This window comes from Choloepus didactylus, chromosome 7 (genome assembly GCF_015220235.1).
Source record: "Choloepus didactylus isolate mChoDid1 chromosome 7, mChoDid1.pri, whole genome shotgun sequence".
Taxonomy (NCBI): domain Eukaryota; kingdom Metazoa; phylum Chordata; class Mammalia; order Pilosa; family Megalonychidae; genus Choloepus; species Choloepus didactylus.
In genome coordinates this window covers 147078994-147223172 of record NC_051313.1, presented here as the reverse complement: position 1 = coordinate 147223172, position 144179 = coordinate 147078994, and the positions used below count along the sequence as shown (strand labels likewise).

The 144179-nt window shown below is 41.4% G+C and overlaps 1 protein-coding gene across 2 annotated transcripts; it reads left to right on the top strand.

Annotated features, from left to right (window-relative positions):
• The first annotated feature begins 29436 nt into the window (after nt 1–29436).
• On the top strand, nt 29437–109958 carry LY86 (lymphocyte antigen 86). 2 transcript variants are annotated; one of them, XR_005217973.1, is made up of 6 exons: nt 29437–29610; nt 76105–76191; nt 77386–77514; nt 87397–87530; nt 105525–105577; nt 109512–109597. XR_005217973.1 is itself a non-coding variant. In XM_037843819.1 (5 exons), the coding sequence occupies exons 1-5, from the start codon at nt 29490–29492 to the stop codon at nt 109593–109595; spliced, it is 474 nt and encodes a 157-aa protein (XP_037699747.1). In that variant the 5' UTR covers nt 29453–29489; the 3' UTR covers nt 109596–109958. The 2 variants fall into 2 exon arrangements, 1 of the variants encoding a protein (XP_037699747.1); XM_037843819.1 differs by lacking the exon at nt 87397–87530 and having other exon boundaries at nt 29453–29610; nt 109512–109958.
• The last annotated feature ends 34221 nt before the right edge of the window (nt 109959–144179 follow it).

The window sequence follows — 144179 nt, the reverse complement described above, 5'->3', positions numbered from 1 at the left end:
CAAATACCTTTGTATATATGTAGAAGTGGGATTGCTGTGTCATGTGATAATTCTATATTCAACTTGCTGAGGAATCACCAAACTCTTTTACATGGCAGTAGCACCATTTTACATTTCCACCAATAATGTAGGAGGTATCCTATTTCTCCACATTGTCACCAAAAATTATTTTCCATTTTTAAAATAATAGCCTTTCTAGTGGGTGTGGAGTGGTATCTCATTGTGTTTTTTAAGCAGTTTTATTGAGATATATTCACATACCATACAATCCATACAAAGCGTGCAATCAGTGGCTCTTGGTATAATCATAGAGTTGTGCATCCATCACCAGAATCAATTTTAGAACATATTCATTCCTCCAAAAAGAAAAACCCCATACCCCTCAGCAGTTACCTCTCAGTCCCTCTATCCTTCCTAAGCCCTATATAACCAGTAGTCTAATTTGGATTCTTGGAAGCTTGTGCCTGGCTTCCTCCTGACTTCAACATATGTGCCTTTCCCTTTGCTGATTTTGATTTGTATCCTTTGGCCAATAAATCACAACCATGATTATGATTATATATGGTGAGACCTGTGGGTTTTCCTAGTGAATCACTGAACTTGGGGTTAGTCTTGGGAACTCTAGACATGCCCAGTGAAATCTAGAGATCTCTTGTTCAGGAGATTTAAAATTACAAATTCATTTTTTTTTAGTGGTCATAGCACTATCCATATTATCTATTTTATCTTGGTTGAGTTTTGGCACCTTGTGGTTTCAAGAAAATGGTCCATTTCTTCCAAGTTTTCAAATTTGTGGACAAAAGTTGTTTATAGTTATTAATATCTTTTCAATGACTATTGCATTCCTGATATTGAAGATTTGTGTCTGCTTTTTTATATTTCTTAGTCTTGCTAGAGATCTGTCAATTTTATTGATTTTTTTTTCAAAGACCCAGCTTTCTATTTCATAGAGTTTAGTTTTCCCATTTTCAATTTGTTTTCTGCTCTTCAGTGTTTCCTTACTTATGCTTGCTTTGGGTTTATTTTGCTCTTTTTTTCCTAGTTTCTTAAAGTAGGAACCTAGATTAGATTATTGATTTGAGACCTTTCCTCATTTCTAATGTAAGTATTTAGTACTATAATTTCCCTCTTAGCACTGGTTTATCTGTATCTCATATATTTTTATATCTTAGATTTTTGTTTTCTATTCAGTTCTGTTTTTTTATTTTAATTTCCTTTCATACATCCTTTGTCCTATGGATTATCTAAATGTGTGTCAATTGGTCATATGTTTAGAGATTTTCCTATTGTCTTTCTGTTGTTGGTTTCTAGATTGATTGCATTTCTTGTCTGATGCCATTATGTTACTAAAGTTTGTTTTATGGCCCAGGATATGGCCTATATTGGTGAATATTTTAAGAGAGTTTGAAAAAATTGTATATTCTGCTGTTTTGAGTGTTCTGTTACATCACTTAGATCCTATTGGTTGACTGTATTTTTCAGATGTTTTGGTCTAGCAGTTCTAGCAATTGCTGAGAAAGGGATGTTGAAGTCTCCAAAAATAATGATCAATTGGTCTATTTCTCCTTTCAGCTCTATCAGTTCTGATTCATGTATTTTGAGGCACTGTTGTTTTGTGCATACCTATTTAGTACCATTATGTCTTCCTGGTGGTTTGATCATGTTATCATTATGTAATGTCCCTTATTTTCTCTAGCAATTTTCTTTTCTCTGAATTTTCTTTGTTTCTTTGTTCAGATATTAATGTAGTCACTCCTAATTTTTAACTAATGTTTGCATTATATATGTTTTCCATCCTTTTACTTTCAACCTATCTATGTTGTTGAATTTGAGGTAAGTTTCTTATAACATAGCATTGGATTGATAGGTCATTTTTTGGTTGTTGATGCTATTGTTTAAATCTACTCTGCTACCTCTGTCTTTTGATTGGTGTGTTTAGACTTTTTACCTTTAAGTATTTATTTACCTTTAAGTAATTAAGTACCTTTAATTATTGATATGATACTGCTTATGGGTGACGTTTCTTTATTTTATGTTTTCTCTGCCTTCTTGTGAGTTACTTGGACATTTTATAGGATTCTATTTTGACTTACTTATAGTGTTTTTGAGTGTATCTTTTGGTATAGTTTTCATAATGGTTGCTCTGGATATTACAGCATACCTATGTGACTTTAAAAAGTCTACCACATCAACATTCTATCTCTTTGAGTGAAGTTGGAAGCCTTCATTTAAATCTTCCATTTAGGTCTCTACACCTTCCTCATTTAAAAATATCATTGTTCTGAGTATCAGATAATTTTATTTTTGCTTCAATTACAAAATATTTTATAAGCCTCATGAGGAAAAGAATAGTCTACCATGCACTCATATTTCTACTCTTTCCATTGTTCTTTCTTCTTGATAATTCACAACTCTTATTTTTATCATTTTCTTTATGCTTGAGGAACTTTTTTAACCAATCTTTAAGGGTGGGACCAATAGTGAAAAATTCAGTTAGGTTTTCTTTGTCTCAGAAAGTCTTTATTTCATCTTCATTCTTGAAAGAAAATTTTACCAGATGGAGAATTTATGATTAGCAGTTCTTTTCATTCAGCACTTGAAAAAACATTGTGCCACTTCCTTCTGGCCTTTATGGCTTCTGAAGAGATATCCACTGGCATTCAAATCAGTGTTCCACTATAGATAATATGTTCTTTGTCTGTCTGCTCACAAGATATTTTCTTTGACTTCAGTTTTCAAAACTATCATCATGATATATACGTCTTGGCTTTTATGTTTTGGTTGTTGTTGTTGTTTATCCTGCTTGTGATTTTCTGTGCTTCTGGAATCTGTTAGTTTAAGTCTTTCACCAAATTTGAGATGTTTTTAACCATTATTTCTTCAAATCCTCTTCCAGTCTCCCTCTTTCTGCTCTCCTTCTCAGACTCTGATGATACAAATGTTGAATCTTCTTATTGTCCTACAGGTCTCTGGGGCTCTTTTCATTTTTTTTCCCCAGTGTCTTTGTCTGTCTGTTGTTCAGATGGGTGAATTCTGTCATTCTTCCCTTCAGTTCACTGATTTTGTCCTCTGTTGGAGAAGAGAGCTTATCTTGGCTGCTCATTGGTGGTGGAGATCCTAACTGATCTCCTTTAAAGGTGGTGCCTGGCCCATCTGATGTTTTCAGAGAGACTCCCATTTTATATGAAGGAGCAATGAGCCTACCTGGGCTGCCTACAGTTGTTAGACTAGGGGTTGAGAAACACCAGGTCTGAGTGTTTCTTTTGAGTAGGGGGACATAGAACACCCTGACACTGTGCTGTTCCTCTAGTCTTGGGATCCCAAACAGTTTGCCTTCTTACCGCCTTTCATGGTCATCCTTTGGGGATGAACCCAAGGATGGGTTTCCTGAGATGGCTATGTCACCTTGTCTGGATCAGAAGGGCCCAAGGTTTCCCTTCAGTAATTTGATGGAGGCTTGGGATATCTCATAAGGGGGAATCAACTAGTCCTTGACATACGCCTTGCAAGCTTACAGAGGTTTCTGCAAGGAAGCAAGGGCTCTACAGGGAAGCCTACAGAGGGCTCTGCAAAGAGGCTTGGCGTCTGAACAGTCACTTTACTTTCACTTTTGTAAGGGGTTATGTTTGCACTCAGAGGAAATCTGATTAGGTAGAAAGAACAATTAGAAGTGGCCCAATGGCCAAACAACATAGCATGACCTATGGGCTACTGGGATGAATTTCTAGCCTATGAGAACACTGGGGAAACTTGACGTGAATGGGGTAGAGGGGCATCACATTTATATACTATGAACTTAAATAACTATTGATATACTACAACATATTTTACAAATAGGGAAACTGAGGCTCGGAGAGGTCAGTTGCAATCTCTAAGAAGCAGAGATGGGCTTTGAAGCCAGGTCTTTCTGTCCTTAGAACACAGACTGCTTCCGTTGCACCACCCCATCTCCCTTAAATGAGATGCCTATGAAGGATTCCTGTCTTTGAGGTCAGGAAGGCTCACTCCCCAGAAACAGAGCTAACTAAACATTGGCTCTCACTTTCAGGATCCTCCCCTTTGTTCAGACATGGGCAACAGTGAAGGTTCAGTGTTGACCAGGAGACTCCAAGCATGAACCAATCCTCAACTTTCTTTAAAAGAATTGGGGTAAGGCAACCTACCTGTGCAATGTTGGCCAGGATGCTGCGGAAGTCACAGACACACACTAAGTGACCAGCTCTCAGCCCTCACCTTCCCCTCTCCACACCCCTCCTTTTCTTCTGTTGTGCAAAAATGTTTCAGACTGCTTCCATTCCACAACCAGGGAACGATGTTAAGTCCAATGAAAAGTCTCAACCAGACCTTAAACCTGGAAATCAGGAACAAGCAGTCCCAGATGCTAATTCTCAGTGGTAGGGACTCTCCCCCTAAGGTGGACAAAAACCACACTCAAACAGTGTAGATTTGTCTCTCTTCTCTGGTGCCACCCTGAGAGATCATCCATGATGGGACTTCTTCCCCTGCTTTTTTGGACTCTTTGTGCTGTGTAAGTAACAAACAGGCTATTTGCTCTTCTGGACTCTATGCTATGCAAGTAATAAAGAGGTCATTTGCTGAACGTCTCTGCGTGTCCATCATTGTAGCTTCTCACTCTGCATGGGGGTCCCTCCTCTCGCCCTGTCCTTTCCATCCACACCCCTGGAATGACATACTCTGCCCAGCCTGTGCATGACATGGTATTCTCCCCAATTTTCCCCAGACAGACTTCCCTGCCCTTAGTTAGGATTCCCTAACCTTTTGGGCAAGCAAATACAGGTAAGTAATGTGGTTGAAATTGGAAGAAAGGTGGATAGGGTGGGAGATGAACAAATGGCTAGGTCTGTGTAAATACAGCCTGGTGAGGAGGAAGGATGAACCTGCTACTAATGTGATCATTTATTTTGTTACTTATAGTTAAACGCCAAAAATGGTTGGGATGCATTGAGACAAATTGTTCTCCATTCTCATCTCCAGTAAGCCAAAACTGAGACAGTTATTAGAACTGAATTTAAAACGTTTAAAAATCTCTTTCATCCTAGAGGGAAAGAAATTGTGTGTAGCTGGTGCACTCAGAAATAATGACTGTAATTAACATGCAAAAATTCTGTGATAAATGAAATGTAATAGGCTGCAGATATGGCTTGCCCTCAGCTCTGTAGCTCTGGCTCCAGAACAAAGACTACAGTTTGAGAGGTGATGATACAGCATAAAACCTTAGGGCCACAGGTGGATGGTGCACCTCTTTCAAGTTCCTCTATTACATCTTTACCTGCAATGCCCTTTGGATGTCAGCTTCTGGGGGAAATTTTAGCTTTTAAAAATCAGCTCTCTCAAGTTTGGCTATAAATCTCTCATGGAAATTAAAGATGAAAAATACATTTCTTTTTCACTGGTCTCATTTTTTTCATAAATGCCTTAGGACTCACAGCTCAATCAATGCTTCCAATCTCCTGAAAATTAAATTATCTTCCTTCTGTGCATGAGATAAAAATGATTTAAGTTGGTGGAATAATTTGGCTCTTATCTTAGTTATTGACTGGATGGTGTCATCATTAGTGTTTTTACCCTCCTGTGTTTTTTATTTCAAGGATAACCCAGAGTTGCTGCAAAAAGATTTTTTTCTCTAAACAGTATGTTCCAAAGTAGTGATACTCAGTAAATAGAGTGTGCCCCAATTTATACTGTGGAGGAAAGTATAAATTTGAAGCCAAAGATTTTCATCAAATGAAAGTGGGTTTACTCTCCTCCAAATCACAACATCAACAATAAATTTAGAGCATTCTTACATAAGACAAGATAAACCTATAAATTGGAATTACAGAAGAAACATAGAAAAAGTTATCCATCCTTTGATATGATGGTTTGTCTTGGTATATTTTATTTATTTGTTTATTCTACAAACATTTATTTACACTCATTATGTACTAGAATCAAATCTAGGCTTTATGGATGTAAAGATGAATAATATGGAGGCCTGGAAGTCCTAAAATTTATAAATGGAAAGGTACACATGCAAATAAATAATGATGATACAGTGTGATAAATGCTACAGCTGAGATATGTAACTGAGTCCTAAGTGGGAAGGGGAGATGGGGGGATGTGAGAGAAGCTGGATGACATATATACTAAAGCAGCACTGTCCAATAAAAGTTTCTGAGCTGATGGAAATGTTGACTATCCGTGGTATCCAAAATGATAGTCACTACCTGCAAGTGGCAAATGAGCAGTTAAACATTTGTTTTCAATTTTAATTAATTTTAATTTTAATATCTGTGTGTGGCTAGTGGCTACCATATTGGATAGCACAATTCCAAAGCAATGGTTATTAAACTTTTAGCATGCATCAGAACCATCTAAAGACCTTCTAAGTTCTGAATCAGTAAGTTTGGCTTGGGTCCCAACAATTGGCATATCTTACATGCTCCCAGGTAACTGTTACTGCTGGTGCACAGATCTCACTTTGGGAAGTCCTGTTCTAAAAAACTCAGGTTCTTAGTGTTCGTTATAGGGATAATCTTTGGCACAGGTGAATGCAATTACTATGTAGCAAATGAAGTTCCAGGACCCTCACTGCCACAAGCCCCTTCCAAGGACTGGGAGAAGCCCCAGCAATGTATTCACATGGTCATGGGATTTGTAAAATTTGCAAAATCCTTGATTGGTTAAGGCCACTGTCTTCCATGCTGACGGATTCTCCATCACACCGCCCCACCGCCCTCCCCTCCCCCCACCCCCCATCGGGTTGTGTGGAGTCTGAGGGCATTTTGAGGATTGTGCTAAGCAGAACTTGAACTGAACACATGTAGTAGATTGAATCATCTCTCCCATAACGACACGTTCATGTCCTAACCTGCAGTCCTGGAGCTGCAAATGAGATCTCCAAAGATCCTGTTAAGACGGGGCCAAATTGAAACCAGGTAGGCCTTAATCCAATAGGACTAGAGTCCTTAAAATAAAGGACATTTGGACACGGAAGTAGAAGCCAGAGGAGGAGCTAAAGGAGGCAGTTCACCTTAGGATGGAGGCAGAGAGCAAACCACCACCGGAACGCTACAGACTTTGGAGAACGCACAGCCCTGCTGACAATCTCAATGCTGAACTTCTAGCTTTTAAAACTGTGAGGTGACAAATTCCTGTTGTTTAAGCCAACTATTAGTCCATGGGGTTTGTTAGAGCAGCCCTGACAAATGAAGACAGCATACATTCACTTGGCATGTATGTACTTGCATGGTTACCAGTCACTTCCATCTATACTTCCATGTATACAGTTGTTCTTGCTTAGGAATTTCTTCCCAGAATGCTCCTGCCACCCACTCTGCTGACTCACCAGCACTGACTAGAAGGTTCTTGTCCAGAAGTCATTACCTTATTCTGCATAGCACTGTCAAAAGAAAATATCTTTAGACAAGATATTTATGGGAGTTTATTTGCACAGTTGGGCTGCATCCAAACCACGCATGGAAAGGAGCTCCACCAAGGGAATGGAAAGGGGAGGCTTAATAGGGCAAATGTAGAAGCAAATGAGGAAATGTTCTGATCGCTGATGCTAAGTTCCGTTTTACATACGGGGGTAGGTCTTGCAAAGTGGAGTGCAGATATACATTGATTAGTATGGTAGCCTTGTCCATTCCTGTAAGTTCTCTCTATGAGGCTGAAACTGGTTTATCACTAGGTGTTGCTTATCTACAGCTCTGTAGGATGCATTCCATTGTTCCATTTTATCAGGAAGCCCCTGCAGGTCACTTGTTTTTTGTCTTCTGGAACATACTTTCTTAGAAAGGGATCCTTCCCAGCCGTGCCTCATGCGGGTGGCTGTTTTATTTTACTTTAGTTCCAACCTCTGAAGTTTGTAAGTAGTGGAGGAGAAACAAGTATGAAACAGAGTCTGTGAGAAATGTTTCCAATCATCAGACATTTAAAATTGTAAAGTGGGGTTTCAGTTTCTACAGGCAGCAAGTCAAAATGGACATTCTCTCCTATAGAAATACATTTGATGATGCATCTAATACAATTATAAACAAACCCTACTTTTTTTTCTTTTTGTAAAGGGAAGGGAATTTTCAATAAAGGTTGAAGACATTGTTTTACCTGCAATTTGGAAAGATGTTTTGGAATATATGGATAGAACAAGTGAAAAATTAAAGTGTCCCAATTTGGATATACAAAAAGGATATCTGTTTTGGTTATCATGAAATTTAGAAGAAAATCCAGCTACAAATTAATGGAATATAAAAGAGCCATCAAGATAAGCAATGCAATCAATAGGAATCATTCTAAGCCTAAGCAATATTCTAAATAGGAAAAAAATTTTAGACGAAACCAAAAGCAGTAATTTATTGAGGAAGAAATACATTTTGAATAGAAGTAAAGAATAAGAAAATCAAAGAAAATTTGATTTTCCAGTTAATGAAGAAGAGTGAGTCTTACAAGCACAATAGGAAAATATTTCATTCAGAATGATTTAGTGCAAACCACTGATATCGGCAAGGATAACGTAAAACTCATAAGAGGCCACTCAGAACCTTGATGACAAAGTAGTTTACGAGTGTTTCCAAATCAAAGGTAATGTTTTTTAAGATTAATTACTATAAAAAGGAATTGAAAAAGCCTAAAATGTTACAGTTCTTGTATGAAACAAACTTGATATTTCTCACAAATTTGGCAATAACTCTAAAAATTTTCCAATAACAAATTGTGAAATCAAACATATTTTCCCTAAACTATCAATAATAAAACAATGTCAATCAACAGTTGCTAGAGGAAAGACTGGGTTATCTTTTGTGCCCTTATAAGAAAATTTTTCAAAATCATCACCTGAAAAGAGGATCAAAAAATGTGAAGCCAAAAAATCTAGGAGGAATAAATATTTTAGAGGAGGATCAGACTGTTAATTAGAAGGTTGCTATTTTTATGAATTTTGTGATATTTGTTGTATTTGCCAGCATTTTAAATATAATAAGTTATTAGTATTTGTTTATTCATTTTAAATAAATATTCATTTTAATTTAATTTTTTGTATTTGCAATTTTGTGTTATTTTTTTTTCAAGATGGCCCCATAAATTATAAAAGCTTTAGGTGCCACAAAACCTGGAGACTATCCAAGTCATTATGAATTGAATCGAAATAAAGCTTCTGTAAGCAAAGTGAAGTCAGGGAATGTTTTTTTCACTATTGAATTGCCAATGCCCAGCACATAGTAGGTGCTTAATAAAAAAAAAAAACTTGTTAAAAAATAAATGAACAGTGGTGAGATAGACAAGCACGAGGAAGGTGCCATGGGGTGGATCAGAGGGGAACTTCTTTGACTCATTTTCTCTGTATTAGCCCAGATTTATCGGTCCTGTGAAGAGCACTGTGACTGATTCTGAAGGTCTAAAGTTGTGCATAAAAATCCTCCAGGGAACTCTAAATCTAGATGAGGGGACAGTACCAACATAAAACAGACCACAACCTTCAATAAGTGCCAAACCAAAGGAACGGTAAGGCAAGTGAGATGGAGGCCAGAGGAGAGAGAGAGCTCAGGGCTGGCAAAGTTGGAAACAGCCTCATGGAAGAGATAGCTCTGAAGGTAGGTCAAGAGGAAAAGAAAGGAAGCAGAGACTTTAAAGGAGTGGCATGGACAAAGGGGTAGAGGGGAAACCCATGCGGTCTGCTTCAGGTAGGAAAATCCTCAGAGGAAAGGTTAGAGCTGTTTTTGGCAAATCATCCATGGAAGCCAAGAATACCAGGCCAAGGCATTTGGCTGCCATGCTAAAGGTAAGCAAGAGTGATGCAAAGAGTCCTGTGCATGGGAAGACCTGTGTCAGGTGGAATTACCAATATCTCGTCACCACGGCATGGAGGAGGGCTTGGAAAGAAAGACTGGAGGCAGGGAGGCCAGGCTGAAGTCCCTTTCCACCTTCCAGGCATGATCTAATAAAGGCCAAGGCAGAGGAGGGGCAGTGAGAACAGCAGAGAGGGATGGAGCTGGGAAACAGTGAAAAGAGGACTGGTTTGTTCTTGTAACATTTATTGAATGACTAGTATATTTAGCAGATGCTTTTAAATGGGCTACTTCATTTAATCCTCACACAACCCTGGGGAAATAGAGATTGTCTTAGTTTGGCAGGCTGCTATGAAAAAATATCACACAATGGGTTGGCTTAACAGGCATTTATTGACTCACAGTTTGGGAGACTAGAAGTTCAAAATCATGATGTTGGCAAGGCCATGCTTTCTCTCCATAGTCTGTAGAGTCCTTGGGGCTCCTTGGCTTGCATCTCTGCCTCCTGTCACTAGCGAAACTCTTCCAGTTTCACTAATGTCTGGTTTCTGTCTCCTCTGGCTGCATCCAAATTTCCCCTCTTAATAAGGCATCCAGTCTTATGGATTAAGGCCCAATCCCATTCAGTTTGGCCATACCCAAATAGGATTTTAGAAGATCCTATTTACAAATGAGTCTACACCTCATTGATAATACATCTTCAAAGGGCCCTGTTGACAAATGGGTTCAAACCTGCAGGAATGAAGAGTAAGATTAAGAACATGCCTTTTTGTTGGGATACATGATTCAATCTACCACAGATATCATCCTTGTGACACATGCAAGGAAACTGAGGCTCAGGGAAGTTAAGATGCTCCCCTCCAACCATTCATGATTCAAGCTGCAGTGTTCCATGACATATTCTTTTAGGGCTTGTGTTCTTCCAAACAGCACACTGAGCATATGAGGAAAGGGAGAAGTGAAAGTTGAGAACAGCTTCTAAGTTTGCAGCATGAAATACGGAGGTTGAGTAGAAACAAAGAAGTCTGTCGCAGAGCTGGTTAGGAGAAAGAAGACGAATGGACTGTTTTAAAGAAAATCTTTTGGAGCAAATTATTTCTAACTGAACAGCTGGAGTATAGCTTCTTTCTCCTTGTTCTCCCAGCTGACAAGTATTTTGAGCCCTGAGACTTTTGAGAGAATCGCTCCCCAGCTGTCCCTGACATTTTGAAATCTGTTCCCTGTTTGAATCAAGTGGAGTCTTCAGCCTTGAAAGTGAAGGCTATTGCACAAAGGTTGTAGAAAGCAGTTTATTTCAGCTTTATCTCCTGGTACAACTGACCTTCTCAACAAAAATGTGCAACACAAATGGTCTTCCCGTCTCCAGTAAAAGCAAGTCTGAGACAGAATTTAGACTTAGCAAAAGTTTCACAGCCTCATATCTGAATTCTCAGAAAGGGTTTTGCTCTGCCTATTTCCCCAAAAGACTAAGCCATGACCACAACTGAGGTTAAACTAATAAAATATAAGTACTTCCTCCAGGTATGTGTCCTTCATTTTCTCCAACAGTCTGAAACACCATTCTTGTAGGAAATTCAAGCATCAGCATCTATCTGGTCAGTAAATATGCACTTCTTTTCAATAAAGGAGGAAATATTTATGCATGTCTACAATTCACATTTTAATAAAAACCTGTTAATTCACTTAAATATTTCCTAACATGTCAACTTCATCATCTTGTATTAACCTATAAAGACAGCTGAAAAATTTAAAATCTTAATGTGTCTTCTTACTTTGGAAAGTGTGAAAATAGAAGAAAAAAATTATGATGAAGCTGGCTTTGAAGTACCCACATTCTTAAAAGTTTGAGGAAATTAAATTTAAAATGAAAGTAATAATTTCTACTCGCACCAACTAGTTGAACACAATTTTTTAAATTTCTTAGGATATAAGGTTACTATACAAAAGCAAGTTGCTTTCCTATATACCATCAATGAAAAGTTGCAATTTGAAATTAAAAATGCAATACCTTTTACATTAACACCAAAAATAATTGAAATTATGTGGTATAAACTTAGCAAAATATATACAGGATTTATGAGGAAAACTACAAACTCTGATGAAGTAATCAAAGAAAATCTAAATAAATTGAGTGATATTCGGTGTTCATGGATAGGAAGACACAGTATTAAGGTGTCAATTCTCCCCAACTTGATCTATAGACTCCATTCAATCCCAACCAAAATCCCAGCAAGTTATTTTGCGGATATCAACAAACTGATTCTAAAATTTATATGGAAAGGCAAAAAAACAGAATAGCCAACATCATACTGAATAAGAAAGAAGTTGGAACACTGATAATACCTGACTTTAAGACTTACTGTAAAGTGACTGTAATCAAGACAACATAATATTGGTAAAAAAATAGGCAAACTGATCAATGGAACAGAACAGAGAGCCCAGAAGTAAATTCACACAAACACAGTCAACAGATCTTTGTCAAAAGGATAAAAAAAAAAAAAAAAAAAATCAATGGTGGAAGGATAGTCACATATTTGATAAAGGACTTGTATCCAAAATATTCAAAGAACTCTTAAAATTCAACAATGAGAAAACAAATGACCCAATTTATAAAATGGGCAAAAGATGTGGACACCATATCAAAGAAGACATAGCGATGGCAAATAAGCATCTGATTGTTGAAGCATCCTTCAAAGATGAAGATGAAGTAAAGACATATTCAAAAAAACAAAAGCTTGAAATGTTGAAAAGAAATTTAGTGAGAAATAATAATAGATGGAAACTAGGATCCTCATGAAAGGGTGAAGAGCACTGGAAATGTTAATTTCATTGATTAGGGTTCTGTGCCAGTTTGGATGTATTATGTCCTCCAAAACACCATGTTCTTTAACGCAATCTTGTGGGGGCAAACATATTAGTGTTGATTAGGTTGGAATCTTTGGATTAGGTTGTTTCCATGAAGATGTGACCCACCCAACTGTGGGTAATACCTTTGATTAGATTATTTCCATGGAGATGTGGCCCCACCCATTCAGCATGGGTCTTCATTAGTTTACTGGAGCCTATAAGAGCTCAGACAGAAGGAGCTCAGTGCTGCAGCTTAGAGAGACATTTTGGAGACAGCTGTTGAAAGCAGACTTTTGCTGATGCTTTGGAGATCTAGCCCAGAGTTTGCCCTGAGAAGCTGATGCAGAGACATTTTGGAGAAAGCCATTTTGAAAAGCAACCTGGGAGCAAGCAGACGCCAGCCCCAGGCCTTCTGAGCTAGCAGAGGTTTTCCGGATGCCAACGGTCTTTCTCCAGTGAAGGTATACTCATGTTTATGCCTTGGTTTGGACACTTTTATGGCCTTTGGACTATAACTTTGTAACCAAATAAACCCCCTTTATAAAAGCCAGTCCATTTCTGGTATTTTGCATAACAGCAGCATTAGCAAACTGGAACAGGTATAATATGGTACAAGAAAGGTAAGCAAGAAGTCTGGGGGGTAATACAAATGATGTGTTTCAGCCATGAGCTCACCAGTAACAAACTCTGTGAATGTGAACAAGAAATCACATCATCCTTATTCTCCATGTATTCCTTTATCACAGCTCTTGTTCATCTGTTCATTCATTCAAGCTAAACAGCAGTGTTGTAGTTAAGAAAATGACCTTGGACATGGGCCCCAGATTTGAGTCTTGATGCTAACATTATGTGACTTTGGACAAATTATTAATTCCTCCGAACCTTATTTTCCTCATCTGAGTAATGGGTATTATAATGATACCTACCTCAAATCCATGTAAAACACAGTGACTAACATCCAGGAATCCCTTAAAAGAAGTTATCATTATCATCATCATCATTTTTATTATTCAGTCAACTAACTCTAAGGACCATGAACTATGAGCCAGACACCAGTCAAGGTGGTGAGGATTCAAGGGTGAGTGACACGGGTCTTTTTCTCAACAGAGAAGACAAACACGTAAAATGGGAATGACGATAGCTGACTGCCTATTTTAAAGAGCTATCACAAGGTTTCAGTAAGAGAGTGTAGAGAAGCAGTCAGGGAAAAATATAAATGTTGCTATCTAAATGTTCATATTATTATGTGTAATCTTTTTTTCTTTGGCAGAACACAGCAACCAAGCAACTTGAAAAAATCATGAATATATTTTTAATCCAGTCGTTCTCTCCAAAAACTACATTTTATTCTACCACTGAGTGGGAATTATTCCCATTTAACTTAAAAGAGCAGTTTTCTGCTTGTTCACCAAGAAGCTCAAATGATCTGAATCTTAGTACTGTTAGGAACTAGTATTTTATTGATATTTTTCTTTACTAGCATCCTTGTTCATCAGTATTGTGCTCATTCACATATATGAGCCAGCTGCTAATTTAGAGAGTGAGAGAAATGGGTGTTACCAGGTTTTTAATGCCAAATACATACCAAGCTCTTTCCATGTATCATCAGTTTCATTTTGATTTCAAAACTGAAACATTGGTTTAATAAGCTTCATTGTTCAGATGAGAGAGTCTGGTCAGGGGTGGAGCTAGAATGTAACCTCTGGCCTGGCTGACTCCACCTACCTCATGCAATCTTTTCTTTAGAGGAAGGTTCTTTTCTGGCAGGTGCTTGGGAGAGAGCAATTGCTGAGCAATAATATTTCCCATTTGCATTGGTCACACATCTTCCATCGCTCTTACCAAAACATTCAGGGCCTCCCTAAGGAGACCAAATACTCTAAGGGGAAGTTGCAACAGCAACTACATTCCGGAATTGTGTGTTCATTGTCAAAAGTGGCAGAGGGAGCAAGGAACCTCAAGTACTCTCCTTTCCCACGGGACCTTTATCTTCATCATCTACAAATATAGATAAACCCCATGAGCAAATACAATATGTCATGTCAAGAATCAATTTTATTTTTATTTTTATTCATATATTATAAGCACTGCATTATCCATATCACCCTCAGAATAAACTTATATCTCAAACAAATCTCATAGCAGGATTTTCTTTACCTGTCCCCAGGGCAAAACAAAGGTTTCCCAAGGTGTGCCAACTTGCATGTATGATGTCCCCCAAAATGCCATGTTCTTTGATGCAGTCTTATGGGGGCAGATGAGTTAGTGTTGATTAGGTTGGATCCTTTGATTGAGTATTTCCATGGAGATGTGACACAATCAACTGTGAGTGAGAGCTTTGATTGGATAATTTCCATGGAGGTGTTACCCCACCCATTCAGGGTGGGTCTTAATTGAATCACTGGAGTCCTATAAAAGTGTTCACAGACAGAAGGAGGTGCTGCAGCCAAGAGAGACACTTTAGAGAATGCACAGGAGCTGAGAGAGGAGCTGGAACACAACCTGGGATCAGCAGACGCCAGCCACGTGCCTTCCCAGTTAACAGAGATTTTCTGGATGCCACTGGCCTTCCTTCAGTGAAGGTACACTTGTGTTGATGTCTTCATTTGGACATTTTATGGCCTTAAGACTGTAACTCTGTAACCAAATAAACCTCTTTTATAAAAGCCAATCCATTTCTGGTGTTTTGTCAAACGACAGCATTAGCAAACCGGAACACAAGGATAAAAAGCACTGGGTGAAATGGAGGTAATAATAAATGTTTGTGGAGTCAAATTTCCATGAAAGTCTAATTTCAAGAGTCTCTTACAATTCATTTCCTTTTTTCACATTTGATGACATAGTGGTAAAATAGGCAAAGCCAGGCACAGGCATTTACAAAGGAAGGAATACAAATGATCAGCAATGATGATGTGAAAAAACATTCAACCTCATTAGTGATGAAATACAAATAAGTGCGAGGAGGAACTAAAGTCTATTAAATTGACAAAAATATTTTTAAATGATAAAGCCTAGCTGCTGATGGAACTATTAAATTGCTCAGTGTTTCTGGGAAACAATTTGGTGGCAGGCATCAACAGCCTTAAAAATCTGGTCCTTCTTTTCACCGAGATTTTCAGTTTTAGGAATTTGCCCTGAGGAAAGAAGCATGGTTGCACACAAAGATAAAACAATAAGGAAATTCGCTGTAGCATTATCTCCTATGATTTTGCTATGAACAACAATCTCCAAGGTATAAACTCATTATAAATCATGGTCCATGATTTTTTTTCTCTTTAAATTATTTTATTCAAGGAGGTGGGGAGACAGATGGCGATGGGGACTGAACTAAGCACTGAGTCACCGAACCTCCCAGCTTAGCAACCCTCCTCCATCAGGACAGGGCACGACTTCTGCTGGAAACGCAGACAGGACCCCGAGGTTCTGAATACAACAGTCAATAAAAGTCATGTTGTGAAAGAATTCTAACTGGCCAATGGAGTGTATGATCCTCTCTCTCTCTCTCTCTCTCAATCTCTGTGTGTGTATGTGTGTGTGTACACCATTTCAACATACATGTATACTTCACAAAACGTTAACAGTGATTATCTCTGGGCATCGAGATTATGGTGGTTATTTTTCTGTCTCTTTGGCTTCCCTGCCTCACCTCCCCTCAGAGAGGCATTGGCCTCTGTATCTCCTTCAATTAGAATGTATTACTTAAAGAATGAGAGGCCAAAAGGGAGAGAGAGAAGAAACTGAGATGTTCTTCTGGAAGGGGGTCATCTGTACAGGTAGAACTGCTTGCCTAGCTTATGATGTCCCACTAAATCCAGAAGTCAAGTTGCAGAGGCTGAAAAGAAGAGCCTCCTGGCCATACCCATTCTCTGTATCTCATCCATTCACTCTAAAATGTTTAATGAGCACCTATTACGTGTCTATTATGCATATTAGGCATACAGTAGTGGGGAGTGGGAGAAAAAGAAAGAGGGAGGGAGGGATGAAGAAGAAAAGAGGAGGGAAGGAATAGGGAGAAAGGAGTAGAAGGGAGGGAGGGAGGGATAGAGACGGAGGGAGGAAGAAAGGAAAGAAAGAAGGAAAGAGAAAGGGAGGAGGAAGGAGGGAAGGAAAAGGGAGGGAGGGAAGGAAGAGGGAGGGAAGGAAGAGGAGGGAGGGAGGGAAAGAAGGACAGGAGAGAGGGAGAGAGGGAGGGATGGAGGGAGGAAGGAATAGGGAGAAAGGGAAGGGAGGGAGATAGGGAGGAGGGAAGGAGAAAAGGTTCCCTGGTGTAGTATGAGGGAGACAGACCTTAACTGAATGATCGACTCTGAGGAGGCCATGGAGCTACAGGAGTTGTCCCAGGCTTGGCAAAGCAGCTTTCTGGAGAAAGTCGTCATTGAGCTGAGCTCTGAAGGAAGCAGCCTGGGGACAATGCTGAAGGGCTTGGGCCGGAGTGTCCCTTGAGAGATTTACACTTCACAGGGATAGCTCTGAGTGTGAGCTGGAGCCTGGGTTTGGGAGGGGGTGGCCTTTGAGGGTCCCTGTCTAGGATGATGGCAGTAGGATGAACACACATGGATGGAATGAAGATATCCTCGCTCAATAAGGTGGAAAGCACTTTGTGACGGACAGAACATTTTTACGTGACCTCATCTTCAACTCCCTAATGAGGCGTCTCCAATCTTGCAGTTCAAAAGCTGGAACAAAGGAGACAAGATCAGCTTCTTCAGCAAGAAGTAACAACTCAGGGCCATGGGCTTTTTAACACAACTGAATTCCAGGTGAGCAGAGTCCAAGACCAAGAAAGACATCGTTTTTGCCAGAAAAGTTCGTGCTTTATTCATCAATAACCTTACAATTGAAACTTCCAGCTTCAAAGGAAAAGCAGAGTTCAATTCTGCGTATTAAGAGGCTTGCTGTGACATCTTCTGACCCTTTGCTTCAGTTGTGTGCAGCGGAGGCAGGAAAAAAGGGTGCTGTTCATTAGACAACTTCAGGGCTCATCTGACCAGCCTCCCTCCACCACAACTGCTCTCTTCTGAACTTGCAAGGCCCTGTTATCGATTGTCGTTTCAATTTCAAATGAGAAGATAGTTCTGTCCCACAGAGGTCCACCTGTTTAGTGACTCTGGGGTCTAGAGCTTGGCTGTGGCTGAAAAACTGAGTTTGCAAACTAGATTACTGAGACGCTCCGGAGTGTGACACTCTGCTGTTGCCCACCAAGACACCCAAGGGTGCCTCCTGGTATCTGGTTTCCTCTAAAAATAAAAATGTTCATAAAATGCTACCATTTATTGGGGATTATTGCTCTTTTTATGGATAAGGAAACTTACATTCAGAGAGGTTGCGTGTTTGCCAATATCACATAGGAGAGGCAAGATTTTAAGCCAGGCCTATCCAAATGCAAAGTCCATTCCCTTGGCTTTCCTGCAATTTGCCCTCCATTGTTGCAATTCTTCTCTGACAGTGAGTCTGCTCTTGGAAGCTTCTGAGGCCAAGTCCCATTTGCAATAGGGGATGGTCCAAACACAGCCTGATGCCTGTCCCTGTAACCCACACATGAGCCCTGGGCTTGGGATGGGCCATGTTATCCTGGTATCTAGGATGGAAGTGAGAAGACTCTCTTCTCAGGAATGCCTTGTGGTAAAGCACATCCTCTAGAAGACAGTGGTCTCCCGGCACATTCCTTCCCTTTTGTCCTAGGCATGTGCAAACATTCACTGGAAATAGACTTATTATGGTAGCTGGAAGCTGCTATGTACCCCAGGAAAGGCCATGTTCTTTGAATCCATTCCTGTGGGTGCATACCTATTGTAGGTGGGACCTTTTGATTAGGTTGTTTCAATTGAGATGTGACCCAACTCATTCAAGGTGAATCTTAATCCCCTTACTGGAGTCCTTTATAAGAAGACAAAGGACACACAGAAAAAGCCCAGAGAGCTCAGAGAAGCCCCCAGAAAAGCTGAGACACAAGGACACACTCACAGAAGCTGAGAGAGCAAGTCAGTGAGGCCAGAAGCTGGAAACAGCAGACACTGGCCATGTGCCTTCCCATGTGACAGAGGTGTCCCAGATGCCAGCAGCCTGTCTTCAGAGACGGTATCATTCTGTTGATGCCTTAATTTGAGCATTTTCACAGCCTTAGAACTGTAAATTTGTAAGCTAATAATCCCATTTGTAAAAAACCAACACATTTCTGATATATTGCATTCTGGCAGCTTTAGCAAACTGAAACACTGACTAAAGTATGCCCATTTTATGGCACCTGGCTTGCCCCCACTGTTATGTCTTTTCTTGGCATTCTTCCTCTACAATACAAGCACAAGGCATGCGTAGATCTTTTCTCTATGCTGGCCGGTGGATCAAGACTCCGTGGCTATGGGAGTTGTCAACCCATTGTCAATAAAACCTTCTGGAGATGTTATGTTTACTTATGGTGTGGCCAATTGAATCAGACTAGGCTTTAAACCAGATTACTGCAGAGCTTTATAAGCAGAATGCAATTCAGACAGAGAGAGAGAAAGCAAAGGGGAGGAGCCAAAAGCTGGAAGTGAACGGAACCTGGGAGAGAAAGGAGAGGATGTAGCCACATGCATTGCCATGTGACAGAAAAGCCAAGGATCACTGGCAGCCAGCTCCAGGACACCACAGTCTTGGGGGAGAAAGCATCACCTTGATGACACCTCAGTTTAGGACTTCTCCTAGCCTCAAAATCATGAGCCAGTAAATTCCCATTATTTAAGCCAACCCATTTTGTGATATTTGTAATCGCAGCCAGGAAACCAAGAGAGACACCTGCTAGTGAAGCTGACCTTGCTCTGTTTTTTCTCTGTGTGAGTAAACGTTGCTCCATCCAGAGCCTGTGTGAGCTGTGATTCTGTTGGTGACCCTGACACCCGTACTGGAGTGGGCTTACATCACTTTGGTGTCTCCTCTCACCAACAGTTTGGCACAGCAACAGGGTGTCACATTATCAGTTTCCTAGTGGGGATTATTTGCTTTGATGTCACTAGAGGGGATGATAAGCAAGCCTAGAAGCACAGTTGTCAAGAGGCTCCTATCAGCATCGCAAGAGTCAAAAGCTTAAGTTCTAGAGTCGGTCTAGCTTTCAACTTGATACTACCACGTGTGTAATCTTTAACAAATTACTAACTGGCCTCAGTTTCCTCATCTGAAGAGTAAGTATCATCATAGAACAGGCACAGAATCCCTTATCTGAAATCCTTGACTACAGATGTGCTGGAGAATTCAGAATTTCTTGATTTTAAAAAAGTAATAGAGTTTATATTTCATAATACCCCCAGTGAGGTTTTGTGCAGCACCCATTACCCATTAGTCAATTGCATTAATATTTCTGCATTGAAGCAATTAATATTCACCTAGGTGGACTAAATTAAGGCTATAAGTAGTCTCCTTAGTTTAGATCAGGTTTTTCTACCAAACAAGTTACAAAAACCAGAATCTTTCCTTTTTCAAAGCTTTAGGGATTTCAGAGTTCCATACGGGGGATTATGAATCAGTGCCAAAAAATGAGAATTAAATGAGTGAATGCATAGCGTCTGGCACGTAATAGGGACTCAGTACATTTTGGCTATTCTTATTTATTCCATAAGAGAAAGGAAAACAATCTACCTCAAAGATAATTATTTCTGTGCCAAAATTACTGCTGGGTGAATTTGCTATGTTGGATACTAGAAAGCTCTCCATCATAACTCTTCAGAAGAATTCTGGGTAGATCCAGGAGACACTGCCTATGGAGAGAAGCCAAGAAAGTCACTAGGGACCTGATCTAAAGAATGGGTATGTTATTTTATTCCAACTCCCACATGCCAGTCTAGCAAAATGTACTTTCAAATAATTTGCCCTACATGTGACAAGTACAAATCTCATAATGACTAGCTGGAGGTTTGGGAACCAACTTGATATGGGGAGGCATTTTGAAGCCTGAACCCAGGGTTCAAGATATAACATCAAATAAGAATCACCTCTGCATAGCCTGTAAATTAACTCCCTCCACTGTTTACCACACTTCTGGTTTCTTCCCTAATATTTTTCCTTTGGCTTATTAAAGTCCCTGCAATCTGATCAGGATGAAATTGTGAAAGCAATCTCAATTTGAGAAGGCAAGTTATTTAAAGGTTGCTAATTTTTCCCATGTTGCAGGAAATTTTTATACAGTGTACTTGCCCTCTCCAAATCCCAGAGCAATTTCTTCTACCTTCATCAGATACTGCAATTTGTTGCCCTTTTCATCATTGGGAAATTGATCAGAATGATCTATAGAGCCCACCCTGACCCAGCGTATGTGGTCCTCAAACAAGCAAAAATTATTTCTGTTTGTGGTTTATCATAGAAGTTATGGATCTATTTAGATACCAAGTAATTTGCATATTGTGTCTCCAGAATAAATAAACATTGGTAATGATAATAAATGGGATGATGAGGATAACAGATAGGTCTGCTGCAGTTTGTCAATTGAAGCAATTATTTGAAAGTCCTGATGAGCTTACCAGGCTGGAGCAAATTTTTTAAAAAAAGAAAGAAAAAGGAAAACACTTAGTGTCTTTACCCAAGAGTCAGCTGAAAATATTTCAGAAAGTCCAGTCCAATTTTGTAATGGAAATCCAAGCAATTATTCATAAGGAAAGTCTTTTTTCTTTTATTAAACAATTATAGTCAACAGAATTCTCTCTCTCCTCCAATGAGAAAGTAAGCTTTATGAGAGTAAGACTTTGTTTTTGTATATTCCCAGGGCTTAGAACTGTTTCCAGCAAGTTGGAGGTACTTAATAAATATTTGTTGAAAAAATGAATGGATAAATCTGAAGCAAGTAGACAAATTAGATGATTTTTTTCCCATTTCCAGCAAAAACTGCAGGAAGCTGATTTCTATACTTTTCTTTTAAATAGCATGCACATAATCTATGATTTCAAGAACCCAAAGGGTTTTATGAACATCTCATACTTTCCTTGGGGTGAGTTTTTCAGAAGCCTGGGAGATTGTGAGAAAGACTCTCCTACAAAGCTCAGGAGGCTGGCTGGCACCAGCTCTACAAGATATCCTGGTAGCCCACACAACAGCAGGTACGAGAAAGGTCAAAGAGTAAAACCTCAACAATCAGCCAGGGGAGGTCAAATGGTGTTACACGGGAAGTAGCATGGCTTCCGGACTTCTACACAATAGGGGAGCTATTTCCAGGTGGCACCCCATCTGGAAGACAAAAGCAAGAGGAGATAAAAGCTGTCTCTTTCCGCTGTGGTGTGGCAGAAACACAGACACAAGTGGCAGTGTTTTGCTCACTATAATAAATGACTGAAGGACATTAGAGGAATGCAGCCACAGTTGAATACAAATAATGATAAAGACACATATATCATCAGTGTTCAGTGTTAAAGAATAGCACAGGTGTAACTGTGGGGCTATTTGCCGTCTGCTGGCAGGTGAAATGTGGATAAAATGGCTCCAACCCCCTTCCATGCCCTTGGGTAGTGTAGAGTCTGCCCCAAGATTGAACTTCACTCTTGCCCCTGTTGCATGACATGGCACATGTCCAGTCAATATATGCTCATGTACACACACACACAGTGTGCACACATGTTAACACCAAGCATTCCTGGCTGCATAAGTCTCTACTGAATGTCTGTGGATCACAGGATAGTCAGGGATGCCCCATTGCATGAAGCACAGCAAACATTCAGAATCTGTTCCTAAAGGACATGTCCCCCACTTCAGATAGGCTGCTTCATTCCTCCTTCTACCAGCTCTCTCTCTCTGTCCTTCTTTCTCTCCACACCTTTCTCTTCTCTTGCTCTCACTCTCTGGAGGAAAGCCTGGTTCTTATTACCCCCAGGAGCAGCTTAACCCTTCCTTGAGTTCTTAAGCTTAACCTTTCACCTTGAATTTCTAAGTTCTCTTCTTAAACAAAGGTGTTTTCTTTTCTTTCTTTTTTTTTTTTTTTTTTTTACTTTTTATTTTGAAATAAATTCAAACTTTCAGGACAGTTGCAAAAATAATACAAACCCCACACACAGAACTCCAGCATACCCCAACCCTCCTCCACCGATACCCCTATCTACCAACTTTAATATTTTGTCACTTTACCATTTCTTTCTTTCCCTCCCTCCCTGTCTATCATCCATCATCTATTGCTCTGTCTTCTGAACATATGAGAGCAAGCTGCACACATCCTTGAACAAATAATATAATTCACATATACATTTCCTATGAACAAGAGTATTCATTTATGTATTCACATTTAGTGTAGTTAAGAAGTTCAAGAAATTTAACATTGATATAAAGCTTACATTCTATATTTCATTTTTTTCTTGTGTCCCAATTGTGTCCTTTTGAGCCTTTTCTCCTCTATTCTTAGATCTCATCCCGGATCCTCTATGGCATTTAATTGTCCTTATCTATTTAGACTGTTTTTTCAGTTGTGGAAACATATATACAGCATGAATCTTCCCATTCCAATCCCTCCCAAGCATTTCATTTAGTGGAATTAATTACATTCACAATGTTAAAATGCCATCACCTTCCCACCATCCATTACTAGAAATTTCTCTTCATCCCAAACAGAAACCCTACACTCATTTCTTAACTCCCCATTGCCCCTTCCCCCACTTCTCATAACCCATACTCTACTTTTCATCTCTATGGTCGTATTCTCTGATACTTTCTTTGTGTTTACCATGGGGCTTAAATTTAATATCTTAAGTCTATAACAATCTTGTTTTCTTTGATACCAACTTAACTTCAATAGGACACATAAACTATGTTCCTATACTCCTCCATTTCCCCACTTCTGTAGTTCTTGTCAAAAATTACATATTTTACATTGAGTCCAAAACCACTGATGTATCTTTACACTTTATGTATTTTAGATCCTGTAGGAAGTAAATAGTGGAGTTACAAATCAAAAATACAGTAGTATTGGTATTTATATTTACCATGTGATCTTTACTGGAAATCTTTATTTCTTCATGTGGTTTCAGTCAATTGTTTAGTGTCCCTTCCTTTCAGCCTGCACAATTTCCTTTAGCATTTCTTATAGGACTGATCTACTGGTGTTGAAGTCCCTCAGCTTTTGATTATCCGGGAATGTTTTCATCTCCCCCTCATTTTTAACCTCCAGGTGTTTGTAAATTTTCTAAGTCTCTGATGGTTATTGACTTCTAATTGTATTCCATTTTGGTCAGAGAATGTGGTTTGAATAATTTCAATTATTTTAATTTATTGAGGCTTGTTTTATGTTCCAGCATATGGTCAATTCTGGAGAGAGTTCTGGAGCACTAGAGAAGAATGTGTATCCTGGTGATTTGGGATGTAATGTTCTATATATGTCTGTTAAATTAAATTCATTTATCAGATTGTTTAGGTTTTCAATTTCCTTATTGGTCTTCTGTCTGGCTGATCTATCTATAGGAGAGAGTGATGTGTTGAAGTCTCTTTTTGTGGAAACATCCATCGCTTCCTTTAGTTTTGCCAGTGTTTCTCTCATGTATTTTGTGGCACCATGATTGGGTGCATAAACTTTTATGATTGTTGTTTCTTCTTGTTGAATTGCCCCTTTTATTAGTATTTAGTGGCCTTATTTGTCTCTCATAACATTCTTGCATGTAAAGTCTATTTTATCTGAGATTAATATTGCTACTCCTGCTTTCTTTTGGCTGTATATTGCATGAAATATTTTTACTATCCTTCCACTTTCAATTTCTTTGTGTCCCCGTGTCTATGGGTCTCTTGCATGCAACATATTGATGGTTCATATTTTTTGATCCATTCTGCCCATCTATATCTTTTAATTGGGGAGTTTAATCCATTTACATTCAACGTTATTACTGTGAAAGCATTTCTTGAATCAGCCATCCTATCCTTTGGTTTATGTTTGTCAAATATATTTTTTCTTTCTCTCTCTTATTGTCCTTTAATGAACCAATATTGAATCTTTTTAATACTGAGCCTTTCTCCATCTCTCTCTCTCCTTTCTTTGTTTCTCTGTTGGTAGGGCTCCCTATAGTATCTGAAGTAGGGCAGGTCTTTTATTACCAAAATGTCCAAGCATTTGTTTGTTTGTGAAAAATTTAAGCTCTCCCTCAAATTTGAAGGAGAGCTTTGCTGGATAAAGTATTCTTGGTTGGAAATTTTTCTCTCTCAGAATTTTAAATATGTCATGCCACTGCCTTCTCGCCTCCATGGTGGCTGCTGAGTAGTCACTACTTGGTCTTCTGTTGTTTCCTTTGTATGTGGTGAATTGCTTTTCTCTTGCTGCAGTCCTAACTTGCTCCTTCTCTTCAGTATTTGAGAGTCTGATCAGAATATGTCTTGGAGTGGGTTTATTTGGATTTACTCTATTTGGAGTTCACTGAAAATTTATGCTTTGTGTATTTATATTGTGTAGAAAGTTGGGGAAGTTTTCCCCAACAATTTCTTTGAATACTCTTTCTAGACCTTTACCCTTCTCTTCTCTTTCTGAGACACCAATGAGTCTAATATTTGGACATTTTATTTTATCTATCATATCCCTGAGGTCCGTTTTTTTTTTTTTTTTATTTTTTTTCCCCATTCTTTCTTTTGTTCTTTCATTTTCCATTCTGTGGTCCTCAAGGTCACTGATTCATTGTTCAGCTTCCTCTACTCTTGTATTATGAGTATCCAGACTCTTTTTAATTTGGTCAACAGTGTCTTTTATTTCCATAAGGTCATCTTTTTTAATTTACTCTTGCAATTTCTTCTGTTTTCTCTTCTAGGGTCTTCTTCATGTCCTTTACATCCTGTGCATGCTCTTCTTCATGTCCTTTATATCCTGTGCCATGCTCTCATTGTTTGTCTTTAGTTCTTTGATTAATTGCTCCAAGTACTGTGTCCCCTCTGATCTTTTGATTTGGGTGTTTGGGTTTGGGTTTTCCATATCATCTGGTTTTTTCATATGCTTTAAAATTTTCTGTTGTTTTTGGCCTTTTGGCATTTGCTTTACTTGATAGGGTTCTTTTAGGATATGTAGGAATATTCAAAGATGAATCTCTAATTTGTCAGATCTACAGCTTGGTGGCATACAGTTTCTCTAACTAACCAGCAGATGGCATCTGTGAGTCACCTATTCCCCTCAAGTCAGTTCTCTCCAACTTTGTCTTTGTGGTGTGTGGGGGTCTGATTCTTGAGGGGTCCAATTGGTGGACCAAGTTTACATGTGCAGTTGGTGCTCTCCGCCCTGAATGTGGGGCGTGTGTCTGAGCAGTTAGGGAGGGAGGGTAGCTTTAATAATCAAACCTCCCAGGTGTTCCTGGAGATTTAAGGCTGTTGCAAGAGTCTAAACCTTCATTTCAGTCTTGCCACAGATTGTCTCTGATGCTGACCCACAAGTTCTTAGTATTGGCCTATGGTTGCTGGTATTTCCAAGTGGGTCCCTCTTCCCAGCCATGCCCTTCTAGGGCCTCTGCTGAGGGAAGGTTGTGTTACATCACAAGTGGGCACCGTCCCTTAAGGGAAGTTCTGGGCTGCCGGGCCATGTAGGTGCATTCCCAGCCTGCTGTAAGAATGGCTGAATGGGGTGAGTTAATTTCCCCCTTTTCACACAGCTCTGCCTTCCCGGCTCTGGGACAATTAGCTGTGGGTGCACGAAAGGCTATTTGTCCATGCCCAATATTGTGGCGTGTGCACGTGTTGCTGGAAACTCTTCCTGTCACACCGGGTTTTTTGGCATAGCTCTGGGCTGTGGTGCCTGCGCCGGGCAGGAGCATTCCCATCCCACCAGGAAGATGGCTACAAGGGGTGTGGTTATTTTCCTCTTTTGGCTCACCTCTGCCTTCCTCGCGCCGAGACAGTTAGCAGTGGGTGCATGAAAGGCTAGCTTCCATGCCAGATACTGAGGTGTTCACACAGCCCATTCCTGCCACGCTTCGCTGCTGTATCTGCAGCTGCTTTTGGGTTTTTTAAAAAAGAATGCCAACCCATGGTTTCTCCACACCTCAGCATGGCTGCTGGATTTTCAGCAGGCTCACTCACTCGTTTCAGAATGCAGACTCACGGTTTCACCAAGTGCACAGTCCCTGTGGATTCAGCAGACCTCGTCCAGCTGGTGCATCACTGGAACTGGTGTTCTGGGTCACTTTCTGGCTTTTATCTAGTATATTCATGGAGGTGTTTTTTGCCCTGTCTCTCCTAGCTGCTATCTTAGTTTCCTCCAAAGGTGTTTTCTTTTAGTAACTGTTTCAGTGGCAGGCATACGGACAATAAAATGTTTTCCCTGCAAGAAAAGGAAGGCAATATTCCAAAGCAAACTTCTGTGATAATACCAGAGTAACACATAAAGGAAGAAAATTGTTAATAATAATAATAATAATAGAGATAACTGGACCAGATCAGAACAGCACAGCATCCTCAGTCACGTTGCAAAGACCATCAGGACTAGAAATAAATATCAGAGCCTTATGCTGCATTGCTTACCATTTACATGTATATAAAATAATTTAAATAACTAGATCATAAACTTGTTCTAATTTTATTCTATAGTAAGGGAACAGGACATTCTTAAAGAATGCTTTTGTTGTTTCCATGCTTTCGTTGTCTTCTAGTTAAAGAGCTCCTTAAGACATCCTTATGCATTGATTTCTGAACTAGGTGAGCCGTAACTAATGATCTCAGCCAAATCCTGGTATTCAGTAGGAAGAACATGTGAGCAGAACTCCTTAGAGAAAGTAACTTACACCTTTTACCTACATGGGTGTGCTATGTGTTCTAAAAGGTGTTGTTGTCTGTCATATAGCAAAATAGTATTTTTTTTTTTAAATAAGAGCAATTGAAAAAAAAAAAAAATACACTCTGCAACAGACCAAATACTATAACCTAGAGCAGAGGTTCTCAAAGTGTGGTCCCCAGACAAGGCATTAGCATCACTATGAAGCCTGTTAGAAATGCAAATTCTCAGGCTCCATCCCAGACCTTCTGTATCAGAACTCGGGATGGGGTCAGCATTTGGCACCTTATTAAACCCCAGTACCCACCCACCCCCAGGGAAGCTACTATGTCTTCACATCTCAGAACCATACTCCAACCACTACCCAGAGTTTCTCAGGGGCCCATAGTGAATGTTTCCAAAACCCAAGGCAATCTCAGCCTCAGGATTGTTTTCATCCCCCAGATCCTCTGAGTCCCAAAACTCGGTGGCCCTCTCCTCCCATACCGTGACCTGCGTGCTGGCAGCTACTTGCAGCTCTGCTGGGATGTCAGCTCCTGCACTGCATTGCTGGGTCTTCCCACGGGTCATAGTGGGCTCTGCACAGGTGGAAGGACTTAGCTCCATTGCTCTCCTGCACTCCCAGATTCAGAGCTCTCTCAACAAGTCCTAGAGCACTCAATGTCCCCAAGGAAAGTCTCTGTGTTCCACTCCTGAACCCAACAGTGGTTAACAGCATTTCCGCCACGGCCCTCAGCTCCAGCCATAAGCTCTGGCTCTAACGCCTGAAATTTTGTTCACAGCAGGGCTGCTCTCCTGCTCCCAGAGACCAGTGGGGTTACTGTGTCTCCCCTCAGATCAACTCCCCCACCTCGCCTTTGGAGCTCGGCTTTTGCCAGTGGTTCTCATACTTTGCAGACTCACCTGCAGGGCTGGTTAAAGCCCAGAAGGCTGGGGTTCCCTCCCGCAGAGTTTCTGATTTAGTGGGTCTGGAAACCCGCCTAAGAATTTGCCTTCCTAAGCTCAGACCCTGCTGAGGCTGCAAGGCTGGGGCCCACACTTTGAGAACTGCTGTTGAAAGCCAACATTACTGAACTTATTTGCAGATGGGGATCTAAAAAAATCAGGTCAGCCCTGGTGACCTTCCTGTCCCTACCCCAGATGGCTACTCCCCTGATCTCTGGATGGGAAAGAAATCCAAATTATCCATCAAACAATTCAATGTATTTGTGTGTCTTCACTGGTAATTAAATTCCACCTATTGCAAAAACAAGTTTTGAAGGGACTTTAATTCTAATTTAGGCATTGGAGGGAATAGTCACCTTCCTGGTATGCTCAGAGAAGTGCTTCTACCCTGGGGGAGCTGTGTTCTCTGTTGCTCCTAAATTCCACTGGCCTTCGCCCTGACTCCGTGAAGTTGGGGGGAGGGTGGGGCCAGGAATCAGGATTGGGAAACCCTGCTGTCCCTGTCATAAAGCAGGACCATGGAGCCACACCGAGAAGTAGGCCAGCATCCGGCCTTAGAAAGAAAGCCCAAAGTGACATTAATAATTCCACCAATGACCAAAATAATTAAACGGCCAGTCTTAAAGGGACACCTCCCCTCCTGCCCTTTGCAGCCCCTTCCAACCTCATCCAAAACAAGCTCTGTCCTCACAGCTGGACAATCTGCCATGGACACCCTAACTCAGAGTGGAGCTGGAGCCAGAGGAGAGGAAAATGACAATGGGGCTAAAACCAATCCCAGATCCAAAATATCATTATGCAGGGGGATCAAAAACCTTTCAGGAGGTTACAAAGATGCAGGTGGATGGGAAGTGCCCGCCAGCTAGGGTTTACTCTCTGAGTTTTCTGCTCCACCTGGGAGGAGGGGAGGGAGGGGTGCACAAAGGAGGGATGTTTGGGGGGCCGAGGCATAAGGTCATGCCTCCCTGCTGGCCTTCTGGCTGTAAAAGCAGAGAATCAGAAACCAATCTACCCCAGGCCCCAGAGGGGCCCCACCTGCAGATTCAAGCTCTAAAGCCCCTCTTGGAACAGTATTCAAATGCCAGGGCTAACTGCTTTTTGCTTCTCACAGTGGTTCCCAGGAGCATCAAATCTGAGAAGTGAAACTGAGCCCGTCACCTCTGCAGAGCAAGGAGGGGAAGAAAAAAACCCTTTTCCTGGGCCTGCCCTCCTTGGTCAGCCCCACACTGCCCTGCGCCATGAAGGGCTTCGCGGCCGCCTGGCTGGCCTGGGCCCTGCTCTCGCCCTGCGGCGGCACGGCCTGGCCCACGCACACAGCCTGCAGGGAAGGGGGCTTGGAGGTGCTCTACCAGAGCTGCGGTAAGTGCTCTAAAATGTCCATGAGGGATTCTGGGGAATTAAGGCCCACAGAGGTGGGGTGCTAAAGCATTCAGCTGGGGTGGGGGAAGGGGAGAGGCATGAGACAGCCTGACAAGTTCTCCAACCACAGCAGGGGCCCTTGGGAGCCCCTGGGAGAAAAGGGGTGGGAGTGGGAGAGACCCTGAAGTGACAGGCAGAGAGAACAAGAAAAAAAAATCAAGAGTCTAAACGCAGCAATTCACTAATACCACAGACCCCAAAAAGGAATAAAATGACCAGTGAGCCTCCCCGAAGCCTTGAAACCTCACCAGGTCAAAATAAGGAAATGATGACTCCAAAGGGCTGAAAAATTTAAAATAATAATAATAATAATACCTGAGCTACTTTCCCAGTTTATTTCATTTGCAAGTTGAGTGACAAGATTGCTTATGGCCAAAGAGAAGATGCTTGCCCCTTCTAAGATACCTCTAAATCTTTAATTGTAGCAGTCACGTTCATTGAATCAGCATCAATTGGCTCACAAACATGCATTGTGCAGTCATCCGTCCCAGTGCTAGAGAGAACAAAAATGAATGTGTTGTGGTTGTTACCCCAATGGGGCAAAATGACATGTCCACAAAAGAATCGCAGCCCAGGAACTACAATGCAGTTAACTGCTGCAGTTATGTCTTGGCCAACACTTGGGCAAGGCTGAGAGGGGAGAAACTTACCAGGCCTCAAGGATCATATTCTGAATGAAGTTTAGAGGGTCTGGCTGGTGAAAAGGTGTGAACCTGTGAAACCTGACACTTTAGAGGTCAACAGGACTGAAGGGGTGGAAAGGGTGCAGGGCCATTTAAGCTCCCAGGTTGGCCCCGCCATCAGCTGGGGAGCTAGGGAGATGGGCCACTTGAACAGATCCCCACAGCTGCCATTGAAGGGTCACCTCGGACAGGTCCAGACGGTCAGTATGGCCTGCAGGGCCATCCATCTGTCTGGTTTCCTTAACTTCTTTAAAAGAAAGCAGCACTGAAGCTCACAATAAGCAAGGAAATAAATAAACACAAACAAATGGCTGGTTGTTAGGGGTGCTAGTCTCACCCTCTCGCTCTTCCCCAGGAGGGGGATGAGAACCGGGGGCCCCTGACATCCCATTCATTTTAGGCACGTGATGAGAAACAAGACTTAGGATGAATGAACTGGTCGGGATTTGTTTCTCCAATTCATCCTCACGGGAAAGGTTGCCCAGCTGGTCTGTCTCCCAGACTCCCCAGCCTGCAGCCAAGTGGGGTTGTGGGATTGGAGACAAACAGAATATACCCCCCTCACCCATGCAGCATAAGGGAACCCGGGGGACACAGCTCCCACCACTGGTGGGCACTGGGAGGTTCAGACAATTAAACCACAGGGTAAATGCTTTGTCTGAAGGGCCGAATGGAGGCAAGTGTAATTAATGTCTGAGCAGGAGAGAGGGAGTTTGGGGGTGATGGTCTAAATCTATTGGGGAAGGCACCATCAAGCTCATCTTCAGGTTGAAGGATGACAAAAGTAGGAATTGCAGCCTCTCATATTTACGGAGGGTTTGTTTGTGCCTTATATGACATCTCCTCCTTTTACAGACTGTGTAAGTGAGGTTTAGAGACCATCGGTCACTTTTTCAAGGTCACAGAGCTAATAATGGCAGAAATACATCTCCAGTGGCTCCAAGAAGGTGCTGAATATTATTCGTGGAATTAAAATGAACTGAGGCTAGGCCGATCTGACTCCAGAGCCCATGCTTTCCATCTCCCTGCTCTCCAGAGTTCTGGCCACAGGCAAGGGAGATGAGGGGAGGCAGTGTGGCAAATCTAGGGACAGCTGGGAATGTGGGGGGCAGGGTGCAATGTAATGGGAGGTGGTAGCAGAGCTGAAGCAGGAGCGTGGCAAGGCCCAGGACACCAGAAGGGATTGGGCTGCATCCTTTGGCAATGACAAGAATGAATTTTGGAACGATCCCTCAGATAGTGAACAGAAGCTTTGATATTGGATTGGAAGCAGTTTGGGATTGGAGGCAGGATCTGTAGCCAGAAAGAGCCGGAATCCAGGACAGAAAGGATGAGACCCTAAGTTAGCATCTTTCCAACAGCCTTAACATCAGTGGGAGTCTTTGGGGTCAGCAGAAAGGACACCAGTGTCCCGAGGGCTTCTCCAGGGATAGGCCTGACCCATCTCTTTAGAACTGCTGAGGTATTGGGGGCTGAGAAGCCACAGACCCCTCCCCAGGCTGAGATGGTCCCCCTTTTGCTGCCAGATCTACAGGGAGGCAACCCACAAAGGCCTTCACTCTGATAATAAAGTGCCAAGGTGCACACTGTGATATTTTGCCCAGTCCAGGTGCTTGGACATCTGTAATGCCCAAATCAGGGGCTGCTAGAATCCCACCATGCACTTTGATGTGTGAGGACTCTCTGGCAATAGATGGGTCCATTGTTTTCTGGGTTTAGTGCCTGGTTTTTCTCTCCTCTTTTGGTTGTGAGATTTTGGTGTTGGGGGGTGTGAATTTATTTCCTAGGGCTACTGTAACAAATTACCACAAACTAGATGGTTCAAACAATTGGGATTTATTCTCTCATGGTTCTGGAGGCTAGAAATCAAAAACAAGGTGTCAGAGGACCACGGACCCCCCAAAGCCTCCAGGGGAGGGTCCCTCCTGGTCTCTTCCAGCTTCTGGCAGCCTCAGGTGGCCCTAGGTTTGGGCCAGCACCACCCCAACCTCTACCACCATCTTTACATGGCCTGGCCATCTTCTCTCTGTGTGTCTCCATCTTCACATGGCATTCTCCTCTCTGTGTCCATGTGTCTGTCTCTGCATCCAAATTCCCCTCTTCTTATCAGGACACCAGTCGTATTGATCCAATATGACCTCATCTTAACTAATTTCATCTGTAAAGACCTTATTTCCAAGTAAGGTCATATTCTGAGGATTCGGTGGGCATGAATTTTATGGGGATACTATTCAACCATTCCAGGGGGAGATCTTAGGCTAAAAACTGTTCTGAATAATCCAAAACTCCATAGGAGAAAGAAAGAAACTGATAAGCAGTTACTGGGCTCTGAATACTGACCAGGAAGTGGGCAATGTTTTCTGAAAAAACCAGAAGCCCTGCTGTACCCAACAGTCACTGCTGCTGTAAGAAAGAGAGCAATATTTCCTAAAGCAAAAGGGGGGGACTGTGCTGGTTTGGAGCTGTTATGTACCCCAGAAAAGACCATGTTCTTTTAATGCATTCTTGTGGGTGCAGACCTGTTGTGGGTGGGGCCTTTTGATTACATTGCTTCATTTGAGATGTGAGCCACCCAATTCAAGGTGGGTCTTAATCCTTTACTGGAGTCTTTTATGCGAGGATAAAAGGCAGAGACATTTGGAGAGAGTTTAGAGAGAGAAACACCCTGGAGATGCTAAGAGAGAACCAGCAGAGCCTCAGAGAGAAAGCCACTGAAATCAGAAGCTGAAAGCAACAAAACTCAGGAGTAAAGGACCAGCAGGTGCCAGTCATGTGGCTTATTATCTGACAGAGAAACCCGGAATGCCAGCAGCCTTTCTTCAGAGAAGGTATCCTCTCGTTGATGCCTTAATTTGGACATTTTCATGGCCTTAGAATTGTAACCTATAACTTAATAAATCCTCACTGTTAAAAGCCAACCCATTTCTGGTAGCTTTAGCAAACTGAAACAGGGACAAAGCTGTCCCTTATTAAATCACAGAGCAATTTCTAGGGCTGGAAAATCCAAGGAACTCCACCCCATGATGCACCAAATGTCCACCTATGTATTTATTTTTATGCTGCCTCTCTGACATGAAGCTATGAGGTAGTTTACCAAAATACATATGATAGAAGATGGAATGAGTAGTGGGAGAAGCAGGGGTAGGGAAATAAGAGAAGGGGAATAACAAAGCCAGGAGAGGTCAGGGCACAGAAATGAATACTAAAAATGAGGTAGCATGAGGGATAAGAGCAGCTGAGAGTTGGAGAAAGCAAACCTCATTCAAACCCTCATGCAACACTTTCTAGGCTTTGTGTCCTTGTCTGTAAGTAGGCATTAGTTTCCTGTTGTTGCTACAACAAATTACCACAAGTTTGGTGGCTTAAAACAGCACACACTTATTCTCTCACAGTTCTGGAGGTCAAGAGTCTGAAATCGGTTTTCTGGGTCAAAATGGTAGCAGGGCCGTGTTCCCTCCAGAGGCTTCTTGTCTTTTCCAGATTCTAGAGTTGCACTTCTTGGCTACTGGCCCTTCCTCTATCTTCAAAGCAAGCCACATAGTATCTTGTTTCAGTTATCCCACTGCCTTTTTCTTCTGTGTCAAATTTCCCCTGCCTTCTTCTTATAAGGAATTGTGATGACCGCTAATGCTCACCAAATCCTCCAGGATAATCTCTCTATCCCAAGATTCTCAATTTAATCACATCTGCAAATTCGCTTTTGCCATATAAGGTAACTGTATTAGTCAGGGTTCTCCAAAGAAACAGCACCGACAGGATATATATAGGCATATGTAAATACTAAGAGATTTATTATAGGAATTGGCTATGTGACTGCAGGCATTGGCAAGTCTGAATTCTGTAGAATAGGCTGCAAGCTGGAAACTCAATGAAGGTGACAGTGAATTCCCCAGAAGAAGCTGGCTGTCTGGAGCAAAGATAGAAATTCTTCCTTCTGACTGCTGAAATCATCAGTTCGCCCTTTAAGGCCTTCGACTGATTAGAGGAGGAGATTCCTCTCATTGCTGAAGGCAGTCTCCTTTGTTGATTGTAGATGCAATCAACCATAGATTCAATCTACTGGCTAATGATTTAGATCCAGCTACAAAATACTTTCACAGTAACAATCAAGCCAGTGCTTGCTTGACCAACAACCAGACCCCATAACCCAGCCAGGTTGACATATGAAATTGATCACCACAGTAACATTCTTAGCTTCTGGGGATTAGGACACAGATGTCTTTGGATGCTTTATTTTTCGCCTTTCACAGCGGGCTGCAGGATAGTAATTTGACCTACCTCACAGGGTTGTGTGAGAAATAAGTGAAAGGACTGCATGAAAAGTACTTGCCACATGCTTAGTGCTCAATAAATCTTTGTCACTGATGATTTTGTGAGGTATTTTACAGTTGCTATGAGCTTCCTTGAGGCCAAACTCAAACAAGAAATGCCATGGTTTGTTAAATAAAACCACACCAGTTTTTAAGGAGATACATGGCTTTTCCTGATACATGGAGGAGCTATGAAAGGAATTTCTCCCATATCCTGATGGCAAGAGTAAATGTCGTCTTTGACAGCATGTCTATAGCATAAGCTACAGTGACTCGCACCTGCAGCTTCTCACATGCCTCTCGGGGTGGGTAGAGGACTCATCACCAAAATGCACCTCAGGATCAATTCTGCAAAGAACAACAAGAGAATTGTCTAGAATGCAGCACTGGCAGGTCTGGCTTAAGCAGGGGAAAGTTAGATGTTTATTGGAATGGTCAGGCTCATGTCCTTCAGGCAATCCTCGATAAGTATTATTATTGTTGTTGTTGTCATTGTTGTTATAGGGTGTTTAATAAGGGTTAGAGAGCAGAGATCCAGGTCGTATTTTCTGACAAGGGCCTTGCATAGAGACCTCAGTGGCTGTCACTTAAGGGCCGATCCACAGGTTGTGACATCAACCTCCGCATTTTAATCCATGAAATTCCTATCATGCACCTGCTCTCCTCTCCCATGACAAGGAGAAGGCAATGGGCCTTCTCCACATCTGTCCAAATAGGCTTCATGAGTTGCTGAAATTGGCTGTAGGGCAGACTCTTTGACCTCCTAAAGTTCCTTAATTACAAAGTCTAAATCAGGTCAAGTGCACCCGAATAATCCATCAAGGCACTCAAACCAGGACAATTAATCAGCCTTTTAAGAATGCAAAACAATGCCAGCAACAATTCTGCCAATATAGAGGCTACGCTGCAAATGGCCTAGCCGCTGAACAAGTCATGTTGATAAAATGCTCATAGAAAAAAACTTTTAAAGTTGCCCTGGAACAAAAGGAGGGGAAAATCTACTTTCCTCGGAACCTAATACTTCTGTAGTTAATGGAACACAAAACAAATACCAAAAAAAAAAAAAAGTAAGAAAGAAACTCACAGGCCACACAGTCATTTAGCAATACTTTCAAATAGTGCACCCAGAAAGCACTTTCTCTCTCAGTTTCTTTTCCCAGACTAACAGGCTTTAAATACCATACAATTTAAAGAAAAGCAGACAAATAGAGAGATGAAGATGCAATTCCAGAGGGATAACCTTGGGCATACAGAATTAAACAGCTGCCTTGAGCAGGGTGGGAATATTTTGCTCAAACCCAAAGACAGGAAATTGATTTTTTTTTTTTTTTTTTTAAATACTAGATGTCAACACTGAGATGTAGATTTTAAAATGGGAAGTGAGAGTGGGTGGGTGCTGGGGGGAAGCCAACCATGTAGGTAGTTCCATGCTACCAAGCCCCTGGGGTGGCTCCCAGTTTCCATTTGGTTGTTACCAGTTTCCAGCCAAACATCCCAGGTGATGTGAATTCCCTCTGAAGCACTTTTTAAACCAGATACTAAGCAACTTAGTAAATAGGGACCTACAGAGGGAAAAGACCGAAGAGTCAGTGGTTCTAAAAAGGCTTCTCCTGTGCAAGAAAGAAATATTTTCTCAAAGCTGTTCGCTTCTCATTCCACCTTCAGGCAAAATGGAACCGGCAACTTGGTTCCTATTTGGGAAGAGAATCTTTGGAGAGGTAGAGATGGGCGCGACTGTCTCTAACTCGGCAGCTATTTTCGTTTACTACAGGCATAAACAAACACGTTCCCAGAGCAGCTCATCAGAGTAAACCATACGTGGCCATGGCTTCAGCCTCAAAGCCTGCAAGCAGGGAGTGGGGGAACTAAAACAGTTTTTTTCTCCAGAGTCCAAGGAAAGCGAAAGTGGAAGAGCCCAGACCCGCTCCAGCTTGGCAACAGGAGCACGTGGCAAAGCCCGCAGGCACAGTTTCCCCGGTGGGGAGGAACATACGGCTGGCAGAGCCCTCCTCAGTGGTGGAAAGAGCAGTCAGAAGGCACGGAAGCAGGGGCAGCGCGGATAACGCATACAGGATCCCCTACTCGGAAACCCAGACAATGGGAGGGGATTTTAATTGAAAGAAAGGGTTACCCTTCCAGGGACTGTGTCCCATGTAACTTGGCATCTGTTCCTTTTCTGGGGTGCCTTGGAAGCTAGGATCCAGGCTCCTGATCTGGTAGCTTTGTTCTGCGCTTTGGAAGAAGTATCTTGGGTCTACAGGGGAGCGAGTATTTGAGCATCTGCCTGGAGGAGGCTACTGGGTAGTTCATGTCCAGTAGGCAGTGTGTTAAGTGAGTGTTTGCCAGCCTTCTTGTGTGGGATAGAAGATGGCATCACTGTTTGTTCCTTCTTGAAATTCTGAGCCACTTCCACTTCTAGTGTCACTTTGCCTTCAGAACAGAAGTGAATGGTAACCAACCCGATGGCTGGAAGGAATCCCCAGCCCAGAAATCCCAGTTCGCCCTGCCAAGCACAATTTATAGTCTAAGATGCACACAGGCTGAATGCTCAGCCAAGGTGCCGTCAATGGGCTCCTTATTTGAAGTCTGACATCCCACCTCCTGGCCAGATGGAAACTGCTGCCTGCACCAGTGAGAAATTCAGAAAAGACTTATCAGGTTTCCCTTTGTTTGTAAACCATCAGAACCCTTTCCCATGGCTAGGGTCTTCTGTATTCAAAAGACTTCTTACACTGTATTAAAAAAAATATTCCTTTAAATAATTAAACTCTATTTGCACAACTATTGTATCAAAATTTGTAAATTTAACAAGTCAAGTTTTTGGTAAACCTGCAAACATTTAATCTAATACAGCAGATTTTCTTAAATGCTTTAAGATATTTAAAAGCAGGCAAAACACACAAATCATCACAATGATTATTACACTTTTTCTTAAACTGGTTCCAAAATTTGATACCACGGGATTAAATTTATTTTGTTATTGTCTTTGTGCTAATATTCATGCACCTTCTTGTGGCTATACTAATACTTGTTTCAATATTTTCCTAGGTTTACAGTGTCATTCAGACCAAAGATAGACAGTTATCTCAGATGAAACAGGGATGCAGGTTTTGAATAAGCAGCTGATTGATTCTGGGCTTGGTGGCCAGTCAACAGGTTGAGCAACATTTACCTAAACTTTACCTGTTACATCCTGAGTTCCTTCTAAGCCCCTTCCTTTCACAAATTTCCTTGTAGCCTGGTGCTTTTTCCCATGTAGTGAGCTCTTCAAGTTTCACTTGGTCATTGTCTATAACTCATTGTCCCACCATTATTGCATATTGACTTGGACTGAAAGTATTGCTGGAAACTTGTGCCTACATTGATAATATTAAGGGTCATTTAGCAGTTTCATCTCCCAGGAGATGATGGATTTTGTCTGCACAGTTAAGGCTCATCTTTACAACACTTAGCAAATTCATCATCTTAGAATATAACATTGAACCAGCTTTCTTTTCTACTTGTATAATCTCTGTGCTTGCTGGTGTTGGTTCAACTAGCACCTGGCTTTCTACCTGGTTGTTATGTAGGACCACTTAAGCTGATCAGTATTTCTGTTCTATTTTTTCTAGAGCTATCTGGTTTATTCACATCCCCTTTGTACTTACTCCTGCCTATTTACAGAGATAGAGAAAAACGACATAGCTTTCTCTGGTCAGTCCATATGGATGAAAACACTCTGAATCTCTAAATAACTAAGAATGAAGCTTAGTACTCCTCTAGTGCTTGGGACGTGACCCAATTTCCTTCCTGTCTTTGTTAAACCTGCATCACCCAGACATGCCTGCTCAAGTAATTCTTAAAATCAGAATCATGAGATGGGTGATGAGAAAGCTCTGCTAATGGATGATCCTGAAGGTACTACAACATTGTGAATATGATTAATCCCACTGAATGGAATGCTTGGGAGTAGTTGAGATGGGAAACTTTGGGTGATATATATGTTTCCACAACTTAAAGAAAATGGAAGAAAGAGCAAACAACTAAAGAGACAATGACAATTAAATGCAATATGTGATCCTGGATGGGACCTAATAATGGCAAAGATGTGCAAAAAAAAAGAGTGGTATATAACCTGTAAGCTGTATATAAATGTTAAGTTTCTTGAACTTGATAACTACACTTTAGATAGTTACGTAAGTGAATATCCTTGTTCTCAGGAAATGTACATGACAGTAACAGTGTTTAAGGAGCATGATGTATACAACCTACTCTCAAATATTCAGAAGATAGATAGATAGATAGATATGGATAGATGATAAAGAGATTGGTAGAGGATACAGCAAATGTGAAATGTGGCTGAATGTTCAAGTTGGTGGATCTGGATATCTGAAGGCGGGGTGAGGTGTGCGGTGCTCTCTCCAAGGATTTGGTATTACTTTTGCAACTATCCTGTGAGTTTGAAACTATTTAAAAATAAAAGTTAAAAAAAAATCAAAGAAACATGAGAGATGAGGTCTTCAAGAGCTCAAAGCAGCAAGCAAAGCCCAGTCTTTCTTCTATTCCCAGCATCTGCCTGGGAGTAGGGAAACCTCCAGCAGCTCACTGTCCTTCCACCCTAACCCTCTCAGTCAGATGCATGTAACAAGCCACCCTAGGAATGGATTTCCGGCTGTTGACAATTTCCTGCCAGTGTAGCCTTGGAGGACTTTGTCTTTCCAATTGTGGCTCCCAAAGGCTGTCTGTGTGCACCACAAACAAGGAGAGGGAAGGAATCAGCAGGGAGCCAAGAGCCACGGCAGCTCTTGGGTGTCACCTTTGTGCTTTACTGTGAAGCCAAGTGATAAGCTCAGCATCTCTGCCATCTGCCTTAAGGTTGCTTAGGAAGCACTTGGTCCCCAAAATTGTGTTAATTGGCTGTTAATTGGCCCTGAAAAGAGCTAGATGGGCTGGGGCTTTCACACAGCTCCCTTTTTCTCCTTACGGCTGTGCTCGCAGGCACTTGGGGACTGCACTCTGCCAGTCTCTTCCCACTGCTCAAAAGGGTAGACAGAGTGTCTTTTATAGAATTAGGAAGTGGGCAGGTCAAACAGAAAGTTGGGGTACAGAAGAGGAAACTTTGAGCCAGAGAGGCAACATGTCCTAACCATGGTCCCAGAGCTAGCCTGTGGCAAAGCTGGATGCAACCTGCCCAAGCAAGCTCTGCTTCCTCTCTCAGCATAAAAACCATGCTATGACCTCATCCAATTTCAGGTCAAAGATAGCACATAAACCAAGACCAGACCCTCTCTTTCATGCCCACATCCCCATAAGGTAACAAAATCCCCTTCCTGGGCAGCCCTTGTCTGTAAGGCAATTTGCCCACATCCCTTCTTGCCAAGCCTCTGTAAAGCAAGAGCTGCTGTGTATGCAAAAGATCTGAGGGATCTCACTTCTACTATTGAAAGGATCAACGGTTCCATAAATTTACTATCATTACAGATTTTACATAGAAATGGCAGTTTCACAGAACTGTGAAAGTAAGAGCTGGTTTAGAGAAAGAGCTGCCTTCTGTGATATGAGCCTCATCAAGGACCCTAACAGTATTTAGTAAACAAATAACCATAAAAAACCTGATTTCAAAGCCTTCTCTCTTTATAAAGAGGGGAAATATGACTGGGGACTTGGCCTTAAAGCTGACAACTTATACAGAACAGAGGAGTGATGCTAACAGAGCAGCAGTTTGCTTCTGGTCTCTCCCCATACTTGGAAAAACTTGATAAATACAACCTACCTCAGTGGTCAGGGAAATGCCAAAATCCCTTCACTGTCCTCTGCCAGGGTCATCTGCCTTGTATCTGGATCATGAGATGGAGGATATCCAAAAGGGAAGTACTAGGAACCTCAATACATCACAGACTTTAAATTCTAGCCTGACCTCAGTCGAGCTGTTTGGAATCAAGGTAGAGTGGAGAACAAGCAGGAAGCTCATTTTTTCAAGGGTGAACAATGACTTTTCCACCTCACACTTAGTTTTGTCAAAATCAAAGAGCAATTTGTGTGTGGTGAGCATGTGTATTTCCAAAAATGCCTGAAAAGAAAATTGCCAGTGGCTTGAATCAGTGGTTGAACCGAAAGCACAGGCTTGCTAACTAGTACCACGTTTCCTAATAAAAATGTGTCTGAGGTTTTAGAATCAATCAACCAAATCATGGAGCAGGAGGCCCCTTATGCAAACACTGCCTGAGCTCCAGGATCTCATCGGAGCTGCCTTCCTTGGGGAAGGGGGACCTTCAAAATTCAGGGAAGCAGGGAGAGAACAAGCAAGACAGTGAAGGTCACAGCTACCTTCCTGCAAAACCACAGTCATCACCCTAAATTTCACCCATTCTAGAAGATGGAGGAGGGGGAGTCTGAAACTCAAATGTCCTATGGAAGAAGCAAATGGTGATTGAAGGGGGTTAGTTGTAACTTACAATAGAAAGTGGTAGGAACTGTGGCACTTGCCTCATCTCAAAAGAGAAACTACTCTTCAGTTCCATTGATTGCCACATGGGATTGCAAGACCTGTGATGCCTAATTTTCTAATGTGTCACAAGAAACTAGAGTTCCTACCCTATTGGTACAGTCTCGGAATTTATAAATATGACTAGTCTAAGTGTTTTTTTATTGAGATTGTTCACTAACCATGCAATTATCCAAAGATCCAAAAGTGCACAATCAATTGCCCATGGTACCATCATACAGCTGTGCATCCACCACCACAATTAAGTTTTTTTTTCAATTTTTAGAACATTTTCATTACTCCAGAAAAGAAAATAAAGACAAAAAAGGGAAACTCAAATCTTCCCATACTTCTAACCACTCCCCCTCCATTATTGATTCATAGTTTTGGTATAGTACATTTGTTACTGTTGATGACAGAATGTTAAAATACTACTAACTGTAGTATGTAGTTTGCAAAATAGGTATATATTTTTTTCCTATATGCCCCTCTATTATTAACTTCTAGTTATAGTGTCATACATTTGTTCTAGTTCATGAGAGAGATTTCCAATATTTTACAGTTAATCACAGACATTGTCCACCACAAGATTCACTGTCTTATTCATTCCCATCTTTTAACCTCCAACTTTCCTTCTGGTGACATACATGACTCTGAGTTTTACCCTTTCCATGACCTTCACACACCTTTCAGCACTGTTAGTTATTCTCACAACGTGCTACCATAACCTCTGTCCATTTCCAAATGTTTAAGTTCACCCTAGTTGAACATTCTGCTCATAAGAAACAACCGCTCCCCATTCTTTAGCCTCATTCTGTACCCTGGTAACTTACATTTCATGTCTGTGAGCTTACATATTATAATTAGTTCTTATCAGAGAGACCCTGCAATATTTGTCCTTATGTGTCTGTCTTATTTCACTCAATATACTGCCCTCAAGATTTCTTTATCAACCCAATTTTTTAAAACCAGTTTTGTTCACACACCATACATTCTGTGCTAAGTAAACAATCATTGGTTCCCTGTATAGTCATGTATTTATGAATTCAGCACTATTGCCACTATCTGTATAAGGACATCTCCATTTCTTCCACAAAGAGGGAGGAAGAATCAAAGAAGGTAAAGGGAAAAGGAAAAAGAAAAAAGAAAGAGACAGAAAGAAAAAAAAAACGTGACAGCTAGAAAGCAACAAAAGGAAAGGTGGCATTAAATTAAAGTAGAATAAAGAGTCAGACAACATCACCAATGCCAGGAATCCCATACCCTTCCCCTATGCCCCCCCCATATGCATTTAGCTTTTGTATATGCCTTTGTTATATTAAAGGAAGTGTAATACAATGTTTCTGTTAATTATAGTCCCCAGTTTGCATTGATTGTATTTTCCCCCAATCCTACCCTATTTTTAATACCTTGCAATGTTGACATTCATTTGTTCTGCCTCATGTAAAAACATATTTGTACCTTTTATTACAATCGTTGATCACCCTAGGTTTCACTGAGTTATAAAGTTCCAGTCTTTATCTTCCTCTTTCTTTCTGGTGTCTCACATGGTCCTAACCTTCTTCTTTCAACCATACTCACAGTCATCTTTGTTCAGTGTACTTGCATTGTTGTGCTACTATCTTCTAAAATTGTTTTCCAAACCTCTCATTCCTGTCTTTTCCTTTCTGTCTGTAATACTCCCTTTAGTGTTTCCTGCAGAGCAGGTATCTTATGCACAAATTCTGTCACTGTCTGTTTGTCAGAGAATATTTTAAGCTTTCCCTCATATTTTAAGGATGGTTTTGCTGAATATAGGATTTTTGGTTGGTGATTTTTCTCTTTCAGTATCTTAAATATATCACATCACTTCCTTCTTGCCTCCATGATTTCTGTTGAGAAATCCGCACATGGTCTTATCAAGCTTCCTTTGTATGTGATGGATCTCTTTTCTCTTGCTGCTTTCAGGATTCTCTCTTTATCTTTGATGTTTGATAATCTGATTATTAAGTGTCTTGGCATAGGCCTATTCAGATCTATTCTGTTTGGGGTATGCTGCACTTCTTGGATCTGTAATTTTATGTCTTTCATAAGAGATGGGAAATTTTCATTGATTATTTCCTCTGTTATTTCTTCTGCCCCTTTTCCCTTCTCTTCTCCTTCTGGAACACCAATGACACATATTTCCTGCATTTCATTTTGTCCTTAAGTCCCCGGAGATGTTGTGCATATTTTTCCATTCTTTTCTCTATCTGTTCTTTTTTGAGTAGGCTTTCAGTTGCCTTGTTCTCCAGTGCCTGAGTGTTTTCTTCTGCCTCTTGCAATATGCTGTTGTATGTCTTCATTGTTTCCTTCATCTCGTATGTTGTGCCTTTGATTTCCATAGATTCAGACAGTTGTTTTTTCAAACTTTCTATTTCTACCTTATGTATGCCCAGTGTTTTCATTATACACTTCATCTCTTTTGCCATATCTTCCCTAAACTTTTTGAATTGATTTTGTATTAGTTGCTTCAATTCCTGTATCTCAGTTAAAGTGTAAGTTTGTTCCTTTGACTGTGCCATAACTTCATTTTTCTTAGTGTAGGTTGTAGTTTTCTGTTGTCTAGGCATCTGGTTTCCTTGGTTACCCCAATCAGGTTCTAGAACAGAATGGGCTCAGGTCTTAGAAGAAGGCAGTGGTATCATGTCTCCCTGAAGGTGGGTCTTAGAGGATTGGTACACCCTCTGAGGCCTCAAGTCACTGTGCTTTTCCACCCAGCAGGTGCACCTGTCAGCCTATAGCTCCAGACTGGTGTAAGGAAGTTTGGCCTGTGGCTGTTTTCCCCCCAGGCTCTGGGGTCCAGTTCTGAATGGAAAGTGGGTAGTAGAGCTGCACCCCACCTCTTTCCTTTTAAGGAAGATACCCCCCCTCAGGGAGAGGTCATTAGCATTTGAATAGACTCTCTGCCTGTGCTATCTCCACTCTTGTCTGGGTCAAAGCGCTGGGAACTGCAAATGGCTGAGGCTTTCTCCACTGAGCTGAAAAAGGGATGAAAAGTCCCCTTCAGTGCCAGTCCATGGCCACCCTCCGGCTCTCCAAGATCACTGATCACCAAAAGCCTCTGTCTGCTTGTTGGGTATTCATAGCTTGTATTGAGCAGTCCACGCTTGTTAATTAAAATCCCAGTTGGAGCTCAGCTGAGCTATATTCACTTGCTGGGAGAGTGCTGCTCTATAGCACCATGAAGCTTTGCAGGTCAGGCTGTTGGGGGAGGGGTCTCCCGGCTTGGATCCACAGTTTTTACTTACAGATTTTATGCTGCGATCTCATGCATTCCTCCCAGTTCAGGTTAGTGTATGATGAGTGGACAGTCACATTTATCCCCCCTGCAGTTATTCCAGATTATTTACTTGTTGTTCCTGGTTGTTCATTAGTTGTTCCAGGGGGACAAACTAGCTTCCACTCCTCTCTATGCTGCCATCTTCTTCTGTCTCCCCTTAAGTGTGTTTTCAAAACAATGTTCAGGCCAACAAAATGCATCTGAAAGCTAGAAGCAACCCAGGGGCTGAGAGTGAAGAAGTGAGACAGGGAAGAAAATGAAGCCAATGCAGGTGTCTTAGTTTGCCATGCTGCTGTGGCTGGAAGGCTTGTTTCCTCCCCAGATAGGTAGGCTTCTAGCTAGCCAGCAAACTTTGGGTCCCTTGGCTTTCTCATCATATGTCCATGTCCTCCCCTTTCTCATCTGGCTTCTCACTGACTTCCTGCTTCTCCCTGTGGCCTTCTTTTTATCAGGTCTCCAGTAATCTGAATTAAGACCCAACCTGTTCTGTCCCGGCCCGTGGGACGATCAACGGAGGCTCCAAGTCCTGTGAGGGAGGAATGGTATGGGACAAGAGACACGAGGAATGACAGCAAGACAAAGATTCTGATCAAGCTACAAATCTTTATTGAGGAGGCAGAGCATATATACTCTAGGAGAGAGGGGGGAGTGGCTAGCAAGGGCGGGTGGCGGTCTAGGATTGGTGGCTGCTGTTGCTAGGGCGGATGGCAGATGTAAGGCTAGCATAGGATTGGTGGCTACTGTTGCTGGGGTGGATGGCAGATTATAAGGCTAGCACTTTCGGCGCGAATCTTTGGCACGAACTACTTCCGTAAAGAAGGCTGAGGGCAACTTAAGCTGTTGTTGCATCAGCCCTAGCGGCCATGTTGCATATTTCCGGCATCGCTGAGGGTGGATTTTATACATGCTACCTTAATCGTCCCCAACATCTCCTCCCTTTGTTTTTCAAAAGGATGGAGGAAGAATGCTGATCAAGCATTCTTTTGGCATTAACCTGCTGGGGGAAATAGAGGCCTCATTCCCCAAGTTGTTTGTGGCTCTGTGTTTCTGGGGAGGGGAGTTTTTGCAGAGCGAACCCCTATGCAAATGAGGCATATTTCTCAAGGAGCTCGAAAATGGCCTCTAATTATTCTGGCCCTCCTTTGCAGTGCTTTGCCTCGCACCCAGTGGTACCAATCATAGCATACGCTAGAAGCATATTTTCAAGTTATATGCTGCTCCCGTAGGAGGGGGTTTCTTACCCGTAAGGGTGGGTAGCAGGCAGCTGATCTGGATCCAGACCCTGGTCAGCGAGGTGAAGCCGGTGATAATGCACTTGAATAGGCTTGCTTAGGGCAGAATCAATTTGGTCCTTAACTAGCTGTATTATTCTTTTTATGGCCCAAGGTGCAAAGGATATTATAAGGAGTATGGTTACTAAGGGGCCTAGTATACAGAGGAGGTAAGGGAGGATTCCATTGAGTCCCCAGGAGATACCTCCTTGGGTTTCTCGCTCACGTTTGCGGTTTTCAATTCCTTCCCTAAGTTTGGTCATAGAATCCTTAACTATGCCAGAATGGTCAGCGTAAAAGCAACATTCTTCGCCCAGTGCAGCACAAAGCCCTCCTTGCTTAAGGAAAAGCAGCTCTAAGCCTCTCCTGTTTTGGAGAACAACCTCCGATAGAGACGTAAGGGATTTTTCAAGATGGGTAATGGAGGTTTCAATGCGGGCTAAATCTTCGTCTATAGCAGCTCTTAGGTGGGAGAAGCCTTGGTTTTGGAGAACGACAGAGGCGATTCCGGTGCCTAGGCCAGTAATACCTAAAAGAGAAGCAATGGTAACAGCTGTAACAAGTTCTCTTTTCTTTCTCAGCGTGGCTGGAGACTGCGCGACCAAGTGGTGATAAAGGTCTTCCTCTGTATGGAAGAGGACATGGGGTAACACAGCCACTAAGAGGCACATTTCCCCTGTTTCAGTTAGGGCTTTTGCTGATACGCAAGGAGTAAGCCCCGTGGAAGAGCACAGCCATTTTGCCCCTGTTGGGGGGATATAGAATTTACCAGGCGATGGAGAGGACGACTGTGCACAGACTGTTTTTAAGGAGGCAGAAATGTTACCAATACAATGCCCAGAGTAAAGAACGGATTGCATAGTGAGACCGATTTTTCTTGCATTCCACGGGCATTGGGAAGGATTGTCCTCATTAGAAGTGTTAAATGTGACATTAAGAGCTATAGCATAATAATAAGGGGGCTTGGCAGAGAAACACAGCCAACAACTACGAGTAAAATTAGGCTGGGAGGAGTTTAGAGAGAGAAAGGTGGCTTGAAGCATTGGCCAAAGTGAGCTATCAAACGATATGGAAGAGCTGGAGGACGACAATATTGAGATGTTAGTAGAAGGAGAAGTAGTGGAATGAATTTTGGAAAGATTTTTGCTTGGCGTGCTCAGGATAGGAGGGGTAGCTGGAGGCGCGAGCACTCTATTTGGTCCAATGGCAGAAGGTTTTTGCGGTACTGCTTCCTTCTGTATTCGAATAAGAGTTCCTGGGTCGAAACCGTCTTTATAAATTCTGAAGCCCCATGTGCGACCGAGTAGCCAAGAGGGATCATTAGGAAGCTGTACGGTGAGATTTAGGCCTGTACAGTTCCATCTATCGTAATATTCGTAACGGGAGTGATCACAGGGTTTGCAGCCAAAAGGGGTCCATCTTAAAGTTAAGTAACGATCAGTGGCAGAAGGTTTCCAAGAAGTGGCTAATGTTTCACACCCCCAATATGCACAGTAGTATTCGTTGGGGTAATTGCAGTACGATTTCCCGGGGTTTGAGGACGGGCACATGTAATATTGGGCTTGATTACGATCTAGAGGTACTCCTGCTCCGCCTCCCCTTCTCGAACCGGCAGAGCCGCCTGTGGGGGTGTCGGAGGGGAGGAATAAGTCAGTGGCGTTGACGACAAAAGAGGGTCATCCCGCAGTGACTTGGGTTTGTATAATTGTGGAATCTTCCCATTGTGCCAAGGTCCATTTCCAAGGCTGATGGGGGTTGGAATTGCCGAAGGTGGCACGCACACTTTGCAGGAGAAAATATAAGGTGACAACTTTAAACAGCAGTAGGCTTAACAAAGCCATACTAATAGAGGCTATTAGTTCTTTCTGTTAAGGGAGGCAAGCTAACAAAGTGATACACCCTACGACGCACAAATATGCTATAGCAAGCAGGATTCTTTCTAATGGGTTCCAATCTTTTGGGGCTACGGTTGCTAATCCGGCTGCAAACAGCAAAGCCAGAAGACCAATTAGTAAAAGCCAATAGTAATTCAAGTGGTAATTCATGTGATTAGTGATGGAATAAACCTGTAAGCAGGACTTCTTTCCACTTCCGGTTGTGTGCGGGCTGGTTGTCTCCGGTTGGGTTATAGCAGGAATTATTGATGCGCTGGAAGAGAAAAGAAAGATATTTTTCTCAGGGAGAGGCTTCTACCCTGGAAAGGTTATTATTAAGAGGAGGGGAAGGAAGTGTCTCAGGGGTTTGTTTCAGCAATGAAGAATTAATATGTTTTATTAGCCGTTCTGGAAGCCAGCGAGGACCTTCACTCTTTTGATCGTATATGCAAGCAGAGCCTCGTCCCCAAATAATCACGGGGTCAGGCCCATTCCATTCTGACGTTAAGGGGTCACGCCACATAACAGTGGCTTGTTGCATCTGTGTTTTGGGATGCCAATGTCTGTCAGCTGCAGATTGTCCTTCATCATCCAGAGTTAGGAAGTTAAGAACAAAAAGAACATGATGCAAAAGGTCTCGGGGTCGTTGTTTTGTGAGATTGAGAGTGCTTTCGGCTAGGCGGCACAGGGCATTTTTTAAGGTGCGATGTGCTCGTTCTACTATTCCTTGCCCCTGGGGGTTATATGGTATTCCCGTAGTATGCTTAATTTGTAATTGTTGACAGAAGGTTTGAAAGTTTTTTCCAGTATAACCAGGTCCATTGTCTGTTTTAATGATTTTAGGTTGGCCTAAAATAGCGAAGCAATGTAGTAAATGAGAGATAACATGCTTCGAAGCTTCTCCTGTTTGCAAACTAGCTTGAATAAATCCACTATATGTGTCAATGCAAACATGAATATATTTAAGTTGCCCAAAACCGGCAAAATGGGTGACGTCCATTTGCCAGATTTCATTTGGGATGAGTCCTTTTGGATTGACTCCCAAATGAGGGACTGGCAGTTGGGTTACACAGTTTTTGCAGGCTTTAACAATTTCCCTTGCTTGTTCCCTTGTAATATTGAATTTTAGGCGGAGGGTGTTTGCATTTAAGTGGTGTTGAGCATGGGCTTGGGAAGCTAAGGTTAGAGAATTAGAAAGATTGGGACATATTAATTGGGTGGCAGCATCTGCCATTGCGTTGCCTTCCGTTAGAGGGCCTGGCAGGTTTTGGTGGGCACGGAGGTGTCCTATAAAAAAGGGATGCTGTCGTTTGAGAATTAATTTTTGTAACTTTGAGAATAAGGGGACTGCATTGGTGGATGGTTTGATAAATGGAGTTGTTTCTAATAGCGGTACAGACTGAGCTATGTATGTGCTATCAGTGTATAAATTAAAAGGTTGATCTTGGAGATGGGAAAAGACCTGCAGGACTGCATAGAGCTCGAAGAGTTGAGCGGAGGTATAGGGAGAGTGCATGGAAAATGCTTGGCCTTGGATGACATATGCTGCGGTCCCATTTGCCAAACCGTCAGTAAAGACTAAAACAGCAGGGTTTATTGGTTTTGTTTTAGTAACTTTTGGGAAGGTGAATTGATGGATTTTAGCTAATTGGATTAATGGATCGCTGGGGTAATGGTTATTAATATCACCCAGAAACGAAGAGCATGCGATAGCCCATTCGTCGTCGGTTTGGAAAAGCCAATGAATTTGATCTTGGGTGTACGGGACGATAAGGGAATCAGGGTCTTTTCCAAACAGCTGGCGACTAGTTTGTCAGCCTTTAGTTATGAGGGCAGCTATAAGAGAAATATACGGTGAGAGCACCTTTGTTGGAGTAGCGGGGAGGTGAACCCAGAGCAATGGGTGGCCTCGCCCGTTTGGTGATTTTAAATTGGATTGCCAGAATACACCTGTAGGTGTGTGGGTTGTGGCAAGAACTATAAAGACTAAAGGCTGGCAGTAGTTTATTTGATAGCAAGTTTGATTTTGGATAGCCTGATTTATGATGGTAAGCGCCCACTTTGCTTCTGGAGTTAGATTTCTGGGAGAGGAAGGGTTTGCGTCTCCTTTTAAGATATTATTGAGTGGCAAAAGAGCTTCAGTGGGTAGTTTTAGGTAGGGGCGAAGCCATTGAATGTCTCCTGAAGGTTTTTGGAAGTCATTTAGTGTTAGTAGATGGGAGATTCGCAGTTGAATGAGGGGTGTTAAAACTTGCTGGTGCCAAAGTTCGAATCCTAGATAGGAAAAGGGGTCTGAAGTTTGTATTTTATTAGGGGCTATTTGAAGACCTTTTGCTGTTAGATGTTTAAGAAGGTTCTGAAAACAAGAATGCAGTTTAGATATGTCCTGGCCTGCTAATAGAATATCATCCATGTAATGGAGAATGTAGATTTGTGGCCATAGTTGTCTGACAGGGTTAACGGCGTCAGCAACAAATTTTTGACATAAAGTTGGACTGTTAGCCATGCCTTGTGGTAAAACTTTCCATTGAAATCGAGGCATAGGGCCTTGAAAATTAATTTGAGGAACACTAAAGGCAAAATATTGTCTATCTTCCGGGTGAAGGGGTATGGAGAAAAAACAATCTTTTAAATCTATAACTATTTTGTGAAAATTAATAGGGATAGCAACCGGCGAAGGGAGGCCAGGTTGCAGTGCTCCCATAGGTACCATAGCTTTGTTTACGGCTCGCAAATCTTGCAACAGTCTTCATTTGCCTGATTTCTTTTTTATGACAAAAATAGGAGTGTTCCAAGGGGACTGAGTAGGTTCAATATGTCCGGCATTAAGTTGTTCCTGTACTAACTTTATAGCCGCTAGGGTCTTTTCTTGAGTTAGAGGCCATTGATCAACCCACACTGGTTCCGTAGATTTCCAGGAAATTTTTTCAGCATGGGGTACAGGGATGTCAATGGCCATGAGGGTAAATTTTGGGAGAACCCAAGTCCTGTTCTAGCTGTATTAGGTGTTTCAGAGACGGGCAGTTTTATCCCTTGATTAGTTTTGCCCAGGCCTTTGCCAGGGAGAAAATTCATTTTAAGCATTTGAGCAGTGACTGTATCACTAGGGCTGCACATAAAAACTTTCATTTGATTTAATATATCTCTACCCCAGAGATTAACAGGGAGATGGGGGATAACATATGGTATAACTGTACCAGTGTTTCCTTCCTCATCCTCCCATTTAAGGGTTTGTGAACTCTGTAGAGGATTTGTGGCTTCGCCTATTCCTTGTAAGTGGGTGGCAGCGGCCATAAGAGGCCAGGATTTAGGCCAGTGATTTGAAGATATAATTGTGGCGTCAGCCCCTGTGTCTAAAATTCCTTCAAATGGTTTACCATTTAATTTTAATCGTAAGATGGGCCGATTATGGGATATTGGCTGTGCCCAAAAAATATCGGAGGATCCAAGGCCCTCTGTAGGGCGCTGGAGTTTTTTGAAGTTTGAGTTGATATGCTGAATGGGGAGTATTATGAGTTGTGCTATTCGAGTGCCAGGAGGAATAGAGATAATATTGTTTGAGGTAGCTGCGATTATTTGTATTTCACCTCTAAAGTCATTATCTAGCACACCTGGGGTGATTTGAACTCCACGCAGGGTGACACTAGCTCTTCCTAGAATGAGACCAAAAGTATTAGGGGGTAAAGGTCCATAGACTCCTGTTGGTATGAGGAGAGGACTGTTTTCTGGGGTTAATATTGATTCGGAGGCGGTACAGAGGTCCATTCCTGCACTTCCTGATGTTGCTCTCCATAAGTCTGAGATACAGCAGCGTGGTTTATGATTGGGAGCGCGGGTACTGCGACTGGGGATGGCTGAACAAACCGTATTGCCCCTGGGTTCGTTCTGGTTGGGGCCTGGGGCCGGCCCCATTGGAAGTTTCCCTGAGGCCTAGGCTTAACGGGTTGGCCGTTTATGTCTGCCCGAGAATGGCATTCAGACACCCAGTGAAACCCTCTTTTACAGTGGGGACAAATAGAGGGCGGCAATAGGGGTTTGTTAATAGTGGGTAAGGGGGAATTAGTCCGTGGCACGGGGCAATTTTTTGAGAAATGACCAGGTTGCTTACAGTTATAGCATGTTGGAGACTTTGCTTGTGCCGTAAAATCTTTATGCTGCGCTGCAAAATTTTGAAGGGCAGCACCAATGGCTATTCCAAGAGTTTGAGTGGGCCCAATGCCAGAACAGAGCTTTATGTAATTATTAAGGTTGGTATTACGAAAGGGGCGGATTGCTGCTTGGCAGGCAGCGTTAGCATTTTCATAGGCCAGGTGTTTAATGAAATCACTTTCGTTTTCGCTGGCCCCAAATAAGCGCCCAGCCATGTTTTGCAGGCGGCTAAGGAAATCAGTATATGGTTCATCAGGTCCCTGTCTTAATTTAGCGAGAGAGGCAGTGGCGGCACCCTTTTGCGGAAGTTTTCTCCATGCTCTAAGCGCAGCCGTTTGTATTTGTGCTAGGAGACCTGGGGGGAATTGAGCCTGCTTATCATTTTGATGGTAGAGACTTTGACCTAAAAATTTGTTTAATGTCCAGGTTTTAGAGGTGGTCTTGCGGGCATTACGGGTGGCATATTTTTTACAATGCTCTTCATAATCGGATTTCCATAACAGGAAACCGCCGCCAGACACGGCAGCTCTGGCTAGCTGGAACCAATCGTTAGGAATAAGTTCCTTTTCACTGAGGCTTTCCAGTAGGGCGAGCGTGAAGGGGGCGGTCGCGCCATAGTCATTTACTGCCTTTTTAAATTTTTCTAGATATTTTAGACTGAGTTTTTTATATTTAACTGTTGAGGTAGTACTAGCTTCTTCCTGCTCTCCTTCGCTAGAGTTGGAGGAATCTGATTTATTATTCTCTTCGCTTTCGCTACTAGAATCGCCATTTTTGGAGCCGGTGACGCCATTTTTGGAGCCGGCGGCGCCATTTTGAGAATCTTGGGTCTGACTACGCGTAACCAGAAAAGCATAGGCACGGCTAGTGCAATGGAGGCGCGATGAGCGGGCATTTTCTGGAAGCACAAGGGCTGCAATGCTTTGAGTTGCCGACCGGAGGTCGGCGAGCAAATTGGCGGCTCGCTCCCGCTCCTGTTTAAAAGTTTCTCTAAAATTATCGGCGTGTAGCCGGAGATTTTCTGTGGCTTCTTCTAAAGCGCGAAAGTGAGATAAGGGAGTGACTGGATAAAAATGAGAATATGGTTTGGGAAAATCGGGTGCGTAAGGGGGTGGCCGAAACGGAGGAAGGGAGTTATTTTCTAAAGAGGGAGAAATTTTTAGCCTCTGGTTCGATTTCGTGCTGATCGGACGATACACTGGCTTGACTGGTTGGGGTATTTGGCCTATCCCTGTTAGAATTTTCGTTTAAGGGACATTCAGGCATGTTAATAATTACTGAGCTGCATGCTGAAGCGGAGCGAGAGTGCTCTCTCAAAGCTTCCCCTCCTAATTTACAGAGGTTTTGAACGTCTGGAGCTGAGGAATGGACTTTTAGAATTTCATTAATTAGGTTCCAATAAGAAAAGGCAGTAACCGGGACCTTTTCAGGACCGAAGGTTCAGAAGTAATCTTTTAAACAATCTCCGACTCTTAGCCAGCATTGGTGGTCTATAGTACCTTCTTGAGGGAACCAAGGGCAGGTTTTTAACAGAAAATTAAAAAAGCGCGTGAGATCTTTTTTCTTTACTCGTGTTCCTCGTGCCTTAAGTGATTGCTTAACTTGACTAACATATAATTCGTGTTGGGAAATTCCTTGTCCCATGATGAGGGTGGGGGCTTACCTTTTGTTGCTTTCTTTTCTTCTTCTTCTTTCCTTTCGCCGGCACTGATCGACTGCTGAACGGATCTGTCTCGCGAGCGCGCTTCCCCGCGGCGATCCCGGGTGCGGTGAGTGTGAGAGGCCTCTCTCCTTGAGTGCGGCGTTCCGTCTCTCACAGAACTCCGAGCCCCACGTTGGGCGCCAGTTTGTCCCGGCCCGCGGGACGTTCAACGGAAGGCTCCAAGTCCTGTGAGGGAGGAATGGTATGGGACAAGAGACACGAGAATGACAGCAAGACAAAGATTCTGATCAAGCTGCAAATCTTTATTGAGGAGGCAGAGCATATATACTCTAGGAGAGAGGGGGGAGTGGCTAGCAAGGGCGGGTGGCGGTCTAGGATTGGTGGCTGCTGTTGCTAGGGCGGATGGCAGATGTAAGGCTAGCATAGGATTGGTGGCTACTGTTGCTGGGGTGGATGGCAGATTATAAGGCTAGCACTTTCGGCGCGAATCTTTGGCGCGAACTACTTCCGTAAGAAGGCTGAGGGCAACTTAAGCTGTTGTTGCATCAGCCCTAGCGGCCATGTTGCATATTTCCGGCATCGCTGAGGGTGGATTTTATACATGCTACCTTAATCGTCCCCAACACTGTTCAGTTCTCCACACCTTAATTAAAAATAACGTCTTCACCAGGTCCTATTCTTGATGGGTTTCCACCCACAGGGACATGGATTAAGGTTAAGAACATGTCTAAATTGGGGTGCATCATTCAATATACCACAACAGGGAAACACTGTGGGCCAGAACTGGGGCTCACTGATTCTGGGGATCTCTGACAGACCATGTGGAACATGCCTTAGAGTTGACACATCTGAATAGGAAAGAGAGTTGGGTATTGATCTGTCAACTCCCATCTGTCATTGATAGAGGGCTGTAGGAGAATTAACTTCTTGCTTGACTGTGCATGGGACAAACACTCCACATCTGGAGAAAGCCCACAGTCAGAGAGTCCCAGATGTTTGCCGGAAGAAGTCTTTGGCAAGAATAAATGCCCTGCTACAAGCATCCTTGTGCATTTCAATCTCCAATGTACCTGAAAGCGTTAATTAATGGGATGCTGGTTAAAGAAAGCTCAAGATAACCCACAAAAATTGACCTATGTGCCTAGAGAAACTGTGTGAGGTAGGAAATCTTTTCATCTCTTTTCATGGAATATTGTCTTGCAATAAAATATCTGAGAATAATAGATAAAATGTGACATCAATATTTTTAAATGCATAGCTGAGCTTGCAAGAAAGTGCAGTAAGTCTCCAGAAGCCAATGAAAGAGGAAGCCAAAAAGCTGATTGGAAAGCCAACACTGGAGCTGTGTCTGACCTCAGAATATTTGGAATATTTGTCAGTCTCCATGAACTAGAACTTCAGTTTTAAAAGCTGTGCAGGAGTCAGGAAGTAATCCTTGCCTTTCACCATGCAAGATGGAAAGTTGATCCCTCCATGAAGATATGAAGATAAGACCTTTGAAGAGTTATATACACAGTAAAAAAAAAAAAAAAAAAAAAATAGTAGATAAGGAAAAAATTCGCTATTAAGCAAAAGCAGAAGATAAGGAAACTTATCTAACTCTGGCCTCTAAAGAAAATAAGTCTTCCCTGAGAATCAGTAATAGCGCATAGTTTGGGAGCCCAAATGTTTACTACTTTGATGTTTACTATTTTTCATGAAATCTCAAGCTTAAAAATTAAATTAAAGTGGTTCTTGATTGAGAACACCATGGAGCATATTGGCTGAAGAAAGTATAAATCTCTGGAGGGGCACACATCCTCTATTAAGGTTTCACAGGATTTCTAAAGACTAAACCATGTGCTTATAACACAACATTTAAAAGCATAAGAAAATAAATCACCATGAGGGAGAGTTAGCTGAAAAAGCAAACAGCAGAATTATACCTCCCAAAGATATTAGACTTTGGAAATATAAGATACAGACTATAAAATAAGTATATGCAATGTGTTTAAAGAAATAAAAGTGGTAATACAAAACATGAGTAAGGAAAAATATAATATCAAAAATGAGCAGAGAGATTTGAAAAAGTATCAACTTTAAGGAGTTAAATATTTGTTAACTATTTAAAGTTAAATATTTAATTGTTGAAATAAAAAAAAGTTAAATATTTAATTGCCCCAAAAAATTAATGGTTGGGCTAAAACACAGATTTAAAAATAACTGAACAAAAAGTGGATGAACTATAACTAAAGGTCCTGAGATATTACTCAAAATGTATATCACAGAGAAATAAAGAGATGAAAAACATAAGCTACAGCTACAGAAGAATATAGAGAAAATGGGGGAAAGGAAATTTCTGATGAGAAAATGCTACATTTTTTCTCTAGAATTAATGAAAAACATGAATCCTCAGATTCAGTGAACACAACAATTTCCATGCAGGATTCACAAAAATAATTCTACAACTAGAGCAATCAGAGTAAAAACTCAAATCCCCAAAGGAAAAAAAATCTAAGTAGTGAGAGAAATTGCCTATCAAGAAATTATATTTAGACTGACAGCAGATTTCTAAACAGCAATAGCAATAGACTATAGTAAAGAGAAAATAATCAACCTAGAATTCTATATATATCTAAGTGTCATTCAGTAATGAGAGTGAACTAAAGACACTTTTGGACAAACAAAATCTAGAGTATTTGCCACCAAGAGACTACCACTAAAGGAATTTTCTAAGGGATACTACAGAAAGAAATAAAATGATCCCAGAAATAAGTTCTGAGATGTAAGAAGGAACAGTTGGCAAAGAAAACAAAGAATTGGTGAGTTTAAACAAGCCATGACAACAGGTAATGATAATAATATAACTAGTTTGGAACAGGAATGTGTCAGTGTTCTATTACCATGTAACAAATAACCCCAAAACTTAGCTGCTTCAAACAATAAACATCACTATCTCCCAGTGTCTCTGGGTCAGAAATCAGGGTATGGCTTAGCAGCATACTTCTGATGCCGGGTGTCTGGTAGGCTGACCAAGGCGTGGGGTGGGGCTGCAGTCATGTCAAAGCTGGACTGGGGAAGGGTCTGCTACCGGTGTTAACCAGATACATCAGTTTGTTGCCCTATAGACTTCTCCACGGGGCTCCTCAGAACATGTCAACTTGCTTTCCACAAAGTGAGGGCTCTGAGAGAGAGAGTGAGAGAGCGCAAGCAAAACAGACATAATACTGTGTCTTAAGAGCAAGTCACTAGGTCACTGGAGGGGAGGTTTCCACAAAGATGTGAATACCAGGAGTTGGGGGTTGCTGGAGGCCATCCTGGGGCTGCCCAACACAAGGGAATAAGATAGAACAAACAGTCTGGGTAATAATAGCATATGGAGGAGGGCACTGGTAATTGACCATAAGACATTCTAATATCCTTGTCCTTGTATTTTTCAGGAAGAGGATAAAGATAATGCTTAGGTTTTATTAAGTAAAATATTCATGTAAAAATTTTAACAGTAATTACTAAATGACTAGAGATATAGTAGGTAGCTTCCAAAATAATAAAAGAAAACACAATTTAAACCTTCCAATCAATCCAAAACAAAAGTTAGAAAGAAGGGGGGCAGGGCATAAAAATGCAGAGCCCAAAATAAAGAAAGCTCAAAAGAAGATAATAAAAAATAATTCCAAAAATGTTAGCAATCCTAAAAATATAAATTGACTAAATTAACCTGATCCAAAAAAAATTGAAAAAGAATTTCAGAATCAATTTTAAAAGTAAATTATCAGCTCTTTGTAAAGAGCTACACTGAAAATATAAATCTACAGTGAATATTATTTTTAATGGTAAAACATTGGAAGCATTCCCTTTAAAATCAAGGATGAGCTAAGGATGTTCACCACCACCACTTCTATTCACCATTGTACTGAAGATCCTAACCAGCCCACTAAGAAAAGGAAAATAAAATGTTTAAGGATTTGAAAGGAAGAAACAAAAGTATTTATATATGCATGCAATATGACTGTCTACACACAAAAAAAACTTAATTACAAATTTTTGGAATTAGCAAGGTAGCTGAATATACGTTCAATATAGAAAAATCAATTGCATATCTAAAAATGTAATTTTAAAAAGATACCATTGAAAACAATAATAAAGATATAAGTACTTAGGAATAAATCTAACAAAAATATGTAGGAGTTTTATGGAAAAATTTATCACGTTATTAATTATAAATTGAAGAAAAACTAAATAAATAGACATGTTCATAAATGAAAAGACTCAATTTCATAAAGCTGCCTGTTCTCTCCAAGTCAATCTAAAGTTTTAAGCAACTCTAAGTTTTTAATGGCTTTATTTTTTCATCTTTATTTTCTGCACTTTTGTTTGTTTTTTAAACTCAGTAAGCTGCTTATACATTTTACATAGAAGAGCAAAGTGTCAAGAATAGCTAAGACACTCCTGAAGAAGAGAACAAGACACTATCACAAATCAATACGTATTGTAAGGTTACAGTAGTTGCTACTTGTATTGGCACAGAGATACAAAATAGATTGATGAAACAAAATGGTCCAAAAACAGAACTCACACATATGGAAACTTGTGTAGCATTGTGGATCAATGGGGGAATGGCACTAGGACAATTGGTTATTTATATGGAAAAAGAAAATTGAATTCCTACACTGTAAGTCATATGAAAAAAAATCCATTCACATTAGATAAGATTAAAAACAATACTTTCAAACTCTTAAAAGAAGATCTAGAAGAATATCTCTATGTCCTTGATACAGGGAAGGGTTTTTAACCAAGACACAAAAAAGCAAACAAAAGACTCATAAACTGGACAACATTAAATTACTTTTGTTTCTCAAAAGACTCAGTAATAAAAGTGATAAGCCGTAAGTTAAAAGATATTTGTCATGCATATAACCTACAACAGATTGTGTCCAAAAATTATAAAGAATTCCTGCAAAACATGTAAGATAAAGACAAATAACCATTTTTTTTTAATGGGACAAAGATAGGAATAGGCAAATTCACAGAAGGAGAAATGTTGGTGGACGATAAAAGATGAAAAGATCTTCAGTGTTGCTAGAAATCAATCATAGGTGAAATGAAGACCCAGAGGCAATTTCACTCCCACTAGATGGGCAAAATTGGAGTCTGCCAACAATAAGTGTTAGAACAATGAGGATTACCACACACCACTGGTGAGCATGGAAACTGGGAGAGCCCCTTTGAGGAGAAATGTGCAATATCTAGTAAAGATGATAGCGTGCGTGCCTCTAACCCACAATAATTCCCCTAGTGAGAAATCCCAGAGCCCATATGTGCCCAAGAAGACAGAAATAACAGAGGTTCACAGCGATTTATCATTGTGAATAATTGGAAGCAACCTAAATATTCATCAGAATGAGAATGGACACAATTATGATCTATACATTTAAGGATATACTACACATCAGTGAAAATAAATTAACTAAAGCTCCACATGCCGATATGGGTGAATCTCACGAAATAATGGTGATTGACAAAAGCAAGCGATGGGAGTTTATATACAGTATGATACCATATTTAAGGTTTAAAAATGGATAGACATTTGTTCATTTATTCTTCATAGCTTTTGGTGTGACCCAAGTATTTATTTTAAAATAAATGTTTAAATAAGCTGATTCAGTACAATATTTTAGGACACAGCTAACATGCATAGTTTAGTTAATTCATAGTATACCATAGTATAATTGTATTCATTCTCCTTTTGCTGATGATTTAGGTTGCTCCCAATGGTTTACAATTATAAACAGCTGTGAACATCTATTATTTATGTCTCCCAGTCCCAGGACTTTTCTTTCTGCACTTTTTGGAGGCTTAAAGTCCAGGAAAAGGTTTTTAGAGCAATTACTCTGGTTTTACCAGTTTTGCTTAGTAATGTTTCCATACACACCAAGAGTTTTTAAATGTTATATTCTGAAAACACATGAACAGATGGCGGGAAAAGGCTGAACGATATCCAAACAGTGATGGCAGTGGCACTCAAGGGAAGGGCAGAGCATTTTCAGGCCTCCCTGAAACTTTTCGGGGAAGCTGAGGATAAACTTATGTGTGGCATTGAATTTGGAGTGGGGCGGGTGGGGGGCAGAAGGGAGCAGGAAGGCTGTGGTTATTTGGCAGGCACACTGCTCTCATTTATTAAACTGAAGTCAGGCCTCCCATTTTAATTTTCTTGTCAGCTTTCTGTCTTTCAATGTGATTCTTTTTATATTTTTAGAAAAAGTATTTCTAATCGTCTAATCTGGAGGGGTACACTAGAACATGTTGATTTGGGAAGCAGAGAAACAAGTCCTTTTCTTGATTTGTAATTTATTTTGCTGGCTGAGAGGCCAAGCTAAAGGCAGCTAGTACTTCTCTCCTCTAGCATCGTCTGTACATTTTTCTAGTGCTATAGAATTCACTCACCAGATCCTACTCTCATATGGCCTGTTACATAAATGACTTAAGTGCAAATGGGAAATGCACAGTCTCATGGCAACATCTGGAAACATCTCCCTCCTTTCTGTCAGGGAGACTTCCATTGCAGAGCTGGGACATCTATCAGCCCCCTTCAGGCCCCTTCTCAAGGATGTAGGAAATGCGGGGTCTGCCATGGTGACATAGCTTTGGGAAAAGGGGGTTCTGCTTCCCTGACTTCAGTTCAGGATACCTGGTTGAAGCTCCTGCTGAGTATCGACTTGGCTTTCTCGGGACATCTCCATGGTGCGATTAGGGACAGTCGGATTTTACTGCCCTGGAGAAAATCGGCCTGTCATTCTCCCACGGAGGAGTCCCGTGATCTTTTTTAAACACTTGCTCTTCCTTCAAATGTATCTCCGGAGGCCCTTCTCTCTCGCATCTTAGGGGTAGTCAGATTTCAATTTTAATTCTCTGGTCCATCTGCTGATGTGTTAACAGGGAAAACGAGGCCCTTCAGACGTCATCTCTTTCAGTGGGCTTGCTTCCTAGGAAGAGCGTAAATTGAATTTTTTCTCTTGTGGGTCTGATGGGGCATGGGAGGCAGCATGGATAATTCATTAATCACCACTCCACACGTGGGGAGAGCAGTACCTGAGGGAAGTGAATATGTTAAGTGGATGTCATACCTGAAAGCCTTTGGGAACAAATCTCAAGAATTAAGACGTGTTTGCAAAAAAAAAAAAAAAAAAGACATTCTTCAGACCAAGTTGTGGTGGAATGTGGCCAAAATACCTGCGTTATTAAAAAATAGTCCCTGCGGTGTGTGCACCTCACTGCATCCATTATTTGAATCGTTGCTGGCAACATCCTTTTCATTTCACAGAAGGAGTCTTGCCAAACCTCAAAGGCTGAGTGTGTAGAGAAGTTGTCTTTCTCACACTCAACTAAATCCCCATCCTGATTTCTCCATTAGGCAAAAGGTTCTGTAGCAAGACTTTCTCTTTAAAGAAGAGCTGCCTCCTGGATCTCTCGTACATTGCTGGTAGGAATATAAAATGTATAGTCATTTTGGAAAACAGTATGGCAGGTTCCTACACAACCATCTATGTCCTTATCCTACTACCTAGCAATTACGCTCCTGAGCATTTATCCCAGGAGAATGAAAACTTATGTCCACACAAAAACCTGTATGCAAATATTCGTAACAGCTTTATTCATCGTAGCCCCAAGTGGGTTGATGCCCACAAATGGGTGAATGGTTAAGCAAACTGCAGTACACACACACCATGGAATACTTCTCACCAATAAAAAGGAACAAACTATTGGTCCATGCAACAACCTGCAACAACCATGCAACAATCTCAAGGATGTTAGGCTGAATGGAAAAAAAAAAAGCCAATCTCAAAAGATTATACATTGTGTGGTTCCATTTAAATGACATTCCCCATGCCTTGATATCTTGAGCCTAAGGCCCTGCATCTTACTTGCATAGACATTGGTCAGCACTGGCCTCCAGGGCGATCTAGAAGGCTGGCCAGCTCCAGAAAGAAGTTTAAAGCTTTAAATGAGGTCACCTTCCTCATTTTGCAGGTGAGGAAGTGGAAACTCATTGAAGCAGGAGATTGCTAGCAGTTACCCTGATTTAATTTCTGAGTTAAGTAGAAGCAGTTGTTCCAGGGGACGCCTTAATGAAGGTCCTTCAATTGTTAGCCTTGAAGGCCAAGGGTGAGACAGGGCTGAATTTGCTGGTTTGGGAGGGTTGGGGAGTGGGTGGGGTATCTAAGCGCTACAAAGGATAAAGTGGTTCCAATGTTAAACTATAGGCATCAGTGGTACAGTTAGGAAATTGCACACGGTGGGAAGAGATGCAGTTTATGTTCAGCAAAGTCAGTACAAAGAGTGAGGAGGTCTGGGGTCTCCCTGCAAGAGGTGGCCAAACAATGACAGTGGAAATGCTTCGTAACCCCAAAAGCCACAGAAACTCCAGTTTCACCAAGGCTGGAACCTTCTTTGGAACCATATTGAAAGGCTGAAGTCTTTCTGGTTGTGTTTTAAGTGATAGAATAAAGGAAATTAAGCATCCATCCTTTCTAGGGTCCTTCTAGAGGTGATTCTATGATTTTTTTGTCCTGGACGTGTCAGTGCAAACACCTCTGACCACAAGGCTTTTCAGACAAAGAACCTGAACGGATTGCATTTATGATTTTAAGAATGACCTCCACAAATTCAGAACTGGCTTGTTGGGAAATGTGAAATTCCCAGAAATCCCACATTTATTAGGACTTCAGCCTTTTGGATTTGTTCTCTCTGCCTGGGAATTTATAGGAAAGATGTAGCTTCTAGAGGCAGAATCTGGATTTATACTCCAGTCCCTTACTAAATGCATAACCTGGGATATTTTCTTAAATCCTCTTTGCATCAGTTCCCTCAATCCTAAAACCAAGATAATAATAGTATCTCTCTTTTAAGGCAGATTTGAGTCAATACTACATAGTTCTTAGAACAGCACATATCTGTAGTGAGAGCTACAGAAGTTACCACTAATATTACATTCTCGTGGACCCTCCAAATCTGCTCTCAGCTGTCATCGTCTCCTGTGGCCACACTGTATGCTCAATGTCTGTTTACCTTCTCTTTCTTCTTCTACACTTTATCCTCCTAAAAGTCAGGGGCTATGTCTCAAAATAAATCATCCTTGTCTCCCACACCTACTACAGTTTTCAGCACATAGAAAAGGGCTCAAAAAATGTTTGTAATTGGCTCACTAAACCATGTCAAAGGAGCGTGCCCTCCCTCCTATTTTCTCTGCACCTACCAAAAAACAGGAAAAATCAAATTGCTGCTGTGTTCTGATATCTGCTCTGACTTCAAATATGTGTCCCAAACAAAATCTAATTGTAGGAACATTTACCCGCATTCTGGTTTGCTGAAGCTGCCATTATGCAAAACACCAGAAATGGATTGGCTTTTATAAAGGAGATTTATTAGGTTACAAATTTACAGTTCTAAGGCCATGAAAGTGTCCAAACTAAGGCATCAACAAGAGGATACCTTCACTGAAGAAAGGCCGATGGCGTCCGGAATATCTCTGTCAGCTGGGAAGGCATGTGGCTGGCATCTGCTGGTCCTTTGCTCCCAGACTATGATTTCAAAATGACTTTCTCCAAAATGTCTCTGGGCTTCTGCCTCTCTTAGCTTCTCTCTCTCAGCTTCTGTGCATCCTTGCTTGCTCTCCCAGGGTGTTTTTCTCTAAGCCTCTGGGGGTCCTCTCTTAGCTTCTCCAGAACAAACTCTGGGCTTCATCTCTTAGCTTGGCATCTCCAACTTTCTTCCTGTCTGCATCTCTAAGTGTCTGGGTCTGTGTCAGCTCTTAGCTCTCTTAAGGACTCCAGTAAACTAATCAAGACCCACCTTGAATGGGTGGGTCACATGGCCACATCTCCATGGAAATAATCTAGTCAAAAGGTCTCACCCACAATTGTGTGGGTCACATCTCCATGGAAACAACCTAATCAGAAGATCCCACCCGAAATAAGTCTGCCCCCATAAGATTGCATTTCGAAACATAGTCTTTCCTGGGGAACATAACAGTTTCAAACCAGCACAACCCCTAAATCTGAGCAGTGAGTACCAAGACAAGAAAAATAATCTTTATCTTCCCTGGTAAAGGAGAAGAAAAATCAAGGTTAAGATTTATTAAGGGGAAAGTGTGTTAGCAAAACATTTGAAGAGATAAAGCAGCAGATGGGCAATTTCCCAAATCAGTTTAATTATTGCTAAGGGGATACGGTCCCTTAAGTTCCTTCTGTCTGATTGTTTATCAGTGTTCCTTCATTCACTCAACAAACATTTATCTAGCATCTCTCATATAGTGCAATGAAACAAACAAGGTATTGTCAGGGTGGAGAATTCAGAAATAGTAAAGGGACTTTTTTTGGTCTCAAATTCTTAATAAGATACTATTTGAGAATGTAGAACCCAGAATCCTTCTACCTCCCTCCCAAAAAAGAAAAGGCTATACTTTCTGGGTGGCTCTACCTGCCCCCTGTGTCCAAGAGCAGAGGCAGTAGCTGGAGAAGAAATATAGTGTTCAAGACACAAAGACGATGACTGAACTGGCCCTCCATCCCCAAAGGTCATGGAGGTTTATGGGGAGACATCGGACACACACAATCTAACACTCCACCAAAGTCACCACCACATCAGGACTGATACTCAGAGATCCCGAGAGGATGAACACTGGCCAATTTTATGAACAAGAGGTTATACAAACGTAAATCTGAGTAGGCTGTAAAGGATACCACTGGTCTCCCCACTATTTCTGTTATTAAACCCCAAATGTCTTGCTTACATTTTATGAGCCTTTTCATTTAATTTCAGGGATTGGTTATATCTCCATCCACAGATTATGGGTCTCCACCTAAGTGTGGAGCTCCGAGTGAACCCTTCAGGTAGACCAGGACTCTGGAACGAGCCCTGGGCTTCTCAGTCTGCTCCCACAGGCTCATCCAGTCCCACACTTCCCACACACATCTGCCAAAGCTCTGCTGCCTCTTCCTCTTTCTTCTCTACCTTGGGAGTTGTTTATGGACACGTCCTGTGCTATGCCCTCCAGCCACCCCCTGCTGGCTCTCATGGTTTCTTTTTAGCTCTATCCTCCTCATCTTCAAGCCGCCATCTCAAACCCCTCCATGCCCTGTACAATGTTTGTATATTTGATACTTATGAAATGAAACAGAAAACTTTCACTTCTTAGGGGCTGTTCCAAAAATTGTATCAAAGCAGGGACCTGCCTTTCTTGAAAGAATTCTTTGACAAGATGCTTGGGTAGCTGTCGAGAACCTACAGGGCCTCGGTGTGGATCCAACTCAGCACTGAGAGAAGTAGAAGCATTTTTTGTTTCTCTGAAGAAAGAAGTTAGAGAGGTGAGAAGAAAGTGAGGGTGGAGCCAGAGGAAGGCAGTAAAGTACACTGGGGTGGTGGGGATAGATCTTGAAACCCCCTACATCTTCATAAATACTATAAACACCATGAAATAATCTGTAAGATGATTTCATAGGAACTGTATGAAGGGGCTAAACTTTGAGCCTGGAGTGATACAGATTCTTTGATCCAAGCTATAAGATCAAACACTCAGGGGATTAGCAAAAAACTTGGTGTGACTTTAACTGTGACTTTCAAACTAGGCTCTGCAAAAGAATCACCTGGAGAGCTTTTAAAACTCCTCATGCCCAGGCTGCACCCTGACTTATTAAATCAGAAGCTCAAGGGGGTAAGACCCAGGCATCAGTGTTTGGTTTTCCTTTTTTTTTTTTTCAGTATTTTAAAAATTTATTTCTTTAATTAGAGTGGTAGCAGATCAACGGAAAAATCATGCAGGAAGTAAAGTTCCCATATAGCCCCTTTCATATATGCAGTTGTCTCTATTATTAAGATTTTGCATTACTGTGCTATCTTCATTTCAACTGATAAAACAATATTATTATAATTATGTAATTAGCTCTAGTCCATAGTTTACACTAGGGTTCATTCTTTGTATTGTACATTTCTGTGTTGCTGGGTTTTTTGTTTGTTTGTTTTTACTCTGGTAACATATATGCAACCCAAAATTTCCCCATTTTAACCACTTTCAAGTATACAATTCACCACCATCCATTGCCAAAACTTTTCCATCACCCCAGACAGAAACTCTATATCAATTAAGCATTAACTCCTTACTCCTTGTCCTCTCCCTTGACCCTGCTGACTTGTTTTCTAATTTCTGACTCTATGAATTTGCTTATTTTAATTATTTCATACCAGTGAGATCATACAATATTTGTCCTTTTGTGTCTGGAGTATTTTCCTCAACATAATGTCCTCCAGGTTCATCCATGTTGTTTCATGCATCAGGATTTCATTCCTTCTTCCAGCTGAATAATATTCCATCTTTTGCAGGTAGCACATTTTGTTTATCCATTCATCTTTGGGTTGCTTCCATCTTTGGGCAATTGTGAATAACGTGACTGTAAACATCAGTGTGAAAATATCCATCCAAAGTCCCTACTTTCAAGTCTTTTGGGTTTATACCTAGGTCAAATGGTAGTTCTATACAGTACTTAACTTTCTGATGATCCACCAAACTGTTTTCCACAGTGGCTCATGCATCAGTGTTTTTTAAAACTGATGGAAGCCAAACTCAGGTTATTCTAGGGGTAGGGGTTAGAGTTCAGAAGTCAAGCTGTAATAGATTGAGTCATGTACCCCAACAAAGATAGGTTCTTAATCTTAATCCACACTTCTGTGGTTGTGAACCCATTTGTAAATCAGTTAAGGTATGAAATCATTTGTGAATAGGTTCTCCCAAGATCTTATTTAGGTGTGGCCAAACTGAATCAGGGTGAGCCTTAATCTGTATTAATCCGTCATCACTAGAGACCTTAAAAAGACAAGTCAGAAGATAGTGGTAAAAAACAGAAACCACACAAAGTCGGAAGAGGCAGAAACTGTAACAACAGACGCAAGCAGAGTGAGATCACCGTGTGATGGGAGGCAGAGATGCAAGCCAAGGAACCCCACATATTGCAGCAAGCCCACACCACAATGCTATAGTCATCGGAGTGAAATCCTTGCTGATGCTTGGAGTTTGGGCTTCTGGCTTCTGGAACCATAAGACAATAAATTCTCATTATTCAGTCAACCAGTGCATGTGTTTGCCATGGCAGCCCTAGCAAACCAAGACACAGGCTTACACCCATTTTGAGTCACTAAAAAGTCTGTTATTAATGAATCCTATTTCCTTTGCTGTTAGATAGACACAGTGAGGGATTCAAAATTTTTTCTAGTTCGTCAACACAAACTCCCCTTCACACTCAAACATGTATTCCCCAGGGTTGTTAGGCAGCCTGCAAGAGGACTTGCCCTTCCATACAAACATTTTTGTGTGTTTGATGTCACGGACTATTTTGAACACACACTCTACATATCCAAGATGAAGAAACAAGACTCAAACTTTGGGTGTGTGAGTAAATTCCTAGCGAAATGCTTAGCAAAGAGACTCGATTAGGTTGTGATGACTATTAATTGAAATAACACTCCTTCCGGGGAATTTTCTGTGCTATTCTGTAGTGATAGGATTTGAAAGGCAAAAGAAGAAGAAAAGATTAGGAATTAATAGAAAAGCATAGCTAGAATGCATTTACCACATTGTAAGCTATTTCCTTCTTTCCAAACACAGGGAGGGAAGTAGAACGTGCCACAGCCATGCCAAAGACAGAAAGGAGGAAAGTTAATTTTGCATAGTTGTGTTTCAGCAATGGAACGCCTTCCTCTTTTTAAGCACATACAGTGACCCTTGAATGTTATCCTATTAAGTCAAAATAGAAAGCAACATTTCAGATCCATGCATACTTAGACCTGTATGACAAGCAGATCACAAACTTACAGAATTGGTAATCACCTAAACTAAAGGAAGGAGTCAAACTTAAGGTCTGTTTGTTATTTTGTATTATTTGCCAAAGAATTTTGAAGGATGCTACTTTTGGGCCCAGGAGTAGTATGCTGGTTTGGATCTATTACGTCCCCCAGAAAAGCCATGTTCTTTAATGCAATCTTGTGGGGGCAGATTTATTAGTCTTTTGATTAAAGTGGAACCTTTTGATTGAATGTTTCCATGGAGATATGACCCACTCAACTGTGGGTGAGAACTCTGATTAAATTATTTCCATGGAGGTGTGGATCCTGCACATTCAGGGTGGGGCTTGACTAGATCACTGGAATATTTAAGAGAGCTGAGAGCTGACACTGATGTTTGGAGATGCTTGGAGATTCAGAGAGAAGGATGTTTGGAAATGCTGAGCTAAGAAACGAAGCCCAGAGTTTGCCCCAGAGAAGCTAAGAAATGACCACCAGAGGCTTAGAGAGAAACGCCCTGGGAGAACAAGCAAGGATGCTCAGGAGCTGAGAGAGAGGAGCAAAGGCAGGAGCCCAGAGACATTCTGGAGAAAGCCATATTGAAACCAGAACCTGGGAGCAAGGGACACCAGCAGACAACAGCCACGTGCCATCCCAGCTGGCAGAGGCGCTCTGGACACCATCGGCCTTCCTTCAATGAAGGTATCCTCTTGTTGATGCCTTAGTTTGGACAATTCTATGGCATTAGATTAGAACTATAACTCTGTAACCCAATAGACTCCCTTTATAAAAGCCAATCCGTTTCTGGTGTTTTGCATTCTGGCAGCATTAGCAAACCAGAATAAGCAGATTTTCAAGCACACTTGGAAACTCCATCCTAAGTGCCAAAGCAAAATTGTTCCCATTCCTCTGACAGAAATATGAGCATGCTAGCACCTTCCCAGAAGGCACTACTAGTGTGGGTACAAAATCTATATCTCTGGCCTCACACTGAGGCTTCCCAAGTAGCTGTTGGCACCCACCAAAGCTGGAAGTAAAAGCTCAAATTTCTAACACTGCTGTCATCGAGCTACTTGACCTCCCCTTTTTGTCTACTTATCCCAACCAACGATATACCCACAGACATCACTGGGCATGTTCACCAAATAGACACTAGGGTTATTCAAAAACAGATAAATACAACATAGTTTCTAACGTCTCACCACTTACACCTGTTAGGTTCAGAGCTATTCAAGGATCCACACAATACAGCAAGTCAAAGTTTAAGTATAAACTTTAAGATTTATTACAGAAAGAAAGCAAGTGGGAGCCAGCAGAAAAGAAGAAAAAGATAATGACTCCCGCTCTCTATCTGAGAGCAGCATTTTTTAACAAGAAAAGGAACCCACGTTGGGTAGGTGTCTGCTGTGATGTTCTGTGCCTCAATTGGGTGAGTGCCTATCTAGTTTTGGGCTGATGGGTTGCTAGAATTCTGAGACAATATTCTTTTTAGGAAAGCAGCTGTGTTATCTAGCTAGGGACAGCAGGCCTTTTTGGTTGTCTGTCTTATGGGCATATCTGACTTTGCCTTACCCACCTTTGAGGTGCTACTGTGGCTGGAACGGCCTTGAACAGCTTTGAACAGCCTTCATTCTTTAGTTTACGGGGCATCTGTTTGCTTGTGAGATAAGCTGTGGGGCCCCTGAGTTAGAAACTCCTTCTACATGTTAGTTTCTTCTTCTGGGATCTAACAACACCCTTGCATAATTTGGGAGAGGAGCAAACTAGCAGTAATTGTCACACTGATTGACAATAGAGGTAGGTAAAGGTGTACACGGTGTCCCCCAGCACCAAACCAAAACAGGAAATCCCAGATAGCAATGTGGAGAGGAGAATGTGAAGTAGGCAGGACAGAGGCTAATAAAGTTTTCCTGTGTGAAATAAGAACTGCTTACAAGACACTTATTAGAAACATACCCAATTTCTTAATGTTTAAGCTACAGATGGAAGAAAACATGTTTTCAGAAAGTAGAGAATGAAGGCACCAGCCCTGCATCCAACTGAGAATTTTGAGCTAGTGCCTGCCATTTTAAGCCCCGTATTAGACCGTACAGGGAGGGAAGGTGTTTCTATTAACACAGAGACACAGAAACAACAGGATATATGTATATATAAATTTAAATGTTGAGAGATTTATTATAGAATTGGCTCACATGACTGTGGGGATTGGCAAGTCCAAATTCCATAAGGCAGGTCACAAGTTGGAAACTCCCAAGAGAAGCTGGCTGGCTCACGCAGAGATGGAAATTCTTCTTTCTGACTGCTGAAATCCTCAGTTCTGGCTTTAAGGTCTCCAACTGATTGGATGAAGAGACTCCCCTCATCACTGAGGGCCATCTCCTTTGTGGATTGTGGATGCAATCAGCTGTAGATACAATCAACTGGATATAGATGCAAATCTATCCGTGGAATACCCTCACAGTAACAATCAGGCCAGAGCTTGCTTGACCAAACAACTTGTGCCATAGCCCAGCTAAGCTGACACATGTACTTAAACATCACAGGACTATACAAAAAATATAAGCGACAGTTATGTCACATGCTGAATAACCAGTATAAATAGTAAATTCATTGGAATGGAGGGAAAGAAGCTTGTGGAACAAGGTGAAGTTTCCCAGAGAGGTTAGGATTTGGATAGAAAGGAGGGAAATCAGTGTAGATGGTGAGAGCACAGATCAGATCACATCACATACACGCTACCTCTGAAATTATTAGTGGTTCCCAAGGTACAGTCATTGGGTACTGGTTTGGATGTATTTTGTCCCCAAAACACCATGTTCTTTAATGCAGTCTTGTGGGGGCAGACGTATTAGTGTTGATTAGGCTGGAATCTTTGGATTGGGCTGTTTCCATGGAGATGTGATCCACTCAACTGTGGGTAATACCTTTGATTAGATTATTTCCATGGAGGTGTGGCCCCGCCCATTCAGCGTGGGTCTTGATTAGTTTACTGAGCCCTATAAAAGCTCAGACAGAAGGAGCTCAGAGCAGCTGCAGCTTAGAGAGACGTTTTGGAGAAAGCCGTTTTGAAATGCAACCTAGGAGCCAGGGGATACCAGCCACATGCCTTCCCAGTTAAAAAGGTTTTCCGGACACCAATGGCCTTTCTCCAGAGAAGGTATACTTGTGTTGATGCCTTAATTTGGACATTTTCATGGCCTTAAGACTGTTACTTTGTAACCAAGTAGACACCCTTTATAAAAGCCAATTTATTTCTGGTATTTTGCATTCCAGCAGCATTAGCAAACCGGAACAGATTTGTGTCACTCTTTGTGCTTCCACAGGACCAAGACATCCCTTCTCAAAATACCTGATACCTCTAGAGAAGGAAAGTGACTTCTTTTCATCTCAATATTCCAAGTACTCAGCAAAGCGCCTGCCACTTGGGAGGGGTTCAGTACACTCATCTCAAACACATAGGGAGCCATTTAGTGGCTGTAAGCCCCAATTAACTATTGAGCAAGAAGGAAAATAAATGAAAGTACAAGTGGAAGGGCTGGCATGGAGCATCCAAGCAGAATGACACAAAAGGCTCCCTTCAGTTAAATAGCAAGAAGCCAACAGTGCTATTTTATTACAGAACAAAAGCTGGCCAGCTTTACTCCCATTCTCTGCCTATGTTTATCTTCTTCCCTCCCTACACTGTCAGAAGTCAATCTTGCCAGCACATCTAAGCTATTTGCTGATGGTAAATCCTTCCAGCCCCTCTGTTTTCCTTTTGTCTTCCCCTCCTCCAAGCTGTGCATGCCTCCTCTGGAGGCAAAGCTGCAAAGCATGTTTTGTAACAATGTAACATCCTCTTAGAGGCCCTCTGTTTTCTACCAACAGCCCAAAGGAGAAACAATAGCAGCTTACAGGCAATGAACCAGGAGGGTTAAGTTATATGTTAGAAGAAAAGTCAGTGTTCTGAGTCTCAGAACGTAGACTGATCTAAATACTTGAGGAATGGGGGCAGAAAAAGGGAAAGAGGGAGAGAGAAGGAGACAGATAGAAAGAGAGACTGCTTTCTAGGAGGAGAAAGGACATGGGCAAGTTTAGGGGGATGGCTGAGGAAGGCAGTGGAGTTCAGGCTGGAGGGGTTTCTGCTCCTTCTCATGGTGACTCTTCTGTAAAAGTTCCACCTTTCCACAGGAGCAGGAAAGCCAAAGCTTCACCCACTTTGCAACAGTTTTTAAAATCCAAGCCATAGAACAAGGTGAGGGATACATGGAATGTTCTGTGCCCTTTTTTGCAACTTCCCAGGCATCTGTAATTATTTCAAAATAAAAGGTTATAAGCTAACTCCAGCAGCGCTATGGAAAATGACAAATGGGACTAACAGCATGAGATTTGCCCCACCTCTCTAGCCCAGAAACCACCCAACCAGCAGAACAGAGGCTGCAGGGATGGAGCTCCAGCCACGCACTCCAGGATTTAGGGTGATGTGCATCTAAGCATAACGGTTTGCCTAAAACTAAACCAAGCAGGAGGGCACCAGCAGAGTGCAGCCCCAGGGAACCACTGGGCTCCCTGCCGCCTCCCACCGGCCCTTGGTGGGGGATTGCATCTCCAAAGGCTGTGCTGCTGAATTTTGCTTTTTTCCCACTGATTCCAGTGGCCCAACACCGGCCAGAAATTACTGAGTCAAATGTTCTTTTCCCTACTCTCCTGAACAATTGCTGGTTTCAATCCCAGCCCAAGAGCATACAGATCGTTAATAGAGCTTACGGCACAAAATTGGTGCTGGAACTGAGAGGTGTGAAGTCCCTGCTCGCTTTAAGCCCTGAGCGCTTACCCAAGTCTATTCTACTCCGTGAATGTGCAAGAAAACTGCTCTGGGATGGATTTGTGTACTGCAAACGTTAGTGTGCAATGCAGCTGCTGCTGGCTGCCTTCCCAGAGGCTTCTCCCCCGCCACCGCAGGATTTGCACCGAGTTGGTTTAGAGAAGCCGGGTTTCCACAGCACGCAGGTCCCAAGGGGGTGGAGGCAGCCAGGGGCAGTTTGGAGGGCATCCGGGGTCCTCTCTCAATAACTACGGAGCTCCATTTGGCTGAAGCAATCGATGTCGACAGGAGAGAGAGAAAAGAAGGCTAACATAGAGGCTGAGGGGGAGAAACAAAGCTTGACATGAATATATCTTATATTTCACGATGAAGTTTTTACTTCTTTCCTCAGCTCATTTGCCACTGTACAATGAAGAATCTGGAGGACACATTTGCCTGCCACTGAAGCTCTGGATTATTGACTCTTGTTAAATTTTCAGTTTTATTGTTTCAGAAGATCCAGATGCAGATCATTCAATTTATAGGTATTAAAAATTGCCTGAGGCAAGTGTCCAAAGGGAGGGCCTCTCTCCCAATTGGTTCTCATGCTATAAAAGGAGAACTACTTTAAAAATACAACCCTTTTATTTAGGTAGGTGATTCTGAAGCATTTGCAGCATAGGTGAAGCCCAATAATTAAGAAGGTTAATTCTTTAAAGCAGTGGTTCTCCACCAGGGGAGATTTTGTCCTCCAGGGGACATTTGACAATATCTAGAGACATTTTTGGTTGTTATAACATGGGGATCTGGGGGTGCTCCTGGCATCTAATGGGCAGAAGCCAAAGATGCTGGTAAACATCCTACAACACACCAAACAGCTCCCATAACAAGGAATTACTGGCCCAAAGCACCAAGAGTGACAAAGTTGAGGAACCCTGTTGAAAAGTTCTCAACAAATTTACTTCAGATAACCTTCATTACTATTCAGCACACATTTATTGGGAATTTAGGATAATCTTAAGACAGTATGCTAGGCCCTAGGTTTAGGGACACTGCCTTCACAAATTCTAGTAGAAGCATGACAGAGGTGTATAAAAAATATAATGTGACATTGAGTGGGCTGAGTGCCTGCGTGGAGATACATATAAACAGAGGGAGGGCTGTGAGTTTGTGAGGATGGGGTTGGGGGCTGGGGAGGAACTGATACTTCTTCCCCAAAACTACACACTCAATCTCAAAAACGTCCCACTCAAATGTAGAACTGAAATAATTGCTAAGAAAGATCACCAACCCCTAAATATGTTTAAAGCAGTTTGTCTTTCTGCTTTTACACACACACACACACAAACACACACACACACACACACACACACACACGCACACACACACACCTTTAGAGAAGAGATCTGCTTTGTGACTTTATTCCTTAATAACAATATTTTCCTAACAATATTTCTCCCATACCAATGAAATGCTTTCATTCTTTATTTCTTTCTCCTGTCCTTAGTTTATTCTTCCTATCTATACTTTTTAAATGTTGATAAACATACAGTGAAATCCTAACTCACAAAGCAATAGTTATTGAGCTTCTTTTATCTTTCCTCCAAAAGCAACTCACATTTATTCACAATTTTGCAGATGCATTTTCCTACATCTCGCTTCGTTGGCCTTTATCTTTTTCGATACTATGATACAAGCGTGTTGCAGGAGCAATTGTCTGCATACCCCCCTGCTCCTATTTCACAAACTGATAGAATCCTGGATTGAAAGAACGTTGGGAGAACACAACGATGCTTATGAAGGGCTAAAATGAGCATAAAGAAAAAAAAAAGGGGGATTTCCTCCAGGAAAATCAGCGACCAGATCAAAGGGTTTTTGATCAAACAAAAGTGCCTCTACATTAGATTTTCAAGGCTGAAATTGCCTCATGATCATTTCCACGGCAAATATCACAGATGATAATGTATCTTTCCAGGTCAGCAATGTGGGTGATAAAACTGTCTGGAACAATATCATTGACAAATATGAGCTCCGAGCAAAGCTGAAATTGAAATCAGTTATGAAACAGTCTACCCAGATGCCATATGCCTGCCAACAAAACTAGACAAAATTCTGGGAAATTTCACAAGTCAAGTAATTAACATACATATTTGAGCCTCTACTTTTGAATTACTCTGTGTAATAGTAGGCAACATGTTTATATTAGCTTTTTATTGTTATTTTTTAAGTCTAGGTTTGAATCTTGGCTCTAACACTTGTTAGTCTTGGGACTTGGGAAAGTTAATGTAACCTCTCTGAGTCTGTATCTTCCCAGCTATAAAATGAGGAAAGTCATACCTTTCTCTTAAGATTGTTGTTTATTTTATCAATCTGGGTCTGATTGCCAGTTATTTTAGCAGAGAGAATCTAATACAGGGAATCAGTTATGCAGCTGTTAGAGATCCCCCACCCCCGCCCCCCCAAAAAAGGGACACTGAGGAAGTAGCTCCGACCCCAAGAGCTAGGAGAACAAAATGTATAGGTTGGGGTTATTAGAACCTAGAAGCTTGAAAGAAGGGCCTTGGGGAACTGAGACTCAGGCTTCTGAGGAAGAAGTAGTAGCTTCTGGGATGCTATAATCTCAGAAGCTTAAGGGACCTGCAGAACTGAGCCTCAGCTGATTCTGGGAATTGCAAGAAAGAGCTGGACACTGGAACCAACTGCCTTGCAGGGTGGTGGGCCATTGCTGGGTGACACTCTCAGGGGACAGTAAGTTCCTTCTCCCTTTCCAGCCTTGTCACTTTCTGGCATCTCTGCTGGCAGATGGCAAAGCAGACGTGATTGCCAAGAACCCAGCATCACAAAGTAGAGGACAGAAGGCTGGGTTTAGCGCAGAGAGACAATAACTTTAATATATCGCACATGCATTCATTCATTATGAATACTCATGGCGTGTTTACTGTGTACTAGACCATGAGGCTCTGTGTTAGGTCCTGGGGAGTCTGGAGAATTAAGTGGGAAGCTTTTAGAAAATGCACAGCTCAGTGGCTAGCACAGCAGAGACCCTCATTAAAATTAGCTCTCCTCTCTCAGGCCCAATGGGAAACAAAGGAAAAGGAAATGGAAAACCAAACCAAACAAAAAACCAGCTCCTGTCTTTAAGGAGTTTCATGTTTAGATTAAGTGTTGTGGGATAAGTCAAATAACAAAGTACAAAGGAATGCATGTTTTCATGCTTTAAAAAAGTAGTTCAGACAATAACTCTTTTAAGAATTCAGAGAAGCAAAAAACTTGGGAACTATAAGGGAAGCCTTCATAAAGATGATGGGAATAGAGCAAGACAATATTTAGACAATGGCCAACAGGGCAAGACCATTTGAAATGGGAGAAAATGAGCAAGCAAATTGATCACAGTGGGAATTTACTGGATGTGCATGTGACCTCCCCAGGCTCAGGGAATGGGGATGGATTCATGATGAAAAATTTGGAACATGGAAACAGGAGAACATTTCTAGACTTTTGTCTGAGGTGTAAAGGAACCATTGGAGCCTTTTGAATGAGCAGAAGAATGTTTTTAAAATATTGTTTATCTTTGTAGTCTATATCATACCTAACACAAGACCTGAACCTTTAAAAAAAAAAAAAATTACATGGGATGGGATGAGATGGGGGCAGATCTTGACTTCGAAAATTTGCATGTATCTTCCTCTGTTTTAATTATAATAATAATAAAGAAATACATTTATGAAATGTTTTATGCAATACATTTATGAAATGTTTTATGCAATCGATGAGCAATTTTATGAGCAGCCATTCAGGAACTAAAAGAATTCAAACAATGTTGAAAATTTAACAGCAAGTAGAGATGTAACCCACCCACCCACCCAACAAGTCTCCGAGCTTATCTCACAGGGGAGACCCTACCATCAGAGGGAATATGATACAGACAAATTTTGACTTTGGAGAAACTGGAAAGGCTAGTAAAAACGTCATGGGCTTATACAAAAAAAAAAAAAAAATTGTTGGGCTGGTAGATTTTTGAGTCATGTTTTCATTTATGTAGAAAAAAATAATTGGTGCAAATTTTGAATATGATTTTGCAGCATATATGATATACTCACAACTAATCTGTTGTTTTCTTCTTGGCAGATCCATTACAAGATTTTGGCTTTTCTGCTGACCAGTGTTCCAAACAATTAAAACCAAATCTGAATGTTAGATTTGGACTCATTCTGAGTAAGTAAAAATTATTAGCGTGAAATAAAACATTGCAGAGACTCTCCATGTGCCACACACCCAATGAGTTCTACTAATTATGGTGGCTAGCTAAACTATTGTTCTCCACCAGTCTTTGGAATTAACTCTGTTTCCATTTTTGTTTTCAGTTCTCTCTCTGGGTAATATCCAAAGAGAAGTGAACTCGTTTAATGCCGAGCTGTTGTACTGAGATGACTCCAGGCACTCATTTTGACAATATAAACACCTGGAATCAGTATACCCAGCAAAAAAGAAAATATTTTGAGCCTTCATATTGATGTCTGCCTGGAGAGAGCTTTAGCTTACTTGTCTCAGCAACAAACAAACCAGCAGCATGGTTTGTCATTTGTGTTCTTTCGTTTTTCCCAAATAGCTAACAGAAGTCCTTAAACCTGGACACAGCAAGGAGGCACGCCATACCTGCCGCCCTTCCCCAGCCAATGAGCTACAACACCAGATGGTTAAATTTGAATGTGATTGTGCCATTACAGTTAGTCACTATATTTGCTATGGTTGCTAGAGCATCTTCTTTTTTAAAAGTCTTACCAAAACCAGAGCAGAAGGATTTAATAAACTCAGCACACACAATCATTCCCAAGGAATGGAGGGGATGTTCCCAGAGAACAAGAACTCTCGTGCATCTTTGTATTTCCAGAACCTTGACTATTATCTGACTCTTGCCACATCTCAATAAATGTTTGGGGGAGAGAAACCGAGAAATGAAAAAAGAATGGCAGGAGGAATGGGAGAAGGATAAAAATGAGGAGCAGAGAAAAAGACAAAGAGAATCGGAAGCCACCAGTGCAGAAAATCCTCCATAGACTAACCACAGTAGACCCTCTGCCTAGCAACGGTAGTTTGGGGTATGTCGGTTTGACCACATCCCTCTGAGGAATTCCAGAAGACAGACCAGCAGGCATCAGGACAGGGGAGTGTAGTAGATTAACGACCTTGCCCCAAAGAGATAAAACTGAAGTCCCTGTTCCGTTCCCAGGGCTGTGATCAGCAGCCTCTGCAGCTTTGCCTCGATGCTGCTTCACCGAGAACAGAAGACAACTTTTCCCCAGACTTCTGGAAATGAAAGGTCCTTTGGTTCCTGCTGCTGTAATGTGAGTGCATTTTAATGTATAGCAAAACACACAATGCTAGTAAAGCTGATCTGTTTCCCTTTAGGAGAGGACATGAAGGAGCTGTTTCTCAACGTAGCTCTCATCAATAAAGGATCGTCTGTTTTCGATTACTCCTATCCCGTCTGTGAAAGGGATCAACCCAAGTTCAGTTTCTGTGGAAGAAGGAAAGGGGGTAAGCTGTCTGTCTTGCTAACCACTTGCTGGGGCCCAGAGAGGAATGAACGTGAGTTTGGATCTAGGATCAGACACACAGGTAGAGTCACGGTCCTGCTTCTCACCTTTGGACAAAATTAGCCTCCCTTAAAGGATCCCTTACGGTCCCGGGATCCCTTTGCTCATTGAACCAAAACTTCTATTTCTGTGAAATAGAAAAAATGATAAGGCCCAGCCCACAGGGCCTGCCCTACAGGGCTGTCATAAATATTAAATGAAACTATGCATCTGAGGTGCTTTGCCCACAGCAAATTGTTTAGTTAGTGGTGGTGCCTGATAAACAGGGCTCATCAGAAAGAACCAAGAGCTTCCCAAAATCTGGAAAGATCCAAAGGTTTTCCAGGTTTCTCCTTGGGGATCTCTTTAGTAGTGGGATCTCCCTGATGTGATGATGGATTCTAGGAAAAGAAAATTTGAGCTTACTAAATGTCACTGTTTTATTACTGTGGTCTTTACCATTTGGGTCACTGATGAATAAGGGCATTGGATAACTAGACACAAAGTACAGAAGCAGAAAATCCTTTATGTCTTACTCTGTCCTTCAATTCACTAACGCCATGTCCTCCTGCCATACAGATCCCCAAGGAGCACAGGCAACCCACCTCCAGCCTATCCCTACTTCTCCTCCCAACTTGTCCTCCATCTTGACCAAGGTCCCAGGATCCCTTTGCTCATTGAACCAAAACTTGGATCTGTTTTGTGACTGTTGTCTTCCGGCTGCTCCCTACTTCCCAGGGCCTTCTCTCTGTTCCCATTAGCCAGGGAGAAGAATATTCCAAACCCACACCCCTTCCCCACACCCCAAAACACCTGCTGATCCATTCCCCCATTCAAGGAAGCTGGGATTTTAAACAGTAGTTAAAGTTGCTTGTGAAATCACCCAATTATCTCTCCTAAACAAAGATCTGGAAGAAATTGAGGTCCCTCTCCACACTGAGGAATGCAGACAAAGGAAATTCGTCTGTGCAAGGAACGAAAGCAGAGAGTTCAGGAGAGTGTAGGCCAGATGGAAGAGGCGGGCTTTTCTAAAAGGTGAACAACTCAGCTGGGCTGAGCTGGGGGCACTCTGCTGTGATTTGCAGATGACTGGCCTCAGCCCAGCTCTGTCCTCACCCTTCTCTCTGCCCCTAAGAGTGTGGTGTGTTGCTCTATTTTCACACTCACCCTGTTGGATAGTAATCATTTATTTCCCATTTGTCACCCCCACTCAACTATGAGCTTCTTGAGGGTGGGCTACTGTTGTCTTCGTCTTCTTATTGCTAATATTTTGAATGTGTTGGTACACAGGGAGTGCTAAATACAAATGCACAGGCAGAGTAAAATAGATAACTTGTATTGAGCATTCCTACCAGGCCCTGTTTCAAGAGCTTTACTATCCCGTCAATCATTTGCTTCCCACTACTCTTCATACTCCATCTTCGTAGCTTTGGAAACTGAGGCACAGAGAATTTAAGGAACCTGTGTCAAGTCACAGAGTTGGCCAGGCATCTGGGGTTCAAACTCAGGGAGTTTGGCTCTAGAACCTGTAATCTTAGCTCCTAATGAATGAACGAACAAAAAAACACACAGCATGAAGTATGAACTTGCCTTATGGGTAGGATGTTATTGAAAAGTATCATTTACAAACTCTCTCTGGTCATGATCTGACTTTGTTTCAAATTGGAACATACTTTTTTCTTCTTAGCTGACCCACTAAAGAATTATTAGTCAGTTTTCCTCTGAACTTACTGGAAATATTTCTGATTAATCAAGTGTGTCCATGCATTTCCTTGGCATGGTTAACTATTTGTTGGTTGGAGCCTATTTAACCTTTCTACCTGCCTTCAACCATGCCTAGACCTAACTCTTCACCCCTCAGCCAGTCCTTCCTCCTTCCCTCCTTCCCTCCTTCCTTCCTCACTTCCTTCCTCCCTCCCTCCCTCCCTCCCTTCCTTTCTTCATTGAGACATTCATTCAGCAATGACTAAGTCTCTCTCTGTGCCAGCAACTTTGGGGAGCCTAGAGATGAATCAACGGTTTCTGCTCTCAAGGAAGTTATGACCTAGTAGAGGAGATTAGAGATTCACAAGACAGCTATTACCAGTTGCTGTGTGTGGTGTAGGCATTAAGGAGGTACAAACAAAATGCCAAGGAAATTTGAGAGGGGGACCTCATCCCCAGCACAGCTTCACCTGTTGGATCATGGACAACCCGAGAAAGGGAATGAGGCATTAATTCCCGTTATGCCTTAAGGTTGTATGAAGCCTCTTACAGGCTTTTAAGCATTCTTTTACATAATAACCATGGTGTTTTGCAAGCATTCCTGATTGCATAGGAATGTGAAGTATGTTGAGCTGATAATTAAAAAACAACCATCCAAGAATGACTGACAATTTACAGGTTGTCACCTATAGCCAGCTTCTCTGGTTCTATCTCTTGCCTTTGCTTATTGTTCCAAATTCTCCCCAACTAACAGTTCGTTTGTGTGTGTGTGTGTGTGTGTGTGTGTGTGTGTGTGTGTGTGTGTGGATGTGTTTCTTGCAATTTTATTGAGATATAGTCACATACCATACAATCATCCGAAGTGTTATAGTTGTGCTTTTATCACCCAACTAACTGTTCTTGAATGCAAATGTGGAAACAGGCACACCTAGAATTACCAACAGCTTACTGGGAAAGATCCCATGCTGGTTGTCCTTCTAGTCCTACTTCTAGTTCCTAAGTCCCACCTCCCTCCTTCCTGGGCCATGGAAACAGCTGCTCATTTTCCCTGCGCATCTGCCTGAGTGTTCTTCTCACATACAGAGGTAACAACCTCTCTCCCATTTCCATAGAACAAAGTCCAAACTCTCTAACAACCAACACTCATCATATATTTGCCCCTGGTCTACTTCTGCAGCCACATCTTGACACACTGCCTTTGGCATCAGCCTCCTCAAAACATTTGCCACTTTCTGAATATACCCTGTGTTTTAACACTCATGGCATTGCTCCAATGGAGCTCTGCCCTCTAATGCCAATTCCCCATTTGTCTTCCATCAAGACTTAATTCCTCTTAGCAGCCTACCTGCAACCCCAGTCCACTGACTCACCCTCTCTGGTACTCCTATAGTGTTATCTTCCTTGAATTCTATTAGACACTGTGCATGTGTGTCTCCCCTCATTAGACTGTCAACTCCTTGCAGGCAGGATTATTCCTTGCTCATCTCCAGCTCTGGCAAAGAGAGCATGGCTCAGAGTAAACATACAGTAAACATTTGCTGAACTGAATTTGCATATGGACATAGGGTGCATCGAATACAATTATACCAGCCCACCTCAAAAGTGACTATCTAAGGATGTTTATGCATGGCGCAAAGACAAAAATACATCAAAACCTGGCAAATAGTAAATTATTGTGGTCCTCTAAGCTTAAGAAAACCTTACACCTTTTTCTTCTTTGTGTATGTGGTTTTCAATAGAATTTTTAAAACAGGAGAGATATTGTTCCTTTAGTACAGCGTGAGGTGTCCAATTCAGTTTAGCAGCTCAGAAGACTGGTAACTGCCTTATCTGCAGGCTGAGCAGCCTTGCATCCATTTATTTGCTTTATTGCTGTGAAGATGATAACTGCATAGGCAGGCTGAGAAGCTGGCACTTGGGGAATTGCCAGGAAATTTCATCTCATATAAAACCATCTGAAGAGTGATATACAAATGCCGCATGAACAAGTAATTATGTAAATTTTAGAAGCCAGAGAAACTAAACTCCTAAATTCGGAGGTTTCTTGGGTTATTACATTTATTTTTCAACCACCCACAAACCTACTGCAGGAATGATTCTATACCCCAGAAATGATTAAAACTAAGACAATGAGGGGGAAAAATGCCAGTGAGGAGAGCCGAAGTCAATCCAAAAGCAGCACAAGCTGCTGTTTACAAATTAGGCAAAAGCCCAAGTCCCTGTGGGACTTGCAGGTCCTCACTAGCAAAGGCATGAGAAAACTCGATTTTCGCTGAGGAGACCCATTATGGTGTCAGTCGCAGTTGAATTGTTGGATGTAATTTCCACGGTGTTAGTATGCATTCCCCTGCAACCCGATCTCCGCCGGCTGCTCTCCAAGTAAAGAAAGAACTACAAGATGGGTCAGCCTTAGCGAGACAATGTGTGTAAAGTTTTATTTCTTTTCCTCTGCCTCCTCTTCAGCCAGCTCTCAGGCAAAAAAGGCGCTGGATTAGAAGACCAAAGTGTTGCTACTTGGGCATTTTCATTTAAGGCGTGATTGACAATTTGGGGGAAATAGCCTGTATGCCCAATAAGTCAATCATGGTTCATCCAAACAAAGTTACAATAGGCTGTGATTTTAAATGATGTTGTAGGAGATCATTGGATTATATGAAAATATATTCACACGAGAATGTGGTTAACTGACAAGAAGAGCACATTATAAAAGAGTACTTACTCTTGGGTCCTGTTTTTGTTAAAATGTGTACGTGTATATACCAAACAATTCTGCAAAAATATACACCTAGGTGTTAACAGTAGTTAACTCTAAATGGAAACAGATCTTTATTTCCTCTTTTTTAGAAATTTCTATTGCCTTTATAATAAATTGACAAGGTTACTTTTTTTAAAAATGTTAGTTGATCAGTGTAGGAAAGAATAGAGAAGATGAATTCTCTTCCTCTGTAGAGTAAATCTAAGAGTTTTCAAAGAGAATCGTAGCCTAACAGTCAGTGGCATTTTGAGTGAAACAGAAGATTCTGAATCAAGCAGTTGTGTAGAATGCCAAGGGGTCATCTGACATCCCCTCTGTACACATTCCCTGTGTTACACATGTTCTAGCTTGCTAATGTTGCTGGAATGCAAAACACCAGAGATGGATTGGATTTTATAAAAGGGTATTTATTTGGTTACACAGTTACAGTCTTAAGGCCATAAAGTGTCCAAGGTAACACATCAGCAATCAGGTACCTTCACTGGATGGTGGTCAATGGTGTCCGGAAAACCTCTGTTAGCTGGAAAGGCACATGGCTGGCATCTGCTCCAGAGTTCTGGTTTCGAAATGTCTTTCTCCCAGGATGTTCCTCTCTAGGCTTCAGTTTTTCTCCACAATGTCCCTCTCAGTTGTTCTTGGGGCACTTGTCCTCTCTTAGTTCCTCCGGAGCAAAAGTCTGCTTTCAACGACCATCTTCAAACTGTCTCTCATCTGCAGCTCCTCTCTCAGCTTCTGTGCATTCTTCAAAGTGTCCCTCTTGGCTGTAGCTCCTCTTCAAAATGTCATTCTCAGCTGCACTGAGATCCTTCTGTTTGTCAGCTCATTTATATGGCTCCAGTGATTTAATTTAGACCCACCCTGAATGGGTGGGGTAACATCTCCAAGGAAATTATCCAATCAGAGTCATCACCCACAGTTGGTGGGGTGCATCTCCATGGAAACACTCAGAGAATTACAATCTAATCAACACTGATACCTCTGCCCACACAAGATTACATCAAAGATAATGGAGTTTTGGGGGACATAATACATTCAAAACGGCACAACCCACCACCCCCTTTATCAGAACTCTGGGTTCACTGAGAAGGGGCTGAAATAGGGCACTGTTTCACTTTCTTTGTTGTTAATGCTACTCCAATCCCTTTCCCTCCTCTAGTAACAGATTGGTGGCGAGTACTTGGCGTGTTAGAAAGTCTGCCACAAGCAGTGGCAATGACAACTTCCTCCTGGTTCCTCCACTAAGGATGTTGCAGCAGGGGCTAGAGAAGCTAGACCAACCCTCGGGGCTGCTTTACAAACTCCAGGTAGGGCCTCCCATAGACAGCCTAAAGCCATCGAGGATTCCAACACCAGCTCACCCGGAAGCTGGGACCCTGCTCCCTCCCTCGTCAGCCTGTTCTGCACCCCAGGTTTTCCCATGAGCTCTGCTTGAGGAAGGTTTTCAGTGCTATTTTTTTCTGTTGTGTTCTGTTTTTCTTACGTTACTCTAAAGTCAGCCTCTAAAGTTCTCATTTTCTGCTCCTCCCCCCACCCCCGATGAACTTCTGCCCAGAACTGATGACAGTGGGAATGTCTACTCCCTGCAGGGACAGCCTGACTTCTGTGCACAGATGTGCAGTCTGTCCTCAGGGTCCCAACAAGAGTAGCCTACAATAATCTGACAAAGGGACTTTCCCCCAAGTCTGGGCTTTTCAGCTTTAGCAAACAAATAAGACACCCACACCCCATCTGGCTTGGAATTAAGTCAAGTTCAACCCAGTCCCTTTCAGTTCTTTCTGATTTATCAAGCTTTCAACACATCTTGCTGTCCATTCTCAGCAGGGTTCACTCTGTTCAGTGAGTTTCCAGAATATCCCATCTCAGCAAGAGGAGAGTGGAAAGATAAGTTAAATAGAGGTAAAAATTGGTGGTTGTGCTTACTGTTGAACATGAAGCTAAAGTGTCACTCTGGGATGAAAGAACAAGCCCCTCCATGATGCACTCCCCCAGATAAAAAATGAGTGAAATTTCTCAAAAGAATAGGGTGGTCCATGTATTCACTGTCTAGAATATTTGGGTAGGTCTATATGAAAATGAGACTCTCAACTGCAAATGTAATGGAGATGTGGGAAAACACTCAGATTAAGGTTGTAAAGTAAATAGAATGAACACATGATTTTCACTCTTGGTGACAAGACATGTCAACCATCGAACCTGGATCTGGTCAAACTTCTATTGGTTCCTCCCAGGGTGGGTCAACCCAGGCAAAGTGGCACTGGTGTCACAGCACTGGGGATGTAATTGACCTTTGTATTAATCTCTTGGGACCAATGTATCAAATTACCACCACTTGGTGGCTTAAACAAAGGAAATTTACTCTCTCCCAGTTTGGAAGTCCAAAGTGAAGGTGTCAGCATGGCCAGTCTCTCTCTGAAGGCTCTAGGGGAGGATCCATCCATGCCTTTTCCTAGATCCTGGTGGTTGCCGGGAATCCTTGGCATTTGCTTGGCTGCCAGATACATCACTCCAGTCTCTGCCTCATCAGCATGTGGCTTCTCCCCATGTGTCTCTGTGTCCAAATTCCCCTCTTCTATAAGGCCACCAGCCATTGGAGTAGGCCCTACCCTAATCCAGTATGCCCTCACCTTAACTTGTTTACATCTGTAAAGACCCTATTTCCAAATGAGGTCAGGATGTTAGGACTTAAAACATATCTTGGGGACATAATTCAACCCACAAAAGCATTAAAAAAAATGTTCTGGTTTGCTAATGCTGCAGGAATGCAAAACACCAGAGATGGACTGGCTTTTATAAAAGGGGGTTTATTTGGTTACACAGTTATAGTCTTACGGCCATAAAGTGTCCAAGGTAATGCATCAACAATCGGGTACCTTCCCTGGAGGATGGCCAATGGTGTCCGGAAAACCTCTCTTAGCTGGAAAGGCACATGACTGGTGTCTTGCTCCAGAGTTGTGGTTTCAAAATGGCTTTCTCCCAGGACATTCCTCTCTAGGCTGCAGCTTCTCTCCAAAATGTCACTCTCAGTTGCTCTGAGTCCCTCAGTCTGTGAATTCCTTCATAGGACTCCAGTGATCCAATTAACACCCACCCTGAATGGGCGGGGTAACACCTCCATGGAAATTATCCAATCAAATGTTTCACTCACAGTTGTTCGAGTCACATCTCCATAGAAACTCTCAATCAAAGAATTCCAATCTAATCAACACCAATAATATCTGCCCGCACAAGATTGCATCAAAGAACATGGCATTTTGGGGGACATAATGCATCCAAACTGGCACAAAAATAACTTATTGTTTGATGGATTGATTTATAGATATCAATTATACCCAACCTATTGCCAAATCCAACTAAAATTAAAATAAAGGCTTGGGGGAATTACAGAAATAAATATCTGTGTGTGATTGTGGCTGTGTACACTGGGAATATATGATCATAAATTAGGGCAGCTGTAGGCCAAGGGCTCTTCTTTGAGTTCTTGGCAGCTGTGACTGACATGATGCAACACAATGAAAAGCTGAGAGGACTTAATGACATACTCAAATCAGAATCCTGCAGAGGTGTAGAAGACAGTTCTCACACAACAGCGAATACTCGCAAAAACTGCAGGCTCACAGCACATCCATTCCCATATGTCGGAGCTAACCACTTTCTAGTCCAAGCAAAATCTATTGTGAAATACTTAGAGGAAATATAGATATACCTCACATCATGAAATAGGTAAGCTACAAAAAAAAAAAAAATGTAGGCATCCAGAGAATTTGCGATTAAAAGAAATATTACAGTGATATCTCTTGCAAACTGAAGAATTGCTCCCTGCTTTGTATGTTGAGTCAATCTGAACTTTCCGAATTTAAGTGTTTGTCTAAAGTACAGAATGCATCATTCCTAGATGAATTTCAAAATACAATAAAGGAGTTCCCCGGAGAACTGTATCTAAAGTCTGACATGACATTGCCACAAGGCAGATAGTAGCCCTATTTCCTGGCACTGGTTAACGGATTCTACTATAATCCTAACTGATTTTACATTTAAAGGTATAACCATCTTGGGCACTCATGTGCTCCTTTCCTTTTCCTTAGCTAAGGTGTTTCTCTTCCGGTCCCCAATCATGCTGAGCACGTGGACCTGGTTATCCTCAGCATCACCAATTGCAGAACCTTCTCAATCTCACTATCTGTGTCTGTCCAAAACGTAGTCATAACAGTTCTATCTAGATGGTAATACAGATTTCATCAGCTAGCTTCCTCTTGCCCTTGCTATTTCTGTTTCTATATTTGGGAAGAGCAATGGGAATGCAATCTGTTTATTGCCTAGGTTTGTAAAACTTCCCATAAAAACTTGCTGCCATATGCCTTATTTCCTACACTGCTGTAGGAGAAGATAGGGCAGGAGCCATCTTCTGGGCATGTGCATTTTGAAGAAGTGCCACCATTCACCGAGAATGACTACCTGACAGTCTCCAGAAGAGCCAGCTGAAATACAGCTAGCCTAGCCCCAAAAACAGGTAGGGCACCGCAGACATGGGATTTACTATCCAGTTATTTCGTGTTCACTGCACGAGCATTAACAGATGCAAGCCCCCAGCCTCTGGTCATTGACTTCTGTAACTGAAAAGTCCCAAGCATCTCCTATCTGGGGCCTCAGTTGTAAAATACTGTCTTCTCTGGGGCAGCACCTCTGCCCTACCTGTTTGCTCACCTTTGATTTCCAGGGCCATTTGAGACCCCTCGGTTTCAGGCCGTCTACTTGCTGGTCCCTGCACTTCATTCAGAACCGCTGCACTGCTTCCCCTAAAGCAGCTTCTAGTCCTGCAGTTCTCCAACCACTGCAAATAGCCCAGAGGACAAAGCAGCTTGTATGGATACACGCGTGTCGTGGTGCTTCTTCCCATATATGGATCAGCAGACCTGTGGGTGACGGTTCTCTGTCACCTGGAAAACAGCAGAAGGTCTCCTGCCGTCATCAACCCCACTGGCATTTTGTAGCTGCAGGCTACAAGCTACCAGAACCACTATTATTCTGGAAGAATTTTCTGTTACCTTACTCATTGCACTGCAGTGCTGCCTGGAGAACAAGTGCCTTAGCTCACCCCAGCCCAGTGGCTCTCAAACCTTGTCAGGCAGCAAAATCCCATGAGGGGCTTATTCACACACAAATTGCTGCCCTAACACCCCCCACCCCACCCCACCCCCGACACACACACAGTTCCATCCCCAGCGTTTCCAGTTGCATACATTGGAAGTGGATCATGAGAATTTGCATTTCTTACAAGTTCCAAGGTGAGTCTGGTAATGCTGGCACCACACTTTGAGAACTGCCAGCATAGTGGATAAGCCCAGGGTTAGAGCCAAACTTTGACACTTACCAATTATGTGATTTCAGGCAAGTTGCATGACCTCTCTGAGCTTCAGTGTCTTCTTCTGTACACTAAGGAAAACACGAGCGACCTCACAGGATTGTTACAAGGGGAAACAGAATAAAATATGGCAACACCTTAGAGCAGAGTTTGGCACACGGTAAGCACTCAATAAGAGATAAATGGAAGTTACTTCCTGCAGCTGATTAGGGATTTCCCAAGCAAGGGCTCTGAGCCCCTGTAGTCATCAATCTCAGAGCAGAAGCCTGCATTTTAACAAGGCACCTGGAAAGGCAGCCAAGCCTTTGAGGCTAAGAAGTTTAAGACCTTTTTCCTCAAGGGCAGAAGGACTTGGGTCCAAGCTGCTCATTCTCTGGTGGTTGACAGCATCCCAGCCCTCTGGCACCTCTCGGGAGAGAGCGCCATTAGCATTTCCCATGGAATTGGAAATTTGAAGCGTCCTCTCTTAGGCTTTCGGCCCTTTCTTCTCTTCATGTTTTATTCTTTGTCCGAATGCTTCAAGCAGTGATGGGTTTCCTGCTTGCGATTCCTGGGTAGCCACTGCTTCTGCAAATTCACTGCAAATCAGGAAAAAAATCAGTGGTTTAATTATTGCATTAACAGAAAACTCCCGCTCTTAAAGTGCAAAAAAAATATACACTAGATGCAACGGCCATCCTAAAGAGTTTACCAGCAAGAACCTAGCAAAAGAGAATTTCTTTTTCTTGATAAACAAAATGAAAGGAACATATTGGCTATTAAGGAATCCTATTCTTGAACAGCTTCCTCTCCATCCTCAAATTCAAATTCAGTCTCATTTGTACATGAACCAACAATGAAACTGTCCATAGATACTGGGCAGTCCTTTACTTTGGTTGAGCTCAGCACATTCAGACTAATGATGACCCAAAACCAGAAGCATTTGTTATGTTCTTAGCCATTACAAGCTCCTTTTATAAATTATTTGCCTGATATGGAATTTTATAAATCATACACTTTCATGTAATAATCACTTAGAAAGCTAGTTAAAAAGGCCAACTCCCAGCTCCCCCATAAGACCTCAAAATTCTGGTACAGCAGATCTCTGGTATTTGCACTAAAATAAACACATAGAGCTTGATGTGTGTGGGCCACCAAGATCCGCAATCTGGAAAACGCTGCCATTGGAAAAGTCTGCTTCTGCATTTCCAATCACGTGGCTCTTTCCTAGGGCTGCCCCAGATTTCTGGAGATCAAGTCAATTTCTTCTCTCTTCTTGCCTCACATCACCATCTTCTTTATTTCCATTTCTGGGAATGCATCAGCCCACCAATTCAAGTTGTATTTTGAGGGCTATATTTAAAGGGTTGTCCACAGAAATGGGTTGGGGAGGGAAAAGAACTTAAATCCTCTCTCCCTTTTTATTGCCAGAAGTTACATATCTCTCAGAAGGAACCCAGGCAGCAAAAATCAGCAGGTTTGTGGGGAGAATGAAGTCAAAAACAAGTGTTTTCATGTTCTGGGTCTCATTCCTCATCAGTAAACTTTGAGAGTTGTACTTAACAATTTGCACTGTTAATACATGGCCACCAGCCACATGTGGCTATTGAGCACTTGAAATGAGAAGTACTATACATGTAGAATACACAGTGGATTTTGAAGACTTGCTAGTATGAAAAAAAGAATATAAAATCTCATTAACAATTTTTTATGTTGGTCCCATGTTAAAATGGTCATCTTTTAAAAATATTGAGTTAAGTAAGATTTATTATTAAAATTAATTTCACCTGTTTCTTTTGCCTTTTCAATGTGGCTACTAGAAAATTTAAAATTATCTGTATGGTTCACATTAAATATGTATATTTTTATTGGACAGTGCTAACCTGGAGCTACATCATGCAACATGATGGCTATCTAAATACATTAAAATTAGAATGAAATTAAATTAAAATTTCAGTTCCTCACTCACGCTAGCCACATACGAAGTTTTTCATAGCCACGTGTAGCCACCATATTGGATGATGCAGATATAGAGTATCTTTGTCTTTGCAGAATATTCTATTGCATAGCGTTGACCTAGTAGGTTCTATAGTGCTCTAAAAGTTTTTAACAGTCTGTCCTGAACCCATTTGTTAGAAATGTCACTTGCTAGCATAGCACTAGGCCCAAGTACCTTCTCTTCCACTCAAATCCTAGATAAGTTTGTGTAATGGTTCTGAAGGGCCTTTGTGTGGAGCACAAATCCAAACAAGCTGCCACTCTTGACCCCTTCTCAGGTCAACCACCTTCGTTCAATTTTAAACCCAAGATCCCTGCTTTGTTTTGCTATCACTATCAAAATGTGATATACCAGAAATAGACTGGCTTTTAACAATAGCTTACAAGTTACAATTCTAAGGCCATGAAAATGTCCAAATTAAGGCATCAACAGGATGATACCTTCTCTGAAGAAAGTCTGCTGGTATCTGGGACATGTCTGTCACATGGGAAGACACATGGTGACATCTGCTGGTCCTTCTCTCTCAGGTTCCATTACTTTCAGCTTCTGGCTTCAGTGACTCTCTTAGCTTCTCTGGGTGTGTCTTTGCTTGCTTCTCTGGGGCTTTTCTCTTTCAGTTTCATCTCTCTTTTATCCTCTCATAAAGGGCTTCAATAAAAGGATCAAGACCCACCTTGAATGGGGTGGGTCACATCTCAACTGAAAACCTAATTAAAAAGTCCCACCCACGATGTGTTGGACATCCTCACCTGGACTGGTGTTGATGTTGTCACAAACATTGGGACTGGCGGTTTGATGTGCTGAGCCCTCGAGCATGGGACTTGCCCTTATGAAGCTCATTACCACAAAGGAGAGTCTAAACTTGCATGTAATGGTGCCTAAGAGTCTCCCCCTGAGTACCTCTTTGTTGCTCAGATGTGGTCCTCTCTCTCTCTAACTGAGCCATCTCGACAGGTGAACTCACTGCCCTCCCCGCTACGTGGGACCCGACTCCCAGGGGTGTAAATCTCCCTGGCAATGCAGAATATGACTCCCGGGGATGAATGTGGACCCGGCATCGTGGGACTGAGAGTATCGTCTTGACCAAAAGGGGGATGCAAAATGAGACAAAATAGTATCAGTGGCTGAGAGATTTCAAATGGAGTCCAGAGGTCACTCTGGTGGACATTCTTATGCACTATATAGATAACACCTCTTAGGCTTTAATGTATTGGAATAGCTAGAAGTAAATACCTGAAACTACCAAACTCCAACCCAGCAGTCTGGACTCCTGAAGACAATTATATAATAATGTAGATTACAAGGGGTGACAGTGTGATTGTGAAGACCTTGTGGATTACACCCCTTTATCTAGTGCATAGATGAGTAGAAAAATGGGGATAAAAACTAAAGGACAAATGGGGTGGGATGGGGGGATGATTTGGGTGTTCTTTTTTCACTTTTATTTTTTATTCTTGTTCTGGTTCTCTCTGATGTAAGGAAAATGTTCAGAGATAGATTGTGGTGATGAACGCATAACTATGTTATCATACTGTGGACAGTGGATTGTATACCATGGATGATTGTATGGTGTGTGAATGTATTTCAATAAAATTGAATTTAATAATAAAAAAAAAGTCCCACCCACAATAGGTCTGCCCCCACAGGAATGGATTAAAAGAACATGGCCTTTCCTGGGTACATAACAGCTCCAAACCACCAGAATCCCTGCATTAGCTTCCTACCACTGCTGTAACAAATTGTCACAAACTTATTGGCTTAAACTACACAAATATATTCTCTTACATTTTTGAAGCTCAGAAACCTAAAATTGAGGTGTCAGCATGAGGTGTCAGCAGGACTGCATTCCTTCAGAGGAGAACACATTTCCTTGCCTTTTTAAAATCTCCTTTGGGCTGCTAACGTTCCTTGGCTCATAGCTGCATCACTGCCATCTCTGCTTCCATCTACACATTGTCTTCTCCTCCTTTGGTCTCCTACCTCCCTCTGATAAGGACCCATGTGGTTACATTGGACCCACCAGATAATCCAAGATAATCTCCCCATCTAAAGGTCCTTAATTCAATCACATCTGCAAAGTCCCTTTTGCCACACAAAGTCATTTTCACAGATTCTGGGGATTATCCTTGGGGGGGCCTTTGTTCAGCCACCACCACCCCCAACTGGAAAAACAACACACCTTGTCTCACCTACACATCCCAGGTGACGAGGCCAAGTAGTTGTGCATAATCCAAGGAAAATTCAAACGATGTATATTTTCAACTAAAACTCCCTTGTAGAAGTGAACAAAATGCTGAGAACTTTATGGGTGGTACACTCACTCGTGTGGGATCCAAGCTTTTAGATTGAGAGGCCATATCATTGCTCAGATAAGGTTTTCCTGTTGGACCATGGTTGTCATCGTTTTCTAGAACCTCTAAAGCTACCACCTGCCATAGTCCCCTACCCAGAGGACAAACTAATAGGCTAGAAGTCAGTGACATGACCCATGTGTTAGAACCATTGCTGGTAGAGAAAGAGAGTAAAATGGCAATGGGTTACCGTCTGGGAGTTTCCTTGATGATTAGGAGCCTGTTTACTATTTGGGAAAAAAAAAGTACTAGGAATAAATGAACAAAATATCTCTGAATGCTGGAGGGGTATAAGTAGAAAGGTCACAGAAGAATAAACCCTGTAAGAATGCTTATTTAATAGTTTTGTAAATGACCCATTATAAGTACCCAGTGAACATGTCCAAGTTTTTAAATAATAAGTTTCTCTAGCTACTGAAAGACCATTAAGAATGTCTCTTAAGCCTATTTGAATGCACAGGGAAAACTCTAATCAAGTTAGAGTTGCTTAGGCAAAGCTAAGAAAATACACACAGAGAAAGAAGAATCCAAACCCTATGTTTAGAGTTGTGAGCTCTCCAGTGCAGTCGGGATTCAGAAAAGGATCACAGTAGCTATTCCCAGAATACACTGATCCTATGTATAGTCAAAGGGGACAAACAAAATGCTGGGTATCACCAAGAAATGTCTGAAAATAAAACAGATCAATTCTAATTACTAAGCTCCCAGGTGCAATGGAAATAATTCTCCCAATAAAGGGTCATCTGACTTGCCAGGAAATCCCAAAGTTTCAAATCCAGTTTATATGAGTTTGCTTTATTTATATTTTAGGTTATACCAAATTGGTCCATTTCAATGACAGTAAAACTCCATCTACCTGAATGAAGAAAACAGAAACAGAGAGGCTGTCTATAGACTGTCCCCTCCTTTCCGTAATCTGGCCTTTCTAAAGCTTGAAGGCTTCCTCACAGCCATCCCACCCAAATCTGTTCATCCCTTCTGTGCACAGCTGTGCTCTTCTCCTTCTCATCCTTTTCTCTCAGCCCCGATCTTCTCCCAAAATATAAAGTTCAGAAGCTTTCACAGACATATTCCGGGGAACGTATTCTCCTTCCTGGCCTTTGGCACAAATGTTATGGAACAGGTTCCAGAGGGTTCAAATTCAGTTTCCAGGCTGGTTGGCTCCAACATCAGAAATAGATCCAAATATATCAGCATCCAGAAAAAGAGAAGTTCTAGGTCTAGGCTCCAAGGACCACCACCAGCTCGTACAGGGCCTTTGTGCAAATTAGAAAAGGGTATACCTTCTGCCAGGGAAATGGCCATAGTTTGTCCCCCACCCCAAAGCAAAACCAGAAACAAGGACTTGCATGCCGTGGTTTATGTGGGATGTAATGCCGGGATGTGGGAGTGAGCTAGGAATGAGAATGACTCAGGGCAGCAGGAAATGCCAATAAATGGTAATATTAGAGGGCAGTTAAGACTGTGGGAAACTAGGGCTTGATCCAACTGAGACCTTTGGGGGACTGTGGCATGTGCCTCAGAACTGTCCTGCAGGTCAGAAGGCATTTACCCACTGTTTCCAGTTCTCCTTGTTTGAGGGCTCCCTCTAGGGGTTAACAACCCTGCACTTCCTGGATGTCCTGCAAGGAAGAGCTGAGCAAGCTCAGAAGCATGTAAAGAGGTGCAGGCACTTGCTATGGGACAGCATTAGATGGCCTGGATGACACTGTCCACAGCTGCCGTGATTCCACAGGGGGCTGAGGGGATGTGGCACAGGATAACAAGGGTATTGGCCCATTCCAGCCTGGTGCATACCTGTCCAGGTGAAAAGCAGGTTTGGTTTCAAGTCTATGCACCTGCAGATGGATTCACTGCCAAGTCCCTTCTGAGATGACAGCCACACCTGTAATACCGGAGTACTTCAGATGGCTTCAGGAAAGACATAAAGAACTGCAGAGTTTCTACAGAGTAACAGGAAACATGGATGGTTTGCCAGTTTGAATATATTGTGTCCCCCAAACGCCATTATCTTTGATGTAATCTTGTGTGGGCAGATGTTATCAGTGTTGATTAGATTGTAATTCATTGAGTGTTTCTTTGGAATACGCCCCAACCAGCTGTGGATGATGACTCTGATTGGATAATTTCCATGGAGGTGTTGTTCCGCCCATTTGGGGTGGGTCTAAGTTGATCAGTGGAGCCATATAAATGAGCTACCATGACAGAAGGAACTCAGTGCAGCTGTGAGTGATGTTTTGAAAAGGAGCTACAGCCAAGAGGGACACTTTGAAGAATGCACTGGAACTGAGAGAGGAGCTTACAGAGACATTTTGGAGATGGCCTTTGAAAGCAGACTTTTGCTCCTGAGAAGCTAAGAGAGGACAAATGCCCCAAGAGCAACTGAGAGTGACATTTTGGAGAGAAGCTGAAGCCTAGAGAGGAACATCCTGGGAGAAAGCCATTTTGAAACCAGAACTTTGGAGCAGATGCCAGCCACGTGCCTTCCCAGCTGACAGAGGTTTTCTGGACACCATTGGCCATCCTCCAGTGAAGGTACCCAATTGCTGATGTCTTACCTTGGACACTTCATGGCCTTAAGACTGTAACTGTGTAACCAAATAAACCCCCTTTTATAAAAGCTGATCCATCTCTGGTATTTTGCATTCTGGCAGCATTAGCAAACTAGAACAGATGGGGAGATGGAGAAACTGCCAAATTAGGATATACAAAAATTTAAAATAACAAATAAAATAGTGAAATATGAAATGAAATAAAATGAATGAAATAATAAAACGTTAGCCCTGGGCCTAGCCTGGGGCCACCTATTCACACTGCCCAGGATCCTTTGAAACCTTGATGCAACTTCAAGATTTGAGAGCTCCGCAGGGATTCCATCCACAGCCCCTTTCATCCCTGGTGCAGTGGACACTCTTCTAAGCCCCCACCCCTATGCAAGTTCACTATTTTAAAAATGATCTCTACTGGTAGCGGTGAGTCCCCTAACCAACAACTAGCTCAATGTCTTGTGGGAGCGGGAAACACCTATTGCACCCTCTAAGGTCAGAGACTAGGGAAAGCAGAACTCAGGTTAGAGAAGAGGGCATCGGGAGGGTGCCTGGGCCCCAGCTTTCTACCAGACGTGGAGGCCGCAAGAGAACAATGATTATATTTAGAACTCATGAAAATGAAGTCATGTGCTCACTCCCTCTCACCGCAGAGACTTGAAGCTCTGAACTGCCTGGAGCACTCTCCCTAGCCCCTCTCCCTCCGACTGTCTCCTGTTGGTCCCTCCAAACCCAGCGTGAAATGTGAACTTCGCTGTTGTAAGGAAGCCATGACCCATAAGTGAACACGTGCACTCCCCTCCACTCCGCACGTACTTGGCGTCTGCATCCTCACTACGGGGCAAGGAGTAAAGCTCCGTCCTCCTTGGTCAACACTGGCACCCCCAGGCCCACCATGACACCTGGCAAGTCGTACTAGGGCTTGGAAAATGCAGAGTTGATGAAAAAATTATACATATATTTTTTAAATCTTTGTCCTGAATATACTAATTACACCTGTTAATAATAAACAGTAACTCTAGTATTTTTACACTGTCAAGCATCCTAATAATGCTTACATACTGATGAGTTTTTTGCAATAAATGTGGAAGATTGGCGGGAATTCCAATAAGATACCGGCAAAGGCGAGGAAATGGCTCGAATGCCATCTACCAGAATTCATGCATCCAGCAAGTGCTTAGCATCTGTGCTGAAAACTGAGAACAAAACTATAGAGAGCAAGATACAGCCCTAGTCTCACATGCGTCCAATCAGAAACCCTTTGGGGCCTTTTATTTCAACAATTTAAAATCAATTTCCTCTCTGAAAAAGAAAAGAATATATGTGCCAACTGCACAAAGATCTGGGTCGAAAAAAAACAAAAAAAACTGATTTACCAGAAATGCGTGCATGTGTTCAGAGCCAGGAAGATGAGTTTCTTTAATCCATTGCACATTAAAAACTGATAGAGATTTCAAATGAAGGGAAGGAAGATGTGGGTGCAAATACACTGGGCCTCTTTTTATAGTACTGGAGTGTGAGAATGTTAATTAAAGGAATCTCAGAATTGGAGAGGATCTGAGAAAGGAAGGAGTGAGAATTTAATTTTAGGTGTTGTTTCATCAGGTTAAAAAAAAAAAAAAGGCAGTTTCATGAGTTACTTGAAGCAATTCTCAGCAACTTCATGGGCCCCAAAAAAGCCCCAGTGGAGACTGTAAAGTCTAAAAGACCTATTTAATGAAAATCTCTCACCCCAGTAAAAAACTTGTTAATAGTGGGCACAAATTAGAAAATCTTAGAGCATTAAATGAGCATGAGGAAATGTTAGATATCACCTGAATGATGTTCTTCAAAGTGCTGTATTCATCCAACTTTTTAAAAAATAAGTTTAAAAAATGCACTGAGAGAACTCAGTAGTTTTGCACATTGGCTTGGCAAAAACTTGGCTCTGTACCTCAGCATCCACCAAAGAAGTGTTCAGAGCATCCCAATGAATAATAATAAAACTAATAACAAGGGATTGTGGGAAGGAGGCAGAGTCGAAAGCGCTCTAGGAATCAGCTTCTCAACCAAAACCACTACTGAACTGGCAGGAAGTGTCTGACTCAACCACTTTGAAACTCCAGAGTCTAGTCTAACCCTGTGCAGCTTCCAGCAGCAGTGAGGACTGGAGCTCAGGCCTCTGGTCCACCTTGCTGGTACTTGGGTGGGACATAAAGACCTACTCCTCAAAACCCCAGGGATGTGTGGTCTGATCGCAGATTTCTACCACTGATCAGCTGCTTCAGATCCCTGGGGGGCCACACTGAAGGGGGCCATTGCTCCATACCCCTCTGGCAAAGGCAGCAGAGGAATCTTAAAGACTACAGAAAATAGTTAAAAGGCTGCATTAACCAGGCAAGTGCTGACTCAAGAAAGCACAGCTTCAAAAGCCATAGAACCCAGTGTTCTTTTGTACTTCAATTGCTCTTTTTCACTGTAATTATTATTCTTGTTATTTTTGTGTGTGTGCTAATGAAGGTGCCAGGGATTGATTTGGGTGATGAATGTACCACTATGTAATGGTACTGAAAACAATCGAAAGTACGATTTGTTTTGTATGACTGCGTGGTATGTGAATATATCTCAATAAAATGAAGATTAAAAAAAAAAAAAAAAAGTTAAAGACAAAAAAAAAAAAAAAAAAAGCCATAGAAGCTCCTGTACCGTTGCTGGTGCCCCCGTCCCCCCACTTCTCCTCATTGCGAGGTGAAGCCAACTTGCACACCCAGTGTGGGTTCCTGGCCCTGTTCCAGAGGGAGCAGAATGAGCCTTATGTGCATACTGGGGTGCATGTATGTCAGCGCCAATCTATTGAGTGGAAGTCTGAGAGACCCCACTCCACCCCCAGAATTGTCCTCTGGGCTGTAAAGCCACTTGCAGACAGGTGGGACAGTGTGAGAAACAACTAATTTAAAGTGGCCTGAGGCTAAGGACTACCTGCATTAAATCATTCAAGAAAGTACCCAGGATGGAGGAGGAGTTATATTTCAAAGAGAGTATTGGGAGCATTTACTACAATTCCTGTTAACTGTAAACAGGCAAAGAAGCAGGCTCTGCAACTCTTGACTCCTTGCAGTCCCAGGTAAGACAGAGAGGATCCTGCCCTTGCCATTCACCTCAGGCTGATCTTGATAGGAAGATCACCAGCTAAAGAAGAAGCAATTTGCAAAGATAGTGAAAGGTGCCTCTTGCCTTGGTTTGTTTACTTTGATTAGCTCCTGAAATTCAAGAAAATGTGTCATATCACTAGCCGGGTAAAAACATAAGGAACAGACAGCTCAGGGACTAAATCCCAGAGTTAACACTTTAAATATTAAAATGTACAGTGTGCAACAGAAGATTACAAGACAAGCAATGAAACAGAAAATGATGGCCCATCCAAAGGAACAACATGAAAATCCAGAAACCAACAATGAAGAGGCCCAGACTTTGGACTTACTGGACACAGACGTTAAAAAAATAATCCTCAATATGGGTAAGATGATAAAAGAAAACAAAGAGGGAAAAAAAAATCTAACGGACAAGGAGAACAATGAATGAGCAATATGGGAATCTCCTCAGAGAAATACTTGAGTTGAAGAACATATTAACTGAAATGAAAAATTCCCTGGAAAGTTTCAACAGCAGATTGGAAACGGCAGAAGAAAGAAATCAACTCAAAGACAAGGTAACTGAAATGATCCAGGATGAGGAGCAGAAAGAAAAAAGAATAAAAGAGAATGAACAGATCATCAGAGAACTGTGGGATGCTATCCATCATACCAAATTTACACATTATTTTAGTCCAGATGGAGAAGAGATAAAGGGGAAGAAGGAATATTCAAAGAAATTATGGCAGAAAATGTTCCAAATTTAATGAAAGATATGAATACACACATTCAAGGATCTCAACAAACCCCAAACAGAATAAACTCAAAGAGAACCATGCTCAGACACATAGTAAACAAATATCCAGTGCCAAGGATAAGGAAAGAGCTCTGAAAACTAAAAGAGAAAAACAGAGTTATGTACAAGGGAATACCAATAAGATTAGGTGCCAATTTCTCATTGGAAACAATGAAGGCAAGAAGACAGTGGTAAGAAATATTTAAAGTGCTGAAAGAAAGCAATTCTCAGCCAAGAATTTTGTATCCTGCAAGACTTTCTTTCAAAAATAAGGAAGAGATTAACACATTCCCAGATTTAAAAAATAAATGCTGAGGGAGTTTGTCACCACTGGATTTATCCTACAAGCAGTGCTAAAGGGATTTCTTCAGATAAAAAGAAAGAACACCAGACAGTGGGTCAAAGCAGTATAAAGAAATAAAGACCTCCAGTAAAGGTAGCCATAGGGATAATTATAAATGCCAGTGATGTTGTATTGTATTTTTTTTGTTATGTAACCCCACTTCTTACATCTTACAGGTGCTAAAATGCAAATGTACAATTTGAAAGTATTACCTTTTTGTAACTGTGGAACTGTGAACCAGAATATTCTTTGAAATTTGCTCTCTAACTACTTGTTAAATTGCACTTAGAAAGTTATCACTTCTATGTATATATGTTATATTCCACAATTTTAAAAATGACAAAAACAAAAAAGGTAATGATAAATCAATGGTTTGGGGCCTACAACATACAAAGATGTAATTTGTAACAAGTACAAAAAAGGAAGGTGGGGGTGGAGCAGTAGAGGACTGAGTATGAGTACGCCGTTGAAGAAAAGTTGGTATCAAGGCAAATATGATTGTTACCGATTTAAGATATTCCCATGGTAACCACAAGGAAAATACATGAAAAGTATATTCACAAAGAAATGAGAAGAATTGAGGGTCATAAAAACTATAAGACTTACAAAGACAAAATAATAAAATGGCAAAAGAATGTACTGCCTTACCAGTAGTTGCTTTAAATGTAAGTGGAGTAAAAGTCAAAAGGCAGAGATTGGCAGAATGGATTTAAAAAAAAAAAGCATGACCCTATATGCTGTTTATAAGAGACTCATCTTAAATTCAGAGACATAAGTAGATTGAAAGTGAAAGGATGGAAAAAATATACCATGCAAGTTATATTACTTATTACTACTTGTTACTTGTTATAGCTGGGATAGCTATCCTAATATCTGATAAAATAGACTTTAAGTCAAAAACTGTTATGAGGGAAAAGATGGTCATTATATACTGACAAAGGGGCCAACACAACAAGAAGACAACAATTATAAATATGTATGCCAATATATTGCAATTGTGTATATATATATATATATATATATATATATATATATATATGCAATTATATATACCTATTATAAATATATGCATACCTATATATTATAATTGTATAATTGTATATTTTGTGTATAGATATATACAATTATAAATATGTATACCTCACAGCAGAGCCCCACAATATTTGAAGCAAATATTGACAGACTTGGAAGGAGAAATAGTTCTAAAGTAATAGTAGGATATGTCAACACAGCAATTTCAATAATGAATAGAGCATCTATACAGAATATCAATAATGAAATAGATGGCTTCAATGATACTCAAAACCAGCTAGGCCTAACAGACCCATCTAGAACACCACCCAATAAAGCACAATACGCATTCTTCTGTTGTGCACATGGTTCCTTCTCCGGAATATATTATGTGTTAGGTCACATAATGAGTCTCAGTAAATTTTAAAATGTTGAATCATACAATGTATTTTCATTGACTACAGTGGAATTAAGCTAGAAATCAGCAACAGAGGAAGAAATGGAAAATTCACAAATGTGTGGAAATTAAACAATGTACTCTTAAACAACCAAAGAGTCAAAGAAGAAATATCTTGATGTGAATGAAAATGAAAATACAGCATACCAAAATTTAGGAGATGCAGCAAAGACAGTGCTGAAATGGACTTCTGTAGCTCTAAATGCTTACATTAAAAAAGGAGAATGATCCCAAGTTAGATACTTAACCTTAAAAATGGAGGATCTAGAAAAGGGAGAACAAACTAAGCCCAAAGCAAGCAGAGTGAGAGAAATAACAAAGATTAGAGGAGCAATAAATAAAACTGAGAATAAAAAACAAAAGAGAATATCAAAAATAAAAGTTAGCTCTTTTAAAAGAACAATAAAATCAACGAACATTTAGCAGGACTGACAAAGGAAATAAGAAAGAGGACACAAATAACTAAACTCAGAAATGAAAAGAGGGACATTACTACTGACCCCACAGAAATAAAAAGGACTATAAGGGGATACTATGAACAACTGTACACTAACAAATTAGATTACCCACGTGAAATGGACAAAATCCTAGAAACACACAAACAACCTACATTAACTCAAGAAGAAGTAGAAGATCTCAACAGACCAAGAACTAATAAAGAGATTGAATCAGTAATCAAAGGCAGCCAAACAAAGAAAAGCCCAAGACCAGATGGCTTTACAGGGGAATTTTACCACACATTCCAAGAAGACTTAACTCCAATCCTGCTCAAATGCTCCCAAAAAAATTGAAGAGGAGGGAACACTCCCTAACTCATTCTGTGAGGCAAGCATCATCCTCATACCAAAGCCAGATAAAGAAAACACAAGAAAAGAAAACTACAGACCAATATCTCTTATGAATATAGTTGCAAAAATCCTCAACAAAATACTAGCGAACTAAATCCAACATCACATCAAAATAATTATACACCAGTCAAGGGAGATTTATCCCAGGTATGCAAGGGTGGTTCAATGCAAGAAAATCAATAAATGTAATGTACCACATTAACAGAAAAAAGACAAAAAAAACCACATGATCTTGTCAATTGATGCAGAAAAGGCATTTGACAAAATGCCGCAACACTTCTTGATAAAAGCACTTAGAAAACTCTGAATAAAAGGAAACTTCCTCAACAGGAAAAAAGATATATGAAAAACCCACTGCTAACAGCATACTCAAAGGTGAAAAAACTGAAAGCATTCCCTCTAAGATCTGGAACAACACAAGAATGCCCACAGTCATTACTGTTATTCAACATCATTCTGGAAGTTATCGCCAGAGCAATTAAGCAAGAGAAAGAAAAAAGAAGCATCTGAATTAGAAAGGAAGAACTGAAACCTTTCCTATATTCAGATAGCATGATGGTATATACAGAAAATCCTGAAAAATCCACAACCATGTAAGTACAGTTATCAAGTTCAAGAACTTTAACCTTCATATAGCACTCACAGTCTGTACTGCAATTTTTTTGTATCTCACAATAGTGTCCTTTTGAGCCATTTCCCCTCCATTATTAGATCCAGTCCAGGATAGTGCATTGCATTTGTCATCGTTCCTGTAGATATTCATACAATTAACTTTTTGCATAGTTCATTGTAGCTTCCTCAATTGCCTTGGAAGATTCTTAAGGACAAGATCCAGGGATTCAATACTTTTTTCCACGACCACATCATACAAAGCAGTAGCTTCCAATAAAACTCTTGCCTATATCTAGAACCAAATAGGTACTTCTTTTTACAAATTAATGAATCAGTAAATTCAGTGCAATGAAGTAGGAATGGTGTCCATCTGGCATCCACTATAGTCTAAGGTTATCCTTGCAAGGCAAGATGCCAGGAGGTGACCATGGGAAGGAAGGATGGGTATGTTGAAGACAGGCATTTAACAGAAGCCAAATCCATGGTAAAGAATGGGTCTCCTGGTGGAATTTCATGTCTCAGGTTGCTCAGTGGAGGTATTTTTAAAAGGGATAATTATCCTCATCCCCCTGATGTCATTCCACATGGGCAGCTGTTTATGCACCAGCTCTGCTGCCCCTATCCCGAAGTCCTTTTATTGGGGTGAGTTTGGTCTACCTATAAATATTTATAAAGCATTGCTTCAGTGCCAGGTTTTGCGCAAGGCAGGAAGTCACTGAGCCTTTAAATGAGCTTGGTGCCTCTCTTAGTTTGCTAGAGCTGCTATGACAAATACCACACAGTGAGTTGGCTTAAACAACAAGAATTTATTGGCTCATGGTTTTGGAAGCTACAAGTCCAAAATCAAGGTCTCAACTGGCCATATTTTCTTCCAGAATCTGTAATGTTCTTGGAGTTGCTGCAATCCTTGGGGTTCCTTGGCTTGCATCTCTGCCTCCAACACATGGGAATCTGCTTCATTCTCATGGCTTCCTCCATTTTCTGGGTTCTACTGACTGTATCTGAATTTCCTCTTTTTATAAGGCCTCCAGTCATAAGGATTAAGGCGCACCCTCATTCGATTAGGCCTTATCTAAATAGGATCTTCCAAGATCCTATTCACAAATGAGTCCACACTTTAACCAATAATAACATCTTCAAAGGTCCTAATTACAAATGGGTTCATACCCACAAGAATGCAGATTATTATTTAAACATGCCCTATGTGGGATATATGATTCAATCTCCAGCAATATCTAATACCATCAATAAACCATTAAGAATTAAATTACCTTCATGCTCCTCCACCATCCCTCTACCCTCACCACTAGACTTAGCTGTTCCAAATGTTCATTCCGTAACCCAGCCTCTCATTTTAGCATGTCCCAGGCCCTGACTCTTTCAGCAGGTAGAGGATTAAAAGACAGGAGGAAGAATGGAGTTGGTTGGCAAACTCATATCCTAGCCCTGCTCATTCAGTAACCATATATTTCACCCAGACTCTGGGCACTGTGCTGGGAGATATGCAAACAAGAAGACACAGAAGCTCAGGCTATTGAAGGAAATATCCCTATAAACAAGTGATTACAATTCTGGGCAGCCAGGGATACAAATGGTTCACATGATATTCTTGTCTATACTACTGCATCCTCAACACCTTGCGTGGTGCATGACCTACGCTAGATGGTCAGTGGTGTTGACTGGTTGAATGAAAATATTAATAGGAAACATTTATTGAGTGCTTGCCATATACCAGGTTTTATTATAAAACCTTCATGTACTAGCACATTAGATGCTTACAACAATCCTGTAAGGTAGATGTTATCATCTCCATTTACTAATGAGTAAACCAAGGCATAGAAAGATAAAGTAACTCACCCTATTAGTAGACAGCAGAGCCAAGATTCAAACTCAGTGAGTCTGACTCTGAAGTCTTTGCTTATAGCCAGTAAGCTATAAAACGTGCAAAGTATAAGGTGCTGGGGAGCACAGAGGGGGTAGTAACTGAGGAGCTGGGAAAGATTGTATTGTTTTGCAGACTTCAGTAATAACATGGGTGGCCCACCCAGCACTATAATATCTCAGTTCTTTGACTTCCTTGCCTCCAACAACCATCTCCATCATTCCACCCCAACCAGCCTTTGCCATGTCAACTGTACCACTTCTAAAATCTCAATGGCAAGCTTCTACCCTCTGACTACTTCATCATATGATTGCAACTCACCTCTTGTAGGAACTTCGTTGTGATAATTCTTCATGGCAATAATGGAGACTCCATTCAATGACCTCACCAATGTTTTTACTATTAACTGGCCCTCCTGCTTTCATTTTCCTCTTTACCCCGCCCTCCTTGGATTCCATGGGCTATTGTTACAATCTTTCCCTTGCACGTATTCCCCAAAGCCTTGCTTTTCTCTCATCATTTTTGTCCCATAAGACCCTCTTAGGTTTGCCAGTCCATTCTCCACACACCAGAGTGATCTCTTTAAAACATAAATTAGATATTTTCACTTGACCCTTTGGTACCTTTCCCATGCTTTTGGAATTAAATCCAAACTACTTAGCATGTCCTAAAAGTCCTAAAATATCACTCTCCCATCAATCTTCTCAGTTTCATCTTAACACAGACCTCTCCTTCACTATGCTTCAGCAAACTGGTCTCCATTCAATTCTTCCAACTTCCAAAACTCTTTTCCATTGCTGTGCCCTTTTCCTCATTCTCTTTCCTGAAATGATCTTCTACTCTTTAAATGCTTGGCTCCCTCTCCACTTTCAAAGCCAAGCTCAAATATCACTCTTTAGAGATGCCTCCCCCAACCTTTCTATCAAGTTTAGTGACTCCCATTGGTAGTGGCAGCAAACACTTGTTGAGGAGTGCTTTTCCAGCTCTGTTAGGGTGCCTTACATTGGTTAACTTTTTTATAACTTTTTATTGTAGTGACATATATATATGTGTGTGTGTGTATATATAAAACTCAAACATTCTCATTTTAACATCTTTCAAATGAAAAGCTCAGTAGTATTTACAGTCACAATTTTGTGCTACCATCACCAATATTCATTGCCCCAACTTTTTCAACACTTCAAACAGAAATTCTGCACCCTTTAATTCCCTCTCCATTCCCTTCCCTTATCCCTGGTAATCTACTATCTGTAACTATTAAATTTGCTTCTTCTGGGTATTTCATATAAGTGAGATCATACTATTTGTCCTTTTGTGCCTGGCTTATTTCACTCAAGATGATATCTTCTAGGTTCATCCAAGTTGTAATATGTATCAGGGCTTCATTCCTTTTTTATAGCTGAGTAATATTCCATTGTCTGTATATATACCACATTTTGTTTATCCACTCATCAGTTGATGGACACTTGAGTTGCTTCCACCTTTTGACTATTGTGAATAACGCTGCTAAAGACATTGGTGTACAAATATCTGTCCAAGTTCCTGATTTCATTGCTTATGGGAATCTATCAGGAAGTGGGATTTCCAGGTCTATAGTAAATTTTTAACCCTCTGAGGAACTGCCAATCTGATTTCCACAGTGGCTGCACCATTTTGCAATGTTCTTTTAATTCCTCACAATCCTCTTAGGTAGGCACCATTATCATCATTATCATATCCATCTTACAAATGGGGAAACTGAGGCTGAAGAAGGCTGAGGACTATTCAAGGATACAGAGTTGTAGGACTTGGTCTTGGGATTTAATTCTGGACAGTCTGGTTCCAGTCTGGACTCTTAATATTTACCCCATCCTGCCTCTCTCACTTTACTGGCGTGTCTCCTCCTGGCACTTTTAGTGATCTATAACTGTCTTGTTTAATTACTTAAGTACTGCCGATCTTCCATGAGAATACAAGCAACATGCAAGCAGAGAACTTTTATTTCCACCAGCGGATCCCCATTGCCTGCCACATGGTAGGCTGGACAAATATTTTTTGAATGAATGAATCAATAAGTCAGTGAATCAACGGTAAATTGGGATCAGATAATGAAAATGTTTATATCAATAGCTGCTATTATTTTAGTGTCAACAATTGTTCCAGAATAACCAGAGATAATATGAGCAAATCCTTTTCATTTTAAATGCATGGGTAAAGTTATCTGTGTTTTATGTTTTGCAGAGCAGTTTTACTATGCTGGCCCTGTCAATAATCCTGGATTTGCAATTCCTGAGGTAAGCTTTTTGATTCCTGTTTTGTTTTGTGTTGGTTTGGCTACTTCATTATTGTGTTAAATGGTTGCTTGAAGAAGGAACAGTAGAGAAGAAGGAAGATGAAAGGAGAGAGGAGGAAACGGGGGGAGAGGAGGAAGAGGAGGCAGAAGAAAAGAGAATTCAACCATTTAAAACTTTTCCCATGAGCTGAGAAAACCTTTTCAAAATAAAGCTGTTGCTTCTGGTAGAGTGCCTGGCACACAGTGGCAACTGAAAATGTTTGGCTTGCTGGTTTTGTCATTTTGCTCTTTAGCCTCTCTGTCCCACCGGGCCTTTGGGTTCCTCTGGGTAGAAACCCGCAATGAAACATCTTGCCCTGCAGGGTCACTGGGGATCCTCAGGAGCTCCCTGTGGCTCAAGCTGCCTGGGTGTGGAAGGAGCCACTTGCAGACTTTAATCTTAGATAAGACTGCATGTCTTCAGAGAAAGGAAGATGCACAAAACCATAAAGCCTTCAGTATCCTCCTAGTACAGTCCCTGTGCTTCTCAGTAAATGAAATGGCCCCGTCATGTGTGTTCACTGGCCAGGTTCATAGTGAAGAGAATTTTCCACTAATTCCTTCTTACTCAAAAGTGTAACTTTATTAAATGGCTGAGTCCATGCAGTTCTGACATAAGCAATCAAGTTTCAATATGATACCCTGAGAGAATCTTCTAGGACAAGATAAAAATTCTTTTGTCTTGTGGAACAAGATTTAAAAATATTCACAAAAATATATTAGCTAAGAAAAAAAAATAATTTTCAACATCTCCCTTTAAGTCCTCTACACCCTTCCTGTAACTCGAGAAAAGGGTCTCCTTCTCCATAAAATATCTCTGTAACATAGTTTCAGTTCTCCTGTTGGTTTCCTTTCTGTCCCCACCTCTGAGTTTCTAAGTTTAAAGTGTCATCTCTCTCCAGATCTCCTGAGACACTCACTGATGATGCTCTCCCAGCTGGGGTGATTCCAGCCTGCCCTCTCCTCAGCTTTCTCTTCTGGTCTCTCAATAAATAGTATGAAAATTTTGCAAGAAAACAAAATGCAGACTCCCTTCAATTCCAGTGGTAGAGGATGCGGAACCTAAATTCTCCCAAATAGTTGCATTTTTAAAAATATTGCTATCTGAGTTACTTTTCTTTACTCCTTTTCCTTCTGGATGCCCTCTCTCCACTGGAGATTGACTTAAAATTGCAAACAATTGATTATCACTTATACTAATGCCTTTTTTAAATTTTCACAATTGCTATGGAATAGAGGGGGAAAAGGGTTTCTTAATGTCATAGGATCCCTTTGAAATAAAATTTACCAGAAACGTAAAAAAGCTTCATTGCCATCCCCTAAGACATTTGGGTAAAATGCCATAACTGCATTCTCCAACCAGTAACAAGGCTCCAGGAGATATTGCTCCAAGTGAGGTTAAAGAGAGTGGTCAGATGTCCTGACCACAGGCCAGTGTTATTTAAGGATCTCAGAGTCCCTTTGCCTGGTCCCCCATGCCCCCCACCTTTGTCTCGTTCTGAGGTCTCACCCATGAAGCAGAAACCTGCCCAGCCCTGACCCAGACCCCAGCCTGCTGAGCCCCGGGCAGCCCTGACTGGGGACACCCCCGACTGGGACACTTCATATGTGCAGCAGATACAGCTGACCCCAAGACGGGCACCCCATGTTGGCAGCAGGCTTCTCTCGCCAACAGCCAGCCCACAACACTCAGAGACAATGCTTCCCTAATAGGGGACAGAAAGTGCTCCGGGGCCCCTCCTCTACCCAGACTCCCCAGGGATGGGCTCTGTGCTAACGGCAATCCCTGCTTGGCCAAAAACATTTCCACATCACCCTCAATCTTCAGTCTCTTGGTATTATTTTCTTTTGAACAAAACCAGACCTCTAGCCCAGATTGGAGCTTAGCCCCCACTGCATTGTTTTATGACAGCTATTTTCTGTATTAGAATTTAGAGATCTTTTGGACTCCCAAAGCTTATGGGCAACTTGTAGGTACAGCCTGAACCGTGTCATTGCCAAGAATGCAACTCCTGATTCCCAACTCAAATTCTGTGCTCTCCTCAATGGCAGGAAGGTCAGCCGTCCTCTGTCCCTTATCCCTGCTCTGCTTCTCCGCCTCCTTCCAGCATGTGCCTGATACACTCGCCTCTTAAACCTGAGCGTATATATATCCTAATCCACAATCTATACCTTCCTTCCTTAATATTACATCTTTTCCAGGGCTCATGAAACACTGACGAAATCTTCATTTGGCATTTGATAATTTTATAGGATGTATTTTCAAATGCACATGAAAAGGTAAAAGGAAGGCAGTCTTATTATTGTTATTACGATGATAATGTTATTATTAAACAAAGAATCAGATGCAAATTTAAGCTGACCTTTACTCATAATTCATTCTCTAACTTTTACACTGCTTTGGTTAAATTCCTGATGCTGCTTTGGAAATTATAGCTGCACAGTATTTGAGCAATAAGCCTCATGGGATCCTATAGAGTCCCAGATACTTCAAGTTTAATGATGCCTTAGGGACACTGCAATCAATCCTCACACCTAAAATAGCATCCAGCAGGGAGCCTGGCCTCTTGAATACTATTGGCAGTGCTGGGAAATACATGCACTCCAGAAGCTCTGCTAATTGTTAGAAAGTTGCTCTTTTCTAACAAACACTGCCTCTCCTGCAACTCCTATCCTATGGTTTTATTTATTCCTTCCCTCTGGCTTCACACAGTTTAAACTGCTTTCCTCTTTTGTATGACAGGCAGTTTAAAGGCTTGCCAGGAGTTTCTTGGACACCCTCCCCTTTCCATCCTCTGTTACCGTCCCTTCCCCCCCACAGCATCTTTTCTTCCCCAGATCAGTGAGTCATCAAACACGCACACCAACTGACGTGGGGGCTGAGGCACTGAACAGGACACACGCTGCTCAACTCTTGGGTTCTTTCCACAATTCTTTACAAGCCATGATCAGCAGACGGCTTCTTCTAAGGGAAGCCTTCTCACTACAGGCTATGTCTGGTAGATCAGGCTACCAGAAAGGAAGCCTGAAAGTGTGCATTGCCTTTCTGTGAGAGCTGTTGATGCTCTGCCATTAGCTTTTGCTGACTGTCTCAGCAAACAGCACTTCATCCTTCTAGAGGCTCGGGCCAACGCACTTGGAATCGCCCTTCTCCCCCTCTTCCCCTCCCACTCACCCACATGGGTTTCCTTGGCAAATCACGTTGGCTCTTCTTTCAAAATCTACATGGAATCCACCCACTTCTCACCATCTCCACTGTTGGGTGCAAGCCTGGATCATCACCAGAGCTTTCCACCTGGTTTTCTTGCACCCATCCGCTCACTCTCCAGCTGCAGAGTGGTTCTGTTAGCATGTGCAGCAGATCTTCTCTGATGGCTGCATCCCTTTCTGGCTGGAAGCAAAGCCCTGCAGATCTGGTCTCCCGATTTCCTCTCCCGCAGCCATGTTGACCTCCTTCTGCTGGAGCACCATACTTCAGGGAGCAGAATGGCTCCCCTCCTGCACCCCCTTTGGGTCTTTGCCCAAATGTCCCCTTCTTGGCATGGCCAGGCTTGACCTCCCCTCTTAAAACTGCAAACCAGCGCTAGTCCCAGCCCCCGCCCTACCCTGTCAAACCCAACACTCCCCACCCACCCCTTTCTCTGCTTGCTCTTTTTCATAGCATGTCATCATCTGACAAAACATGCGTATTGAATTAGTGTGCAAGAGCTTCTGTTGCTCGCAACTAGATTGGAAACCCCACAGGGCAAGTCTTTTGTTTGTCTCATTCTATCTTATCGCCAGTGCCCACAAACGTGCCTTCGTCATGTACAATAGCAGATGCCCAACAAACACTTCTCAAATGATTGATTGTATCATGGGTCATATGCCTAATTCTGTACCTTTGTCCCTTACAGGGAGAATACCAGGTTATGCTGAAACTGTACAATGAAAATGGTTCCACTCTAGCTTGTGCCAATGCAACTGTGATTTGCTCCTGACTGGGTACTGCAGCTCAGAAGCTCGACCAGCTCCATCCCGTGGGAACTCGGAGCTCCTCAGACTGAACCTGCTGTGTAAAAAGAACCAGCCAATGAAAGAAAGAAGCTGTACAAAGGAGCCTCACCCAAGAGCTCAGGTGCTAATTTAAGCTCCAGGACCATATGTCCCCAGATTCCACAGATATAACTAAGATGTTAATGATCTGCTCTAATGAGCCTTGTGCTCGTCACTAAGCTGTCCTGAAGGTCAAGCTTTCTTCTCTAATTGGTCACTTCACAGCGTCTCACCTGCATTTCAGATCCTCGGGGGCCCTTCTTGGCAGTTACTGAGAATAAAGAAAGCTAGCCCATGGTCGTCAGTCATGGTTTGTTCAGAGAATCTTAGTGCAACACTGTATTTAAAATGTAATTTCCTCCAGATACAAGTGTCTGCTGCTTGCTGATCATAAGCAGTTCTGAGACATCCAGGAGGATGGCAGCCTGGCCAGAATGAGAGATCCTGGGAAACACGCATCATAACTTGCTTAAAAGGAAACATCAAAACCAAACACTCATTTTACCTACATGGGGACTTATCCAAAAGCATGATTGTGTCTGAATCCAGCACACAATGGCTCTCATTAAATCCATTCATTAGTTCATTCAGCGAATAACTTCTGGACCAGGCTCTGTGCTCAGCGCTTGCAAAATGCTGGGGAGTAAAACTGACCCTGTCCCGGCCCTTGTGGAGCTCAGGGTCCCAGAAATATTAAAAAGCCACATATCTACTGGTGGATGCAGTCATTCACATAGAAAAATGCCTTCTTCAAAGCCCCCAGTAAATGAGCAGATTGCCTGTCCCATTTCAGGAACCCCACCTCCTCTTCCACCAGCCAATGCCTCTCCAGAGACATGGAAAATTGCTTTGTAGGTGCCGCAGACCCTTCCCCACTCTCCCCTCCAGTGCTCCTGCCCTATTGCTCCTGGGTGGGTTGACTCTATCATTTGCAGCTCTTTAATATCCATAAAAATGCCACAATATTTGAGATCCAAAAAGGAAACAAATCCCTAATTTTTTAAAAAATATTGGTTGCTATCAACTACAGTACATAATTAAACCACCCTGAATAGCAGGCTGTAAATGTCCAGTGAATCAAAACATTAAAAGCAGTATCTGCGATTTTCTGGGTTATGGGGAGACAAAATTATGACAAGCCCATAACACAGGAGGGAAAATCCATGCTGTGGTCACACCAGACCCAGGAGCAGACCTCCTAACACCCATGGGAGATGACACCATTACATGCACGAACAGCAAGCTGCATTGCTGATCCTTCACCATTGCCTCCAGCTGGAGACACTCACAGGCTCCCTTTTCAGTGAACATCCCAGAGTGTAGTAAAGGCACTGGGGCACGGGTAGACTCTGTATCCAAAAGTTCTGTCAGCTCGAGACAGCTGCCACAGCCTCCCAAAGACATGTGTGAAGAATGGGGAATTAGTCTCACTTTTTATTTATTCCAAAACCCAGGTGTTGCCTTCCTTGTCCCTTTGCCACTTCTTAACACTGAAAATGTGTGTGTGTGTGTGTGTGTGTGTGTGTGTGTGTGTGTGTGTGAGAAAGAGAGAGAGAGAGAAGGAGAAGAAAGGGAAGGAGAAGGGGAAGAGGAAGGAGGAGGAGGAGAAGAGAGGAAGATAGGTAGACAGGAGGGAAGGAAGGAAGGGAAGGAAAGAAAAAGAGAGAAAGTGAAAGAGAAAGAGAAAAGGAAAGAGAGAAAGAATAAGAGGTGACAGATCTGGGTTGGATAGGGATTTTCATACGGGGGGGTTGTCCCCAGCCATTAGTCCTGGTTGGGGACACAACAGTTTTACTGAGAGTGTGATTTGAGAGGGGAAAAAAAAAATTTCTCTTCCCCAAGCTATATTTGTCCTTTGTGTCCCATCCTGGGCCTTAAATTTCGCTCCTGCAGGTTGAGAATGTTTTTCAAAATTTGAGGCATCTCCTATTAAAATACAAACAACCCTGAGAGGGGAAACACCAAAATCATTGTCATTCCTTAACATTCTGGCAGAACCTGGTCAGGAAGATCAAGTTTGGAATTGCCCCCCCAAGAACCAGAAGGTATTTAAGGGGGAGATGGGGAACCCCACGTCGAGGTCTTCCAGCTCAGTTTTGACAGGCTAGCTATCTGTCTGCACCTGGTGGGGATAGGAGAGTGGACAGACTTACAATCTACTGAAGAACCTGAATATACTTCTCTTCATCTCATAAACAGAGATTACTACTGTTTCAGAATTGCCAGGTGATCTAAAGATTTTTCCTCAAGCTTTCCTGAAAGAAATCCATTTGATTGAAGGCTATGCTGTCCCTCCCTTGTCCCATGGGAATCAGCCAGCTCCATTCTTGTTGGTCCTTCTTTACATTTTTGAAGGAATTTTTTTTTTTTTTTTTGCATTTTTGAGGGGAATTCCAGTGCCCAAGGAAAACTTATCATGCTAAGGTACAAGCATAATGCTGCAGAACCTTCTGGGGCGATATGATCCCATCACTTGGAATGTTTTTGACTATAAGGAACAAAGCACTCATCCCCCTTAACCATACAGGGAATCCAAGGAGCCCGTGACTGCCCAGCTCTGAAGTGGTTCAGGTTTCCGCATGTCACTGGGGCCTCCCCGAGTACTGGCTCCACCCTCATCTTTGTCCTATAACCACAAAAGTTTTCAGCATTCCTAGGACTCACATCCACCCTGTTCAAAGTACAGATGACCAGAGAACACCTTCAGCCCAAAACCCAGCAATTCATTCTGATTGGATGGCTCGTGTCACATGCCCACTGCTCACCAACCACTCTGGCTCTACTCTAATTGGCTGAGCCTGGAGCTGGACTGGAGTTGGTCTCTCTGGAACCCCATGTGTCCTTAAGAGGAAACCAGGGCAGTGCAAAAGGGGGAAAGGGGGAAAGAGAAAAGCTGCTGGGTATGGAGGTATGGACTCCAGAATTAGACATGCCAGTTCCTGTTTTCTAACTCCCACCCTAGCTGCTAACTGGGCAAGTGACTTAAATTCTCTAAACCTCAGTTTCCTCAACTGTAAATGCTAGCTATAACAACATAGGCCTTGGACAGTGTTCTGGTTTGCTAATGCTGCTATTTTGCAAAACACCAGAAATGGATTGGCTTTTATAAAAAGGTGTTTATTTGGTTACACAGTTACAGTCTTAAGGCCATAAAGTGTCCATCAACAGAGGCTACCTTCACTGGAGGATGGCCAATGGTGTCCGGAAAACCTCTGTTAGCTGGGAAGGCATGCGGCTGGCGTCCACTTGCTCTCAGGTTGCGTTTCAAAATGGTTCTCCAAAATGTCAGTGTCATCTTTCAACCGCGGTCTTCAAAATGCCTGTCTCAGCTGCAGCTCTGAGGTCCTTCTGTTCGTGAGCTTTTATAAGACTCCAGTCAACTAATCAAGGCCCATGCTGAATGGGCGGGGCCACACCTCCATGGAAACATTCAATCAGAGGTCACACCCTAACCAAAGGTGTCACTCACAGTTGGGTGGGTCACATCTCCATGGAAGCAAACTAATCCCAATATCCCATGAGACTGGATTAAAAGATCATGGCTTTTTCTTGGGGGACATAATATATCTAAACTGGCACAGACAGAGACTGGGAGAATTCAATGAGAGAACACATTCAAAGCGTTTAGAACAGCCCTGGTGTGCAACTCAAGAAAAGTGAGCTATTATTGGGTTACTGTGGATATTTACCTGTGGAGCTAAAGCCCCGTGTCCTAATTTCTCTCTCTTGTTCCTCCTTTATCAACGGAACCAAAGAACACTGGCCTCTCACACACACAATCTTAGAAGCTGGCCATCACCCAAAGCCCACACTCCCTTTTAGGTCCTGAAATGGTTCCTTGAGACCTTAATTTCATGTAAGTTTAGCTAGTTTTATTAGACCCGGGATGGGGGCACGTTCAATGAGCAATCCGCTTGAACCATGGACTCTGAAATGAATTCGAAGGAAACATTCAGGCACAACTTTCCTCCCAAACAGAAACATTATAACCAGGCCAAAAGGGCCTAGGAAAGAAAATGTGTATATTTTTTAATTAAACTCATTTCCTGCAAACACACACACACACATTCAAGATGTGAAGAACTAAATGGAACATCTTCAAATTTAACAATTACGTCTGCCTTCAGCAAAAATAACCCAAAATAGCTCCTGAGAGAACTAAAAGAGCCACATCCTGATTATAACCCCAACTCGTTAAGGAGGGAGAACTTTGTCGGCTCAGCAGTTCAATCTCACATTTGGATTTGACTGTATTTTTCTCGGTCAGCAAAACAAGTTCCTCTGTCTAATTTCCCAATCGTTTTATCTGGAGTTCAGGCAATCTCCAGGAAACAGAAAGTATCTATTTTACATCTAGTTTGGAAATAACTTTGAAAATTTATTTCAAATGGAACACTTCAGCTGCCTTCAAATTACCAGCATGAATGTTTTTTTTCCCTACCCTCTAACCCAGCTTTCTTTAAAAGTGCGGCAACAAAACCAGATTCTTTCCTCTAAGAGTTTATCCATCGATGCTACTTCAGCTGAAAATAATTGTTTCTTCCTCCAGCTTATATTTTTCCTGGATTCTCTGAAACCCAGCAAAGGGTGGGAGGAAATAAAGCATCCATGCCATCTAAGCCTTTATCATTTTATTGTGACTTTCCTTCCTTCTCTTCAACTCAGAAGTGGTGGAATAAAATTTGGAGAGGGAGCCAGAAAACGGCTGAAACGATCAAAGGTATGCAACAAGCTTTGTATGTGAGGATGGGTTAGAAAGGCCAAAATGCATCAGTATAAAAAGACAACCTTTGGAGGCGGGGCAAGATGGCGGACTGGTGAGCTGTATGTTTTAGTTACTCCTCCAGGAAAGTAGGTAGAAAGCCAGGAACTGCATGGACTGGACACCACAGAGCAATCTGACTTTGGGCATACTTCATACAACACTCATGAAAACGTGGAACTGCTGAGATCAGCGAAATCTGTAAGTTTTTGCGGCCAGGGGACCCGCGCCCCTCCCTGCCAGGCTCAGTCCCGTGGGAGGAGGGGCTGTCAGCTCCAGGAAGGAGAAGGGAGAACTGCACTGGCAGCCCTTATCGGAAACATTCTGCTGATCCAAACTCCAACCATAGATAGACGGAGACCAGACACCAGAGAATCTGAGAGCAGCCAGCCCAGCAGGGAGGAGACAGGCATAGAAAAAAAACAACACGAAAAACTCCAAAATAAAAGCGGAGGATTTTTGGAGTTCTGGTGAACAGAGAAGGGGGAAGGGCAGAGCTCAGGCCCGAGCTCAGGCCCTGAGGCGCATATGCAAATCCCGAAGAAAAGCTGATCTCTCTGCCCTGTGGACCTTTCCTTAATGGCCCTGGTTGCTTTGTCTCTTAGCATTTCAATAACCCATTAGATCTCTGAGGAGGGCCCTTTTTTTTTTTTTTTTTTTTTAATCCTTTTTTCTTTTTCTAAAACAATTACTCTAAGAAGCCCAATACAGACAGCTTCAAAGACTTGCAATTTGGGCAGGTCAAGTCAAGAGCAGAACTAGGAGAGCTCTGAGACAAAAAGCAATAATCCAGTGGCTGAGAAAATTCACTAAACACCACAACTTCCCAAGAAAAGGGGGTTGTCCGCTCACAGCCATCATCCTGGTGGACAGGAAACACTCCTGCCCATCGCCAGCCTCATAGCCCAGAACTGCCCCAGACAACCCAGTGTGACGGAAGTGCTTCAAATAACAGGCACACACCATAAAACTGGGCGTGGACATTAGCCTTCCCTGCAACCTCAGCTGATTGTCCCAGAGTTGGGAAGGTAGAGCAGTGTGAATTAACAAAGCCCCATTCAGCCATCATTTCAGCAGACTGGGAGACTCCCTACACAGCCCAGCAGCCCAGAACTGCCCTGGGGGGATGGCACTCACCTGTGACATAGCACAGTCATCCCTCAACAGAGGACCAGGGGGTGCACGGCCTGGAAGAGGGGCCCACTTGCAAGTCTCAGGAGCCATACGCCAATACCAAGGACTTGTGGGTCAGTGGCAGAGACAAACTGTGGCAGGACTGAACTGAAGGATTAGACTATTGCAGCAGCCTTAAAACTCTAGGATCACCAGGGAGATTTGATTGTTAGGGGCCACCCCCCCCCCCCTGACTGCCCAGAAACACGCCCCATATACAGGACAGGCAACACCAACTACACACGCAACCTTGGTACACCAATTGGACCCCACAAGACTCACTCCCCCACTCACCAAAAAGGCTAAGCAGGGGAGAACTGGCTTGTGGAGAACAGGTGGCTCGTGGATGCCACCTGCTGGTTACTTAGAGAAAGTGTACTCCACGAAGCTGTAGATCTGATAAATTAGAGATAAGGACTTCAATTGGTCTACAAATCCTAAAAGAACCCTATCAAGTTCAGCAAATGCCACGAGGCCAAAAACAACAGAAAATTATAAAGCATATGAAAAAAACAGACGATATGGATAACCCAAGCCCAAGCACCCAAATCAAAAGATCAGAAGAGACACAGCACCTAGAGCAGCTACTCAAAGAACTAAAGATGAACAATGAGACTATAGTACGGGAGACAAAGGAAATCAAGAAGACCCTAGAAGAGCATAAAGAAGACATTGCAAGACTAAATAAAAAAATGGATGATCTTATGGAAATTAAAGAAACTGTTGACCAAATTAAAAAGATTCTGGACACTCATAGTACAAGACTAGAGGAAGTTGAACAACGAATCAGTGACCTCGAAGATGACAGAATGGAAAATGAAAGTATAAAAGAAAGAATGGGGAAAAAAAATTGAAAAAATCGAAATGGACCTCAGGGATATGATAGATAATATGAAACGTCCAAATATAAGACTCATTGGTGTCCCAGAAGGGGAAGAAAAGGGTAAAGGTCTAGGAAGAGTATTCAAAGAAATTGTTGGGGAAAACTTCCCAAATCTTCTAAACAACATAAATACACAAATCATAAATGCTCAGTGAACCCAAATAGAATAAATCCAAATAAACCCACTCCGAGACATATACTGATCACACTGTCAAACACAGAAGAGAAGGAGCAAGTTCTGAAAGCAGCAAGAGAAAAGCAATTCACCACATACAAAGGAAACAGCATAAGACTAAGTAGTGACTACTCAGCAGCCACCATGGAGGCAAGAAGGCAGTGGCATGATATATTTAAAATTCTGAGTGAGAAAAATTTCCAGCCAAGAATACTTTAATCCAGCAAAGCCTCTCCTTCAAATTTGAGGGAGAGCTTAAATTTTCACAGACAAACAAATGCTGAGAGAATTTGCTAACAAGAGACCTGCCCTACTGGAGATACTCAAGGGAGCCCTACAGACAGAGAAACAAAGAAAGGACAGAGAGACTTGGAGAAAGGTTCAGTACTAAAGAGATTCAGTATGGGTACAATAAAGGATATTAATAGACAGAGGGGAAAAATATGACAAACATAAACCAAAGGATAAGATGGCTTATTCAAGAAATGCCTTCACGGTTATAACATTGAATGTAAATGGATTAAACTCCCCAATTAAAAGATATAGATTCACAGAATGGATCAAAAAAAAAATGAACCATCAATATGTTGCATACAAGAGACTCATCTTAGACACAGGGACACAAAGAAACTGAAAGTGAAAGGATGGAAAAAAATATTTCATGCAAGCTACAGCCAAAAGAAAGCAGGTGTAGCAATATTAATCTCAGATAAAATAGACTTCAAATGCAGGGATGTTTTGAGAGACAAAGAAGGCCACTACGTACTAATAAAAGGGGCAATTCAGCAAGAAGAAATAACAATCGTAAATGTCTATGCACCCAATCAAGGTGCCACAAAATACATGAGAGAAACACTGGCAAAACTAAAGGAAGCAATTGATGTTTCCACAATAATTGTGGGAGACTTCAACACATCACTCTCTCCTATAGATAGATCAACCAGACAGAAGACCAATAAGGAAATTGAAAACCTAAACAATCTGATAAATGAATTAGATTTAACAGACATATACAGGACATTACATCCCAAATCACCAGGATACACATACTTTTCTAGTGCTCACGGAACTTTCTCCAGAATAGATCACATGCTGGGACATAAAAGAAGCCTCAATAAATTTAAAAAGATTGAAATTATTCAAAGCACATTCTCTGACCACAATGGAATACAATTAGAAGTCAATAACCATCAGAGACTTAGAAAATTCACAAATACCTGGAGGTTAAACAACACACTCCTAAACAATCAGTGGGTTAAAGAAGAAATAGCAAGAGAAATTGCTAAATATATAGAGACGAATGAAAATGAGAACACAACATACCAAAACCTATGGGATGCAGCAAAAGCAGTGCTAAGGGGGAAATTTATAGCACTAAACGCATATATTAAAAAGGAAGAAAGAGCCAAAATCAAAGAACTAATGGATCAACTGAAGAAGCTAGAAAATGAACAGCAAACCAATCCTAAACCAAGTACAAGAAAAGAAATAACAAGGATTAAAGCAGAAATAAATGACATAGAGAACAAAAAACAATAGAAAGGATAAATATTACCAAAAGTTGGTTCTTTGAGAAGATCAACAAGATTGACAAGCCCCTAGCTAGACTGACAAAATCAAAAAGAGAGAAGACCCATATAAACAAAATAATGAATGAAAAAGGTGACATAACTGCAGATCCTGAAGAAATTAAAAAAATTATAAGAGGATACTATGAACAACTGTATGGCAACAAATTGGATAATGTAAAGGAAATGGACAATTTCCTGGAAACATATGAACAACCTAGACTGACCAGAGAAGAAATAGAAGACCTCAACCAACCCATCACAAGCAAAGAGATCCAATCAGTCATCAAAAATCTTCCCACAAATAAATGCCCAGGGCCAGATGGCTTCACAGGGGAATTCTACCAAACTTTCCAGAAAGAACTGACACCAATCTTACTCAAACTCTTTCAAAACATTGAAGAAAATGGAACACTACCTAGCTCATTTTATGAAGCTAACATCAATCTAATACCAAAACCAGGCAAAGATGCTACAAAAAAGGAAAACTACCGGCCAATCTCCCTAATGAATATAGATGCAAAAATCCTCAACAAAATACTTGCAAATCGAATCCAAAGACACATTAAAAAAAATCATACACCATGACCAAGTGGGGTTTATTCCAGGCATGCAAGGATGGTTCAACATAAGAAAATCAATCAATGTATTACAACACATTAAAAACTCAAAAGGGAAAAATCAATTGATCATCTCAATAGATGCTGAAAAAGCATTTGACAAAATCCAACATCCCTTTTGATAAAAACACTTCAAAAGGTAGGAATTGAAGGAAACTTCCTCAACACGATAAAGAGCATATATGAAAAACCCACAGCCAGCATAGAACTCAATGGTGAGAGACTAAAAGCCTTCCCTCTAAGATCAGGAACAAGACAAGGATGCCCGCTGTCACCACTGTTATTCAACATTGTGCTGGAAGTGCTAGCCAGGGCAATCCGGCAAGACAAAGAAATAAAAGGCATCCAAATTGGAAAAGAAGAAGTAAAACTGTCATTGTTTGCAGATGATATGATCTTATATCTAGAAAACCCTGAGAAATCGACGATACAGCTACTAGAGCTAATAAACAAATTTAGCAAAGTAGCGGGATACAAGATTAATGCACATAAGTCAGTAATGTTTCTATATGCTAGAAATGAACAAACTGAAGAGACACTCAAGAAAAAGATACCATTTTCAATAGCAACTAAAAAAATCAAGTACCTAGGAATAAACTTAACCAAAGATGTAAAAGACCTATACAAAGAAAACTACGTAACTCTACTAAAAGAAATAGAAGGGGACCTTAAAAGATGGAAAAATATTCCATGTTCATGGATAGGAAGGCTAAATGTCATTAAGATGTCAATTCTACCCAAACTCATCTACAGATTCAATGCAATCCCAATCAAAATTCCAACAACCTACTTTGCAGACTTGGAAAAGCTAGTTATCAAATTTATTTGGAAAGGGAAGATGCCTCGAATTGCTAAAGACACTCTAAAAAAGAAAAACCAAGTGGGAGGACTTACACTCCCTGACTTTGAAGCTTATTATAAAGCCACAGTTGCCAAAACAGCATGGTACTGGCACAAAGATAGACATATAGATCAATGGAATCGAATTGAGAATTCGAAGATAGACCCTCAGATCTATGGCCGACTGATCTTTGATAAGGCCCCCAAAGTCACTGAACTGAGTCATAATGGTCTTTTCAACAAATGGGGCTGGGAGAGTTGGATATCCATAACCAAAAGAATGAAAGAGGACCCCTACCTCACACCCTACACAAAAATTAACTCAAAATGGACCAAAGATCTCAATATAAAAGAAAGTACCATAAAACTCCTAGAAGATAATGTAGGAAAACATCTTCAAGACCTTGTATTAGGAGGCCACTTCCTAGACTTTACACCCAAAGCACAAGCAACAAAAGAGAAAATAGATAAATGGGAACTCCTCAAGCTTAGAAGTTTCTGCACCTCAAAGGAATTTCTCAAAAAGGTAAAGAGGCAGCCAACTCAATGGGAAAAAATTTTTGGAAACCATGTATCTGACAAAAGACTGATATCTTGCATATATAAAGAAATCCTACAACTCAATGACAATAGTACAGTCGGCCCAATTATAAAATGGGCAAAAGATATGAAAAGACAGTTCTCTGAAGAGGAAATACAAATGGCCAAGAAACACATGAAAAAATGTTCAGCTTCACTAGCTATTAGAGAGATGCAAATTAGGACCACAATGAGATACCATCTAACACCGGTTAGAATGGCTGCCATTAAACAAACAGGAAACTACAAATGCTGGAGGGATTGTGGAGAAATTGGAACTCTTATTCATTGTTGGTGGGACTGTATAATGGTTCAGCCACTCTGGAAGTCAGTCTGGCAGTTCCTTAGAAAACTAGATATAGAGTTACCGTTCGATCCAGCGATTGCACTTCTCGGTATATACCCGGAAGATCGGAAAGCAGTGACACGAACAGATATCTGCATGCCAATGTTCATAGCAGCATTATTCACAATTGCCAAGAGATGGAAACAACCCAAATGTCCTTCAACAGATGAGTGGATAAATAAAATGTGGTATATACACACGATGGAATACTACGCGGCAGTAAGAAGGAATGATCTCGTGAAACATATGACAACATGGATGAACCTTGAAGACATAACGCTGAGCGAAATAAGCCAGGCACAAAAAGAGAAATATTATATGCTACCACTAATGTGAACTTTGAAAAATGTAAAACAAATGGTTTATAATGTAGAATGTAGGGGAACTAGCAATAGAGAGCAATTAAGGAAGGGGGAACAATAATCCAAGAAGAACAGATAAGCTATTTAACGTTCTGGGGATGCCCAGGAATGACTATGGTCTGTTAATTTCTGATGGATATAGTAGGAGCAAGTTCACAGAAATGTTGCTATATTAGGTAACTTTCTTGGGGTAAAGTAGGAACATGTTGGAAGTTAAGCAGTTATCTTAGGTTAGTTGTCTTTTTCTTACTCCCTTGTTATGGTCTCTTTGAAATGTTCTTTTATTGTATGTTTGTTTTCTTTTTAACTTTTTTTTTTCATACAGTTGATTTAAAAAAGAAGGGAAAGTTAAAAAAAAAAAAAAAAAAAAAGAAAAACAAGGAAAAAAAAATGTAGTGCCCCCTTGAGGAGCCTGTGGAGAATGCAGGGGTATTCGCCTACCCCACCTCCATGGTTGCTAACATGACCACAGACATAGGGGACTGGTGGTTTGATGGGTTGAGCCCTCTACCATAAGTTTTACCCTTGGGAAGACGGTTGCTGCAAAGGAGAGGCTAGGCCTCCCTATATTTGTGCCTAAGAGTCTCCTCCTGAATGCCTCTTTGTTGCTCAGATGTGGCCCTCTCTCTCTGGCTAAGCCAACTTGGAAGGTGAAATCACTGCCCTCCCCCCTACGTGGGATCAGACACCCAGGGGAGGGAGTCTCCCTGGCAACGTGGAATATGACTCCCGGGGAGGAATGTAGACCCGGCATCGTGGGACGGAGAACATCTTCTTGACCAAAAGGGGGATGTGAAAGGAAATGAAATAAGCTTCAGTGGCAGAGAGATTCCAAAACGAGCCGAGAGGTCACTCTGGTGGGCACTCTTATGCACACTTTAGACAACCCTTTTTAGGTTCTAAAGAATTGGGGTAGCTGGTGGTGGGTACCTGAAACTATCAAACTACAACCCAGAACCCATGAATCTCGAAGAAAGTTGTATAAAAATGTAGCTTATGAGGGGTGTCAATGGGATTGGGAAAGCCATAAGGACCAACTCCACTTTGTCTAGTTTATGGATGGATGAGTAGAAAAATAGGGGAAGGAAACAAACAGACAAAGGTACCCAGTGTTCTTTTTTACTTCAATTGCTCTTTTTCACTCTAATTATTATTCTTGTTATTCTTGTGTGTGTGCTAATGAAGGTGTCAGGGATTGATTTGGGTGATGAATGTACAACTATGTAATGGTACTGTGAACAATCGAAAGTACGATTTGTTTTGTATGACTGCGTGGTATGTGAATATATCTCAATAAAATGAAGATTAAAAAAAATAAAAATAAAACTTGCTAACATTTAAAAAAAAGAAAAAAAAAAAAGACAACCTTTGAGACGGTGAAACAATAATAATAAATTTTTTAAAAGCTGACTGTTATTTGAGCTTTGTCTGAGTACCAGGCATCATGGTAGGACCTTCACCTGCCTCTCCATACTTAATCTCGATACCAGCCTCTGGGGTAGGTTATTTGATAATCCCATTTTATGGAAGAAGAAGAAGTGTCCCAGGTTTACATGAGCTAGTGAGCGTAGTCAAGAGAGCTGGGGTTCAAATCTGTCTGATTCCAAACCCATGCTCTCACTACCCAAGGCCACCTTGGAGGTTTGATTAGAGACTACATAAGGGGTACTTTATGATTTCATTGTGGGCTTGCAGAAGCTGTTAGGTCAAGCAGCAAATAGGCTAAAAATATAGGTAGGCTATACAGGGTTTAGAATATTCATAGATGGGAGTGTCATCAAAAGTGGGAAAGGAGGAAGAACATAAATGTTTAAGGAATATATTGAAATAGTGAGTTTCATGGATCAGAGGAAATCTACCATATTCTTCAACAAAAACTTTGGCTGTTCTCTGTTGAGGCTACCTGGGTGACAGGACCATCAGAGTCTAGCTTTCTTATTTTCTCCTTTCCTTCCTTCCTTCCTTCCTTCTTTCCTTCCTTCCTGCCTGCCTTCCTTCTTCTCCCCCTCCTTCCCTCCCTCCTTCCCTTTCTCCTTCTCCCCTTCCCTCTTTCCCTCCTTCCATCCTTCCTTCCATAAACATTTATTCAGCTCCATCTACTACTTATTGAACACCATATTAAGTGTATATAATATATAATATATTACCCCTATCCAAAACCAGCTTATATTTTAGGAAAAGGGAAGGAGTAAAGTATTTTTTAAAAAGTCTTATGAAGGATAGATCATTGTAAGTAACAAAAGAGAAAAACATAGAACCACTGTGGTTTAAGTTGAAAGACAGCATGTGATTTGACTTTGTGGTGGGGGAGCACATGAGCTGGGCCTTGCAGGATGGATAGGAGTTTGGTGATCACAAGGCATATGAGGGAAAGCGGTCCGGGCTCTGGTTCTCCAGCTATCAGCACTAGTGTTTCATTCCAGAGAACTGGGAAACACTGTATTTCTAACTGCCACCAGGCAATGAATTCAATTTTAGACTAGATAAAATATGTAAGAAAAGAAAATTTTGCCAGGCTCAGGCTTTTTTGTTAATACTGAGCTGTGATTTCTGAAACTCAACACTCTACATCCACTCTAAGCCAGTCCTGCTTGCTAAAGGAGTCTCTTGTCATCCTCCTAAACAGCTCCTTTTGTGCCCCAACTGGCTGCAGGTTACTGTCTGTACTGAATGTGGCCTCCTCTCCTTTTTGTTGGAATCCCCTTCACATGAGGAGCCAACCCCAATGGGGGAAGAGTTCCATGAGGATGAGAGCAATGGAGGAAAACAAACAACAGAGCCAGTCAGCCTGAGAAGGAGTCAGAACAAGGAGGCAAAGCCCAGAACGAAACTTTGGGGATGAGAGGAGTGATGGGGAGTCAGGTTGGAGGGTCATGGTGTCAGGAGCAGGGACTGCCATTTGGGGGTCACTAAGCAAGAAGTGCTGCTTGGTGTCTGGCACACCAGGTACCCACAGCTGCCTCTACCTGGGTCGGGACACAGGGGCAAGGCCAAGCACCGCTGACAGCCACCTGGGACCTCACATCTTCAGCTTCTGACATTTATTTTTCAGAGCCTGAGCTCAATTAAAAATAATACTCAGTGATAAATACCTGAAACTACCAAACTCCAACCCAGCAGTCTGGACTTCTGAAGACAATTATATAATAATGTAGATTACAAGGGGTGACAGTGTGATTGTGAAGACCTTGTGGATTACACCCCTTTATCTAGTGCATAGATGAGTAGAAAAATGGGGATAAAAACTAAAGGACAAATGGGGTGGGATGGGGGGATGATGTGGGTGTTCTTTTTTCACTTTTATTTTTTATTCTTGTTCTGGTTCTTTCTGATGTAAGGAAAATGTTCAGAGATAGACTGTGGTGATGAACGCATAACTATGTTATCATACTGTGGACAGTGGATTGTATACCATGGATGATTGTATGGTATGTGAAAGTATCTTAATAAAACTGAATTTAATAATAAAAAAAAAAGTAAATAGCAAATAACATGAGAAGAGAACCAAAAATGTTCAAGGCAAAAAAAAAAAAAAATAATAATAATAATAATACTCAGTGAGACAAGCCAGGAACAAAAGGACAAATATTGTATGATCTCACTGATGTGAAATAATTATAATAAGCAAACTCATAGAGTCAAAATCTAGAATATAGATTACCAGGGGACAGGGCGGGCACAGGGAAAGGGAAGTTAAGGCTTAAAATGTACAGGGTTCCTATTTGGGATGATGGGAAAGTTTTGGTAATGGATAGTGGTGATGGCAGCACAACATTGTGAACACACTTAGCAGCACCAAAATAGATATGTGAATATGGTTAAGAGGGGAAATGTTAAGTTGTATATATGGTAATAGAATAAAAAATTAAAAAAAAAAATCTGTAGAACTGCATTACACAAACAATGAACCCTAAGTTAAACCATGGACTATAGTTAATACTGCAATTATAAAACTGTGATTGCATCAGTGGTAACAGATGTGCCATACCAATGGATGGTGTTAATAATAGGGCGGTATAAGGGAATCCTGTATTTTATGCATAATTATTCTGTAAACCCACAACTTCTCTAATAAAAAAAAAAAAATATGAGCCATAACCATGACCCCTGGCAGGACAATGGTCTAATAACATTTCTACCTCCCCTCTGTTTTTCTGTCCCCACCACAAACTGTGGCAATGACAGGAAAGAAACTGAAAGACTGTTTAACTCAGAAGCTCCCTTAAGCAATGCACTGGTGTCAAGTTCTCCCTGGCTGACCTCTGAGGATTTTAGCAGCAACTCTCCTGGCTGACCCAGCAGGAGGCATGAATCTTGAGTCATTTGTAGGACAAGGGCTGGTTTGCTCCCCTGTAGTGCTGGTTTGGATGTATTATGTCCCCCACAAAAGCCATGTTCTTTAATGCAATCTTGTGGGGGCATACGTATTAGTCTTTTGATTCAGTTGTTTCCATGGAGATGTGACCCCATCCAACTGTAGGTGAGACCTTTTGATTAGATCATTTCCATGGAGGTGTGAACCTGCCCATTCTGGGTGGGTCTAGGTTAGATCACTGGAGTCCTTTAAGAGAGCTCATGGAGAGAAGGAGCTCAGAGAAACTGAAAGACATTTTTGGAGAGAAGCTAAGATATGTAATCCAGAGTTTGTCCCCAGAAGCTAAGAGCTAACACAGACCCAGATGCTTGGATGCACTGGGAGATGCAGACAGAAGGAGGTTTGGAGATGCTAAGCAAGAGATGAAGCCCAGAGTTTGCCCTGGAGAAGCTAAGAGAGGACCCCAGAGGCTTAGAGAGAAACACCCTGGGAGAACAAGCAAGGGTGCACAGGAGCTGAGAGAGAAACTAAGAGACACAGAAACCCAGAGACATTTTGGAGAAAGTCATTTTAGGAAACCAGAACCCAGGAGCAAAGGACCGGCAGATGCCAGCTACGTGCCTTCCCAGTTGACAGGTGGACCTTCTTCAATGAAGGTATTCTCTTCTTGATGCCTTAGTTTGGACACTTTTATGGCCTTTGAACTGTAAATTTGTAACCTAATAAATACCCTTTATAAAAGCCAATCCATTTCTGATATTTTGCACAAGGGCAGCTTTAGCAAACTGGAACACCCACCATTTCTCATCTACATATTGGATTTGCACCTGGTTGCCTCCCATGCAGCCAAACTATTCATTTGACCTTGTTTTTTTATTTTTGTTTGTTTTTTCTTCACAGTCACACTCTAAGGGTTGTCTGCCTGCAGTTACTTGGTTTGGGTTCAATTTTTTAAATGGAATTTCATTGTCCAATATTTTATGTGCTTTGACTTCAATATTTCTCAGTAACATTTATACTACCAGGGTGTTGAAATTGGGAAAAAAAACCACTAAAAAAAAAAAAACTGAGAGTGAAGTCACTCCTGTACTAGCTCTTAAATGAGTGTTCCCCAGGACTTCAACCCTGGAGAAGCATCCCTAAACAAAATAGATGGATGATAGGTAGGTAGGTAGGTAGATAGGTAGATAGACAGATGATGGTTATATGGATAGCCAGCTAGCTAGCTAGATGGATGGATGGATGGATGGATAGATAGATTGACAGCTAGATAGAAGGTGGTATAACTTTAAAAAACTTTTTTTAATTAGAGAAATAGGTTTATAGAAAAACCATGCAGAAAATTCAGAGTTCCCTAAACTCCCCCTCACACACAGTTTTCCCTATTATTAACACTTTGCATTAGTGTAGCACCTTTGTTACAATTTATAAAACCATATTATTATAATTAGATAATTAACTATAACCCATAGTTTATATTAGGGTTCACTGTTTGCGTTGCAGAGTTCTATGTTTTTTATTATTATTATTTTTATTCCAGTAATATATATACACCCTAAAATTTCTCCCTTTTAACCACATTCAAATATATAATTCAGGGGAGTTAATTACATTCACAATATTGAGTTACTATCACCACCATCCATTACCAGAACATTCTGTCACCTGAAATAGAAATCCTGTACCAATATGCATCAACCCCCTCATTCCCTACCCCCACCCAGATCCTAGTATTCTAGCTTTTTACTCTATGAATTTCCCTGTTCCTATTATTTCATATCATAAGATCATACAATATCTGTCCTTTTGTGTCTGTCTTATTTCATTCAACATGATGTCTTCAAGGTTCATCCAAGTCATTGTATGTATCAGAACTTCATTCCTTTTTACTGCTGAAGGATATCCCATTGTCTATATATCCCACATTTTATTTATCCAGTTGATGGACAGTTGGGTTGCTCCCATCTTTTGGCAATTGTGAATAATGAGGCTATGAACACTGACGTGCAAACATCTGTCGGAGTCCCAGATTTCAATTCTTTGGGATATATACCTAGAAGTGGGATTGCTGGATCATGTGGTAATTCTATATTTAACTTTCTGAGGAATCACTAAACTATTTTCCATAGTGGCTGCATCATTTTACAATTCCTAACAACAATAAATAATCCTATTTCTCCACATACTCTCCAACATTTCTTATTTTCTGTTTTCTTTAATAGTAGCCGTTCTGGTGGGTGTGAAATGGTATCTCATTGTGGTTTTGATTTTCATTTTCCTAATAGCTAATGATGTTGAGCATCTTTTCATGTGCTTTGTATATCTTCTTTGGAAAAATGTTTATTCAAGTCTTTTGCCCATTTTTTTAAATTGGGTTGTCTTTCTGTTGTTCATTTGTAGGATTTCTTTATGTAATTCTGGATATTAAACCATGGATTTCTTTATATAATTCTGGATATTAAACCATTATCTGATATCTGGTTTCCAAATATTTTCTCCTGTTCTGTAGGTTGTCTTTTACTTTCATGATAAAGTCCTTCGATGCACAAAATTTTTTTATTTTGATGAGGCCTATTTGTCTATTTTTTCTTTTGTTGCATGTGTTTTTAGAGTAAAGTCTAAGATACCATTGTCTAACATAGGATTCTGAAGCTGCTTCCCTATGTTTTCTTCTAGGAGTTTTATAGTTTTGGTTCTTATAATTAGTTCTTGAATCCATTTTGAGTTAATTTTTGTATATAGTATGAGGTTGGGTTTCACCTTCATTCTTTTGCATATGGACATCCAGTTTTCCCAGCACCATTTATGGAGAGACTATTCTTTCCCCATTGAGTGGATTTGGCACCCTTGTCAAAAATCAATTAGCCATCGATATGAGGGTTTATTCCTGAACTCTCTATTCTATTCCATTTGTCTGCTTTTGGCCTGTGCCAGTACCATGCTGTTTTGATCACTGTAACTTTGAAATAAGTTTTAAAATTGGGAAGTGTGAATCCTATAAATTTGTTCTTCTTTTTTCCAAAGATGTCTTTGGCTATTCAGGGCCCTTTCTGTTCCATATAAATTTGAAGATTGAATTTTCCATTTCTGAAAAGTAGGTTGTTAGAATTTTTATTGGGATTACATTGAGTCTGTAAACCACTTTGGATAGGAATGACATCTTAATGATCTTAAATCTTCTAATCCATGAACACAGGCTGTCCTTCCATTTATTTAGATCTTCTTTGATTTCTTTTAGTGATGTTTTGCATTTTTCCATATTTAAGTCCTTTACCTCCTTGGTTAAAGTTAATCCAAGATATTTGATTCTTTTAGTTTCTATTGTAAATGGAATTTTTTCTTAATTTCCTCTTCAGATAGTTCATTACTTGTGTATAGAAACACTTTTGATATTTTTGTGTTGATCTAGTATCTGACTATTTTGTTGAATTTGTTTACTAGCTCTAATAGCTTTGTTGTGGATTTTTCCGAATTCTTTCTTTATAGGATTATGTCATCTGCAAATAAGGAAAGTTTTTCTTCTTTCTTTCCAATTTGGATGCCTTTGATATCTTTTTCTTGCCTACTTGCTCTGGCTACAACTTTCAGTTTAAGGCTGAATAGCAGTAGTGAAAGTGGGCATCCTTGTCTTTCCCCTGGTGTTAGAGGGAAAGTTCTTAGTCTCTCACCATTGAGTAGGACATTAGCTGTGGGTTTTTCAGATATGCCCTTTATCATGTTAAGGAGATATCCTTCTATTCCTAATTTTCTAAGTGTTTTTATCAAGAAGAGGTACTGGATTTTCTGTGTCAATTAGTATGTTCATGAGTATTTTTTCCTTCATTCTTTTAATGTGTACTGCATTAATTGATTTTCTTATGTTGAAACCCCCACCTGCATACTTGGAACAAATCCCGCTTAATCATGGAGTATTACTATTTTAAGGGGCTGTTGGATTCGGTTTGCAGTATTTTGTTGAGGATTCTTGTAACTATAGTCATAAAGGATATTGGGCTATAGTTTTCCTTTCTTGTGATATCTTTTGGTATTAGGGTGATGTTGACCTCATAGAATGAGTTAGGAAGTGTTCCCTCCTCTTCAATTTTTTGGAGGAATTTGAGCTGGATTTGTATTAATTCTTGGAATTTTGGGTAAAATTCACCATGAAAGCTGTCTTGTTGTGGGTTTTTCTTTGCTGGAAGGTTTTTGATTACTGATTCAATCTCTCTACCTGTTATTGGTCTGTTGAGATCTCCTTTTTTTTTCTTTAATCAGTCTATGTCATTTGTGTGTTTCTGGGAATATGTCCATTTCATATAGGTTATCTAATTTGTTGGTGTAGAATCGTTCGTAGTATCCTCTTACAATCCTTTTAATTTTGTGGGGTCAGTAGTAATGTTCCCCCCCCCCCTTTCAATTCTGATTGTAATTTTCTTCACTCTTTTCCTTTATCAGTCTAGCTAAAAGTTTGTCAATTTCATTGATCACTTCAAAGAACCAAATTTTTGTTTTATTTGAGTCTCCCTATTGTTTTTATTTTTTTGTGATTGTTCACATACCATACAACTATCCAAAGATCCAAAGTGTACAATCAATTGCCCATGGTACCGTCATACAGATGTGCATCCATCAACACAATTAATTTTTTTTCAATTTTTAGAACATTTTCATAACTCCAGAAAAGAAATAAAGACAACAAAAGGAAACTCAAATCCTCCCATTCCCCTAACTATGCCCACCTCCATTACTGATTCATAGTTTTGGTATAGTACATTTGTTACTGTAGATGAAAGAATGTTAAAATACTACTAACTATAGTATATAGTTTGCAGTCTGTATATATTTTTTCCTGTATGCCTCTCTTTATTAACTTCTAGTTATAGTGTCATACATTTGTTCTAGTTCATGAGAGAGATTTCTAATATTTGTACAGTTAATCACAGACATTGCCCACCACAAGATTCACTGTTTTATACGTTCCCATCTTTTAACCTCCAACTTTTCTTCTGGTGACATATGTGACTCTGAGCTTCCGCTTTCCACCACATTCACACTCCTTTCAGCACTGTTAGTTATTCTCACAACATGCTACCATCACCTCTGTCCATTTCCAAACATTTAAGTTCACCCTAGTTGAACATTCTGCCCATAAAAAGCAACTGCTCCGCATTCTTTAGCCTCATTCTATGTCCTGGTAACTTACATTTCATGTCTACGAGCTTACATATTATAATTAGTTCATATCAGTAAGACCCTGCAATATTTGCCTTTATGTGTCTGTCTTATTTCACTCAACATAGTGCCCTCAAGGTGTTTCATCAACTGATTTCTTTTAAGATGGTTTTGTTCACACACCATACATTGTTTACCTAAGTAAACAATCATTGGTTTCCTATACAGTCACATATTTATGTATTCAGCACCATCGCCACTATCTATATAAGGACATCTCCATTTCTTCCACAAAGAAGGAGGAAGAGTCAAAGAAGGCAAAGAGACAAAAGAAAAAGAAAAGAGAAAGAGAGAGAGAAAAACAACAACAAGAAACATGACAGCTAGAAAGCAACAAAAGGAAAGATAACATTAACCTAAAATACGATAAAAGAGTCAGACAACATCACCAATGCCAGGAGTCCCATACCCTTCCCTTATTCCCCATTCCCCCCATATGCATTTAGCTTTGGTATATTGTCTTTGTTATATTAAAGGAAGCATAATACAACATTTCCGTAAATTATAGTCTCTAGTTTGCATTGATTGTATTTCCCCCACTCCCACCCTGTTTTTAACACCTTGCAATGTTGACACTCAGTTGTTCTACCTCATGTAAAAACATATTTGTATCTTTTATTACAATCATTGAGCACTCTAGGTTTCCCTGAGTTACACAGTCCCAGTCTGTATCCTTTGTCTTTTGTTCTGGTGTCCCACAAGATCCCAACCTTCCTCTTTCAACCATACTCACAGTTATCTTTGTTCAGTGTACTTACATTACTGTGCTACCATCTCCCAAAATTGTTTTCCAAACCTCTCACTCCTGTCTTTTCTTTTCTGTCTGCAGTGCTACCTTTAGTGTTTCCTGCAGAGCAGGTATCTTGTTCATGAACTCTGTCATTGCCTGTTTGTAAGAGAATATTTTAAGCTCTCCCTCATATCTGAAGGATAGTTTTGCCGGATATAGGATTCTTGGTTTGTGGTTTTTCTCTTTCAGTATCTTAAATATATCACCCCTCTTCCTTCTTGCCTCCATGGTTTCTATCGAGAAATCCGCACATAGTCTTATCAAGCTTCCTGTGTATGTGATGGATCGCTTTTCTCTTGCTGCTTACAGGATTCTCTCTTTATCTTTGATGTTTGATAACCTGATTATTAAGTGTCTTGTTGTAGACCTATTCAGATCTGTTCTGTTTGGGGTATGCTGTGCTTCTTAGATCTGTAATTTTATGTCTTTCATAAGAGATAGGAAATTTTCATTGATTATTTCCTCTATTATTGCTTTTGCCCCTTTTCCCTTCTCTTCTTCTTCTGGGACACCAATGATAAGTACATTCTTGCTTTACATTTTGTCCTTAAGTTTCTGGAGGCATTGCTCATATTTTTCCATTCTTTTCTCTATCTACTCTTTGGTGTGTAGGCTTTCAGGGGCCTTGTTCTCCAGTTCCTGAGTGTTTTCTTCTGCCTCTTGAGATCTGCTGTTGTATGTTTCCATTGGGTCTTTCATCTCTTGTGTTGTGCCTTTCATGTCCATAGATTCTGCCAGTTGGTTTTTCAAACTTTCAATTTCTACCTTATGTACACCCGTGTTCTCATTATACGGTTCATCTCTTTCTCCATGTCTTCCCTAAATTTTTTGAATTGACTTATTATTAGTTGTTTAAATTCCTGTATCTCAGTTGAAGTGTAAGTTTGTTCCTTTGACTGGGCCATAACTTCATTTTTCTTAGTGTAGGTTGTAGTTTTCCGTTGTCTAGGCATGGTTTCCTTGCTTACCCCCATCAGGTTTTCCCAGACCAGAACAGGATCAGGTCCCAGAGGGAAGAAATATTCAGCATCCAGTTTCCCTGAGGGTGTGTCTTAGAAAATTGGTACACCCTGTGATGTCTCAGGTCACTGTGCTTTTCTGCCCAGTAGGTGCTGCCTGTCAGCCTGTAACTCCAGACTGGTGTAAGGAGGTGTGGCCTGTGGCTATCTTCCCCCAGGCTCTGGGGTCTGGTTCTGAATGGAAGGCAGGTAGTAGAGCTGGACCCCACCCCTTTCCTCTTAGAGAAAATGACTCCCCTACGGAGAGGTCATTAGCATTGGAATAGACTCTGCCTGTGCAATCTCCACCCTTGTCTGGGTCAAAGAGCTGGGAACCGAAAATGGCTGAGGCTTTCTCCACTTAGCTGAAACAAGGACAGAAAGCCTCCTTCAGGGCCAGTCCATGGCCACCATCTGGCTCTCCAAGGTCAGTCATCACCCAAAGCCTCTGTCTGCTTTTTGGGGATTCATAGCTCATAGTGAGCAGTCCATGCTTGTTAATTAAAACCCCAGTTGGAGCTCAGCTGAGTTATATTCACTTTCTGGGAGAGAGCTTCTCTCTAGTACTGTGAGGCTGTGCAGCTTGGGCCATGGGGGGAGGGGGCTCCCAGCTTGGATCCACAGTTTTTGCTTATAGATTTTATGCTGCAATCTCAGGCATTCCTCCCACTTCAGGTTGATGTATGATGAGTGGATGGTCATGTTTGTCCCCCCACAGTTATTCCAGATAATTTACTAGTTGTTCCTGGTTGTTTATTAGTTGTTCCAGGGGGACAAACTAGCTTCCAGTCCTCTCTATGCTGCCATCTTAGAGCCCCTTCTCCCTATTGCTTTTTAATTCTCTATTTCATTTATCTCCACTCTAATCTTTGTCATTTCCTTCCTTCCTTCCACTTGCTTTTGGCTTAGTTTGTTCTTTTTCTAAATTCTCCAGTTGTGAGGTTAGGTCTCTAATTTGAGACCTTTCTTTTTGTGTAATATAAGCATTTAGAGCTATAAATTTCCTTCCCAGCTTAAATTTAACATCCTAAATCTACAGCAATCACATTTGATTTGATACCAAATTATCTCCAATGGCATACACATATATTATTCCTATATCTTCCCACTTTTAGGTTATACTTGTTACAAATGTTATAATCATACATTGTATGTCCAAAGCCATAGATTTATCATTACTTCTTTGGCATTTGCATTTTGGAACTTGTAAGAGGTAAAAAGTGCATTTTACATACCAAAAATGCAATACAGCAATACTGGCATTTGTAATTGCCTATATGGTCACTTTTACTCATAACCTTTATTTCTTTACGCCACTTCAATTCACTACCTTGTGTCCTTTCCTTCCAGTCTGAAGGACTGCATGTAGCCCTGCTTGGAGGGAAGGTCCAATGGGGATGAATTTCCTCAGCTTTTGTGTCTTTGGGAATATACAGTGTATATAATTCCTCCCTCATTTTTGAAAAACAGTCTCTCCAGATGTAAAATTCTTGGTTGGCAATTGTTTTCTTTCAGCATTTTAAATAATTCACTCCACTGCCTTTTTTCCTCCAGGTTTTCCAATGAGAAATGGGCACGTAATCTTATTGGGACTCTCTTGTTCAGAATGCATGGTTTTTCTCTTGTAGCTGTTGGAACACTCTCCTCATCCCTGGCATTCAACAGTTTGACTACTTTGTGTCTAGACGTAGTTCTCTTTGAGTTTATTCTGTTTGAAGATCACTGGGCTTCTGGAATGTACATATTCAGGTCTTTCATTAAATTTGAGAAGTTTTCTGCCATTATTTCTTTGAATATTCCTTCTGCCTCTTTCATGCTTTCTTCTCCTTCTGGGACGCTCATGATGCACATATTGGCATGCTTGGTGGTGTCCCACAGGTCTCTGAGGCTCTGTTCACTTTTTTATATTATTTTTTCTTTCTGATACTCAACCTGAATCATTTCAATGGTCTTGTCTTCAAGTTCACCGATTCTTCCTTCTGCCAGGTCCGGTGTTCTGTTGAAACCCTTTTCCATTTCAGTTATTACAGCCTTCAACTCTAGTATTTCTGCATGGTTCCTTTTTAAAATTTCTATCTCTTTATTTATATTCTTACAGTGTTCATTGATCATTTTCATGATATCCTTTAGTTCTTTCTCTGTGTTGTCCTTTATCTCCTTGAGCATATTGGGGATCATTTTTTTGAAGTCTTTGTTCCTTATATCCAAAGTTTGGTTTACTTCCTTGATGGCTTCTGCATTTTTATCTTGTTCCTTTGGATAGGCCATCATTTCCTGTTTCTCTGTTTGTCTTGTAATCTTTTCTTGAACACTGTACATTTTAATATCTTAAAATGCTAATTCTGAGGTTTAGTCCCTGAGCTGTTGATCAGTAATTTTAGTATCCAGTCAATGATAGAACAGAGATTTCCTTGATTGCCAGGAGCTAACAAAAGCAAACAAGCTAATGCAAAAACACCTTTGGCAGCATTTGCAAATTGGCTGTGCTTAGCTGGTGATCTCCTTTAGAATTTAGCTCTGCTATCAAAAAGATCAGCCTGAAGTGAATGTGAACTGCAGGGTACTCTCCACCTTTTCTGAGTCTGGATCTTGTCCTGTTCTTGTGCTTGCTGGTAGCCTTAGGCATTCCCGCATTTACAGGAATTCAAATGGCCCCTCTACTCCTTATGAAATAGACTTTGCCCTTCTCTTGTGTGCTCTATTGTATTTCTTAAAGCAGGTAATCTTTGTCCCAGGCTGCTTTGTCTTAATTGTTGCTTACCTGTCTGCAAACTGCTTCTGCCTGAAGGGCAAGTTCTGGGAGGGTAAGCCCCCCAGAGAGGAGTTTCCTTTCAGGCTGCCACCTGATAGATTGGCACCAATACACAGGCACCCCAGCTGGTGCATAGCAGTTACTGTGCTCCCTCCTGAACAAGGCAAGGGACCCAGAATGGGAGTACTGGCTGGCTCCACACTGCACTAGAGAGGAGCTGGGGGAGGGACCAAAAGGGCAACCATGACTTTTCTTCTACCATTTTTTAAAGCTGCATTTTCTTGATTCAGTACTTGTCAAATCCAGGGTTCTGAGTAAGATGTTGTTCTATTTTGCTAGAGCTGCCATTACGCAAAATACCAGAAATGGATTGGCTTTTATAAAGGGGGTTTATTAAGTTAGAAATTTACAGTCCTAAGGCCATAAAATTGTCCAAGCTAAAGCATCAACAAGAGGATGACTTCACTGAAGAATAGCCAGTGGCATCCAAAATACCTCTGTCAGCTTGGAAGGCACATGGCTGGTGTCCACTGTTCCTGGGTTGCATTTCAAAATGGCTTTCTCCAAAATGTCTCTGGGTTTCTCTTACCTTAACATCTCCAAGCATCCTTCTGTCTGGCATCTCCAAGGATTTCTAAGCATCAACCAGCATCTGGGGCTGTGTTGGCTCTTTTATAGGACTCTAGTGATTTAATTAATACCCACGCTAAATAGGCAGGGCCCACGCCTCCATGGAAATAATTCAATCAGAGATTCCACCCTAATCAGCAGACTAATCAGCCTGCCCCCACAAGATTGCATTAAAGAAAATGGTTTTCTGAGGAACATAATATATCCAGACCAGCACAGATGTCTTTGTCAGTTTTTGCTAGTTGTTCAGAGATGCAGTGGGGGAACGGTAACCTAGAGCATCTTACACAGCCATCTCGGTCGACCCGCAAGGCAGCACAACTTTTGGAGGAAACCGATTCCCGTCTTCATTAGCAAAGCAAAGGGGGTCATCTTTCCTGGATACTTTAGGGATAGAAGTGAGTATGTTGGCAGTATTTTGTGGGCAAGCTCAGACAGCAGAAGTAGAAGTGGAAGGGGCTGCCTGATGGTGCTTTTCCCCAGCCCAGCCCCTAGTGTGTAGTAGTTACCATAGAGAGAGAAGCTGAGGGTTTCTTTATGAGGGATTTGGTGAAACTGCAGTACACCTGCAGCATTTTTGTGGTGCCAATGGCAGAAAGGGTAGAGCAGCACCCACTTGTTCTGTGCACCCCAGGGGGACATAGCACAAAGTGGAGCAAGGATAAACCAGGTCTGGGCCCCTGAGCAGTGCTCCCCAAAATGCACAGTGTGGTGAAGCTCTGACTCCACACAGCTCTGGGAGCTGGGACAGAGCCTTGGGAGGGTCCATTGGTGAGGAAGAGGAAAGAGCTGTTCTTGAGCTGACAAGAGTTTCTGCAATTTGCAAGTAGGTATAATTCAGTGATCTTTCATTTGGTTACCACCACTGAAGTGTCTTCATATGAATCCACAGACTGCTGACACCAAAAGAAACTCAATGTTGCTGGGAGTAGGGCTTCCCTTGGAGAGACATCAGAATGGGAATCAACTTTCTTACCTAGTGTTTCCACTCACAGCTGCTTCTGTTTCCCTCACTGACATCTGGAAGTCCACTTGGCTTCCATTTGCAACCCTCTGGCACCATCCACATCTTTTTTATCTCCACCTGATCTGAGACAGACAGGACATATTTTTCCTGTTGTGAATAGAGGACTTTCCTGACAGTTCTCCTGGACAATAAGCATTAGATCCAATTGTCTGTTTATATGCTGGGCTGAAGCCAACGCTGTCCCAGCCCCACTAGACTACCTTTTTTTTTTTTTTAACTTTTTGTTGTAGTAATGTATACAGACTCAAATTTTCTTATTGTAACCATTTTCAAGCATACAACACAGTGGTATTAAACCCATTCACAATTTTGTGCTACCATCACCACCATCCATTACTAAAACTTTTCTATTGCCTCAAGGAGAAACTCTATACCCATTAAACAATAATTCCCCATTCCTCACTCCTAACCCGCAAATCCTGGTAACCTGTAATCTGCTTTCTGTCTCTATGAATTTGCTTCTTCTGGATATTTCATATAAGTGAGTCCATACAATATTTGTCTTTTCGCATCTGGCTGATTTCACTCAACATGATGTCTTCAAGGTTCATCCATGTTGTGGAATGTATCACAGCTTCATTCCTTTTTATAGATACATAATATTTAATTGTATGTATATGCCACATTTTGTTTGTTCATTCATCTCTTGTGAACATTTGGGTTGCTTCAATATTTTGTCTATTGTGAGTAATGCTCCTAGAAACGTCAGTGAACATATATCTGTCCAAGTCTTTTTAATTCTTCACTCCCAAATCACTTCTTGTGGTAGAGTCTAGAGAAGAAGAAATTCCCAACTCAGGGTAATTTACAAAATATGAGACATTTAAGTATATGACAAGAAAGGAATTTGCAGAGAGCATTGTCCTACTGAGACAGATAAAATTTACAGTTAACATTTATTTGTCAAACATTTGGAGTTTTATTGTGTTGCTTCCTCACTGGGCTCCAGAAGAACCACAAATGGTCTCAACTTCAGGTGCATGAGCCAAAAGCTATGTTGCAAAGATTCAGACTAGCAAGTTAACTGGGACATGGTAATTTAGCTAATTAGGTTGGAATACCCATCAGAGTGGGCATGGAAACAGCCTCTGACTGTGTAACATAGACTCCTGGAACAGTCTTCCAATTGTGCAATGTACTTGGTTCCAAAGAAATAATGCCATATCATGCAGCCAGACCCAAACACCATGTGCAGACCTACACTAGTGTAGATGACACTTTTTGTGAATCAAAAAAGAACCCCCAATAGGTGCAACCATGATCAGTGGCCCATGATTTGGCAAGCAGATGGCACCTTTGTGCAAAGGAAAGTGGTACCTTCATCTGGATAGACATGAGCCCATGCCCAGGCACATGGCTTGGCAATTGGGGCACACAATAGGTTTCTGTCCCCACCCTTCCTTTGACTAGAAGTCCTTGTGCAGTCCACAACCTACACAGCTTTACCTGGGAACCTTGGCCAAGTTTTGGAATCGCCTCGCACCACACCACATATGTTGAAGAAAGAGAGCTAATTAACAGACATAGTCTGCTTCAAGAAGACATCATTCCCTGCTTGTTGACTGACAGCCCCAAATTTCATTATCACCCATCCTATCCCAGTCTCCACTTAACACCACCAAGCACCCCTCTAAAGTTAATAGGGAGAGCCTAGCTCACAGTTATTCTAGGAGCAAAACCTCTAAGTGAAACAAACACATTGGCTTCTCTGAACTTGCTTTTTCCCTGTCATTTTTCATATCTATCAGGAATGGAGTTTGTTTCATTAAAGCAACCAAAAGTCGTGAACTCCCTTGTTCCAAGACAGCCTTGTTCTTATCCAAAAAACTACTACTCTCTCATTTAACACTCTTCCTGGTTAGATTTTTAGAATATCACTTCCTCCAAAACTGTCCTTCTCTGATCCCTGGGCTGAGACCAGAGGTCCTCTTTGGGGCTCCCAAAGCTCCCTTAACTGTCCACATTCTAATGTAATTGCTGGTTTACTTGTTTGTCTTCCCAATTAGGACATCAGCAACCTACGAGCAGAAACTGGGTCACCCCTGAATAAGCACTTAGCTCCAGCCCTTAGCTTAAAATATTTGTAGAAAGAGTGGTTTAAGGAAGAAGAATAACTGGTTGTGTGCCTATGATCTAGCCAACTTTTCCCATGCATACTTTTGCTAATCCTCATAGCAATCCTGTGACACAGGTAGTATAATGCAGACCTATTATTCATATTAGGACACTGGAACTCAAAGGGAGATCACCGGGTAGTAACTGTTGAAGCCAGATTTAGGACCCTTGTATACGTGAATTCAACACTAGAGAGCCAGAATGTCCTGGTGGTAATGAGTGTGGACTTGGGCTTCAGTTAAGATTCACTGCAATTGTGTCCGTGAACTCCTGGAACAATAACAGAACCTATGTTTTGGTGTCATTTGGAGATAAATGCAAGAAAAACAATTGCCATGTAATGTTTACTGCACAGATTAACAAACATTATTTAGTAGCTTATCTTGATATTACACCAACTCTTCCTAAGAAGTACTAGATTTCCAATAGAAGTGAGGTGTACCTCTCTGGTTTATCTCTGTGGAGGATGAAATTTTTCTTGCAAAGTCTACCTATCCTTTTATTCATGAAGAAGACATCTGTTTCCTTTTGGCACTGCCCTCATCCAGCAGTCCCCTGCCCAGATGCCCTTCCTCTAGCCGCTCATTGCCATGAGCTCTCTATATCTCTCCCTTCCTGATCTTTGTCCCAATTGTCCTTAAAGAGCTTTCACCAAGACAGGTAACAATGAGGCTACTTGAACGTAACTACAGGAATGCTTTAGAGATCCTTTCAGTCAAAGGAAAAATGTATTAGGCAAGGTTTTCCATAGAAACAAACCATCAGGGTATATGTGTGTACGCAAGTGTGTGTGCGTGTGTGTGTGTGTGTGTGTGTGTGTGTGTAAATAACAGAGTTTTATTATAGGAATTGGCTCCTGCAACCGTGGGGATTGGCAAATCCGAATTCCACTGGCCAAGTACCAGTTGGAAACGCAATGAGGGTGACATTGAATTCTCCAGGAGAAGCTGGCTGTTTGAAGTAGAGAAATTCTTCTTTCTAACTACTGAAATCCTCAGTAATCGCTCTAAGACATTCAACTGATTGCAGATATGATCAGCCATAGATGCAGTCAAATGACCCATGATTTAAATCCATCTATGAAATATCCTCACAGTAACAATCAGGCTAGTGTTTGTGTGATCAAATAACTGGACACCATGATCTGGCCAAGTTGACACATGAAATTAACCATCACAGAATACTCCCGGTAGGAGATGAATTGAGTAACTCTCCTTTAAAAGGAGAGAACTTTTAAAGTTTCTCTCTTTTGAGAGTCCTTAAAAATTGTTAAGAAAGGAAAACCCTTATATATTTTTTTAAAATCTTTCAGGAACCTGCAATCCTACACTCGTAAAGTTCTCCACATCTAACCCATTCCTCGTTTTCCCCCTTTTGGCTTTAGGTCATCTCAATTTGACACAGGGGTATCAATTAAACACAGATTGGATTGAATCTCAGCTCTATCACTTCCTGGCTATGTGACCTTAAGCTACTTAGTTTTTCTATGCCTCAGCTTTTCCATCTGTAAAATGGCATAATAGTTTCTGTCTCAACAAGTAACATGTAGAGCTTAGTAGCACTCAACCAATATTATTTCATCTTCTCTTCCCCTCTTCCTTCAAGTTGGCTTTAAGTATTTGTGTTATAACAAGCCCATGACTTATACAAATGGCCAAAAAGTACATGAAAAGATGATCAACATCATTAGCTGTTAGGGAAAGGCAAATCGAAACCACAATGTGATAGCACTTCACACCCACTAAGGATGGTTATTAGTTAAAATTAAAAAAAGGATAATAACAAGTGGGGATGTGGAGAATTGGAACTCTTTTGCATTGTTGGTGGGAATGTAAAATGGTGCAGCCTCTGTGAAAAAGTTTTGTGGTTCTTCAAAAAGTTAAACATAGAATTATAGAATTACCTTATGGCCTGGCAATCTCACTTCTTAGTATATATCCCAAAGAACTAAACGCAGGGACTCAAACAAATATTTGTGCACCAATGTTCATAGCAGCATTATTTACAATAGCCAAAAGGTGGAAACAGCCCAAGTGTCCATCAGTAGATGAAAGGATAAACAAAATGTGGTATATACTTAAGTAGAATATTATTTGGCCATAAAAAAGAATGATATTCTGACACATGGATCAACCTTGAAAACATTATGCAAAGTGAAAGGAGACACAAAACTATAAATATTTAAGATTCCACTTACATGAAATCTATAAAATGAGCAAATCTATAGAAACAGAAAGTAGATTAAAGGTTACCAGGGGCTGGGGAGAAGAGGAAATGGAAATTATTTCTTAATGGGTACAGAACCTCTGCTTTTGTATATGTTACCAAAATAAAAAATAAAAAGAATGAGGTAAAGCTAAATGAATTGATAGAGAAAGGTCTTAGATATGATAAATTTAAAAGAAAAAGCACAATATGTTTAGCAAGCTCCCTTTTGTATGCATTAAAAGGAGACACAGGCCATTCGGGGAGGCGGGGCAAGATGGCAGACTGGTGAGCTGTATGTTTTAGTTACTCCTCCAGGAAAGTAGGTAAAAAGCCAGGAACTGCGTGGACTGGACACCACAGAGCAATCTGTCTTTGGGCATACTTCATACAACACTCATGAAAACGTGGAACTGCTGAGATCAGCGAAATCTGTAAGTTTTTGCGGCCAGGGGACCCGCGCCCCTCCCTGCCAGGCTCAGTCCCGGGGGAGGAGGGGCTGTCAGCTCCGGGAAGGAGAAGGGAGAATTGCAGTGGCTGCTCTTATCGGAAACTCATTCTACTGATTCAAACTCCAACCATAGATAGACTGAGACCAGACACCAGAGACTCTGAGAGCAGCCAGCCCAGCAGAGAGGAGACAGGCATAGAAAAAAAAACAACACGAAAAACTCCAAAATAAAAGCAGAGGATTTTTGGAGTTCTGGTGAACACAGAAAGGGGAAGGGCGGAGATCAGGCCTTGAGGCGCATATGCAAATCCCGAAGCAAAGCTGATCTCTCTGCCCTGTGCACCTTTCCTTAATGGCCCTGGTTGCTTTGTCTATTAGCATTTCAATAACCCATTAGATCTCTGAGGAGGGCCGTTTTTTTTTTTTTTTTTAAATCCTTTTTGCTTTTTCTAAAACAATTACTCTAAGAAGCTCAATACAGAAAGCTTCAAAGAATTGAAATTTGGGCACGTCAAGTCAAGAGCAGAACTAAGAGAGCTCTAAGACAAAAGGCAATAATCCAGTGGCTGAGAAAATTCACTAAACAACACAACTTCCCAAGAAAAGGGGGGGGTCCGCTCACAGCCATCATCCTGGTGGACAGGAAACACTCCTGCCCATCGCCAGCCCCATAGCCCAGAGCTGCCCCAGACAACCCAGTGTGACGGAAGTGCTTCAAATAACAGGCACACACCACAAAACTGGGCGTGGACATTAGCCTTCCTTGCAACCTCAGCTGAATGTCCCAGAGCTGGGAAGGGGGAGCAGTGTGAATTAACAGAGCCCCATTCAGCCATCATTTGAGCAGACTGGGAGCCTCCCAACACAGCCCAGCAGCCCAGAACTGCCCAGGGGGAACGGCACTCACCTGTGACATAGCACAGTCATCCCTCAACAGAGGACCCGGGGTGCACAGCCTGGAAGAGGGGCCCACTTGCAAGTCTCAGGAGCCATATGCCAATACCAAAGACTTGTGGGTCAGTGGCAGAGACAAACTGTGGCAGGACTGAACTGAAGGATTAGACTATTGCAGCAGCTTTAAAACTCTAGGATCATCAGGGAGATTTGATTGTTAGGGCCACCCCCCCTCCCCGACTGCCCAGAAACACGCCCCACATACAGGGCAGGCAACACCAACTACACACGCAAGCTTGGTACACGAATTGGGTCCCACAAGACTCACTCCCCCACTCACCAAAAAGGCTAAGCAGGGGAGATCTGGCTTGTGGAGAACAGGTGGCTCGTGGACGCCACCTGCTGGTTAGTTAGAGAAAGTCTACTCCAGGAAGCTGTAGATCTGATAAATTAGAGATAAGGACTTCAGTTGGTCTACAAACCCTAAAAGAACCCTATCAAGTTCAGCAAATGCCACGAGGCCAAAAACAACAGAAAATTATAAAGCATATGAAAAAACCAGACGATATGGATAACCCAAGCCCAAGCACCCAAATCAAAAGACCAGAAGAGACACACCACCTAGAGCAGCTACTCAAAGAACTAAAGATGAACAATGAGACCATAGTACGGGATATGAAGGAAATCAAGAAGACCCTAGAAGAGCATAAAGAAGACATTGCAAGACTAAATAAAAAAAATGGATGATCTTATGGAAATTAAAGAAACTGTTGACCAAATTAAAAAGATTCTGGACACTCATAGTACAAGACTAGAGGAAGTTGAACAACGAATCAGTGACCTGGAAGATGACAGAATGGAAAATGAAAGCATAAAAGAAAGAATGGGGAAAAAAATTGAAAAACTCGAAATGGACCTCAGGGATATGATAGATAATATGAAACGTCCGAATATAAGACTCATTGGTGTCCCAGAAGGGGAAGAAAAGGGTAAAGGTCTAGGAAGAGTATTCAAATAAATTGTTGGGGAAAACTTCCCAAATCTTCTAAACAACATAAATACACAAATCATAAATGCTCAGCGAACTCCAAATAGAATAAATCCAAAAAAACCCACTCCAAGACATATACTGATCACACTGTCAAACATAGAAGAGAAGGAGCAAGTTCTGAAAGCAGCAAGAGAAAAGCAATTCACCACATACAAAGGAAACAGCATAAGACTAAGTAGTGACTACTCAGCAGCCACCATGGAGGCGAGAAGGCAGTGGCACGATATATTTAAAATTCTGAGTGAGAGGAATTTCCAGCCAAGAATACTTTATCCAGCAAAGCTCTCCTTCAAATTTGAGGGAGAGCTTAAATTTTTCACAGACAAAGAAATGCTGAGAGAATTTGCTAACAAGAGACCTGCCCTACTGGAGATACTCAAGGGAGCCCTACAGACAGAGAAACAAAGAAAGGACAGAGAGACTTGGAGAAAGGTTCAGTACTAAAGAGATTCGGTATGGGTACAATAAAGGATATTAATAGAGAGAGGGAAAAATATGGCAAACATAATCCAAAGGATAAGATGGCCGATTCAAGAAATGCCTTCACGGTTTTAACGTTGAATGTAAATGGATTAAACTCCCCAATTAAAAGATATAGATTCGCAGAATGGATCAAAAAAAATGAACCATCAATATGTTGCATACAAGAGACTCATCTTAGACACAGGGACACAAAGAAACTGAAAGTGAAAGGATGGAAAAAAATATTTCATGCAAGCTACAGCCAAAAGAAAGCAGGTGTAGCAATATTAATCTCAGATAAAATAGACTTCAAATGCAGG

What these genes read in the sequence shown, in the direction of transcription:
- LY86 (XM_037843819.1), top strand. Translation starts at nt 29,490, where the DNA reads ATGAAGGGCTTCGCGGCCGCCTGGCTGGCCTGGGCCCTGCTCTCGCCC. An exon ending in TAGATTTGGACTCATTCTGA is followed by an intron (nt 76,192 to 77,385) that starts GTAAGTAAAAAT and finishes GTTTCCCTTTAG; the next exon opens with GAGAGGACATGAAGGAGCTG. An exon ending in CTGGATTTGCAATTCCTGAG is followed by an intron (nt 105,578 to 109,511) that starts GTAAGCTTTTTG and finishes TGTCCCTTACAG; the next exon opens with GGAGAATACCAGGTTATGCT.